General features: G+C 41.5%; 2 protein-coding genes and 1 non-coding gene across 3 annotated transcripts in view; 2 read left to right on the forward strand and 1 right to left on the reverse strand.

Moving 5' to 3' along the window:
• The window catches only part of LOC124594743 (general transcription factor 3C polypeptide 1), a 370,793-nt gene extending 364,637 nt beyond the window's left edge, over positions 1–6,156 (forward strand). The window contains exons 31-32 of the mRNA XM_047133120.1: positions 5,591–5,681; positions 5,847–6,156. Of these exons, the coding sequence (XP_046989076.1) occupies positions 5,591–5,681; positions 5,847–5,968 (213 nt within the window). The 3' untranslated portion in view covers positions 5,969–6,156. The remainder of the gene's footprint in view (positions 1–5,590; positions 5,682–5,846) is intronic.
• An 11,136-nt stretch (positions 6,157–17,292) lies between these two features.
• On the reverse strand, positions 17,293–80,611 carry LOC124594387 (circadian clock-controlled protein daywake-like). Its single transcript, XM_047132756.1, has 6 exons — positions 80,495–80,611; positions 46,013–46,105; positions 43,044–43,191; positions 37,718–37,851; positions 31,403–31,552; positions 17,293–17,444 (listed from the first exon to the last, which is right to left on the reverse strand). Exons 1-6 carry the CDS (start codon positions 80,583–80,585, stop codon positions 17,293–17,295), a joined length of 768 nt encoding a protein of 255 aa, XP_046988712.1. The 5' UTR covers positions 80,586–80,611.
• On the forward strand, positions 40,916–40,990 carry Trnat-ugu. Its single transcript has one exon. It is a non-coding gene; the product is annotated as a tRNA-Thr (tRNA).
• Positions 80,612–144,179: the final 63,568 nt, after the last annotated feature.

Genomic DNA, 144,179 nt, shown 5'->3' on the forward strand with positions numbered 1-144,179 from the left:
GCAGGGATGGCTGGGCCAACTGCAGGATTGCCACAGAAGTGATGGCTGGGAACAGCATTGGAGAGCTGGCCATGACAGGATCGGCAGTGATCACAGAAGCTGTCATATGGACGGCTACAGTGGCACCAGTGGGAATGGTTGCACTGACCACCTGCATGGCCTCAGAGGAGGCAGTAGCAGTCAGGAAAGGTGTCACAAGGCTGACTGCAGTAGGCTCAGTGACAACAAGGCTGCAGGCCATGGCAGGGCAGGCAAGACATTGGGCACTGGCAACGACTCGGCTGTTGATAACCCAGGGTGTATACGACCCAGGAAATCCGGGAAAAACCCGGGAATTTTTTCATCCGGGAGAAAACCGGGAAAAACCCGGGAATTTTTCATTGTTTTAGCTTTCAGGTAAATTTTTGTAATTTTGACTGCAGAATTGATTCTCTAGCAAAGAATGTTATTGTATCCTGCTACTGGAGAATGATACTGCAGCAATAAAATATAAACAAGAGGGAAAAAATAAAACTTTAGTGGCAAAGGAAATGTGCAATTTACAACAAAAAAAAACCATGCACGCACAAGCGTCTGCAAATAGCTAAAATATGTCAAAGGCCGTAGGGCGCAGACTGTAATTCTTCGTAACAATAAACTGCTTGCTATGAGCATGACATCACAACTTTTCACATTAGGTTCGTTTGACCAATTGCCAGCTGTCTGTTGCACATGCGCATTTGACTCGCGTATAAACAGTCCCGCTACTTGAAGTTTGGCTGTTAGCTATTTCGGTAGTAGCAGCAAGAAGCCAGATGCAAATGAGAAAAATTTTTCTCACGCGCCCTAGCTGCCAGATTCACGCTTGCACGGGTAGGGGGTTAACCTCCACGTGATCCCTGTTTACGTTAAGTGATTTCGCTGCTTCTCTTCGTGTACAGCTCCCAGGTAAAATGAAAACAAGACGGATTTCTGTGGCCGGGAGCTATCAAATGAATTAAAATACGTTCACATAATTACGGAGGACAAAAATAAAATCATAAAACTGAAATTAATAATATATTTCCAAGTTAGTAGCAGTGAAGCATTAATCACCTTGCAGAACAGTGAAGTTATTTTTGCAAGTTTTCTAAAGAAATTTTGCTTTATTAATCTTTCCGCCGAGGCAATCATTTTATTTGAAACGAAGTGTTTCATTCTACAGTATTGGCTAGTTCCAACTGTTCGCTGAATTTCAAGTGCACGTTTTCATCTTCTGCCATATATGGCATTATGCCATAATAAAGAACCAAAAATGAGATCGTAGAGTACTGGTAATCCAAGAAAATTTACATTCCAAAAACCACACTGAAAAGCTTAATGTCAGATGGGACCTACTTCATTGTGAATCTGGAAAAAGCCAATTTGCACTTCTAGCCGAATTATGCATTTTAGTATGGTTTACGAAATTCCGATGCTCTTTGGAGTATTCTCTGATGCCCTGTTTCTTATATGCTGTAATGTAAGCTCTCTTAGTGCTTCATACGCACAAACATATGGGCTTGCTACACCACTGCGGTTGCACACGCACAATAATGACTGTTTTCTGGCGCTCTCTGGCAACTGGTAAATAGTACCTTTTTCTAACAGTATCCAGATAGTATTGCGAATGGTGGTTAGAAAAGCGTTACTTTCAAAGTAAATTTCTTTTTACTTAAGATGAATTATGTTACGTGTGAGAAAATGGGATGGATATCTAAATGACAGAGGGTTCGAAACTGAACAGTTTGAGGACCAGCCACTTACAAGAATTTCGAGCCGAGACATTTATGTCATAATTTTAAATTTACTGGCACATTTGTGTGATGTGTCTTAAAGTATAACACACGCAAAAAATGGTCAATATTACATGTGAAAGCTTAGCTTCTGTTGTAGCTTGTTAATCTCAGAGACTAATATTATATGTGAAAGCTTAGCTTTTCTTGTAGATATACGGTACTGTGTACATTAATGTAAACCGTTAACTTTTCCTCTTGCGTGTTCGCGCTATGTAACCAGTGATCTTGCTATTGGGTGACTATAACACAAGTCCTATGCTCTGTATAGCTGCTGTCATCGGCTGACGAGATCTCGTGGGTTGAGATATGACTCGCTTACAAAACGGACATCGCAACCTCGGTTTCAACGCTCCGGAAACTAACGCGCTGTGTTTGGTGCAATTCGAATTTATACTTCCGTAATACGAAAATATGCAGCGTATATGTTGCTGCAAATCAAAGGTCTTTCTATAACTTCTCTCCTTTCTTTAATTAAAAGTCTCTCCAAAAGTTCTTTGCCCCATCTTTTCTTTTTTTTCCGGGAAGTTCTACGCGATTGTATAAAGCGTTAACCATTCAAAGGATTTATAAGTTTTACAGTTCCGAGGGAAAATCCACGGAAAACCTACTGTCACTTAGCACAGAAAAAGTGTGTTTTCGCCCGGGAAAAAGCATATTTTTTAAACGGGATATCCGGGAGAAATCCGGGAAATTATTTTCCTTGTCCCCATATACACCCTGTAACCGAGGGCCAGCTGTAATGACTGGACCCCAATGGTCGCCATGACCAGACCAGGGTGACTGGACCGAAGCTAAAGGGCCAATTGCAAGAAGCTGGTGTCTGATTGTGTGTTGTGCAAATGCTAACCTGATACCAGAGGACTTCTATCAGAGAACTCTGTGAACTTGCAATGTAGTGCTGCATGGCTTGACAACAATGTAAACAAACTTGACAGAATGTGAGCCAGCTTGCCACACACAAGATCCTAGATGTCCTGTCCAGATACTGGTTCTGATTACGCCCACTGGAACACTGAGAGAGAGACTGTAGAACTTGAGTGAGCAGGGAGATGGTCCAGAATTGCCTGATCCTTGAATGGAAAGACTTTGGACAATTATTCCTCTGGTGGCTGAACAGACATAGAGACCACCCGAATTATGCTGAAGAGGGAACATTGCCAAGAACTTGCATCTACCAAGAAACATGAACACCAGGTGCAGAACAAAAGCCTTCTGAAAGGGAGACGACCATACAAATGAACCCAGATATGGAACCCAAGAAAGAAACATTACATTTCCAGTACACAGGTGGATACACTCGCACAATAGTCGGATTTGAATACAGGCTGTCACAACAAAATAACATGAATATGTTGTCCCATCCAGCCTAACTAGCTCTCAAGTGAAAATGCCATTTGCATGAAAAACATGCAAACAGTTGACAAAAAAAACCTGCTCCAGCGAAAATGAATGAAGGCACATGAGGAAACACTGAGACACACATGAAGAAGCTGCCTTGTACGTGTCCTGTCTGATCACCACCACCCTGAGAAAGAGGGCTGGCCATAGCTGCATCATCTGGGCAGATAGCGACGTGGTATGGCAGCATTGAGCTTGGCATGGAGAAATGTGCTAGTCGGGCGCCAGATGAGACCAGAAGCTGGCATTGCAGCCAGTGAACCTTGAGCTGGCTTTGAAGTACGCAAATAATGAGCAGGCACTGTAGCAGTACACCATTATTGTCTTCGCCACTGTTGTGTATTGCAGACAAGGGAACAGCACTGTAACACAGTATATTGCAGACAAGGAAACAGCACTGTAACATGAAAACATTATCCTTGTCACAACTGTAGTATATGGGGACAATGGAAGGGCAGTGAGACATGAAACCTTTATCCTCAGCGCCATTGTAGTACATGAGGAAGAGGGAAGAGCACTGTAACACAAAACCATTAACTTCATTGTCACTGTTGTATTCTTAGCCTAGTGGTGTGACTGGTAGTGATAGAATTCACACATTGCAATGACAACCCTTGTTTATTAACTGTGAACTAAGCTAAGTACGCCTTAGAGAACTAAAGGCCACAGCTGAGTATACCTTAAAAGTCCATCTCAGTTATGTGTAGTGGGTGTGTATTGTGGCAGAGTCCACCATCATCGATATTGGTGATGAGCCAGGAGATGCCAAGAATAATCAGCAGCACAGTACTATATGGCTGTGTGCTTGTGGGCCGTCAAACTGCAGGTCTGGTCTTTGGGAGTGACTGACAGATGTTCAGTGCTGATGGTTGAGATGAAGGCATGAGAAAGCACTGTTTGATGGGCAACAGCAGTAGCAGGCATTGTGGTTCAAAGCATAGACTCAAGGCTGTTGATACTCAGTCTGGAGCCCAGAGTTGAACTGACTGTAGAGGGGTTGAGCAGCAAGTGCTGTTTACCATGACTTGCGCACCATGTATTGGCACAACTTGTGCCCCCAGATGTTATGGGGACCGCAGGAGGCTTAGCAGTAAACAGCCCCATGAACATTCTGTTGATAAACAACCTCATAAGGTAAAACAGGCTGTGCCTCTCCCACAAAGCACATCTGTGAAGCCGGTGGCTAAATATGCAGGGGTCCAGCACTACATATACTACAATTTCATTACTGGCAAGACAGCAAAACAAATGTGGCAAATGGAGGTCACTTTATGGACAGTTTCGAAATTCTATTTTCTCATTGTAGTGCTGATGGTAAAAAGATTCTTGTTTGTATTAATGTCTGCTTTTGATATTGTGAGCCTGGCTTCAAGACTGACACATTGTTGCATTCTCCTGAGAAACATACACTAACATTCTTATGGGATTTAGTTAGTATAAAGAGAAAAATGAAGTAAAATATACCATTTGTTACCATCAACTGAGAATTCTACTGGCAGGAGCTCTCCTGTCACACAGCAGCTTTTTTTTCTTTTTTTACTGATTATTATTATTATTATTATTATTATTATTAAATGATTGAAATTAAATCCTAAGTAATTCTTCTTACAGTACAACCCTTGCTACTATTGATTGTTTATGTTTTTAAGAAACATAGATGGTGTTAGGAGGATTTGCAGCAATAATGAAGGGAGAGACACTTTTTTTTCCAAAAACAAACAAAGTGTGACTATAAAGAAGTTTTCCAAGTGATAGCAAAATTTAATTGTGGAAGGCAGTAATTACGTGGGGAAATAGTACAATCTCAGTATAGCACAATTTGTTGGGTACTTATAAGTTGCCTTTCTAAACACCCATTAATTTTAAGTACAGAAAAAGGGGTGGAGGTCAGCATAGCAGCCCTAGAATGCCATGTAAAAGGTGCATGATTTTGGAAGGGGGAGCTTTCAAAAAATTATTCTTGTCAGTTTCCTGTTCTTGCAGTTTCATTTTTCAGCTTGAGCTTCTCAAATTACATTTCTCTTGTATTTCTGGCAAATTGGTGAAAGATAAGAGATGCATTTTGTTTGTATCTTCTTGTGTAGAACTCATATGGAGCGCTTAGGATTTCCATGGAGAGACTTTGTAGATGAAATGATAAAATATAGTGTATATAGGTAGTTCCCTGCAACCATATTTCCTTTTGTTTCAATTTGAAAAACAGAACTTCTGCTGTGATTTTGACAATGTCATAAAAATAATTTTTTCTTGAAAAATCTTAAGCTACGTAAATGTGTGTTGTAATGAAGAAATGGGTGGCATAGGTTACTTGTGGCTAGCAGCTTTTCATTCTCAATAGTTTATTATATACTGATTCATTTTTTCCTGTAATATGTAAAGTATTCTTTGTGTTCTAGATTCTGTGGAAGATTGGCTGTGTTAAGATGTACACCATTCATAAATCATGGCCAGCTACATTATTTTCATCACCATCAAATATAACTATATGTGAGTCCATTGATGGTAGCTGTTATTTATTCTTAATACCATTCACATAATTTTTATTTCAAGTATTGGTGTGATATCACCTTCCTGGGAACAAGTTTTCTTTGTTTAAATAACCTCAAAAACGCAGTTTGTACCTATCTGTAATTTACATACAATTGCTTACAGTGCCTGCTGATGGAAGCGAAAGTAGTGCTGATATCGTAGTTGATCCACAACCAGATGCTGTTACAAGATTGGGACAGTTCATTGGAAAGAAGACATATTCAAAGGACTTCTTAAGTTGTTAGCACTAACTCATTATGACTGTCCTCAAATTTATTTATCTTTTTTTCAATGTATATGTTATTTTTTCTACTTTTGGTGACATATGTAATGCATATTTATACTGTGTACAGTAGGATTTATAATCCAATTCATTGTAGGCTAATTTAAATGCAACTCTGAGTAAATAAATAAAGACCATTACATTATCATACTTCAGTCTTTAACAACTTTGGCTATACCACAGGGAAATTATTGAATGAAGATAACTAACTGAAAATGGTCAAATGTAGTGATATAAATATTATTTTTTGAAGTTGGCATGTTTTATGTTTGTTCTGTTGAAATATTCCATATTGTGAATTTGATCTATGGAACAATGTGCTAATTAACTATTGATGATCAACTTAAAAATTAGATGTAACCCACCTTTTTCCATGTGCATCTGATGACTAACTTATACACTTGTTTTGCAATATAGTAAGTATTACACACAATATTAGACAGAACTGGAGAAAAAAAAGAAAGCAAAATGAGCAAGGGAAGCAAAGAGGATTTCTGGAAGATTGAAGGGGTATTAGAAATAAAAAAGTGCCTCAGTAGATTTGAAAGGGGGTGTGATGTTCCTATGGCAAAGTAAATTCTGATTGGGAACTAAGACTTCCCGTTATTCAGTTTTGCTCACCTTATTATTTCAGCACACTCTCCAATCTCTACTGATCAAATTTTGCTTGTTGAAGTGCTACAATTATTGCTGGAAGTTGACAGTACAAAATCCAACATCCAGCTTTAAAAATAAATACAATGCTTCTGTTGAACAGCATTTCATATACTTTATTCCTGTTTACAATAACCATTCAAAACAAAAATACTTCATCATTAAAAACATCACAATTATATTGATAAGATTCATAGTCGGACTTAAACTAGTTGTCACTTAACAGCTCCCACCACCAATACGTCATTGGAAGCCTGGCACTGCCGACTCCCAACTGCTTTGCCACTTCCGCTATGCTGCGCTGCCTAAAGCACTGTGCCAGCCAGTCCTCAGCTGGCCATTGCAGTGAGAGATTTGGGTGACATTTAGTTTCGCATACCTTGTAATATATGATGAAAGGAGTCAAAATATGAGTGGACTGAGAGGCTGCAGAAACAGCTATAGTTCCTTTGAAAAAGTGGTAGAGTGAACTACAGCTGCTCTACAAACCAGCGAATGATCACTGATAAACTGCAAGGAGAAATTCATGAAAGAAGAATCAGATGAGTTATCCAAATTGAAGACACATGGGAAGAAGAGGTGCCTCAAGAAGAGTGTCACAGATCTCGATTCTTTTCAGGAAGATGCAATTCATCGTTATATATATGGATCTCACTCAAGGAAGGAATATCCGATACTCAAAAAGCTACATCCTACCCATGTAGCAGCAGAGGACCTGTTTCACTTTAGTAAATCATCCTCATTACTACTCGTGAAAAAGTTAGGATTCTACTATAAATCCATTTCTTGGTTCAAGTTGTTTATGGAATGCCAAGATATTCCAGCCTGGCAATGCTGCTTTCTTAGAGAGTTAGTAGGGACAAATTTTGACAGTATTGTTTGGCTTGAAACAGGTGAATGTGGAACAGAGTTTACAAAAAGACTGGACAGACAATACCAGCAGCTTTAGTACGGCAGCTTTGATCAGCAGCGGAAAAAGAATAATTGTAGCACATGCCAGAAATTCAAAAGGTTTCATTTCCAGTAGTCTGCTATTATTCATTTCAAAAAAACCTCTGCTGCCATGAAGATATGAACCACAATACTTTTGTGAAGTGATTTGTAGACATTGTGATTCAATACATAATAAAAAAAACTCTACAATTGTCGTGGATAATGCTCCATATCATTTAGCTATACAAGACAAGGCACACACAAAGGCAATGAAGAAAAACAGCATTGTTTGCTACCTAGAGAAATGGAAGATGTAGGTTAACAGTAACTTGACAATGGCAGAATTATTAGAACCTGTGTCGCAACACAATCCAAAGAACCAAAAAAGCAGACATAAAAGCTCAGATTGTCTCCCTATTGTTGTCACTACAACACAATAGAACTGATTTGGGCTCAGGTTAAACATCACATTGCTGTAGAAAATAAAAAGTTTACATTGACCAAAGTGGAATGGCTTTTGAAGGGAGCAGTTGAAAAAAGTGACACCAGAAGACAGGAAAAAATAGTGTATCGCGTTAAAGGAATGATACAGGAAGCATGGAAAAATGAAGATGTGTTGCAACAGTGCCCTGAAGACTTGATAATATCTGTCACTGTGAGCAGCAGCACTGATAGGTCCACTGACTCAGACTCTAAATTGAGTGGTCTTTTCCCATTGTTTAACATATAGTATATAGTGTACTGTAATGAACATCTTATTTCCATTGAATCTTGTGTTTGTGACTTAATTTCGAGCAATTTCTCTTCCATGTTGTGAGGCTAAAGAATACTGTTCAGCCATCTACCATCATCTCCTTGTGGTAAGTTAGACTGCATTTTAAATGTATTTTATTTTGTGTAGACACGAAGATGTTATTTTTTTGTTTGTAATAGTCTTTGAGATATGCGTTGATAAGCAGGAAACTTTTCTGGTTGTGAAAATTTCTCATGTTTCAATAATCAATGTAACACTTGAACAAGTTCTAGCTATCACGCAGGCTTTCAAAGTTTCACTTGCAGCAGGCCAGCAATTAGAAACATGGGTGGTCATTGTAGCTGTCAGCATGTTAGGTGGTAGGCACCAGGCATCAGTAGACTTTGACAATGCGGATGTAGTGACAATACAGCCCACACGTAAAAAGGCCGCTGCCTGTCATCCATTTCGATCTCGCTCAGTGCGTTTTAAGAAACATTCTTGGGAAGACTGCCCCCATCATTGGGCAACTTGTCACAAGTGCAGTAAGTCGGGACACATTGCAGTAGTAAGTCAGTCTTCTACAATTCATTGTGGGTAGCAGCGAGAGCAGCATATGGACATAAACTTAATCATTACCAGCAGTTCCAAATGCTACAAATGGTTTATTGCAGTGCACATCAATGCTCAACTGGGTCTTCAGCAACTCGATGTTTAGTAAACTACAATAGGCAAATCACTCCTATCAGTGGTCAGTTCATGATTGACACCAATTATAAAAGTGCCATTCGACAAATAACTTTTCTGATAGTAAATAGCAGCTCAGCAGAAAATCTGTGTGTCATTTGGTTTTACAATCAGAGATACTGTTAACTTAGTATCAGATGAAGTGTCCTTTTAGGACTGAAAGGCATTATGTGAGGAATTTGCTGACATCTTCTCTCCTGGACTTTGTGGTGCAAGGGGTTCACAGCCGACATCATGCTTAAACCTTCAGCTCACCCTGGCTGTCACAAAATATGCCCTTTCCCATTAGTTTTCTGTGACCAGGTTAAAGAAGAACGTAGACTAACACAGCTGGATATCACTGAACCAGTTGTATCTAGTCAGTGGGTGATGCCATGGCTAGTCACCAAGAAGCCATCCAAAAAAGTGCAGCTATGTGATGACTTCAAAATCTCAGTAAATAAACAGACTCACATTGATTCATATCCAGTACCACATCCAAATCAATTGATGGCCACACTCACTGCTGGAAGATATTACTTGAAAAGTGTCTTGGCCAAAACCTACCTATGACTCCTGTGTGATGATGAGTCACAGTATCTCCTGCCAGTCAACACTCCTTTTGTATTCTGGATTGCAAATGCTCCTGCCCTGTTTCAATAACTTCTTGAACAATTAATGCAAAATATACCACGCTGTATCAATTATCTCGATGACACCTGGAACTTCCACTGAGGCACATCTCCAGGACCTGTGTACACTGTTCTACACACTCCATGATGAAGGTTTAAAGTGTAACCTTGACAAATTTCAGTTCCTTCAGCCAGCAGTAGAATATTTTGCTGCCTTTCAGCCTGGTGAACAGTTGGTAGTTGCAGCTGTCACCTCAGACTATTGGATTGTGGCTGTCCTGGCACATTGGCATTCTGATGAAACTGAGCAACCAGTAGCTCACACCTCCAAAACACTGATGGCAGTTCAAAGGAAGTATTCTCAGACTGAAAAAGAGTCCTTAGCCATTATACATGCACTCAAGAAATTCCATGACTTTTTGTACTGGGTGAAGTTTCATTTTATAAGCTGCTCATTTCACTATTCAGACCCTCATAACAGCTCACTGTTAAAATGGCTCACTGGTTGCAGTGCTAGGCACTCATCTTAAGCAATTCCGATTATGAAATTCATTTTCATACCATGGATAGACATGAAAATGCAGATGCTCTCCCTCGGCTACTAGTGGGTCCTGATCCATCATCCAATGAAGAAGAAATTCTGTGTTTCTACCTCGATGGGAAGCACAGGTCACAGTCGATATATTTCCCATTATAGGTAGTGCACCACGGCAGCCCCAAGTATGGACACTGTCTTACAACAAGTGCTTCACAACATTCTGTGGGCATGGCCAGAGCAGCTACCACAAAGGAAGGTGGATCCACTTTATCAATGTTTACAACCTTGACAACAGTTGCTTTTGGTTGGTGGTGTTGTGCTCCCGGGTACAGAACATAAGTCAGCACAAATGGCTATACTCCTCTCATTAGTGAATGACATTTTGCAGCTTCTCCATGCTGGCCACGGGGTTTGTCCAGGACAAAAATGCTGGTGCAGCGCCATGTATGCTGGCCAGGAATCTACAAACACATAAAGCAGATGGTCCACTTGTGCAACAACTGTGCCGAACAGCAGCTGGCTCCCAAGAAGACTTTCTTTCCATGGCCTATGCCCATACACCAATGGGAATGGGTCTGTTTGGACTTCACTGTCCTCTTTCCGGAATCAAATTGGCTCATTGAGATTCATGCAAATTCCCACTTCCCATCTATAGTCAGCCTCAGGTCCATGTTGGGACCGTACTGTCACGGGTCACAGCATTATCAAAAATCTTTTCAATTTTAGCTATTTCCTGGACTTTGGTAACTGACAGTGGTCCCCAGTTTCCATCACACATCTTTAGGAACTTCCGTGTAACGGTTGGTATCCAACATGTTCAGGCCCCACCTTTTCATCCACAATTGAATGGTGAACCTGATTACCTGGTGTGCATCTTTAAAGTTCACATGCTCAAATACATCAGTGACTGAACATCGGAAGAGGCTTTAACTCAATTTTTAAGTTCTTACAGAGCTACACCAAAGGGTGATAAGAGCCCAGCAGAGTGTGTGCATGACAGCCAACCACCCACACTGCTTCACCTGCAGATGCCAGCTCTGCGTTCGAGGCCAGCACTACTGAGACTGAAGTTCTGTCCAGGAAACACAGTCTGGACCTGTGTGTGTGGTCATCAGGACAATTGGGTACCAGCAGTCATCCACCAATGACAGGACAAAAGGTGTTTGTGCTGCAGGTGGGGGACAGGCAAGTTGCACTCCACTTCAACCAGCTCCACCTGCACATTGCTGGGCAGGGGCTGCTGTCATTGCCTCCAGCAGTTACAATACCTCCACCAATGAATGATTCATAACCTCTGCCTTCTTCCTCATCTTCAGTCTTACCCATCTGAGTACCCCTGCTCCTTCTGAGTGGGGGTGTCAGGCTTTCGCAGGTGATGACATCAGCTCAGCTGTTGACAGGGAGCCCAACTATCATCACCCAACAATGCTCTGCGTCTCCACACTACAGTCTCCAGTTGCCACACAGGTCACCACAGCACCTTTTGGTCTCCACCTCAAGAACTGTTCCCAGCAGCACCAGCACTAGCACTCCTACCACATCATGGTGCAGTGTGGACCCAGGATATGGAGATGGTGTTGTCACCATCAACAGCCCAGCAGGCACCCTGTTTCGAGCTTCCACGCCTCCATCCATGCTGAGCTCGTCCCCATCCATGTCACTTCTGACCCTGTAACCTGAAACCAGCAAGCATTTGGAGTGACAGTGCCATGGACATCGCATTCGTGAGGGCCCATCAGCATGTCAAGTCTCTTAGTTTTTACAGCTGCCAATAAGTCACCACATACCGAGGAAGGAGGACACGGTAACACACACATTACCATGTTACTAGGTGTTTCCATCTCTGGTGGCGACTCATCCAGCAGTGGCTACCGGCACTTGTTGGGTGACCACTGAAAGTACACATGGTTGACATGTGACCATGTAAAGAGCATCACACCATTTTGCCTTCTGCTTCACCATGTTACATCATCAAGGCTCATCTGCTATCCATAATGTCCATTCCAGAATTGGACAATAGGAGCAGCATCTGCATCTCTGTAGTGAGACTGCGACACAAATGCACGCTCCAACATTCACAGCTCACCAATTGGCACCCATTTAAACTACAGTGACTTACTTAGGCTGTGGACTGAGCTCCACACTTCATTTAACTAGCTGCTGCATAAAGATTATGTTCTTGTACTCTGCGCTATTACTATCTTGGGTCCACTCCTGGACTTTTTTTGGATTACTCTCCTTGGATCAGTGTGTACCAGTGCTTGTACTTTTGATGTTAATAAATGTTACCATAACGGGTTGTTTTGCTGTGTAGTAGTCACTACACTGCTCACAAAGCACCATTTAAGGAACAACCAGAAAATCTGTGGAGACCTTTTTTGCATATTACACACCACCCCAGCAGAACTGGCAGCTACACTGTTTCCATCTAGTCACACATTAAATCACTTGTTTAAACACAGTAGCAGTCACAACATTAAATTCACCATGTCTCCATTTCTTCGTGGATGTGCCCTACGATGAGACCACTCATACCAAATATTACTAATCTATTTTGCAGATTTCTACAAATAATTGCCCATGCAATCTTTGCAACACTTATTCAAAAGTACTTTACAACTAGAGAGTCATAGAAAAACCTTTTTTTTTTTTCAATTACTGCCAGCACCAAACTGAAAATTAGTGAACAGTAGTGTTAAGCAGTAAAACATATACACAGTCTTACAACTGGCTTGAGGCAGCTTACCATGATTTTCTCTCCTGTGCCACTCTCTTCATCTGAGAATGACAGTTATAACCAACACCCTCGGTTACTTGCATCCCAGTCACTATCTTCCTTTATTCTAGGACCCCTTGAGTACCATAGAAGTTATCCCCTGGTGTCTTAACACATGACCTACCATATGCTGTCCCTCCTTGTAATTAGTATTTTGCACATATTCCTTTCCTCGATGATTCTGCAAAAGATCACCTCTTTGCTTATCAATCAACTTAATTTTGAGCTTATTTCTGTAACAAATACAAAATGCTTGGATTCTATCCTTCATTGGTTTTACTTAAATCCATGATAAACTTTTCTAGAGTGCTGTGCTCTAGACATAGATTCTCAGATATTTTGTTTCTCAAATTTACACCCTATTTCTTAATACAAGATATCTTTTTGTAAGGAATGCTGTCTTTTATGTGTTCTAGTCTGTTTCTAATGTCACCATTGATTCAACTGTCATGCATTATTATACTTACATAATACCAGAAGTGCATGGTAGTATTTCATTTGACAGGGCCTATGATATGATTCGTCCTCATATCCACTGAGGATAACAAAATCATCAGTAAGTCATATCACTGATAGCCTTTCACCTTGAATTTTAATCCCACTTCTGAAACTTTACTTCATGGCTTCTTCGAAACAATGCAGTTTGACCAATAGGTAGAAGAGAATGGCTGCCTCCATGCCATATGTCCATTACAATTTGAGCACTTCTCTCTTGATCTCCTGTTCTTATTGCTTCCTCTTAATTATTGTAGATATTGCCTATTACACATATCTCCTTATAGTGTTTACCTGTTTTTTTTGTGAGGATCTGAGCAATTTGCACCACTTTGCTCTGCCAGACACTTTTTCCAGGTCTTCAGATCATACGAAAACGTCTTGATTTTTCTTGAGTCTTGCTTCCATTACCAAAGATAATGTCAGATCTGTCATTGACACCATTACCTCTCCTAAAGACTTATTGATTCTTTTGTATATTTTTCTTGTCAGCAACTGTGATGCTTGAGCTTAAGATTGTTGCATGATACTTCTCTCATTTATCTGACCTTACTATCTTTGGGAATGTGTGGATGATATTCTTCTGACAGTTTTATAGGATGTCTTTAATCTCATAGATTTTACACACTACCTTCAATGGTCCTTGGACTGCCACTTGCCCCAATTGTTTAAGAAATTGAACAGAAAGTTATCAATCCCCCCTGCCATATGTGCTTGCAAATCTTCTAAAACTCTGTCAAACTCTGATTCTATCACTGGATTCCCTATGTCCTTGACATTGACACTCATTTATTCTTCTATCAAGTAAACATGCAGTTCATTCCCCTGGTAGAGGTGCTCTTTCCACCAATCCTCTCTCTGGCTAGTGGATTTCTGATTGCACTCCTAATTTTGACATCTTTGCTTTTAAATTTTCCAAAAATTATTTTAAACAGAAAGATCATTCTGTTTAATCATAGTGAAGTCAGTTTTGTGCCAGTATCTGAATCATGACCTTTTGCACATGGATCTGTAAATATTTTATCACTCTGATGGTTGTAAAATTATCCAGTGGAAATTTAAAATGCGTATCTATCCAGTATACAGCTTTTTTTTCTTTATGTGAAGATGGTCACTACAATCTATACTGGTAGAAAATAAACGATAAATTTGTACAGCTAATGGCAAAAATCTGGTTCTTCAAATTCCTGGTAGCTGTATTGAGTCACCTCATTAAACTGGGGCCTGAAGCATACCACTATCACTTCCTACTCTTTGAGCTGCTTTGGAAGAGTGTAGCACTCCTCAGCACTGTTGACATTGGTATGAACATACAGTTAGTACAAAATGATACCTAACAAAGCACTTTATTTCCACTCTTACAATTTCCTTGTGAAACAGAGGTAGCAAATCACTTTATACAGTGATATTCTCTGCAATTTGATTTTAAAAGCAGTACTAAGTGAGTTGACATAACACATCATTCAGAGGAGTATTTTTAAATCATGTTCTTCAGTGTTTTCCAAAACACTTCATATGAATGTTTAGATATTTCATTCAAAGGAAGCCATGGCTCATTTCCTTACCTATTTCTATCTAGTGCAAATAAACTTAGTGTAAATGGGTAATGAACACTAACCTACCTTCCTACTTTTCATAACAGTTTGGTGAGACCATGCAAAAACTTCATTTATCACTTTCTTCTATTTGAAGTGAAATTATAAGCATGACTCATGCTTTTGTGGAAGCACATGAAAACTTACATCAAAACTATTTTTCACAGAGGTTGCAGAACTATTTGCATTTTTATAATATTTTTCTCTCAAGATGAATGATTGAAGCTACAAACATGTTATTCTTGGTGAACAACTGAGTTCACAGAAACACCTGGGTTTGCGAAGTGCTGGATACACCTATGAGTACCTGTGTAAGGAAGCAGTGTGTATTTTTCTCAGATTTCTGTGGCTTTTATGTTTCATTCCCGAGAGAGTACACAATACTTAGAAAGTGGAAGGAAGCCAAATGGAACTAGTTTATACTATCACTATTTGATCAGCACTGCATTGTCTAGGTACTCATTTTGCCAATTTTCTATTAGAAATGAAACCTTATATGTACTCCTGCAGTAGGCTCACAAGGGGAGGCCGCCAATTGTGAAATTCAGATTCGATTCATACTGTGCATAATAAAAGCTCATGGCCAGAGGTGTAATGTGGCAAAGCACCAAGATGCACTTCTCAGCCGTTGTTGAGAAAATCAACAGTTAAAAGAAACCGTTGCGATGAAACACACTCTACGATTAATAATTATCTACAGCATTGTGGTGCAGCGGTAAGTGCTCGGGTTCGTAATCCGAAGGTCGCCGATTCGAATCTCGCGCCATGCAAATTTTTTTTTAGTATTTGTTTTTTGTAATTCATATATATATGAATTACAAAAAACAAATACTAAAAAAAAAAGTTTGCATGTCGCAAGATTCGAACCGGCGACCTTCGGATTACGAACCCATGTTGTTGAAAGTCGTTTGTCGTGGAAAAACTGGCGACTTTGAACATCATCATGTTTTCCGCAAACAAAGTTGTATTTCACAAATGTTATTAATTGTCTTCATAATGTTAACCACGTATAGTTAACGGAAGATGTAGAAACGATATTCCGAAACGAATACGTATAGTGTAAGTCAAACGTTCGAATTAGAATAGAAACCCCACGAACACAAATTTGCTGTGGCAGGTATGATACATTACATCTCTGGCCATGAGCTTTTATTATGCGCAGTATGAATCGAATCTGAATTTCACAATAGGCCGTCTCCCCTTGTCAGTGTTAGATGATCCTAGACAATTTCTGTATTCTGGGGACAGCTGTTTCACAATGTGAACTACTCTATAGCAATACCTCTTCATAGGTCTATAGATGGCTACTGTTTTCACCTACAGCCATTTGCACTTAGCAGGTGAAAGCTGTCAAGAGCACTGCCTGACGTAGGAATGTTGTAGTAGTAAAGAATAAATGTATTAAAACTTCATGCATGATGCAGCATTTGCATGCATCTCAATGTTCATAACATCATATCTCTTGAACTGTATGTCATACAGTGATATATTTGTATATGAACATTCTGTGGCATGTGTAGATATTTTTTGCAAAATACGTTGTGACTAGAGTGCAAAGAAGTAATAAATTTAAACTTCATGCACAGTGTGGCAGTTTTCAAGCATCTCAGTGTTCATGACATCATATCTCCTGAACTATGTGTGATGTCATGACATAATTTTGTAGGTGCGTTTAGCAGCATATGTAGATACTGTCTGCAAACATTATTGCAAATAGAATTAAAAGCACCGAAGTAATAAATTTAGCAATTTTTCAAGCATCTCATTGTTTATGACGTGTCTCCTGAACTACAGTATGTTAGGTAGGTGGTTTTTATCCCAGTAAGGGGTGTGTGAACCAAGTTTGGTTGAAACAGGCCCAGTGGTTTAGGAGAAGAGATTGGAGAAAATACACACACACACACATACACACACACACACACACACACTGCAATTCATCAATATTTTTAAACTAAAAAATTGTTACGTAAGACACTCTGAGCTTTTTTATTTAATGATTTATATGGGCAGCTAACTGTAAGGTACATGAATATACATATCACATTTTCAAAGATAATAATGTACCTACTATAGGGTTTTGAAGCACCATTAATATAATGTTTTAAAAACTGTTCACATGCATGTAGCTTTGTACATGAAATCAAATGAAGTATAACAGTTACATTCATTAAGTTGATGTGATGAAATAAGTATTTTTTTCTCCTTTAATCTGGTAGAATCTCATCTATTGTCATTGTTCTCAGTATGCTGTTTGCAAATTCTGTCAGCACAGCAGCCAAAGTGTCATCAACCAAGGGTTTAATAATCTGAAACACTTGTCTCTTGTTCTCGTTGATAAAGTTGCTGGCAGTATTTGCTGAAAATAAGATTGAAACGCAGTAGTAAATAATGTAATTACTTATTCATAAAAACTGAGGTAGAACATGTAGCTCAGTTCATTTACACTTCATGTTCTGTAGATTCACGCATGAAGAAAGAGCCATAATGAATATTAACAAATAATTCAACACATTTATACAAAAAAGCAGCTATTGTAGACTGCACTTAGATTCTTATGTAATCACATGTACTCTGTTGTTACTTAAAATGGGTGAAAATTTACAACTTACTATAATTTCATGAGTTACAATGCTATGGTCTCAAGCATTAACTTGAAAATTTTCAAAGGAATCATTGGTAACACTGCACAATATACTAGAAATTGAATAGGTTTTGCTGTTTCAGCTGTGAAAGTTTACATTTTACAATAAATATCTTATTCAGCACTCAGCAGTCATTAATGAATGGTATGTCAGAGCCTACAGAAGAAGGGTGCAAGAGAATTCATCTAGTGGCACTTAGTTCATACATTCCCATGTCAGCCAACTCCACACAAGTCCATTGGCAGGGAATGAAAGCTGCCCTTGCAGAGTTGAAGCTGTTTGTTGTGCTGTCATCACCTTCAGTAATGTTCATGCTGGGTTTAAGTCAGTAGATTGGCTAGGCCTCTACTGCTTGCGTGGATGTATGTATTTATGCATATATGTCTTGTGGTAAAATAAAGTCATGTGCAACTCATTATTCTCGACCCCACACCCCACCACTGCTTGTTCTGATATAAATTCCTTATAAAATTATGCCCAGTGTGGGATCCTCAGTGGTCCTTTACCCATCACTGTTCCTTAGGGGCAGGTAACCTATTGTCTTCCATGTGGTCTAGCAGTGACTGATATCCTTTGTGAAAGATCGTGTGCGGTATCTGTATGTAGAATGTACACAGGGCTGAAGCAAACTATGTTCTTCCACCTGAGCACTTTCCTTCAGCAATGCAGTGGAATGAGACCCAGCACTAAAGGTAGAACAGCTGCTGATACTGGCTTTACTGGGCATGTTCGCAAATAGCAATAATGGAAAATGTTATAATTTGAGTAGTCGGTAATCAGTCATGACAGACGCACACAATGTGCAGATTTACAAACTGTTATAGAGCAATTAGTTCAGAAATTCAGCACTTAAATTCAGATGCAGAAGATAGGAGAGATGTGGGTTGAGTAAACAGCAGCCCTCAGTATATAATCAATGAAAGTGCAATGGATTCAAAGTTAGTTAAGAATTTTTCTTTGATCCCTATGATTCCAGTTTTTTCTTAGAAGATCACATATGAATGTTCATGAGTTTGTAGTAAACTGGGGAATGCAGCAAGTTTAGGATCATGGAGAAACTTTGACAAAATAACTCTGGCAAAATTGTGAATCCAAGATGATACACTGTTTTATTATGTACGATACCACATGCAGTTTCTCCAGTACTTACAATAAATTTAAACAGTTACTTGTGCAACAGTACAAGAGGAAAATCACAGCAAGGTTTTACAGGGAATAACTCAACAGCACATGTATTTTGAGTGAAAAATCCATTTAGCATTTTGTGAGTAACATTAGGAAGATTAATGCTAACACCTATGAGTTCAGTAAGAACAATTCACACAGTGAGGCAAAATTGTTTGAAGCTGGACAAAGGGCAAAAGATACATTTTGTATTGGGCTGCAGGCTGTAGTCAGCTGAGCAGTAAGATTGGCATCTTGCGATACATTTGAAGAAGAAATAGAAATGAGAGTACAATTTGTTGATGAGCTATGGAGACCTCAAATTGATTGCAAAATGGATCATTGCTCCACTGGAGGCAGTTCCAAATGTCAACTCATTAATTCAGTTGACCATGTGCAAAACCTCCACCTCCTTGTCAACACAGGGCCTCAAATTTCTTTGATGTGGTGCCATATAGTCAAGGAAGAAAGTTGGCAGCAGCCAAGCTGCACAGTTACAGGCTTAATTGGCAATCAGGTGCATCATTGTGGAGAAGTTGTTATTGACTTTGGGACAGACCAAGATAAATATGTGACAAATGCAAGTGTAAGGAGCAGAGGAAAATGGCATAAAGATATATTGTGGCTAGTTTTCTGGTTGCTACCCACACTCAGGTCAGTGTAACAGAAAGAGAAACCCAATTTCATAATAATTATTATGGCTGCAATGGAAACTCTGAAAGTAACATTCAAAGCAATGTTATTGTCTATCAGGTAATGTGCAAACCAAATAGCAATGCAATTACACCATTCCAAGTCAATGTACTTTTGACTAAATGTGAGTGCATTCCTCTAGGAACAGGAAAAACTCTGTCAGCATCATTGAAGAAGAGCCAAGTGCAGCATTTCTTGTTCCAGTAAGCATTGCTAATAACGGTAATGCAGAAGCAGAACTAGTGTGAGAACTATTGTTGCAGCAGTCATACATACGCTGCCTGATAAAAAATGTGAAGCATCCAGAAGACATGGTCGGATGTCAATGTAATATTGTACACTTACACAACAATGGCATACATATAAATGATCAGAGTTGCAATCCTCTGTGAGAGCTACCAATGTGCATTAGCGCTTTTCATGTTTAGTGTTGCTACCAGTCCTGATGGTGTATATAAAGGAAGGGAACAGTGTCAGTTTATGAGAGATCAATGTGAAGGCCATGCAAATTCTGCATACTCCTGTGAGGCAGCAGTATCACCATCTGACACAATTTGAAAGGATCCACATTGTGGGTCTCTGTATGGCCAGCTGGTCAAATAGTGCAATATCCAGTTTTTTGGGGCCTGTATATGTGACAGTGGCCTGATAATAGATTGCATGGCAATGTTAGGGCAGACAGACTCATTATCATGGTTCCGGTTGACCACTTCAGACTGCTGCAATGAAGGATTGCTGTACTATGCACCATGCTTATTGTAACCTCTTCACAGCCGTGATTGCTGTCCAAGAACAAGTGATGGATTCCTTGCAACATTCTGTGTCATCCCATATCACTGGTCAGAGACTGACAGCAGCCAGGCTAGGGAATTACTGACCCATTTGTAGGCTGTCATTAATGCCACAAATCTAATGGCACTGTTTGGAGTGGGACTGAGACCAAGAAGCACTGCACTACCCTCAGTGACCATCATTGGTGAGTATGGCAGTGACCTGAAGAGCAGTCCCATTTCTCCAATGTTTTAGAGAGGCCCAGCCATGTTATTCTTAGTGTCATGGTTTGGGGAGCCATTGGTTATGATTTTAGATCACAGCTGGTACTCTGACAGCACAATGGTACATCACAAACATCATGCATCCCCATGTGTTACCTCACGTGCCATATTTCAGCAGGACAATACTTGTTCATCCAGGGCACACATCTGTATCACTGTCCTTGGGACATGTTGCTGTACCTCAAGGCCAGCAAGATTCCCAGATCTGTCACCGATAGAACATATGTGGGACCAGCTCAGATATAAACTCTGTCTCAGTGCCATTATCCAGAATATCAAGAACCATTTACAATGATTGGGAGCCAGTTTGCTTCAAAATGGGATGTAATGTCTTTATGATACCCTTCCAACTGAATCAGTCCATGCATCCAGGTCAGATGTGCTGCAACACTATACTCACAAGCAGGCTCACACTGTCTAGTTCTCTGTAAATTTGACTTGATGTTGTAATTACTGAAATAACATCACATGTCCTCTCAAACCATGAAGTTTCATTTTGTTTCTTCAGAACACGCCACTTTCTTATAAGGCAGTATAGACTCGCAAGACTTGACTGAATTATCTACCAAGGAACAGGACATGCAGGTAGCAAATTATTGTCCTGCTGAACACAGTGTGGGGAGTTGAACAGACCAAGCACTCATATCAGTATAACAGCAGCTGCTTACTATATTAAATCAAGTTTCACTGGAGGACCAGAAAATAATTTCCCCAGTGCTACTTAGCTTCTCTAATATTTTCCGGAAATGGGATATTCTTCCAACAACATCCATAGTAAACACAGAATACATATAGGAGGAGTGAGCAGTAACCATGGCTCAATGACAATACAGAATTTGATATAGTCAACAAGCCTTAAGCAAAGAGATGACTAATGAACAGTTGGAACTTGGGTTCAGTGAGCCTAGAGAACCATCAAATGAAACCTGAGTATCACACATAGTAATTCCCAGAAAAAATCATGTACAGGAGAACAAAAGTATAGGTTTTGTGTTTATTATAGGTAGCTGAATTCTGTAATGTTACTGAATATTCATTTTTATTATTATTTATTATTTTGAGCTTTTCCTCATTACAGAGGCTTATCTCCAACATAATAATTTACTTGGAAATTACAATACAAACAATAAACGTTCTTAGACTATATTTCCAAAATATTCCTCCAGGTGTTTCGATCTTGTGTGTCCTCTTCCTCTGTGCCCATTCTCCTCATTGTGTGCTGTAAATTTTCGAGCCAGGTGGTCAAGGGTCGTCGTCTTTTTCTTCTCCCCTCCGGTTCCCACTCCAGTATCAATTTTGGTATTCTGGTTTTCTCCATTCATCGTACATGCCCATACCACTGTAATTTCTTCTTATTCATTACGTCATATATTCTTTCTTTTATTTCCATTCTCCTTATTATTTCGGTGTTCCTTATCTTTTCTTTCCTGGAGATTCTTGCCGATCTTCTCCAGAAGTCCATCTCTAGAGCTTGTAATTTTTTAATGTGCTTCATGTTAATTGTCCAGGTCTCTGTTCCAAACAGAACCACACTATCTAATATGGATTTGTATATTAATTTTTTTAGTTTTGCTCATTACATTCCTGCTCCATAAGACTGAGTTAAGCATCCCAATGACCCTCCGGCCGCTACTAATTCTTTTATTGATTTCTGATTTTCCCTCGATTTATAAAATGGATCCCAAATAACAGGAAGTGTTTATCTTTTTGATTTACTTTTCTTCAATGTATAGCTCATCTGAATCATTAGTCAAGTATTATGTTTTTTGGTAATTAATCTTCAAACCCCAAGTTTTGTATGCTACTGCTAGTTGATTGCACATATAGTTAGCATCCTCCCCATCTTGTGCTACGACTACTTGATCATCAGCAAACAATAAATGATGTAGATAAACTCCATCTCTTATATCTAATCCCATACTGTTACATTTATGAGACCATGTTCTAATCTCTTCTAATATCTATATAGATTTTAAATAATGATGGTGACATGGAACAGACCTGTAAAAGGCCTTTGCTTGTTCTAAATTTCAGTGAAAGTTTATTACCAACTTTCACTTGGCAAATGTTATCTTTATACATCTGTTGTATTATTTTAATCAAGGAAGGGCTTATGTTTGCCATATGTAGTGCTCTCCAAAGTAATTTTCTTGGAACAGTATCATACGCTTTTTCTAGATCTATGAAAATTGATCCTATATTTTTTGATTTTTCCCTATCTTTCCCAAAAATCTGTCGTAATGTAAAAATATGGTCTACACATGATCTCCCAGCCGTAAATCCACATTTTTCTTCTTGGGTTCTAAATTTTTTTTCCAGTTTGTTTTAATTACTTTCACAAAAATTCTCACTAATGTGTTTGTAACACAAATTCCTCCATAGTTTGAACAAATTTTGCGATCCACTTTCTTAAATATTGTATTAATGTAGCCTAGCTTCATCTCGTTGGGTATTGAATCTCCATGTATCATTTTGTTGAGCTGTGTGTTGAATATTCATCCATTGCCAAATCTGGTACACTCCTTGCCTTATCTTTGCTTGCCCAAAACATTCTGTTTTCTGATTTAACTATTGGCTGCAATAAGCTGACTTTACATCCAAAACACAGAGCTAAAACATCATTTATTACACCTACAGGTTGTAAGCTTCTTTCTTTTGGTCTTCAGAATGCACCAGCAACATTTCAGGGACTGAAGGATACGCACACAATGTCTGGCTGATGATGTTATTATTCTCAGCCAAGATGAGGAAATGTATGCTGAAAGATTATAGGCAGTATTTGACAGACTGTGCAGTGCAAACCTTACCCTGTCCCTTGTTGAAATAATATTAGGACAGAGGATAACCAGAGAGAAAGTCCCACCAGATTCAAAACTGATAGAGGCCATGAAGAAATATCCAGAACTAACGAATGAATACGAACTACATGCATTCCGAGACCTTGCACACTGTTACTTCGAGATCCAAGTGCTCACCACATTGGAAACACTGAACACAGCTCTGACAATGGCTCCCACATTAGCTTATCCAGGTTCCATGAATCCCTTCACCCTGGCTATTGACCCCAGTAATTTTGCAGTTGGGGCAGTCTTACTACAGGATGTCAACAGCGAGAAGCATCCAATTTCATTTGTTTCTCACTTATAAACAGAGCCAAATGCAATTACTTACAGCAGAAAAGGAACTACATGCATTTGTTTATCACATAAACTAGAAATGATGTTTCTTAGTCAGCTGAGAATACACTGTAGTTACAGATCTTGCAGGACTGAAGCGGTAGCTAAACCTAAATGACACCAGTAGCAGATTAGCTAGATGGGCTTTGCATTTAAATGAGTATCTGTTCTAAGTTGTTCATTGACTCAGAAAGCTACACAACAGTGTTTATGAACTAAGAAGGTAAATCAAGGTAGCTGTTGTTGTGGCCTTATGTCTGGAAGCTGTCTTGATGTAACTCCCTCCCCAGGCTAGTCTATTCTGCACAAGCATCTTCACCTCTGCATAAATACCACAACCTAACATACTGTAGTCACACCTTAGTCTCTCACTACAAATCTTGTGCCCCATACTTACTTCCATTACCAAATTGACAGGATGTATCCTAAGAATCAGTCCCTTCTTTTAGTCAAATTGTGCTGTAAATTTCCTTTCTTCCCAATTCAATTCAGTATCACCTCATTTGTTATCTGATCTACCCATTTAATCTACACTGCCACATATCAAGAGCTTCTGTTCCCTTCTTGTCAGAACTGCTTATCATCCATGTTTCATTTTCATACAAGGCTACAATGTGGACAAATACTTTCAGAAAAGATTTCCTAAGACTTAAATTTATATTAGATGGTAAAAAATTCCTCTTTTTCAGAAATACTTTTCTTGTAATCCCCAATTTTATACCCTCTCTACTTTGGCCATCATCAGTTACTTTGCTGCCCAAATATACTGCCTGACAAAAGAGGTGAAGCTTCCACAAGGGAATGAGGAAACATAATGAAATATCATGGCTGAGAGGGTATGTGACATTATTTCAGTGATTACTAAATTAACTCAAATTTACAGAGTACTAGGCAGTATAATCCCACTTACCAGTATGAATTTGCATCCCATATGGCCTGGGAGCATGTTCTGATTCAGGAGGAAAAAGTGTCATAAATTCATCATGCCCTCACCTGTGATAAGCTGGCCCACAGGTGTTGTAACTGGTCATTGCTATCCTGGCTACTGGTGCTGGGATGGAACTGACATCCGAACTGGTCCCACACCAGTGTTTTCGGGAACAGATCTGGGTATCTTGTTGGCTATGGGAGTACCTCATCAATATGCAGAAAGTTCATAGAGACACATGCCATAAGTGGAAGAGCATTGCACTGTTGAAATATGGCACCACAATAATGTCATATTAGTGGTAACATATGAGTACCCAGGATGTCCATGACATGCCATCAGAGTTCACTCAATCTCTACCAGCTCTGATGTGAAGTTATACATCATGGATCCCCATACCTTGACACAAAGAGTAACATGGTTGCGCTCTCCAAAACATTGGAAGAATGGAACTAACCTCGTGATCACCTCATGTCACACTGTACTCACCAATAATAGTCATCCAGTATAGTGCAGAACTGCATGTCATCACTGAACACCATGTGGTACCATTCATCCACATTCCATGTTTCCCACTCACAGTACCATTCCAGATGCACATGTTTGTGTTGTGATGTTAAAGGTGGGGGATGGTATTCCTTAGTCGAGACACTGTTAGTCTTCACCAGTGGTTTGGGATGACACAGAATGTTGCAGAACCTTGAGTACAAGTATGCATGTGCTCAGGTTCCCATGCAGCCCAACATCAGGCCACTGTCACACTCAAATGCCCCACAGATCTGGATACAGCACTATTCAACCAGCCAGCCAAATGAAGACCCACAATAAGGCCCTTTCAAACTGTGTCAAGTGCTGATACTGCTGTGTCACAGGAATACAAGGCATCTCCATGTTCCTCACATTCGTCACTCATCATCTGATGCTGTTCACACCCATCAGATAATCTACTAGGCCTGAATCTAAACAAGAATAACACTAATGCACTCTGATGGCCATGCTACGTGTCACAGAGAATTGCAACTCTAGTCATTTACATACCCACCAAAGGTGTGTACTTGTATGAAATTGCATTGATACCTGGTCATGTTTTTCTGGGTGCTTCACTTTCTTTATCAGACAATGTAGTTTAGCTCATCTACTACTTTTAGTGTCTCATTTCTTAAAATAATTCCCTCAGTATCACCTGATTTAATTTGGCTACATTCCATTACCTGTTTTGCTTTTATTAATTTACATCTGATAATCTCTTTTCAGGATGCTACACATTCCATTCAACTACTATTCCAAGTCTTATGCCAACTCAGAGAGAATTAAAAAGTCATCAGCAAATCTTAAAGTATTATTTCTTCCCCCAGAACTTTTTATCCAATACCAAATTTCTCCATGGTTTCCTTCACAGCTTTTTCAATGTACATACTGAATAACATCAGGGATAGACACACAGTCCTGTCTCTTCTCAACTATGGCTTCCATTTCCTGTCATTTGACTTGTATAATTGCAGCTTTGTTTCTATGCAAGTTGTAAATAAGCTTTTGTTCAATGTGTTTTATGCTTGCTACCTTCAAAATGTATTCCAGTCAGCATCTACAAATGGTACAAATGTAGGTTTGCCTTTCTTCATCCTTTCTAGGATAAGTCAAGCGTTCCATATTGCCTCGCATATTCCTACATTTTTCTGGAAGCCAAACAAATCTCCCCTGAGGTTGGCTTCTACCAGTTTTTTTCATTCTTCTGTAAATACTTTGTGTCAATATTTTGCAACCATGATTTAGTTATTAAACTGGTGGTTTGGTAGTATTCACATCTGTCAGAATCTGCCTTCTTTGGAAGTAGAATTATTACATTATTCCTGAATCCCAAGGGCATTTCATCTGTCTCATATATCTCGCATACCAGGCACCAAAGATATCTACAAGTCTGAAGGAACCATTTACTCCATTAACATTGTTTCCACTCAGGTCATTCAGTGCTCTGTCAGATTCTTCTCATTCTATCATATCTCTCTTCTCATACTTCCTCTTCTCTTTTTATAATATTGTCTTCAAGTTTGTTTTCCTTATATAGATCCTCTGTATACTGCTTCCAACTGTCAGCTCCCCTTCTTTGCTTAGTACTGGCTTACCAACTGAGCTGTTGATATTCATCCAGCTGCTCCTATTTTCCCAAAAATCCTCTTTTAAGTTTTCTTTTGGCAGGATCTATCTAAGTTATGCATACTTTGACAGCCTAGCATTTCTCCTATAGGCACTCTTGCTTATCAATTTTGCAGCCTGTCAAGCTCATTTTCTAGGCATTTGTATTCCCCTTTGCCAGCTTCATTCATGAACCTTTATATTTTCTTCTTCCTCTACTCACATTCAGTATCTTCTGTGTTATCCAGGGATTCCTACCAGGCCTTGTCTTTTTACCTATTGACCATCTGCTCCTTTCACTATAACTGATTAATGGAAAATCTCATATAAAGATACGAAACAAATAATAACAGAGAGATAGAGGGGCTGGCCAGTACTTACCTCAGCTCAGTACAGCCGATAGATACACATAAAACAGAACTGAAAATTTCTGTTTTATGTGTATCTATCGGCTGTACTGAGCTGAGGTAGGTACTGGCCAGCCCCTCTATCTCTCTGTTAGTATTTGCTTTCACTATAACATCTCTCAAGGCTAACCATTAGCCTTCTATTGTATTCCTTTCCCCCTTTCAGTCAATCACTGCACAACTAATAAACTACACTCAGAATCCAAATTGGCAACTGGAAATGTCCTCAAAATCTATGTCTTACCATTCCCTAATCAATCTGAAACCTTTCAGTGTCTCCAGTTCTTTTCCATGTATACATTCTTCTTTCGTGAATCTTAAACCAAACGTTAGTAATGATTCAGTAATGCTATCTACATAATTTTGCCAGGCAACTTCCTCTTTCATGCCTTTCCCCCAGTCCATATTCTCCTATTACTTTTCCTTTGCCTCCTTTTCCTTCTCCTCCTTTTCCTATTACTAAATTACAGTCAGCACCACAATTTAATTTTTATAACCATTAACTATCTGAATAATTTATTTTATGTCATCAAACATTCTTTCAGACACTTCATCATCTGCAGAGCTAGTGGGCATATAAACCTGCACTACTGCTGTGGGTGTTTGCTTCATGTTTTATCTTTGTTATGATATTGCATTCATTGTGTTGTTCATAGTAGCTTAATGGCATTCGTATTTTTTAGTCATTATTAGGCCCATTCCTGCATTACTCCTACTTGATTTTGTGTTGATAAGCATGAACCAACCTGACCAGAAGTCTTGTTCATCCTGCCACCACATTTAACTAAATCCCACCGAACCTAGCTTCAACCTAACCATTTCCCTTTGTAAATTCTCTAACCTTCCTACCTGATTCAGAGAACTAAAATTCCATGCTCTGATCCACAAAATGCCAATTTTGTTTTTCCTAATGATGACATCCTCTCAAGTAGTCTCCACCTGGAGGTCTGAATGGGGTACCATTTTACTTCCAGAATATTTTACCCAAGAGGATGCCATTATCATTAAACAGTACAGTAGAGCTAATTGCCCTCGATAGCCCCTGCAACTACTGGAAAGACAGCTGCCCCTTTTCAAGAATCGTGTTGATCTGGCCTCTCCACAGATACTATACCATTGTGGTTGCATCTGTGGTATGGCTATCTATACTGTTGAGGTTCGCAAACCATCCCATTTGGTGAGGTCTATTTTTCATGGCTCATGGGGGCCAGAAAGTCATAATATGTTACACAGCCGGCAGGGAGCGGAATTAATGAATGTGCAAGAGAACAACATGTAGTGGCAATTCTGGGAACAAGACTGTAAATTCAAATTTACTGATGAAATACTTAACAAGAACACTATTAAAGGAAACCTAATCATTGTGCCTGAGAGCCTATGAGAACAAGTGTTAAGAGAATGTCATGACAGTCTGTTGGCCGGACACAGTGGCAAAAGAGCAAGTAACCTAGGAGTAGCATAAATCCATTGGTGACTGAGTTGAACAGTAGATGCTTACAGTTATGTTTCACAGTGTGATTTATTAAATAAGTGGAATATGTTGGCTAAACGAAAGTACCTCATCCACAAACTCCCAGAAATGAGCAGATCTTTTCTATGAGTAGGTTTCCTTATTTTGTTTTGTATGGCCACTTTTAGCTTCTTTGTGCTAAGTAAGTCAAAGCACTTTATGCCACTCAAACGTAATTAGTATGGTACCATTATGAAGGGTGGTCAAAAAGTTTCTAGTCCACGATAGTTTCTGTAATTCCTAGCACAAACACCACCACCTACTTTTATGGCGACTCTTATTGGATATGCAAGTCAAATTTAGCGGCTCCAGCTTTGTTATTTTTGCCACTAGGATGCATCGTATACCATAGTGTAAAAAAATGACAAACACTGAGAGAATCAAGAACTGTGCTGCGATTGAATATCTTCAGTTGAAGGGAATGATACCCAAGGAAATTGTTGAGGACATGTGGAATACACTTGAGGACAGTGCTCCATCTTATGGAACAGCAAAAAACAGTGTCTGACTTCAAACATGGTACAATGAGTATGGAAGATGCGCCAAGGAGCAGAAGGCCCGTCGCCATTGCCGCTGATGAAACAACAACTGCAATTCACAATACAATTTTGTAGGATCGTCAAACGACATTGCAGCACATTGAAACCACATTTGGAATCTCCCATGGGCGTGCTCATGACATTGTTGTAGATATTTTGGGAATGCGGAAAGTTTCATCTTGGTGGATCTCGAAAGACTTGAATGCAGATCAGATCAGATTAGTGTGCAGTGTAGTGAAGAAATCATTCGCCAATTTGAAGTGGGTGAAGACGACTCTCTTGCAAGGTATGTGGCAATGGACGAAACATGGGTTCACCACTTTGAGCCTGAGACTAAAAAACAGTCGCAACAATGGAAACATCCTTCATCCCCTACCCCAAAAAGATTCCGGGTTCAAAAATCAGCCAGTAAGGTGATACCATTGGTGTTGTGGGATGCAGAAGTGGTAATTATGGTGAATTACTGGCAAAAGGGCATAACTATCAATGCATCATACTATTGTACCCTCCTGCACCATCTGAGAGATGATATAAAGGAAAAGTGGCGTGTGAAATTGGCGCATGGGGTTCTTGTGCATCACGACAATGCACCGGCGCACAAAGCCCTCGCAGCACTGGAAACTCTGCATAACCGCGGATTCAGATTATTACATCATCGATCATATTCTTCAGATTTGGCTCAATCAGACTTTTTTCTTTTCCCACATCTATAGAAATCCTCAAAGGTCGGCGATTTGACAATGATTATGCAGTGATTGATGCTGTGAATGCTGGGTTGGACTTGAAATCGAAGACCTTTTATTTGAATGGTTTGCAGAAGTTATCTGAGCATGCCCACTAGTGTATTAGTGTACACAGGTATTATATGGAAAAATAAATTGGTATTACGACATTTCTGTCATTCTTAATTTGTTTGTTAGGCTAGAAACTTTTTCACCCCCCCCCCCCCCCCCCCCCCCCCCCACTCCTCTCATATTTTGTTTAAATGAGCCACTTTCCTAACTCATTTTTATTTTTATTGGGGAAAATGGTGTCAAGAGCCCACAGAAGTATGATGCAAAAGCACTCATCTTGCAGCATTCAGTATGCATGTTCCTGCATCAGTTGACTCCATGTGAAGCTGCTGGCATCAAGTAAAAGCTGTCCATGCAGATTCGAGGTCAAAAGGGCACAATAAACATGATAAAGAGGGTGTAATTTTGAAAAATCATTGGCTCATTCACAAATACATATCCTGTGCCCCCTTTGTCAGTTGTAGCCTTACTGACCAATCAAAAGTTAAAATACTAATGTTGGCTACTGCTTGTCACTCAGTACAGTCATGGTCTGGAATGCTTGCTCATTTTCTGCAGTTGAATTGAGATTCATTCTCTTAACACTCTCCCTACACCAGCCAATATTGCTTTCATTGCCCTTCCAATTTTTCCAACTGTATCTCCAGTTTTTTGGTGTCTCTGTCTCTGCGAAATTTTTATTTTAAAGAAACCCAGTGAAAATGATGGAAAACCTTGGGGTTGCATACACATTTAGTATACTAGGCCAGATACATACTCAATCCTCACACGGGACACTTTCAGCAATTAGCTGTCAATAAAAATTTTACATGGTGCATTTAGAGCTAAACTTTGCATGCATGATACTGCTGGCAATACAATGCTACCCACTCCCCAAAGTGATTAACCAAGCTCTGGATTTACACATTCTCCACTTTTGCAATATTCTCAATTATTTAACTGACTGTGCAACTGAAACTGTTGTCTCCACTTCCAATGATTTCTAATACATGCTATCAATATTACTGATTCCTATATTTGGCTGGAATCATTACCTTACTAAAAAAGGCTCATACCAGTTCACAATTCCCTGCCAAGAGACTCTTGCTATATTAAACCTTCTATTTCTAATCTTGCTTTGTACTTTTTAATATGTATAGTGAAACAAGGTCTGATCCTATTGGCATGTCTACATCTCTTCTCTTGATACCAATGAGATTGAGTTTTCATTACTACACTCATCAGGCAGTAAACTAATTTTACATTATTCATCAATTAGCAAGTCATTACTTACTGATAGCTTCTGTGCTCTTATCCTTGTTGATTATCTGAGGAACAGCATCCTTCACATCTGCACTGGCAGTTAATTTCTGCACTTGCAGATATTGCTTTCCTGATATGTTCACCAACATTCCTTTTCCATGGATGTCACCCTTTACATCCGCTGTAAATATATGAATTTTTTAGTGATATTTCTGTAGTTAAATTATCATATACAAGACATCTTTTTAGAAAATTTTGTTGGATTGTATAAAGCAGGCTACATTTATTGATTATTCTATTACTGAATGAAAATTCCAAATCATATCATCCTGTGAGTAATGACATTAAACTATTTAGTTCCTGTAGTTTGTGTGTCGAATGGTTTAACTGAGAGCATATCAGAGGTACATATTTTTAGTGTGTTGTAACTCTCAAAACTATGTACAGTCCACTATAGCTTTAACATATATTTAAAAATCAATCTTAGACAGTATTTATGCTGTTTTAGAATCTACATTTTCTCCTGGAAGCACAAGTTAAGCAGCTATTGGGAAAAGCTTTTACAGAGTTCCAAACTGTGAATGACAAAGTGTAACACGACTGATGCTTCTGTTGGAAAATGAAGCCTCCTTGAATGGCTCAACTGAAATACCACTTACTGCTCTGCTTTCAGTTCCAAACTGTCATGAATATTTGGAGATATATAAGACCTCTTATTAATAGCTATCAACAGTGAATACAAAGCTTAGTGGAGCCTGATATTTGCTGAACAAGCAGGGACGTAACACTGACACAGTGGTCACATTGCTCCAGTATTTCCAGAAAGTCAGGAAGTTGTGCATTTCCTTGTGATTTTTATTGTTATTCCGGTTTCTTTGTGTCCAAAACCTTACCATCTTTTACTTGCTGGTGTTGTTTAATTTTCTTGTAATTTGCAGGGCTATCTGGTTTGTTACTTTATGTATACAGTTAATGTGTTAAATATCTGTGCATCAGAGCACAGAAGTGTATCTGAACCCTAAACAAGGAGACAATGTCTACTACTATTTCACTTTTGGGTCTTTAATTGTCATTGTTTAAATCACCATTACTTAGAAAATGATTTTTATTGTTATCTGTTGTGTGATTACGTAGTGAGATAGCCAAGATTTTTTGAGAGATGCATATACAGTGTATTAGATGATAAAGCACCAATGGTTAAGACACTGAATTCCTATTTGGCGAATGAAGAGTTCAAATTCATACCCAGCCATCTTGAATTTGGGTTTTCACGATTTTTCTAAGTCTTCTGAGGTGAATGATAGAATTTTTACTTAAAAAAGGCACTAACTTATTCCTGCCCTGATCTTGGTCACCACAGGCTGTGTCCCATCTCTAACAACCACAACATTAATGTTATATTAAACCATGAAAAATAGGTATCACCGCTGCTAGGAAAGGAGAGGCCTATCTTGAATCTCTGAGCTTATTTGACAGGGGTGTAGAAAGAGGTAGTACTTTTATGTGCTGAAGTTAGCTTTGTTAATGTCAGATCTATACTAGAAGACTGGTGACAGTCAAGCATTCCAAATTAGTGAAAATATCCAGGAGAGAAATGTCAGTAGGGGGGGGGGGGGGGGGCGGGTCAGGTACCAGTTTGGACAGAAAGCTTAATTATTCAACTGAGGATGACATGTTTATTGCTAAGAATATTCCTCACATTAATGTGAACATTGTATCACTCTTAGAGCGGTGTAAGTCCTGGCTAAGCATTATGTGGAATTTGTTAATACAGAGACTGGAAAACTGCTCAGGGGAGAAGGGCATTCACACACAGGTGTGACTGACGTACTGCCCCTCTCTCGATCACATCATACATGGCATGGTTAGAATCAGAATGCTTTTGGTAAGATACGAGGGTGAGTCAAATGAAAACCTTAAATTTGTAATAACAAATCAAAATTTCATGCCGTTATCCTCTAAGTTGGTAAGTGTGCTACAAACAGCATGCAGAATGGCCTGTAGGTGGCAGATAGTGCAGATGCACACTTACCATCGCAGTATCAGTATAAAGATGGCTGCCCCACTTGCGACTTGCACCAGGGAAGAAGAGTGTTCTGTTATTCGGTTTTTGCGTAGTGAAGGTGTGAAACCTATTGAAATTCATCGACGAATGAAGGTTCGGTACAGTGATGCATGTTTGTGACAGAAACAAGTCTACGAATGGAGTAGGAAGTTCGCAAATGGTATGACTTCAGTGGAAGATGCTCCTCGTCCAGGTCAGCCATAACGAATTATGACACTGAAAGACGTTGCAGCATGTTTACAGATTATTCATGGGTCAGCACACCACATTGAGCATGATGTGCTCCAATTTCACAAATTGTCTGGAAGATGGGTGCCATGGCAGCTGACTCCTGAAATGAGAGAACGGCGTGTTGATGCTTGTGAAGAACTTCTTTGGTGCTTTGAACAAGAAGGTGATGGCTCCCTTGCAACAATCATTACTGGGCATGAAACTTGGGTTCACTTACACCAACTGGAAATGAAGAGAGAGGAAGGAATGGCGTCATTCCTCATCACCAAAACCAAAGAAGTTTCGAGCAGAACCATAACCAGGGAAGGTTTTGCTGACTCTCTTTTGGGATGAAAAAGTCGTCATGCCGAGAGGGACCACTGTCACCAGTGCATCATATGCAGATCTCCTAAAAAACCGTCTGCGGCCTGCAATCAAATCAAAGCGACTTGGATTGCTGTCAGCAGGTGTCCTTTTGCAACATGACAATGCAAGGCCCCACACTGCCTGTACAAGAGTTGCAACAATCACAGACCTGTATTTTGAGTGTCTTCCTCATCCATCATACTCACCAGACTTTGCCCCAAGTGATTTCCATATGTTTGGACCACTCAAAGACGCAATGGGAGGAAAGAAGTTTCATTCTGATGAAGAGGTATGCCACGCAGTGCATGAGTGATTGTGCGGACTACCAAAAGAATTTTTTTCTAAAGGAATTTATGCACTTTGTAAGCACTGGAGGACTTGCATTGAGCTTGGGGGAGATTACGTTGAAAAGTGATACAGCTTTGTACCATTTCTGCACAGTAAATAATATTTAAAAAATATTTAAGGTTTTCATTTGACTCACCCTTGTATTACTTGCACAGCTAACTGTTAGAAGCATGCAGTCTGAACAAAATAGTATCCATCGTATCCCAGTGATATCCAGTGTTTTTGATAACCATTTTTAGGGTAAATCCATCTCAGAGTTAGAGCTACAGAATAAATATAGTTAAGTTGAAACAGCATCAAAATACTGCAGCTTGGACAATGCCAAGGACACTAAAGAAATTACATTTAGTGTATTCAATCATAACATAAGAAGGCTCTAAAAATGATAAATTTCTTATATCCATCAAGGAAAGTGAAAGCATATATGGAATTTTAGCTGACTTCTTGTTCAAATCGAAACATCAAATGGGAATCGCTGGAAATTGACAGATTCATCTTGATGGATGGAAGCTGATGTCAAAGAGGAAGAGTGAAATAAAAACCTTGACACACAATAAATATTTAATTTCCCATGCCTTCTATAAGGGACAGTCAAATGAAAACCAAATACCTGCCAAAAAGAGACCACAGAATGGTTCCATTCAAAAGTAATCACCTCAAGCATTAAGACTTTCAACCCACTGGGAGATGAAACAAATAGTTCCTGTTTTATAGAACATGGTTAGCTGCTGATGGATCCACAACCGTACCCACCCATGCACATCCTTCTCTGACTGAAACGGATGTCCACATTTGTCTTTGTTCAGGTCACCAAAGACATGAAAATCATATGGCAAATGATTTAGGATGTACAGAGGATGCTGCAGTGTTTCCCAGCCAAATTGGTGAAGCATAGCCTTCATTCGATTGGCAGTGTGTTGGCGGCCATTATTGTGACTCCATCCAACAACATTCCTGGGCATTTTGACTTTATGGCGTGTCACAGCTTCTGCAAAGTGTTTTCAAAGTGCTGCACATTGATTGTGGTTCCGCACTTGAAGAACTTAATGAGCAGAGAGCCCCTGCAGTCAAGTAAGGAAGTCATCATGACTTTATGTAATGCCACCATCTCACACCAGAGGACAAACAGCAAAGCCAACAGTGGAAACATCCCACATCTACCCCAGCAAAGATATCCAAAGCTGTTCACAAAAGTTCAATGATGACCTTTTTCTTTGACTGCAAGCTCGCTGCTCACTGACTTTCTGTGAACACTTTGCAAAAATTGAACTGCACCACAAATCCAAATGCTGTAAAATGAGAATATCATTTTTGTTCTCACTACAAACAAAATTTCATTTAAGAATAATTTTATGTGCCCACTTGGAATAACAACAACACACTTGTGACCATTCACATTCACACATTACCCTTCTTTCTATGCAATCGATGTCCTCTGTTTATTTAACTAGGTACAGATCCGCCTAAAGCAGTCTTCAGTATAGGTTGTACAAGTGTTTTGTAAGCAGTCTCTGTATAGATGGATAGTACTTCATGGCACCCTACCAATAAACCAAAGCTTCATCTAGAACAAAGCCTATGATCATTCTACCTCATACTCATGTGCCTTGTTTACTTCAAGATAATTGTATGACATGACTGTCTCATAAATCGTGTTGTCATAGTTTGTTCACTGTTGTGTTTATGCGGTGCACAATTTTATATTTCTCTAGAGTACAACTAATAGGGACTAACTTATACTTTCAACGGTTTGATACTTTTTCAGGATATTATTGGACATTGCTACGATTTTTAGTGGATTATGTACTCTTCCTCTCAGGTTACCACATCATCTGTGAAAAGCCTAAGACTGCAACTAATTTTATCTGATATGCTAAATTTAAGATGAATAACAATTAGGCCTTAGCCATATCACACTTTTCATCCTTGCTGAGGGACACCTGGTATAACATCTGGGTCTTAATAATTTAAAAACGAAATCATGCAATGCACCTCTAGCAATACATGCTCAGCCCATCTTCCATTTGAGTTTATATGAAATGAACCATTAACTCTGCATTTTGCTTCCAGGATAAATGCTTTGGGTCTCTTCTTTAACTTCAGTGGCAGTTTTGGATAGAAGTTTATATTGAGATTAACTAACACTCACGAACACATTGGAAAAATGAATTTTTTATGTTCTTTTAGCTCCCATTAACAACATAAAAAGTTATGGATGTAATACCCATAAAATCAAATTGAATCCTCTCCTATATTCTGAAGGGTCCCTTAAAGGGTGGAACAGACACACCGATGTGTCAGCCTACATGAAAATCACATTTAATACACTCCATTTGGCTCAAGAAATTGTCACATAGATGAATTTCAATTGATATGAAGTATTTAAAGCTGTTATACATTATGGACACACAATGTAATACTGGTAGGGGTAGTTCAAGAGACCTTTTCACTTTTATATTTCATCTTAATTAAGCAAGTATATTATTTTATAATGACAGTTACACTCTGTGCATCACTACACTTTTTATATCATAAAGATACCCCAGTGTAATAATGAGGGCCAGGGTGAGGCCCAAGGTACACAAGCCGTAACTTGAAGTAACAAGTAAAGATTTCCGTAGAGGCTGTATCATAATAAGTAGCAACTGCTTAGGACGGCAAGCTGAGAAGAACGCCCGAAGGTACAAGTGCACAATTTGTATACAGTGCATATCACAATGAGTAGCAAAAGCTGACATGTATGAAAGTGTACAAAGGAGGGGTAAAGAGGCAAATGTTTATTCGCTTGTGTCAAAAACTGTTCTCAAACCACCTGAGTAACAATTCATAGGGATATGAAATGGAATGTCCACATAGTTTCAATCATAGATAAGGCAGGTGTCAGACTTTAGTTCATTGGTAGAATACTAGGGAAATGCAATCGGTCAATAAAACACTTTTGGGGCAAACCTACGGTATTGCACAAATGTGTGAGAGCCTTAGCAAATAGAATGGAGAGGGGTTCTGAACATATACAAAGAAGAGCAGCACAAATGGACACAGTTTTGTTTGACCCATGGGAGAGCGTAATGGAGATGCTGGAAAAACTGAACCATCAAACACATGAAGCTAGATGCAATTCCCACAGAAGCATACCTACAAAGTTTCAAGAATTAGCTGTAAGTGTTGAATCTAGTCGAATATACCATCTGAGTGCTACTTGTGTAGGAATCACCAAGGAGATATGAGACTAATTACAGCATGCAATTATTCTTACCGTGCTCCATATGTGAATGGAACAGGAAGAAGCCTTAATATATGGTACTGCAGTGGTTTGCATGAATGTAGATGTACAAATGTGTTTGCATGGCAACTCACTGAAATTCCCTCGGAACTCTCCGCGACCCTTAAGCGGAACAACCAGAATGCGGCCATCGATGTCGTAGTCAGATACCATGTAGATGTGTGGGAAGGATACTGACAGATCCAGACTTAGACCCTGCAGATCTGTCCTGCAAAAGAGGGAATATGTTTTAGTATCTCAGTAGCAACAAGAGTATCTTAGTTTATTCAGAACAGGCCATTAAAACTGCAACACCAGGAAGGAAAGCAAATAACAAAATTCTACCTGGTGAGTGTACACAATATAGTAGCAAAAACACACAATCAAATTTGTAGGTGTTTCAAGGGTGTATAGCAGTGGTCATCAAACTGCGGTCCTAATCAAGTATTTGTGTGGCTCACTGTTCTCAGCATATTTTATAATAATATAAGCCGTATTCTATAATAATATGCATCTAGCAAACAACAGCTGAATCCAAAAACATCAGCTGACATTAAGAGCTTTTCCTTCTCAGTAACAAACAAAAATACTTACAGAGATAATAATGTTTTAAGACTTGCCTTATTTTAATTGACGTTGGTCAGATCGGCCGTGAGCTAAGTAAAGTTAGCTGCTATCGTCAGGGGCAGAGGGGTAAGTGGTGTGGCTACTGCAGGGTTAGAGACTGTATGAGATGAAATGTTTTATTATACAATGGAGTGCCAAAGAAACTGGTACACCTCCCTAACATTATGTAGAGCCCCTGCAAGCACGCATAAGTGCTGCAACACAACATGGCATGGACTTGATTAATGTCTGAAGTACTGCTGGAGGGAATTGACACCATGAATCCTGCTGGGTTGTCTATACACCTGAAAGAATAAGAGGGGGCGGACACCTCTTCTGAACAACATGTTGTAAGGCATCCCAGATATGTTCAATAATGTTCATGTCTGGGGAGTTTGGTGGCCACTGGAAGTGTTTAAATTTAGAAGAATGTTCCTAGAGTCACTCTGTAGCAATTCTGGATGTGTGGGCTGCCACAATGTCCTGCTGGAATTGCCCAAGTCCATCAGAATGCACGGTGAACATGAATAGCTGCAGGTGATCAGACAGGATCCTTACATATGTGTCACCTGTCAGAGTTGTATCTAGACGTATCAGAGGTCCCATATCCCTTCAGCTGCACACACCCCACACCATTACAGAGCCTCCACCAGCTTGAACAGTCCCCTGCTGACATGCAGGGTCCATGGATTCATGAGGTTCTCTCTATACCTATATACGTCCATCCACTCGATACAATTTGAAACGAGACTCATTCTACCAGGCAACTTGTTTCCAGTCATCAACAGTTCAATATCGGTGTTGACGGACCCAGTTTAGGCGTAAAGCTTTGTGTCGTGCAGTCATCAAGAGTACACGAGTGGGCCTTTGGCTCCGAAAGCCCATATCAATTATGTTTCATTGAATGGTTCGCACACTGACACTTGATCAAAGATGTTTACTAAATGTTTTGAAAGCCATGTTTCTGCTACTCATTGCACAGTATTACAACACCCTTATTATTAAATGTCATTTTCCTTGCTATAGATATGTATTGCATTGGATGATGATTGACTCATTAATGTGCATTCATTAATCCATATTATTTCCATGGCGCACACATCCACAATTCATCAGCACTGGAAGACAAACAATAAAACATTCCAGAAATGTATTCACAATTGTGAATATGATCAGACACCAGCTGGTCCAAGTATTGCTGACAGTGAAAATCTGTGCTGGACCAGGACTCAAACCCACATTTCCCGATTTATGCGAGCAGTCACCTTTACCACTTCAGCCATCCGAGCATGCCTCCAGGACCAGCCCAAACGTCTGTATGTCACCGTGTGTCTACGTCCTGTACTTGCACAATTGCTGTGATTTCTGCACATGGAGAGACTCTGGATTATTGTCATGGCCTTGTTGTGGCATGAAATACTATACTGCAGTGCCTGCGTGTTTACAATGTAGCCTACCCTACAATGTTCTTCACACATGCATGCATGGATGTCTTATGGACATTGCAGAGTCCATAATAAAAATGCAGGCACTGCAGTATAGTACAATATACTGAAGTGCTAAAAAACTGGTATAGGCATGCGTATTCAAATACAGAGATATGTTAACAGGCAGAATACGATGCTGCGGTCGGCAATGCCTATATAAGAAAACAAGTGTCTGGTGCAGTAGTTAGATTGGTTACTGCTGCTACAATGGCAACTTATCAAGATTTAAGTGTGTTTGAATGAGGTGTTATAGTTGGCCCACGAGTGGTTGCACATAGCATCTCCGAGGCAGTGATGAAGTGAGATTTTCCCATATGACCATTTCACGAGTGTACCGTGAATATCAAGAATCCAGTAAACATCAAATCTCTGACATCACTGTGGCCAGAAAAGGATCTTGCAAGAACGAGACCAATGATGACTGAAGAGAATCGTTCAGTGTGATGAAAGTGCAACAATTCTGCAAATTGATGCAGATTTCAATGCTGGGCCATCAACAAGTGTCAGCGTGTGGAGGCTCTCTAATGTTGTGAGACATGTGCAGTTAGAGTGATATGGGACCTCTGATATGTTTAGATACGACTCTGATGGGTGACACACACCTAAGCATTCTGTCTGATCATCTGCAGCCATTCATTTCCATCGCACATTCCGATGGACTTGGGCAATTCCAGCAGGACAATGTGACAACCCACACATCCAGAATTACTACGCAGTGGTTCCAGGAACATTCTTCTGAGTTTAAATACTTCTGGTGGCCACCAGACTCCCCAGACATGAACATATATATTTATATGGATAGGTGTCTGTTCTTTCGGACATGCCCAAAAGAACAGACACCACTGATGACCTGCAACCATCTAGAACGAAATTAGAATTATATTAATACATTCAGCTGCTGACGGGCGTTGATATATATCAACGGAGACTGTCTGTTGTTTCGGACATGTCCGAAACAACAGACACCATATCCACAGAAATATATAGTTCTGGCAATACCAGCCATGACCTTCTTCTTCTTCTGTGCAGATGCACACATATTCCCCGAACTCTTACGGGAGTTGGTAAGAATGTCTTCCACGAGTAATGAGTGTATTGGGGTGGGACGCTACGGATGTAGTGTGTGGACATACAAGGTGAGAATGTGGGTCTCGCGGGAGGCATGCACGAGATAGTCCCTGCAGTCGCACTATCCTCTGTGCCCTCGGTGGCTCACATGGACAGAGCGTCTGCCATGTAAGCAGGAGATCCCGGGTTCGAGTCCCGGTCGGGGCACGCATTTTCACCTGTCCCTGTTGGTATATATCAACACCCATCAGTAGCTGAAGATATTAATATAATTCTAATTTAGACATGAACATTATTGAGCACATCTGGCATGCCTTGCAGCGTGCTGTTCAGAAGAGATCTACACCCCTTCATACTGTTGTGGACTTATGGACAGCCCCTGCAGGATTCATGTTGTCAGTTCCCTCCAGCACTACTTCAGACATCAGTCGAGTCAATGCCATGTCTTGTTGTGGCGCTTCTGCGTGCTCGCGGGGGTCTTACACATATTAGGCGGGTGTACCAGTTTCTTTAGCTCTTCAGTATACATATTTATTCTTCAAGTTTACATATTTGCAGCCCTCCGCCGCTAGACTCTTCCGAATTGTACAGTGTTACTCGGGGGTGTGTAACTTCACTATCTCAGTGTGTGAGAAACTACGTGCTGTTACCGAGTTTGGAATTCGAAGAGTTTGTCCACACATGGAGCACCATCTCCTTCAGCATGACAGTGCCAGAGTGCTGCGACATCTGAAGCAATCCAACACTTTGGGTTCACTGTCATTGGTCATCCTCCATAAAGCCCCGACTTGGCCCCATCCAATTTTCATCGGTTTCCAAACTTAATGAACACCTTTGAGGATTTCACTTTGATAGTGATGAAGCGGTGCAACCCACCAGGTTAGCCGAGAGCGCTAATGCGCTGCTTCCTGGACTCAGGTAGGTGCGCCAGCCCCGGATCGAATCCGCCCGGCGGATTAACGAAGAGGGCAGGTGTGCCGGCCAGCTTGGATGTGGTTTTTAGTCGATTTTGTACATCCCCCTAGGTGAATACCGGGCTGGTCCCCACGTTCCTCCTCAGTTACAAGGCTCGCAGACATCTGAACACTTTCGCACTATTCCATGGATTACACTCGTCGCAGACAGTTGGGGTACGCTAATTTCTTCCCGGGGGGTACAGGGTGGCGGCAGGAAGGGCATCCGGCCACTCCTTAACTAACATTGCCACATCCGATTAACCATGCCGACACTGCGTCTGTGCGGGAAAACCGGCACATGCAAGAGAAAGAAAGAAAAAGTGATGAAGTGGTGCAAGCAGAGGTAACGTTGTAGCTCCACCAACAAAGTCAAACACTGCACAGTGACGGTATCAACCAACAGGTCTCTCTTTGGGAGAAATGTGTTCGTCGCCAGGGTGATTATATTGAGAAGTAAATAATTAGACATGAAGAATAAAGGTATATAATGTCAATAACGTCTGATTTATTAAAAAAGCTTTAAGCGTTTCACATAAGAAAATCGGGGACATGCTTTTCAGCACAGCCTCGTATGAAGTGCAGGCGCAAGCCATTGGCCAGTAACATTACTAGAAACTTTCAATTCAGGCTACTTGTTTGGGAAAGTGCTGTACCTGAATTAAATACAATTAAAAATGGCTTGGTTACTACGTTTCTTTTGATATTTTGCATTTTCCTTAGAAATATGTTCCCTTATAGCTAGAAAATGTTATTTTTAAAACTGAAGTAGTGAGTTTTGAATATGATATCAATTTTTTGTTTAAAAAAACACATAGTTGCCCATAGCGATTTTAATCAATCTGGCTGAATACCTTAATCATTTAAATTCTGCCGGCCGGAGTGGCCGTGTGGTTCTGGGCGCTAGTCTGGAGTCGAGCGACCGCTACGGTCGCAGGTTCGAATCCTGCCTCGAGTATGGATGTGTGTGATGTCCTTAGGTTAGTTAGGTTTAATTAGTTCTAAGTTCTAGGCGACTGATGACCTCAGAAATTAAGTCGCATAGTGCTCAGAGCCAGAGCCATTTAAATTCTCGTGCATTTTTTAATCTCATCAGTTCTGCAAATCATAAATTGAAGTAAAATTTTATACAATTACGTTATAAGCATTGATTGCTGCGGTAAAGCCTTTTAATTCGAGAATAGCTCTAATATGCTACTTTTGCAGATTAGGTATCAGAAAAGTTTCCTTGTTAGTGTCCACAGCAAAGGTTTAGCCTATCATAAATACGGACATGATCTTTACTATTGAAGAATCATAGGTCTTACTTGAGCTTGTTAATAACGAAGGTGGTTCCGCCATATATACGTATATTCTTCAAGTCAGCTCTGACCTTGAGGGCTTCCAAGTTTCTGTCGATAGCCAGGGCAGGAATAACCAGCGGCTCACACGGTGGTACCCGCATCTTAGGAATTCCTGGGATGCAGAGGTTTCATTGCATTAATCACAGACACTGTTCTTATTAACTGCACAAATGCGAGAAAAATGTAATTGTTTATTGCTCTACTTTAGTTGATAAAAATCGCGTTACTTAAATAAAGAGCGGAATGTCAAACATTATAAGGCCATTTTTTCTCAAAACCCGTTTCAGTACTATTATGTTCCTGGTACTCTGTTGTTAGTACCAAGTCGTGGAGAAAATGTTTCAAATATACATTACTAGACGGCGCACAGTCCTAGTGCCAACCGGTTCGCTTTCCTGCGGAGATCCATGTGCCATGCGTCAAGTTCTCCTCTCCTCCACTCTGGTGACGCACAGTTCGTGTGGTAAGCAGGGTGCATACAAGCTTTTGTTTGTATCAATAAAACAGCTTTGTAATGGAAGGTAATAGTTTAAACGTGAAACTTGTCACCAAATCATACAAAACTGTGCAGCTCAAAATAAAAATAGCACGGCTGTGTTTTTAAAGATGATTCTGGTAAGCGTGGGATGTTTAAAAGTTTTTGATGGTTGGGAACAGCTTTTCTAGCTATGTCACAGATTTTGCAATCATAGAAAAACAGAGAAAGGGAAACATAGCTCAAGTTCCGCAAGATTTACACAAGATTGTCGAGTCAGATAAAGCTACGAGCCCACTCCAAGTAACTCGTTCCAATGATATTTAAAGATGCTACAAGAACTTCGTTATCAATGCAGGCGTGATAAACCCAGTACGATGAAAGAGCCTCATACTCATACACCTCAAATAATTACTATTCTTACTCTGAAACTGGAGAATTGAAAAATATCAATGTGTTCAAAAGAGGAAAGGCCATGGCTGACATATTCCATGACTACTTTATCCGAAAGACCAACCATGTTTATCAGTTGCAAATAGGATGACCTGTTGACAAAACTGCCACTTCTTCCTCAACAGCACAGGGAGTTCTGGAGTAAACTTTGCAACATATGATCCCAAGAATGGAGTTGTGTAAGAAAGAGAAGTCCGTAGTGAAAGATGTTTCCTTTAACATGATTTTGTCACTCTTTTGTAAAAAATTTATAAGATAAAAGAAATGGATTTTGTTGGCTACGGTTCTATTAGTTATAATATGACGGCTGTTTTTCTGTACCTGTATTATCACAAACAAAATATTGCACATTAATGGCACTTGAAACCAGTCAGTCCACTGGTATGGCACCTAGAGCGACATTAAGAAAATTTTTGTTTTCTGATTTGTCTCATTCTGTAGCGATGAGGTGATCAGGACAATTCTGTGATAACAGAATTCTTTTTCAATATTGTGAGTACAAAAGGTTTCAGTACAAATAGAGTACAGTTTTTTTGCTTCTCCTGACAAATGTGAGATTTTGCACTTACAATGTTTGACATTTCCACTCTTCAAATATGTATAGCATTCAAGTTACAACAAAGTGCACGATTCGTTCCGTGTAGCTATGAGGTAACTATTACAAAATCACCAGTAACAGTAACTTACTTACGAGTGCAGTGACCGCTCTGTCGCGCACGCCCAATCCATCAACGAAAACGAAATTTGGTTGTCTTATCGCGAGTAAGCCGTAACAGTGTCCGGCAAGGTAGCTCAATTTATTACACAGAAAACGCTCTACGTTCTGACTATAATAGATACGGATGGTGTTACTGATACTTGTTCTACTACATGTTGAGGGCCTCAGGCAGCTGCTATTCCCCGTTGAACACATAAAGGTGCCTGAAACAATCTTCATGGCAAAACTCGGCCGCAAACTGCAGCTGAAATGAAGACGCTCCTGCAGAATTTTCGTTGGAAAGTGTTTGATCACCCTCCATAAAACCCGGACTTCCCCTCTGATTTCATCTCTTTGCTCACATGAACAGCTGCCTAGGCGGTTGCCTTCTACGACGAGGGTATTGGGAAATTGGTACAACGCTACAATATACTGTAATCCTAAGTCGGAGAGGCGACTATGTAGAGAATTACCTGAAAGGTTAGCTAAATTTTGCAAATAAAAGATTTTTTTATTTTCACTGTGGTTTCCATTTCGCGACCGATCGACCATGGAAAAAAAGAGCGTCATATGTTCGGCAGCAACCCGAAACAAACGAAATTCGGTCCTCAATATGTAGCAGCTATGACTCTTGCTCCAAACACCCTCACAGTGATGTTGACATTGCAGTTAATTTGACCGTCTCTGCACATCCCTGAATAGATCACAAACTGTCGGACATCCAGCTAACAGACTACTTGATCTAAGAAACTATCTGGGAAATCGTAAATCTCAAGGTAGTTGTAAGTTTTGTAGATTGTTGTCTCACAAAAATCGGTGGATTTCATAGTATTGTCAGTGCCAGAATCGCTCTTGCTATCGATGTGGCTTCTTTCGATCGATTCTGTACAGGGTTACGAGGAATACTTCCTGTGTATCAGAACCGTTACCAAAATCTTAAAATGTCGCTTTGAGATTCAGTAAACACTGGTGAGAAAACAGTTCTCTGTGTGCCCGTGGTGTCCGACAATTCTAGCTAGCAAAAAAGTCAAAATGGCATCTTTATGGCTTTACGCTGTAAACTTCAGAAAATTTGCTCACAATGATGTGCAGACACGACTACTTTTCATTCCTGTCGGAATCAGAGTTTGTTGCGGAATCTTGATGGTCATTTACAGTAAATTCTTTTTGCGATAACAGAAAGTTCTGGACTCCAGTGTAGAAAAAGTGCAAATAGTAATAAAAATTGCAAAACAATTATTTCAAAACTATTAAATGTTGCACATAAGCTAACTGTTACAAATAAGAAGAAAGGTCATGGCTACACACCTTTGACTAGGTGAGGCGTAATGGCTTCCACAGACTTGACGACGCAGGCATCGTACTGCGGGTCACTGCGTTTGCAAATGGGTACGTTGTTTGCTGTTCGGAAGAAAAATGTAGTTACAAAATGACAATATTACATGACTTCTCTTTCAGGTAGTTACATTTATTTACATCATTTCATGATGAGTACTGGAGACTTAGATGCCAATTTATTTACTAATGACAATGTTAGACTTTTGAAGCGTTGAAGAGCAAGATTACAAATCTTATCAATATTATTTACATTAGTTACATAGAGTACAAAGCACCAGCCCCAGGGTGGATCGACCATGCATTGGTTTACCACATGAAGTCGTAGGATACTTCTATTTCGAATGCTTACACGTAAATTCCACGATGTTTTTCTTTATACTGATAATCGCTTGTGGTAACTAAAAGTCACTAATGTGGCTGTCTTTTTTTCCCACAGCGAACTCTTGAGCGTGGTGACATTGATGAAAATAAATAGTCTTCCCATTTATTGGCATACACCGCTATATCCCATCACTTACTAGCTGATAAAACAAACCTCTTGTGACGAAACGGGTCCGTCATTTGAACCATGTGGAACGGGTCAGTTTACAGGACATGTATACATGATTAGTGTTCACATTAATGGATGCATTATTTTTTCAGTCCTTACTCATGCAACTGCACTTAACTGTTTTTTTTTTCTTTTTCTACTGGCTACGAGATTTCAAGTAAAACTTCATCAGTGAAATAGGAGGAGTAGACCAGAAGAAATGATTTTAAATTTGATTTAAAACTTGCTTTGCTATCTGTCAGACATTCTTATGTTATTGGGCAATTGCAAAAAATTTTGCTGTGTATTGGCCTGAGCCACTGACGTCTTTAATAATGTGTAATAAAGGTTATTTTTCGCTCCAATGTTGTAGGCGTGGACATCACCGTGCTTCTCAAATTGTGATGGATTATTTATCACGAATTTCATTGGTGAAAATGTATATCGTGGCGGCGCAGTTAAAACGCCTAGCTCCTTGACGAGGTACCTACATGACATCCGTGGGTTAGCGCTTAGCACCACATGTTATTCTTACTGCTCGCTTCTGTGCAAGCAGTACTTTCCTTCTAAGTGATGAGCTACTCTCGAAAATTATTCCACGCGACATTATTGAGTGGATATATGTAGAATATGTCTGGAGGGTGAGATGTTTGTTTCCAAGATTAGCAGTTGTACGAAGAGCAGAAGTAGCTTAACTGTGTGAGAAGCTCAGTGACATGCTACTTGCAGTTCAAGTTTCCATCAATATGCATACCCAAAAATTTGTAGCATTCTACGCTATTTACTGACTCCTGCTCATGTGCTGACTCAGTTGTTGGCAGGACTCTTGTTTGTTGTACAGAACTGAGTGTAATGTGCATTTTTTTTTTTTTTTTTTGCAAAATTCAAATAGAGTACATTTTCAGAGCAGTGGAAGTGGTGATACGGTGGCAGCTGACAATTCCGGTACAGCTCTGTGCACAATACAGTGCATCCCTGGTGGACATACCAGTGCGCTCTCTTTCAAATGCCAACTAATTTAAATCTGAGTATGATTAGCTACATTTTCTATAGAGAAGGGGAAACGTTGTTCATCTTGGTGCTTATCTTCATGTGTTCTGCGCTTGTCTATAGTGCTTGTAGAAATTGCCGCGTGCTGTCGTCCTCCCGCCCGAAGCGCAGCCCCGGCAGTCAAGCGAAGTAACGGCCCCACTTGCCGCTATACACACTGGCTGACCACTTTCGATTATTACGTCACAGTCGTGCTGCTCCCAGTGACCGAGCGAAATGAGCACGGCACCAGTAACGGTAAACGCAACCGTTCAGCTTGATGAACACGTGCTGCTCTCCCTTTAGCCGGTTAGACTGCGTGGGGTGTCTACACACGTGACTTCGTGGTCGCGACCAGGCCAGCATGTCTCGAGTGGCTGCTTGTCACGTGCCAATGGTGGCGTAAATAAGCCCAGCGGGCACTCCTGCCGCTTCACGAGACTTTGCACATCTGGCGTAACAGAAGCACCGAGAGATATTAACAAATCGTTGTTCATACACCTACATCGATACTTTGCAAACCACACCTAAGTACGTGGCAGTCGATTCATCGAACCACCTTCACAATAATTCTCTGTTGTTCCACTCTCGAACACCTTGTGGAAAAAACGAACATCTACATTTTCGCGTACAAACTCTGAATTCCCTTATTTTATTATGATGATCATTTCTCGGTATGTAGGTCGGCGCCAGCAAAATAATTTCGCATTCGGAGGAGAAGGCTGGTGATTGAAATTTCGTAAGAAGATCCCACCGCAACGAGACACGTTTTTGTTGTAATGATGTCCACACCAAATCCTGTAAAATGTCCGTGACACACTTTCCAGTATTTCTCGATAATACAAAACGTGCTGCCCTTCTTTGAACTTTCTCGATGTACTCCTTTAATCCTATCCGGCAAGGGTCCCACACCGCGCAGCAGTACGGTCATGCTTGGTACAGGCAGCGTTCACAGTAGATCTGTTGCATCTCCTAAGTGTCCTGCCAATAAAACGCAGTCTTTGGTTCACCTTTCTCCATTATTTCCTGTGTGTTCTTTCCAATTTAAGTTGTTCGTAATTGTAATTCGTAGGTATTTAGTTTAATTTACGGCCCTTAGACCTGATTGATTTATCGCGTAACCGAAGTTTAAAGCGTTCCTTTTATTACTCATGAGGATGACCTCACACTTTTCATTATGTAGGATCGATTGCCAATTTTCGCACCACACTGAAATCTAAATCGTTTTGCAATTGGTTTTCATCTTCTCATGACTTTACTAAAAGATAAACGACAACAACCTAAGACGGCTGCTCAGATTGTCTCCTACATCGTTTATATAAGTAAGAAACAACAGGGGGCCTATAGCATTACCTTGGGAACGCCAGAAACCACTTCTGTTTTACTCGATGACTTTACGTCAGTTACTACCAACTGTGATCTCTGTGACAGGAAACCACGAATCCCCTCGCATAATTGAGACGATATTCCATAAGCACAAAATTTGATTACGAGCCGCTTGTGAGGTAAGGTATCAAAAGCCTTCTGGTAATACAGAATAAATCGAAGTCCCTTTGTTAATAGCACTCAACAATTCGTGTGCATAAAGAGCTATTTGTGTTACACAAGAACAATATTTTCCAAATCCCTGTTACTATGTGTCAATAGATCATTCCTTTCGAGGTGATTCATAATGTTCGAACATATATATTATGTTCCAAAATCCTGTTGTGTATCGACGTTAATGATATGGCCCTATATTTTAGTCGATTGCCCCTATTGCCTTTCTTGAATACTGGTGTGACCTGTGCAGCTTTCCAGTCTTTGGGTACGGATCCTTCGTCGAGCAAGCAGTTGTATATGATTGTCAAGTATGGAGCTATTGCATCAGCATATTTTGTTGGGAAACTGACTGGTATACGTTGGATCGGAAGACTTGCTTTTATTGAATAATTTAAGTTGCTTCTGTACCCCGCGGATATCTACTTCTAAGTTACTCATGTTGGCAGCCATTCTTGATTCGAATTCTGGGAAATTTACTTCGTCTTCTTTGGTGAGGGAATTTCGGTAGGCTGTGTTTAGTTACTCTGCTTTAGCGGCGCTGTCATCGATAGTACCTCCATTGCTATCGCGCAGTGAACACGTTGATTGTGTCTTGCCGCTAGAATACATTACATACGACCAGAATCTCTCTGGATTTTTTGCCATGCTTCGAGATAATGTTTCGTTGTGGACTCTGTTATAACCGCCTTGCACTGAAGACCTCGCTAAATTTCGAGCGTTCTTATAAATTTGGCATGCTTTTTTTCATTTTTTCTGCAACAGTGTTCTGATCTGTTTTGTGTACCGTGGTGGATCAGCTCCTCGTTTGTTAATTTATCTGGTGTAAATCTCTCAATTGCTGTCGATAATATTTCTTTCAATTCAAGTCGCATCTGGTCTACACTCACCTTGTTAATTTGGAAGGAGTGCGGATTGTTTATCAGGAAGGCGTCAAGCGAATTTTTATCTGCTTTTTTTGAATAGATACATTTTTCGTTTAGTTTTGGTGGATTGATAGAAGAGATAGAGAAGATCCAACGGAGAGCAGCGCGAAAGAGTTACGGAGATGACAGATAAACTCCAGTGGAAGACTCTGCAAGAGAGACGCTCAGCAGCTCGGTTCGGGCTTTTGTTGAAGTTTCGAGAACATACCTTCACCGAGGAGTCAAGCAGTATATTGCTTCCTCCTACGTATATCTTGCAAAGAGACCATGAGGATAAAATCAGAGAGATTAGAGCCCACACAGAGGCATACCGACAATCTTTCTTTCCACGAACAATAAGAGACTGGAATAGAAGGGAGAACCGATAGAGGTACTCAAGGTACCCTCCGCCACACACCGTCAGGTGGCTTGCGGAGTATAGATGTAGATGTAGATGTAGATGTTAGGGAGTGTTTGATGGTCGTTATTAGCTCAGAATTATTTGTTGCTGAGAGGTCAATTATATTTTCACAATCGTTTACTATTCGATTGGTCTCATGAACTCATTGCTCGAAATAATTATCAGAGAAAGCGTTTAGTACAATTTCGGATGTTGTTTTATGCGTACCTCGGGACTTACACATGTATTTTCGGCAACATATCGAGGTAAATTGAAGTCACCACCAATTATAATTGTATGAGTCGGGTACATGTTTGAAATTACTCAAGTTTTCTTTGAACCTTTCAGCAATTGTATCGTCTGAATTGGGAGGTCAGTAAAAGCATCCCATTATTGTTTTATTCCGTTTGCCAAGAATGACCTCTGCCAATACTAACATGAACTATCTACTTCAATTTCGCAACAAGATAAACTACTTCTAAGATCAATAGATACTCCACCGCCAACTTTATTCAGCCCATCATTTCTGAACACCGTTAGGTCCTTCGCAAAAATTTCGGCTGAACTTATCTCCGGCTTTAGCCAACTTCCTATGCCCATAGAGATTTGAGCTTCAGTGCTTTCAATTAGCGCTTGGAGCTCTGGTACTTTCCCAACACAGCTACGACAATTAACAACTGTTTACAGATGGTTCCTAAATCTACGTTCTTCCTGTGTTCGAGCTGCACCCTCTGAGACAAGCCCTTGGGTGTGTTTCCCCGAGGCCCTGTAACCTTAAAAGCTGCACAATCCACGCTACACAGCCCCCGCTACCCGAGTAGTCGCGGCTGTTTTCATCAACTCTGATCATTAATATGTGTCTATCATTTGAAGTAGGAGACTTGTAAGTGTTTGTACGTGACGTGAACGTCAGATGCAGTATGAAACACATTCAGACGGCCTCTGAAACAGGACTAATGCGGCGTTCTTGATGGCCGTGGCGCTGCGACTTTCCAGTTCTGACAACGTTGCTGGAACGGGTGGAATGTAAGCTTTGCTGCTGACTAATCCCCGCGGGAAGAAAGCCGGCGAGATGGTTGGCTATTTGGAAAAGGTACTGTCAGCAGCCGATGCGCGACGAATCCTTCTATCTATACAGCCTTCGATTTAGATATTCGTGGACCTTAGTAAGCCAGTGGAGTCCCGACTTGTTGCAAAACGCACCCAGCTCCTTGTTCTTCGCACTGAATTATTGCTTCAAGCAATGTGCCAGCAAGCAATAGACCAAACACACTGGTCAGCAGCGACACAAAAGCATTTACTTTGGACTTTCGCCATCAATAGCAGTGACACCATGGGTTTTCTCGGACTATATATCTTGACATGACTGATTTCGACTCACAGTGAGTCCCTCCAAATAATCCCTCATTCTATTCAGTTTGTAGCCTTAAAATTTAACAAAACACCTACCCATCTGTTTATTTATTTAACCAGATCTGATTAGGATCATCAGGCCTTCTCTTGCACTGGACCAGGGTTTCATATGTACTGTATTTGTTACATTGCAATTTTAATATGACAACTACTGTTAAAATGATTTGAGTGTCTGCAGCGGCAGTGTGAATAAATTATACTGACCATGAAGTAACAAGGTTAATACCGGCATTACTTGTACTACTGCAGCTGCAGCGACTAATACTGATGATGCTGATAATAATAATAATAATGATTAATAACAATAATTATAGTGGCAGATAAGAGAAAAATATATAGGTCTACAAAATATGTGTTTTCTGATATAGCGAGTTTTTGGGAAAAGGAAATTTAAGAAGACTACATCACCTAAGAATACCGGGAAACGAGGAAGATCAGGTTGGGAAAAGGGATGTACAAACATAACGAGTGCCTTCAGGGTCAATTGTAATCTTACTGTTTCTCCAGTAGACATGGTCATTACCCGCCTTCTGAACCTGGAGATGCTCTTAGTTCTCTAACATAATGCGGGAGGTTGCTCCAGAGTCGTATTCCTGCCGCCGAGGTCTTCGAGACGGTGGCTGGACGATTGGGTGGGACAGAAAGGATTTTGCTCTGCCGTGTTGTTCAAACAAGAGCGTTAAGGGCGAGGAGAGATGTGAGGGACATTGTGCATTGATAAGGCAGTACAAAAGACAGAGGGTATGGAAATCTCTGAGCTTGTCTGCACTCAGGCAGGATACCTGTGCATATGATGGTGAAACGTGATCGAAGAGTAGAGCATCACAGATGTAACGAACACAGGCAATCGTAACCAGTTCCAGGGCCTTGAGCTTTCCTGAGAAAGGACTTGAAGGGTAGCATCGCTGTCATCAATAACTGAAAGTCTAAGTATTTGTACTAGTTTCATTTCCAGGTCGAGAAGAAAGAGCTTTTTGCATTTTTGCAGGGCATGGAGTGATGTTGATGCCATTTTGCAAGTTACAATTACGTGCTCAGTCCAATTTACATTTTCATCTATTACTCCTACACTCATTGCTGAAGGAGAGAAGTTGATTCTGTTCCATTTTGTGTTAAAGAAGGCAGGGATTCTAGATATTTCGGGCTAATGATCCTAAAATGACCAACCAGTACCGCTTGGCATTTGGATGGGTTGACCTTTAACCTACACCCTGCAGCATTTTGACAGTGCACACAAGTCGATATTGAGATTATCGATAGTTATCTTCACGTTTATAGGTTTTGCACTTAGATACAACTGGACGTCATCAACGTGCACGTGGTATTTGCAATAGGACGAAATTGATGACATATCATTTACATACAATGGAAGGAATACAGGACGTAATACCAAACCTTGATGGATGGTGGATACTACTTGCCTCCATGGTGACTTTACGGTGTCCGACATAAAGCACTGCTGACGAGACGTCAGATATGAGCGAAATCATCGCAGTGCACTTGGCGGGAAATTTAGGCTGCTATGTTTAGCACGTAAAATATCATAATCGGCGGACTCAAAAGCTTTGCTGAAGTTTAAGAAGCACATGATAATTGCCTCTTGCCCATCTGTGGTAAGCTTCAAGTCATCTGTTACCTTTATTATGGCAGTGTTGTGCTGCGACGTTTACGGAGGCCTAATTGGAATTCGCCTAATAGGTTGTTCATAGTTAGGTACTTTATTACCAGGTCGTGGACCGTCAAATGTAAGGTCTTGAACAGTGCAGGAAGAGTGCAAGCAGATCTGTAATCAGAGAGTGACATGGTAGCGTCCTTTTTAGATAATGGCTTAACTAGTCGCCGTTTCGCGGCCTGAGAGAAAACACTTGTGGTTAAGAAGTGGTTGAAGATATCTGCTATAGTGGGCAGTAATGGGTCAATATGAGCTTCATCATTTGCATTGTTGTGTGACTAACCCGTAGTTGCCATACGAGTTAAATCTTCCACGATGCCCATTCCCATCACTTTCCAGAACTAAACCTGCTGTCACTTTTAGTTGCAGCAATTGGTACCTGGCGCTCCATAACGATTTCTGTCGGTTCTGTAGGAAATTGTCGCTCCTTTTTTCAACTGTATCTTCATTTGTGCTCTCATTGAGTCAGTTTCACAGATAATGGAGGAATTCCGTATCATGAATTGTAAATATAATTTTCATTGTGATTTCAAGAGAAGCACGACGTGTAAAAGAAAGTTTAACAGTAGCAACACCGACTATCCGCGTGTATTCAGCCATATCTCATCCACGATTGACCATTAACACTGTTATGCTGTCCAGTAATCTGCTTTCCTCCGACTAGATGGCACATGGAACCAAATGATGACATCAGAACTTTATTCCCAGAGTTGGTGTTTAGATCATATACGTATGTTATTTTGATGAAAATGTAGACTTATGAAATCGCCCAATAATTTAATACAACTCCGTATATTGAAGGCAGTCGTGCAGTTTACTCCCTCGCACACCTTCCCTTAAAGCTCGATGGAGTGACTGGTAAGGAAAACTTGTCGTGTGAAATTAACGTGCACGCAGACATGTTGGACGCTTCTATTGTGCACATCAGAAAAAGATAAGACGTCGGATTATGACATCTTGTCGACAGCGAGGTCATTAGAGACGAGACACAAAATCGGACGAAAGAAGGATGGGGAAAGAAATCGCAGGTGATCTTATTTAAGAAACCACCCTCGGCGATCACTTGTGAAAGCCGAAGTCAGAGAAGCTGAATGGGAAACTGAAGCCTGCTTTTCCAAATGCTGGTTCAGTACGTCAACCACTCGATCCCAGTGGTACAAATACGTATTGTCGTGCACCCTTGGCAATGAACTGTCCTCCAGGTTGAAATTTCCTGTACATTGTCACTATGAGTATAAATTGCGAACTTTAAGTTGTGGATTTATGTGAGAAAGATGAATAAAGGAAAAAAATTATGTTATTTACAGCATAATTCGAATGCATTTCTGTACTAAGATGATTGGTTAAGTTATTCGTAGCAAATTCACACTATATACAGGGCTATTACAAATGACTGAAGCGATTTCATAAATTCACTGTAGCTTCATTCATTGACATATGGTCACGACACACTACAGATACGTAGAAAAACTCATAAAATTTTGTTCGGCTGAAGCCGCACTTCAGGTTTCTGCCGCCAGAGTGCTCGAGAGCGCAGTGAGACAAAATGGCGACAGGAGCCGAGAAAGCGTATGTCGTGCTTGAAATGCACTCACATCAGCCAGTCATAACAGTGCAACGACACTTCAGGACGAAGTTCAACAAAGATCCACCAATTGCTAACTCCAAACTCCATTCGGCGATGGTACACGCAGTTTAAAGCTTCTGGATGCCTCTGTAAGGGGAAATCAACGGGTCGGCCTGCAGTGTGCGAAGAAACGGTTGAACGCGTGCGGGCAAGTTTCACGCGTAGCCCGCGGAAGTCGACGAATAAAGCAAGCAGGGAGCTAAACGTACCACAGCCGACGGTTTGGAAAATCTTACGGAAAAGGCTAAAGCAGAAGCCTTACCGTTTACAATTGCTACAAGCCCTGACACCCGATGACAAAGTCAAACGCTTTGAATATTCGGCGCGGTTGCAACAGCTCATGGAAGAGGATGCATTCAGTGCGAAACTTGTTTTCAGTGATGAAGGAACATTTTTTCTTAATGGTGAAGTGAACAGACACAATGTGCGAATCTGGGCGGTAGAGAATCCTCACGAATTCATGCAGCAAATTTGCAATTCACCAAAAGTTAACGTGTTTTGTGCAATCTCACGCTTTAAAGTTTACGGCCCCTTTTTCTTCTGCGAAAAAAACGTTACAGGACACGTGTATCTGGACATGCTGGAAAATTGGCTCATGCCACAACTGGAGACCGACAGCGCCGACTTCATCTTTCAACAGGATGGTGCTCCACCGCACTTCCATCAAGATGTTCGGCATTTCTTAAACAGGAGATTGGAAAAACCGATGGATCGGTCGTGGTGGAGATCATGATCAGCAAATCATGTCATGGCCTCCACGCTCTCCCGACTTATCCCCATGCGATTTCTTGCTGTGGGGTTATGTGAAAGATTCAGTGTTTAAACCTCCTCTACCAAGAAACGTGCCAGAACTGCGAGCTCGCATCAACGATGCTTTCGAACTCATTGATGGGGACATGCTGCGCCGAGTTTGGGAGGAACTCGATTATCGGCTTGATGTCTGCCGAATCACTAAAGGGGCACATATCGAACATTTGTGAATGCCTAAAAAAACTTTTTGAGTTTTTGTGTGTGTGTGCAAAGCATTGTGAAAATATCTCAAATAATAAAGTTATTGTAGAGCTGTGAAATCGCTTCAATCATTTGTAATAACCCTGTATTGTTGTTTCTTTTCTTTCCACGTTGTTTCTTGAATACAGAATTACTACTAAATTATAGTCGGCTCTCTAGATTGTAAACACTGTGTATGATGATCACAACGAATTATTGTAATTCAGTAGTGTGAACAGCCGAGCTTCATGGAGAAACGAAAGCATTTATTCGAACTTGGAAAACGACTGACCCGCAGATCCTCCCGAGGACTAATATTATTTAGATCTCACAGAAAGGTGACATCTGTTGAAGAGTAACAGCAGTTTCTAAGTGTGTCGAGTTTAGTATATAATTGGGAAACGATTAACAGGTGCTGCAGCTATCAAAACCACTGGGAAGTTTAAGGGTTGAGGGGTTAATTGGGAAACGATTAACAAGTGCTGCAGCTATAAAAAACAACGGGAAGTTTAAGGGTTGAGGGGTTTCTGTGTGTGGTGGGGGGAGGGGGGGGGCGGGCGGGGGACTCAAGTCAATGGTGGCCGTCATCATAACTCACCGTAATGTCGCCAATCCCAAGTTTTATTGTTTTCAGGATCATGCTGACTATACAGTAGTAACTAACGTGATTAATAGCCAGAATCAGCGTCCTTTGGGAGGCTAGATGGTATGCCAGCATACAGTCCGCTGACACGAAAGCATTACAGTAGGCATTTGTGATACATACAGCTTTGTGCTCCTTTGGTAAGACTTTACAAACTCTGTGGGATGACGTCATTGTTAGTGGTTCTTGCGCTTCGTGTCTTGTAACCTGGAGCAGCAGCCTAGGAGTGTTACTGTGACGGCGAACGTTTTATCCTTGTCGATTTTCTTCAAGACTGTGTCCTTTAAGACAACCACCGCCTTCTTCAAGTAGTAGGTTTCGTGGAGAACAACAATGGACTTCTCATTGAGTCATGAAGCGCGAGTGCTCCTCGATCTGGCGTGGTTTCCGACACTGACCAACGATGTATGTATACGAGAAATGAAGGTGGGGCCACCGGCAAGACATGGCAAGGGAAATTATTCTCCCTGAAACACCAGTGACTGCTAGGGATCTACCGCAGTTTGAAACTCACGTTAGCTAACAGGATAAATATACGCTTAAATGTAACATAATAACACAACACATTAACTTAAAACATAACACACAATCTGCCATACTGAGCTTTCTTTTATTTAGACTTTGCCACAGATACAACACGCAGACATTTCTGGGAAAGCACAGTAAGCGTTGTCACACGTGTCATGAGAGTGGATAAAAAAGAGTGCGGGAGACTCACGATCAAATTTCATTTAACAATTGCACTGTAGACCAGATGCGAACTGATTTAAGTTTATGTAATTCTGGACCAACATTCAAGACCTTTTAATACCGGATGAACGAAGTGAAAAGTAACCGTACGAACACTGCAGACCTGATAAATTTTACATACTCCTGACTGAAGTTAATCCTTGCTTATTTATGCATTTACATTCTAAGAAAAAGAGGGAAAAAAGAGAAAAAAACAGCGAGGTACTAAGAAGGAATTATCCGCATGGGGCGGAAATCGGTAGATATGATGTACATGCGCAGAGAAAGAGCTTTTCAAACTGGGCAAGTCAATAACGCTCTGGTCCACCTTTGAATCTTATACAAGCAATTATTAGGCTTATCATTGATTGACAGAGTACCTGGATATGTTCCTGAGGGGTGTCGTGCCAAATTCTATTCATTTGGTTAAAACAACAGTCGAGATCGCAACAACATTTGTTTATTACGACCGGTTTAGGCTTATGCCATCCTCAGATTTTTTGATCGCCCTGTGGCTGGTGCTGGCTGCTCCTCGGTTGTTCACGTGATACCACGACCGAACCCGATCCACGGACAATGTTGTCTAAATTTATGAAATTGTGTTCAACTGGCGCGTTAGATCCTCAAAATTCCAAGCTGGTTGGAGATCCCTGGCCATAATGCCCAAAACGTTCCTAACTGGGGAGAGATCCGGCGATCTTGCAGGCCAAAATAACGTTAGGCAAGCACGAAGAGAAATGTAAGCCCAGGTTTGCTTGCCATGAAGGGCAAAGTGGTGCAGAATATTGTCGTCGTACTTCTGTGGTCTAACTGTGCCACTGATGACAACCAAAGAGTTCCTGCTAGGTAAAGAAATGACACCCAAGACCATCACTCCTGGTAGTCGGGTTGGTGTCCCCCAGTGTCCGAGTCGTCTCCAAACGCGTCTTCGCTGGTCATCGGGGTTCAGTTCCAAGCGGGACTCATCAATGAAGACAATTCTAATCCGGTCAATTAGATTTCAGACCGAAGACGTTTGGTTTACATCCTTACAGCACACCGGTAGTCGACAATATTCTACGCCCCGTTTTGGTGCCCTTCATGGCAAGCCGTTCTGGGCTTACATTTCAGCAAGATAGTGCCCTCTCATATACAACGAGAGTATCTACTGCTTGTCTTCGTGCTTGCCAAGCCCTCCTTTGGGCAAAAAGGTCGACGGATCTCCCCCGATAGGAAATGTTTGGAGCATTATTGGCAGGGCCCTCGAACCAGCCCGGGCTTTTGACAGTCTAACACGTCAGCTGGACAGAATTTGGTACGAGATCCGTCAGGAGGAAATCCAAGAAGTCTACCAAAGCAAGCCAAGCCGAATGACTGCTCGCAGAAGGGCCAGGGGTGGACTAACGCGTCATTGAGTTGCTCAGTTTGTGAAGCTCCTTATCTCGAATAAATCATCCAATTTTTCTGATATTGTAATCATTTGTTTATGTGTAATTTTATATCACGTCTACCGATTTCCGTCCCATTCGGATAATTTCTTCATGGTGTGTCGTTATTTTTTGTCTTAGAGTGTATTTTACGTGACAATGTTCTGTACAACCCATGATTTCGCGAAAGGTGAATGCAGTAGAAATCGAGCTCGTTCACGCGGTGGACATCTCCAGAGGTGACGGAGCCATGAGTATGATGGGTTTTTTGGGGCTCATATGGTATCAGAGTGTTCTTCTATATGGCGCTGAAACATGGACTATGAGGAAAAAAGACAGAGAAAGGCTGGAGGCTTTTGAGATCTGGACATGGCGGAAGATGGAAAGAATAAGTTGGATGGACAGAGTAAAAAATGAAGAGGTACTGAGAAGAGTGGGAGAGAAAAGACAGTTACTAGATGTAATAAAGAGAAGAAAAAGAAATTGGATTGGCCATATATTAAGAAAGAATGACGGACTGATAAAAACAGTTTTAGAAGGTTATGTAGAAGGGAAAAGGAAGCGAGGAAGGAAGAGATTCCAGATACTGGATGACATGATCGACGATACAACATACAGCAGCCTTAAGAAGGAAGCAATGGATCGCAGAAAATGGAGAGGCAAAGGACCTGCTAATATAGCAGATAACTGATGATGATGATAATGAGGGTATCAGTATGACTATTTTTTGAAAGAGGGAAAAAGTTTCCCAGTTGCCATTACAACAAGATATTTGTTTGTTGAAGAAGAACTGACCGAAGTTATTGCGAATAAAGAACGTGTATGACCTTTGTTTCAGAATGTCACCCATCCTAGATTACGTTCCATCTGACTTTCCCTGTTTCCAAACCTCGAAAAATGATATGGACGCAGTGAACTCTGGCGGAATTCAGGAGTTATTCCGTGCGGTAAAGGAGTAAGTGAGCGTCACGTGGGGAGGCTCCACTAACCGCCTACTGACAGTGAGATTTAGCCACCAGGGCGCCTTGCCGTGCATGACACTCGACGGCGAAAATTGCTCTCGAAAACGTGCCATGGTCATCCTTCAGCCGCAGTATCGTTTCACTCATTGTTTTCCGCATGAACAATATGTAAAGGTTTTCAAAGTAGATGGTGTCTCTCACGTCGGATCGGTTGAACTTATCGATATCAGCCATCGGCTTTGACCTTTGACGCAGTGGTGTGGCGTGTGACGTCATATGGAATCAAACTAAGATAGAACAGAGAAGAGGTAATTTTTATTTTGCTTATACATCTTTTATGGAATGTTGGTTGTGGTGAACAACTGGTGTGTAACATAACCCCAGGACAGGTCTAAATTAGGTTCTAACATGATGGCTCGGTTGCGAGAGGGCGAAGTCAACGAATGAGATGTCATCAGAATAACTAAATTTCTTGTTATGGCGTATGTTTTACATATTGGATTCTGAGGAGTAGTTTATGAGGTGTGTGAGAAAATTAGTGAGACTGGCTATTTATCTGTCAAAGTTTTTATTTTTTCATAACAATATTGCCCCTTTAAAGGAGCTGCCTGTAGCAGTTGTACACAGTGGAGCTATTGTTTCCAGTCTTGATAGCAGCGCTGAAAGGCTTCAGCAGGCAGAGTCTTTAACATGTCGGTTATATTCTTTACGAATGTTCTCCATACTCCCAAAATGATGTCGTTTAAAGGCATTTTTCAATTTCGGGAAAAGGAAGAAGTCACAAGGACTCGTATCAGGTAAATAGTGGGGTTGTGGAACAATAGGAATGCCTTTTGAAGTCAAAAATTCCGTAATGGAAGTGGCCGTGTGACATGGGGCGTTGTGATGATGCAGCATCCACTTGTCTGCAGTGTCCGGTCTCACTCATTTCACTCTTTTTCTCAGTTTTTCAATGACATTTTTGTAAAACATTGGTCGACAGTTTGTCTTGGTGAAACAAATTGTTTATGCACAATATGCCTATTGTCAAAAAAACAAATCAGCATTCTTTTGATTTTTGCTTTGTTCATTCGAGCTTTTTTCGGTCGGGGAGAAGTCAGTGTGCCACTCCTCACTTTATCGCTTTGTGTTAGGATTGTACCCAAAAATCCAGGATTCATCAATCTGTGATAAAACGACTGAATAAATAATGGTCATTTGCAGTCCTCTCAAGAAGACCAACGCACACATTTCTTCGACTGTCCTGTTCAATTGTGAGATTTTTCGGCGCCATTTTGCCACAAAACTTTCACATGTGAAAATCTTCGACCAAAATTTGATGTGCGGTGAAACCGTTTAACAGGTCACCATCATCCTTGTTGTTAACGTCGGTCTGATCTTACAAGAGCACTCACTCGTTCGACTTTTTCGTCGGCTTTTGAAGTTGAAGGTCTCCCTGAGCAAGATTCGTCTTCAGCGTTTTCTCGGCCTTCCAAGAATTATTTGTGCCAGTGAAAAATTTATGTTCTTCATAAGGAGCGTTCCCCACACGTCTGTTTTCGGCTTTTCAAAGGCCACACTCAAGTTTTACACAAAACTTGATTGCATAACGTGCATTTTCGTAACACACGACAAAAACACAACTTCATCATGGAGCTCTCAAATATCACGTGATGGTTGTACGGAGCTTAATCTGGGACTGAGCATCTGGAAGGGACGAAAACCACGGTGTACACAAGTAGTTCAACGAAGTGTACCCAAATCGCTCACAGTGTTTTCAGTCTCATTACTTTTCTCACACATCTCGTATGCCCACCATTTTGATGAAATCGTGGGTCAAAGTAGAGAGGCGATACCTGTAGGATCAGCATTACTCTTCAGCAATCTGTAACTACGCTTCCCTCTGCCTCTTTCTGCGCAAACTGCGGTCCGACACGATGCGCATTGCAGCAGTTCTGAAAACACTTACTTTTTTAACTGTGTGAATAAACAAATGGAACCACCCTGGACCCAATATATCGATCTAAATGGTGATGACAAGAAATAAATTTTCTATGGTTTCTAACAAGCTAATCAGTCTTCTGTCGTATAATACACAGCTGCATATTGTATTAGTAAATAATGACAAATTCCTGGCCATGCTGTTCTAGGCGCTACGGTCGCAGGTTCGAATCCTGCCTCGGACATGGATGTGTGTGATGTCCTTAGGTTAGTTAGGTTTAAGTAGTTCTAAGTTCTAGGGGACTGATGACCTCAGAAGTTAAGTCCCACAGTGCTCAGAGCCATTTGAACCAATGACAAATTCCAACAGAAACAAGAGAGCAACAAATAGGGAAACAGAAAGTGACTCCCATTTCTGTTGAAAAATAATATTGAAAAACGTTGTATGAATGCTGCTTGCCTTAAAGATATGCAATACTGTGAGGAATTCTTATGCCGTTGCAAAATCTGCTTGATACGTGCAGTTAGCCACATGCAGAACTGACGGGGATTTGATCGCAATATTTGTTTTTGCGACCCGCTGCGAAAGCGACCGTTGACCACGTCTCAGGCGGGTGAGAAAGTGCTGACGCAATCGCTTCGCTGCTTGTTTAAAGCCTACTCACGGTGTTAACCGGCATCCTCTGCAGCACGCTGACACGGGGTGTGTGCAAGGAAATCTACAGTCCCATCTACGACTCCGTGTCACAGCTAATACCGGCAGCGGGTATTTGTCTTTGGAACGGAAAACATGCCGTGCATATATTGATAATACGATGTGCATTGACTATCTGAAATTATTTCCACACTTCGCGAAAGTGGATACAAAGTTTGGATCAAAGAAGCAAAATACAGATGAAATTGCATTTAAACTATAAGAAAAACTGTACACCTGGTGACGAGGAGCGTCCATAGGAATGCACTGTGAACATTGCAAAACGTGAGTAAGTAAAGTCCGAGACAGAAGACCGCATAAATTAAAGCATTTTGTTAATCGCCTCTTCAGAATGGCAATGTTCGAATTTTTTTTCCATGTTTGTTTTTCCTTGAATCTAAGCGTCACTTTTAACCATACCGAAAATGTAGCTTCATTTATCTTTGTAACTTTCATGTTTATTTTCAATACCACGGGGAAGCTCGATGCCTGCATTTTTAGTGCACGGATCTTCGAAGATCAATTCTTGGTAGCTCATAAACTGATGATGAATGCGCATGTCTGCCTTTCACTCAAACTACAAATCTCAAATTTATATAGACTTTATTATGGAGAAAACTATTCATTTTTTTTACCACACTGACGGAAAAAATCGCTGCACCAAGAAGGAGTTGTGCGACATAAACGAAGTTGGTAAGCATGTTTCTATATCTGAGAGGTGATATCTGTTCAAATTTCGCCCCATTTACATATGAGTGGCGCTAGTTGCTCCCCCATGAGGATGCAAATCAGATTTGCTTTAAATACACACTGTAACTGTCGTGCGCGTTAGCTACCTTTGAGTTTGGACGTCGCGGGTTGATGTCAGTCAAGAATGCCTTTAAGGCAATAAAGACGCCATTACCAACACCTTACTAACTGCTCGAGGTCGTGTAATAGGGCTATGAGAAGCTGGATATTCCTTCTGTAATACTGCAGAAAGACTTCGCTTTCGCAAAAGTTATGTATACACAGAACTTCACATATATTTCAGAAAAATTATGTGCAAACCTGGGAGTAAGATACAATATGAAGGAACAAAGATTGCTGCAGTTTAGGCTTTAGAACCATGTATATTTTCAGCGAGTTTCTCATTTACAAAATGACAGCCTGGTGCGGAAACACTTCATAGAGAACAAAAAAATATGGTCCAAAGAAGGCTGTAATCTGTTTATTTCTGTGCAATTAGCCAATTTCAACCAAGGCTCATTTTCAAGCACATATTTTAAGCTTGAAAACGACACACAGTTGAAATCGGCTAATTGAATGGATAATAAACATGTTCCAGCCCAGTTGGATCATGTTTTCATCCTCTAAACGCTTTGAGGTTGTAGATGCCCACAAAAATAAAATTTTAAACACTCCAGAAGTACGGTAACCTTGTGATTGGTTTGCGGATGCACTAAAAATAATGTAGCAATTGTACGTGCTCCTTGGTATAAAAAAACTGTTACTGCTGATACCTCAACATTATCTCGGTAGCACATAATGCTGTATACACTGCTAATAAATAAAGCGGTCCGATGTCAAAGTAACTTCGGACAAGTACACAATGTCGGCAGATAAATAAGTGATAAGAGTTGCAGTTATCTGTGACGGGTTAGAACGGCCACCAAAGTGCGTTGGTAACGTTACTCGAGTTTAGTTTTGTTACCAGCCTTGGTACGGTGTATACGAGGAGTGAACACCATCAGATATTGAGAGGTCACTTCGAAGGACACAGAGATGCCGCGTAGTCGGCTGAGACAGTGTTATCAGCACTTGCCACACTTTGAAAGAACCGCATTGAGCATCTCTATTTGCGTAGCTGGTCAAAATGTGCAAATATACAGCTTTGTGGGACATCCGGATGTGAAAGTGGCCCGGTATTGGACTGCATGGGAGTGAGGGCTTAGCGCTGTTACTCCTGAAATCATGATATGGGGAGCCACTGGGTATGTCTTCAGGTCACGGTGGTAGGGGCTGTGGGAACTGACGACACAGCAGTACTTCGCGGATATCCCGTCAAATGTTACCTCTCACGCGACAGTATCGTGGTGCCATTTTTCAACACGAAAATGCTCGTCCTCACATTGGACACGTCTCTGCAGTCTGCCTCCTTGATGTTAAGGTACTCCGGTGGCTAGCAGGATCTCCAGATATATCCGTGATAGCACATGTGTGGGGCCAGCTAGGACGTCAACTCCGTCACAGTGCCAGCATCCAGGATATCAAGGAGCAGTTATAAAAAGTGTGGGCCAGCACTCCTTAGGAGAGGATACATCGACATTATGACACCCTCCACCACCAAAACCTAATCCGTGTTTACATCCACGCCACAAGGGGTGCAACGTCGTTCTGATGAGCGGGCTCATACTGCCAAGTTCATAGCAAATTTTACTCGATTTTGTAACCACTGAAATAACATCACATAGTCCACCCCCGGTAGCTGAATGTTCAGCGCGACAGAATGTCAATCCTAAAGGCCCGGTTTCGATTCCCGGCTGGATCGGAGATTTTCTCCGCTCAGGGACTGGGTGTTGTGTTGTCCTAATCATCATTTCATCCCCATCGACGCGCAAGTCGCCGAAGTGGCGTCAAATCTAAAGACTTGCACCCAGCGAACGGTCTACCCGACGGGAGGCCATAGTCACACGACATTTATTTTACATCACATACACTCTCAACTGGTGAAGTTTCATTTCGTTTCCTCCTTCCCTTCTGGGTGCTTCACCTTTTATGTCAGATAGTGTAGATTCTGCTGCTCCACGGCAGTATGTTTAAATGTGTGTGAAATCTTACGGATCTTAACTGCTAAGATCATCAGTCCCTAAGCTTACACACTACTTAACCTAAGTTATCCTAAGGACAAACACACACACCCATGCTCGAGGGAGGACTCGAACCTCCGCTGTGACCAGCCGCACAGTCCGTGACTGCAGCGCCTTAGACCGCTCAACTAATCCCGCGCGGTGGCAGTATGTTTAAAACCAATATTTTTTTTTACAGGAGTAAAAGGAAACAATTAAAACCTTAGTATGACGGTAAAACTTAACCAACCCATATTTTGCCAAAACAAATAATAGAGTTGTGCATCGAAGCGGGTCTACATACCGTCCACTGAGAAGTGCTGCTCATCTGCCATCGTCTGAGGTATACAGATGTATGCTCTGGCATGCGGGAAGCCACCTACCTTTATTGCTGTACATTTCCTTGACACTAAGCGACATACCTGGGTTACAAGCCTATCTCAGAGTTCAATGGTTTGTATAAATTGCAAAAAAATCGCAAAACAGCGCACCATGTAGCAGTACAAATGATGATTTTGAACATGGTTGCGCTTCAGCAATTGTGCAAGTAAGAACTTCAATGGATTAGAAATAATAGCCAACCAGTTGCAAAATAGAAGTTTATTAAACCTTGACCATGGTTTCCACCGTTTTAAATCTGTCTTCTTGGGAAGGTACTGTACATAGAATCACGCATTATCTATGTCCAATTACGAGTCGTTCACCCTGTCTAGTACCTGTGCTAGTCATTAATTTTATCGGCATTTAAAATACATGATTTAAAAATAGTAGCTCTCTACTCTAGAGCTTTGTCTTAAAACTTTTTAAAATACCACACATTTGACAGTGGATCCAACAACGTATAGTGTGCCACTTCAAAGATTGGTACATATGTTACGTTTATATATAAAACGTGGCATCGAATCTTACAGAGCCTAAGTTTACCACGTACGGAGCTAGTTGTGGTTACAGTACTCCTCACATGTTTTCAACGTGTGGGTTCATGTTTCCGGAAGCTGATACCTGCTAAGGTCGACTTCCGCTGAATTACCGAGGCTCCCTTAGTGAGTCAGCTGACAACCACAAGCATATTATAAGGTTAGGTCGATCTGTAGACGGGCGTTAACGAATAATCTCGTCGCCTTGCGCATGTAAATCACTGGTCTTCTTGTTTTCCGCGTTTCACAAGACCGCTCAGCGGCTGCTTGAGGTGACCGTTTGAAACCTACTCAAGCTGGTATGCAAAACAGCTTAAAAAGCGATACCGAGAACATTGCGGCGCCAATTTCGCACCATGGCCGTTAATGTAATTTTCACTACATTAAGAAAGCAAGATTATATTTTAACGCCCCGCCGCCGACAAGGTCATTGGGACTGAATGATTGGGGAAAGAAATCGACTGCGTTCTCTTCATAGAAATCATCCAGACCTCGTCTTAAGCGACAAAGGAAAAACACGAAAATTCTAGACCGATGAGCCAAAGCATTATAACCTATGTCTACATCTATGGACACTGCTCACCACTACATTGAATTCCACCTCATGCCGTTGAGGGAACGTGACGCCGTAAGGAAAATATAGAAACGGACCAGAGACGAATGGAAAATCGTTCTAGTGGTGATATGGAGTGCAAATGGGTAAATTCGCTGACATAAACGACTTTGAGGAAGGGCAGTTTGTAATGGCCCTACGGAAACGGCGAAGCTGGTCGGCTTTTCACATGCCACTGCCGTGAGAATCCATGGAAAGTGTTTGCAAGACGATAGAACCATGAGTAGGCGACGGTGTGTTGGACGTTCAAAGTAACATATCACCTTAGACAGCGAACTGAATGATTCGATACCACAGCTCTTAGTTCAGTTTGGACATGTAGTCACCCAGTAACATTGGTACCTTGCGAATGTTGTGTGATGTATCTTACGTTGAAACAACAGTGCACCAAATCTAAAGCACTCGGTTAACTGGTAAGAATATCTGAAAGTGGCACATTCAGTTGTAATTACCAGATCATGAAAATCATATTTTACAAGTTGCCCGTTTTCAATTGCCAACCAAAATACCTCAGACGAATTTTATCTTATGTTGTGTACAGCTAATATTCATTTGTATGATCTACATATCTAACGATATTCACTAGTTATCGGAATAATTATGAAACTTCATGAGTTTCTGTCAGTCAGAAACTACAAGCAAACGACTAAAACTTACTTTTCCTTAATGTCAGAACTTCTGCTAATACTGATAAAAAGGTCTGTTCAATCAAACTCCTGAGATGTGGTAGGGATCCTGTACCTGATTTATTTGTTGTATAGTTAACAAAACAGTAAAAATCATTGTTCGTGTTGCATATTTTATGTAAATTCTTGTGATAACTTCTTTTTCAGACTGAACTGACTGTACTGATCGATTTCCTACAGTATTTTAAGTGAACGAGATGCAATGATTTTGAATCGTAACTCGTAAAACCAACGCTATCAACAATGTTCCAACTGGCACGAGGTGCAGAGGAGTCCAGTAAAATGTAAACACTCTTTGATATTCAGTAGCTTTGGAACAAAATGACATAATTTGCGCATTAGCGTAGACCATTCTTTTCTCAACAGATATTGGCGCACGTTTTGCAGCAGATGACAGTGCGGCAATGAATGAAGTGCGATTGTCGTTTGAGTAACGCAAGGCCGTATTAAAGTGGTACTGGAAGTACGAAAACTTGTCTTTGACTGGCACATTCTTCTTTAAAGGTACCGCACTTGGTGAGGCATATCTTCATAAGCTCCAAACATCGATTTTTAGCTGTCATCCGAGGGGTGTTTGGAAATTAAAGGTTTTACCTACAATAAGATGGCGCTTCGCCTCACTACCACATAGTTGTCTGAACCTATTTGGTTGAAAATCTACCTGGACGTTCGATAGGTCGAAGAGGAGCTGTTGAGTACCCACCATGGTCTCCAGACCTTACACCTTATGGCTTCTACCTATGAGGGCCTTGAAGGTGAAGTTTATCAGCTACAATGAAAGACCTACGAGAAACCATCGAGGTGTCCTGTGCGGCTATCACACGGGCAACACGGACAGCCCTAGTTTGGTCAACTGTTCACCGATACTGACGCTGTTTAGCTGCTAACGGGGGTCATTTTGGACACATACAATAACATTCCCCCGTGCAAGAGCTGTAACGGTATGTCATTTTGCTCCATTAATACTGACTATCAAAGAGTGTCTGCATTTTTCTGGACCTCTCTGTATATACACTATTGGCCATTAAAATTGCTACACCACGAAGATGACGTGCAACAGACGCGAAATTTAACCCACAGGAAGAAGATGCTGTGATATGGAAAGGATTAGCTTTTCAGAGTATTCACACAAGGTTGGCGCCGGTGGCGACACCTACAACGTGCTGACATTAGGAAAGTTACCAAGCGATTTCTCATACATAAACAGCAGTTGACCGGCGTTGCCAGGTGAAACGTTGTTGTGACGCCTCGTGTAAGGAGGACAAATGCGTACCATCACGTTTCCGACTTTGATAAAGGCCGGACTGTAGCCTATCGCGATTGCGGTTTATCATATCACGACATTGATGCTCGCGTTGGTCAAGATCCAATGACTGTTAGCAGAATGTGGACTCGGTGGGTTCAGGAGGGTAATACGGAACGCCGTGCTGGATCCCAACGGCCTCGTATCACTAGCAGTCGAGATCACAGGCATCTTATATGCATGGCTGTAACGGATCGTGCAGCCACATCTCGGTCCTTGCGTCAACAGATGGGGACGTTTGCAAGACAACAATCATCTGCACGAACAGTTCGACGACGTTTGCAGCAGCATGGACTATCAGCTCGGAGACCATGGCTGCGGTTACCCTTGATGCTGCATCACAGACAGGGGCGCCTGCGATGGTGTACTCAACGACGAACCTGGGAGCGCGAATGGCAAAACATTTTTTCGGATGAATCCAGGTTCTGTTTACAACATCATGATGGTCGCATCCGTGTTTGGCGACATCGCGGTGAATGCACATTGGAAGCGTGTATTCGTCATCGCCATACTGGCGTATCACCCGGCGTGATTGTATGGGGTGCCATTGGTTACACGTCTCGGTCACCTCTTGTTCGCATTGACGGCGCTTTGAACAGTGGACGTTACATTTAAGATGTGTTCGACTCGTGGCTCTACCCTTCATTCGATCCCTGCGAAACTCTACATTTCAGCAGGATAATGCACGACCGCATGTTGCAGGTCTTGTACGGGCCCTTCTGGATACAGAAAATGTTCAACTGCTGCCCTGGCCAGCACATTCTCCAGATCTCTCACCAATTGTAAACGTCTGGTCAATGGTGGCCGAGCAACTGGCTCGTCACAATACGCCAGTCACTACTCTTGATGAACTGTGGTATCGTGTTGCAGCTGCATGGGCAGCTGTACCTGTACACGCCATCCACGCTCTGTTTGACTCAATGCCCGGGCGTATCAAGGCCGTTATTACGCCCAGAGGTGGTTGTTTTGGGTACTGATTTCTCAGGATCTATTCATCCAAATTGCGTGAAAATGCAATCACATGCCAGTTCTAGTATAATCTATTTGTCCAATGAATACCCGTTTATCATCTACATTTCTTCTTCGTGTAGCAATTTTAATAGCCAGTAGTGTAATATATTATAAGCTATCGCGTTATGAGAAATGGGGAATCACTGTTGTCCCGACTTCCGCGGCGTAAGATGTGTGTGGTATTTTGAAATAAAATGTTATAAAAAGTTTCTCGGCTTGCCCTGAGCGTATTTCACATTCTACACACTGTATAACCTAAAATGTGAATCCAACTGTCGGAAAGATCTGCAGTCCAACGAGCAGATCTCAAGCTAAATTTTATTCATTACTAAGTTGCACCAACTACAGGCTGTATTATTTCATGGAGTACGTCGCGTTGCAAAATAAATTAAGTATTTAAGTGCCATCCAAAGCAAACAGAAACGTAACGCTGTCCACGACTCATCGCAGAACGTGGAGGTCGTAGGTTTTTCAGCTCTGTAAAACAGTGCAGGCGGCGACCTATGGCCGATCAAACAACAGAGGACAAGACTGGTTCAGGCACAAGTTTTCAAAGCGCAACGTCCAGTGCAAATTGCTGGACATGGGGCTTCACAGCAGATGACCCCTAAGTGTTCCCATTTTGATCCAACGACATTGCTCACTGTGATTGCAGTGGGCATGGGATCACCGAGATTGGACCATGGCTCAATGGAAACGTGGTGCCTGGTCGGATGAAGCACGTTTCTTGTCTCACCAGATCGATGGTCATGACTAGACACGCCGTTATACAGGGTAACGAACCATGCATCGCGCCACGGACTCAGGCCGGTAGGGGCAGTATTATGCTATGGGGGGCGTTCACCTGGACTTCTATGCGATCTGTGGTAGCAACAGAAGGTACTGTGACAGCTGTGGACTACTTGAGCATTATTGCGGGCCACCTACGTCCGTCCATGGTCGATGTCTTCCCCGACGGTGATAGCATCTTCCAGCAGGATAATTGTGCTTTTCAAAACCAATTGCAAAATGACTTAGACACAATATCTGAATGGTGTGAAAAATGCAATTGTCTCTCAATAAGGAAAAGTGTGATGTCATCCACATGAGTACAAACAGAAATCCACTAAATTTCGAATAATACGTAGGAATTGCAGTTACAAACAACATATGTAATGTTTTGGGGAAAGTAAGCCAAAGACCACGTCTTACTGGGGATCACTTAGAAGATGCAACAGGTCTACTAAAGAGACAGCCTACACTATGCTTGTCAGTCCTTTGCTAGAGTCCTGCTGTGCTGTATGGGATCCTTACCAGAGAGATTTGAGGGAGGACATCAAAAAAGTTCAAAGAAGGGCAGCTCGTTTTGTATTACCGCAACATCGGGGAGAGAGTGCCAAGCATATGAAAAGCGAACTGGTGTGGCGATCATTAAAGCCCGGAGATTTTCATTGCGGCAGGATCTTCTCATGAAATTTCAATCACCCATATTGACCTCAGAGTGTGAAAATATTTTGTTGGCGCCCACCTACACAGGGAGAAACTATCATCATAATAAAATAAGGAAAACAGTCAGAGCTAGCGAGGAAAGATATAGGTGTTCGTTTTTCCCGCGCGCTGTTTGGGAGTGAAACGGTAGAGAAATACACTACTGGCCATTAAAATTGCTACACCAAGAAGAAATGCAGATGATAAACGGGTATTCATTGAACAAATATATTATACTACAACTGACATGTGATTACATTTTCACGCAGTTTGGGTGCATAGATCCTGAGAAATCAGTACCCAGAACAACCACCTCTGGCCGTAATAACGGCCTTGATACGCCTGGGCGTTGAGTCAAACAGAGCTTGGATGGCGTGTACAGGTACAGCTGCCCATGCAGCTTCAACACGATACCACTGTTCATCAAAAGCAGGACTGGCGTATTGTGACGAGCCAGCTGCTCGGCCACCATTGACCAGACGTTTACAATTGGTGAGAGATCTGTAGAATGTGCTGGCCAGGACAGCAGTTGAACATTTTCTGTATGCGGAAAGGCCCGTACAGGACGTGCAACGTGCGGTCGTGCATTATCCTCCTGAAATGTAGGGTTTCGTAGGGATCGAATGAAGGGTAGAGCCACGGGTCGTAACACATCTGAAATGTAACGTCCACTGTTCAAAGCGCCGTCAATGCGATCAAGAGGTGACCGAGACGCGTAACCAGTGGCACCCCATACCATCACGCCGGGTGATACGCCAGTATGGCGATAGCAAATACACGCTTCCAATGTGCGTTTACCGCGATGTCGCCAAACACGGATGCGACCATCATGATGTTATAAACAGAACCTGGATTCATCCGAAAAAATGTTTTGCCATTCGCGCTCCCAGGTTCGTCGTTGAGTACACCATCGCAGGCGCCCCTGTCTGTGATGCAGCATCAAGGGTAACCGCAGCCATGGTCTCCGAGCTGATAGTCCATGCTGCTGCAAACGTCGTCGAACTGTTCGTGCAGATGATTGTTGTCTTGCAAACGTCCCCATCTGTTGACTCAAGGATCGAGACGTGGCTGCACGATCCGTTACAGCCATGCGGATAAAATGCCTGTCATTTCGACTGTTAGTGACACGAGGAGGCCGTTGGGATCCAGCACGGCGTTCCGTATTACCCTCCTGAACCCACCGACTCCATATTCTGCTAACGGTCATTGGATCTCGACCAACGCTAGCAGCAATGTGGCGATACGATAAACCGCAATCGTGATAGACTACAATCCGACCTTTATCAAAGTCGGAAACGTGATGGTACGCATTTCTTCTCCTTACACGAGGCATCACAACAACGTTTCACCAGGCAATGCCGATCAACTGCTGTTTATGTATGAGAAATCGGTTGGAAACTTCCCTCATGTCAGCGCGTTGTAGGTGTCGCCAACGATGCCAACCTTTTGTGAATGCTCTGAAAAGCTAATCATTTGCATATTACACAATAATCTTCCAGTCGGTTAAATTTCGCGTCTGTAGAACGTCATCTTCGTGGTGTAGCAATTTTAATGGCCAGTAGTGTACATTGAGATGAGAAAAGTCATGAGAAACTCATATGCACACATAGAGATTGCTGTAGTGCAGGTTCCAAAAGAGTAGAACATTGGCGGAACTTTTACTTGTACTCAGATGATTCGTGTGAAAAGGTTTCCGGCGTGATTACGGCTGCCCTGCAGCTATTAACCGCATCTGAACGGGGATTTATAGTTGGAACCGGAAGCATGGAACACTCTGTTTCCGATATCCTTGGGGAATTTAATATTCCGGGATCCACAGCGTCAAGAGTGTGCCGAGAATATCAGATTTCGGGCATTACCTCTCTTCACAGACAGGGCAGTGGCCGATGGCCTTCACTCAACGACCCTGACCAGCGGCGTCTGCATAGAGTTGTCAGTGCTAACAGAGAAGCAACACTGCGTGAAATAATCGCAGAAATCAATGTGAGACGTACGACGAACGAATCCTTTAGGACAGTGCGGTGAAATTTGATGTTAGTGGGCTATGGCAGCAGACGGCCGACGCGAATGCCTTTGCTATCATACCGAGCGAGGTGGCGCAGTGGACTCGCATTTGGGAGGACGACGGTTCAATCCCATCTCCGGCCATCCTGATTTAGGCTTTCCGTGATTTCCCTAAATCGCTTCAGGCAAATACCGGGATGCTTCCTTTGAAAGGGCACGGCCGATTTCCTTCCCCATTCTTTCCTAACTCGAGCTTATGCTCCGTCTCTAGTGACCTCGTTGTCGATGGGACGTTAAACACTAATCTCCTCCTCCTCCGCCTTTGCTAACAGCACTACATCGCCTGCAGCGCCTCTTCTGGGCTCGTCAGCATATCGGTTGCGCCATAGACCACTGAAAACAGTGGCCTGATCAAGTGAGTCCCGACTTCAATTAGATGCTGATGATGGGGTTCAAGTTCAAATGGTTCAAATGGCTCTGAGCACTATGGGACTTAACATCTGAGGTCATCAGTCCCCTAGACTTAGAACTACTTAAACCTAACTAACCTAAGGACATCAAACACATCCATGCCCGAGGCAGGATTCGAACCTGCGAACGTAGCAGCAGCGCGGTTCCAGACTGAAGCGCCTAGAACCGCTCAGTCACAACGGTCGGCTAGGGCTCAAGTGTGGCACAGACTTCGCGAAGCTGTGGATCCCAGTTGTCAACTGTGCAGGCTGGTGGTGCCTCCATAACGATGTGGGCTATGTTTACATGGAACGTACTGGGACCTCTGGTCCAACAGAACCGATTATTTTCCCAGACAACGATGGAATTTTTATGGATGACAATACGGAATGTCACAGGGCCACAATTGTTTGCGATTCCTTTGAAGAACATTCTGGACAGTTCGAGAGAATGGTTTGGCCATCCAGATCGCCCGACATGAAACCCATCGAATATTTGTGGGACATAATCGAGAGGGCATTTCGTACACAAAATCCTGGACCGGCAATAATTTCGCAGTTATGGACAGTTATAGAGGTAGCATGGCTCCATATTTCTGCAGGGGACTTTCAGCGACTTGTTGAATCAATGCCACGTAAAGTGGCTGCACTACGCTAGGCAAAAGGCGGTCCGATGTGATATTAAAAAGGTATCCCATGACTTTTGCCACTTCAGTGTATTCTGAAGGTGGTTTGAAGAACCTTCTGCGAGGCACTTACGTGTAAATTGTAGAGTAGTCATGTAGATGTCATGAGGCCAAAATCATGCTGCAGTAGTTCAAGGAGCATAATAGTGACGGTCACCAGCTCCGCGCCCACAAGTTACTGGTCCGGAATTTACGTGAAATGGATGATCTGTGCGTAAATTTCCTGGTGCCACATACCTGCCTAAATTTAGTATGGACTTGCCGAATCCATTCCACACAGGATTGCTGCTGTCTTGCGTCCCAAAGCTGGACCATCACGCCACTAGGCATGTGGTCGTAACATTGTGGCTCATCGGTGTACATCTGGTTGGCCGGACGGGTATATAACCTGCCACGCGGGGTAGCCGCGCTGTCTCAGGTGTCTTGTCACGGTCTGCGCGGCTCCCCCCGTCGTAGGTTCGAGTCCTCCCTCGGGCATGGGTGTGTGTGTGTCGTCCTTAGCACAAATTTCCAAACTTTTACGGGTATTACAACTGCCCTCTTCAAGAAAGCGAATCTGGGGTCTTACTACTCTGCCACCTCACTTGGTCATTACGTTAAGGCTCCTGACACAGTTCATTACTTTTATTCTAATCACAATGTAAGCTCTAGCGCGTATGCGACCGGATTCAGGAATTCTTGGTAGCTGGAATCCATTATCACAATAATGGTAACGTCAGGCGGACATGAGAAACTGATGCGGTTAATGGTTTAGTATGCAACCAGCAGCTTTAAGATTTTGCTTGGATGGTGATGGTCTTTGTGGAAATATACATTGGTGTAATATCCAAGGAAACAAGATTGTAGTTTTATCATCTTCTCGGTGTCTAGCTCATTAGACAAGCACAACTAGATCACTTAAATACTCGTAATAGTAGAGGAATGAAGTGCCTGGGGATACTTTATAAATAATCACCAGATTCGCTCCTCCCGCCTCTCGCCGACCCCAAAAAAGAACAAAAAGAACATAATTGGGAAACTAACTTTACGTGCCAAAGCTATCGTGACAGCCGTAGCTGATCGTGACACATTCGCGTAATACATAACTGACAAAGAGTAGAGCGTCATTTTGTTTCTTTTATAATGTTATACGTTGGGGGAAGCTTTCCAAGTTCTGACGCTCTGAAGAAGAAATTTGTTTTCTTTTTGCTTGAAACATCGCGAATAATTGCTGGATTTGCAGGCGAACTGATTTGGCACGCTAACAAGGCTTGGGTTCATACCAAAATGATAGAGTTATGTAGTGGCTATGACTATTCCGTAGCATAGTGTTGCTAAACTGTTTTCTAAAATATCGTAATTAATTTTGCCATCAGCCACGAAAAACATGGTTTTTACAAGTTTCTAGCTTTTCAGCCGAAATGTCATTTTTTCCTTACTGACAATTCGACAACTTCGCTAACTGACTTCTTCGTTAGGCATCGAGCGTCGATTTCGTCTCTCGCTGTTTGAACTACAACCATATTGTTAGTAGTAGTAGTATTGTATTGTATTGTATGGAATCGGGGGCCTAGAAACGACGGAGAGGCTTCGTCCCCGACGTAGCCCGTAGTGGTACACAACCCCACCACAGGTTACAGCAGTCCACTCACCCCACCGCCGCCCCACACCGAACCCAGGGTTATTGTCCAGTTCGCCTCCAGTGGACCCCCCCCCCCCCCTCCCCGGTTCTCAAACTTCCGAACATTACTCCAGAAATCTATCGAAAATGTGCTTTGTAAACCACCTGTGTCGAGAGTTAATTATATTTCCTTACGACTTTTTCAATGAATCTGACCTGGTATGTGATTATCCCATAACAACTTCATGTGACGCTTGCTTCTACATGCTTTATGGTTCTTATTCTTTCCAATGGTTGATCACCACTAGCGTAATCGAACAATAAAAGTTCTTTATGCTTATTTATACGCAATACGATACATTTATTTACGCTGAGTGCTACCTGCCAGTCCCTGCACCAAGCTTCGATTCTCTGCGGTCTTCCTTCATTTTCTTACAGTTTTCTCATATGCGAGAGAATCGTTCACGATGGGCGTCGCATCGCTTCCGACTTTTTCCACCAGATTATTTGTGAACGGTAACGGCCTTGCAACACCTTGCGGTATACAAACAAAACTACTTTTACATCTTCCGATTTCACTCCATTGTGAGTTCTCACTACCAGGAAAACGGGGGTGGGGGAGAAAGGACAGAGCTATGGCGTCAGTAAAAGCTTCCGGCCATCATATGCCAGTAACGTTCCCAAAACCAACACCAAAGGAGAAGATATCGAGAATATTGTAAGGATAGGTGGCTCTGTAGGATACCCGGGCTTCAGAAGTTTAGGATTCGAGCCACTGTTAGCTTTGTGATATTTATCTGTTCCATATCACTTCGTACTCCTCTGGCAAAGTCTTTTAATGGGAGAAATGCTAAGCTGCTACGTAGATCCAACACCACGTTAAACTGTAGGTTGTAATATTGTGGACCAGATTGGATATTATGAATCGTACAATACCACATTCTAGTAGCTAGATCGATACCAGATTTCCATAACTTTCAAATGTATATTGCAGGAGTTCTTTCTGTAAACTAGATCGCTCTATATAATATCATAAAGAATTTTAAAAATTGGTAGTATATTTAGCTGGCACAGTCAAGTTCGAAATTATGGAAACAACATTGTGCTATCAAAAACTGACTATAAAGCGTTGTTATACTTGAAAGCAGTAGGCTGCGCGAATGTTAGTAAATAAATGTAAGAAGTAATCAGTCTGTCATTTAAAATAATTTTCACGTCATTGCTTGCAAAGTATGTTTTATGAATTTTCAATATAAAAATGTACTTACACTTAAATTCTACTTGTACGAAACTTGTTACTGTGCTTTGTAGCAGCAAAATATCTACACAGTTTACCAAAAAAATCACAAATATTGATTGTAATTTCAATTTTTACCATGGACAAACAATGTAACGAAAAATGGCGATTGTCATCATGTTGTTGTATGTCTTTTGAAATCGTTGTGGATCTATATTACGTTCTGTACAATGAAGTGTCTGTAATAAGGACCAGAAAAAAGTTTATTGCAAGCCTGGTGTCGTCTACATTATTTATAGAACCTATTCATACACAGAATTATCCCAGGCAGCGAGCAGCAGGTAAGACACCCCGATTTTCCTGGAAGACAACTCCGAAAATCAGATGATTGTGAATGGTTTCAACAAATATGTGTACAATATTTTTGCTAAAATTTATTACTTCAAGACGTGCACCTATTGATAAGGTTTGTCATTTGAGTTTAGTACTTTAAATACAGAATCGACTTTTACTCACATAACAAGGGGAATATCAAAAGGTCCATTATAATTGATTGGTTACGTCAGTTAAAAGGCCGGAGGAAGATAAGCAAGGGCACCCTGCCAACAATAGGAGATATAACTCCAACTAGCCAGGTAGGTGAGTTATAAAAGGTCGGAACATTAAAAAAAAATGGCTCTGAGCACTATGTGAGTTAACTTCAGAGGTCATCATGCCCCTAGAACTTAGAAATACTGAAACCTAACTAGCCTAAGGACATCACACACATCCATGCCCGAGGCAGGATTCGAACCTGCGACCGTAGCGGTCGCGCAGTTCCAGACTGTAGCGCCTAGAACCGTTCGGCCACCTCGACCGGCTCGGAGCGATACGAGGGCAATACCATCTCCAATATGAGCATGAAAAGCGAATTCGATATTGCAGTGCGTGTGTTGTTCATGAAGTACGTTGCAATGTTCCATTACACAGCTGATGGATGTCCATATTCACAACAGCGGATACATTTCATGTATTTTATGACAACTGCAGTCGCCACAGTGCCTGTTTCGCCAGACGTGCATCATTTCTCGAAGGAACACTGCTTTGTACTTCTGAACAACACAAGCAGTGCAATATCCTATTTATTCGCCGAAAACTGGCAAGCGACTTTCAATTAAAATGTCTCCCCTGTACGGAAATATACATAATACGCGTACGAGCGTAGGTAGAGACACATGGTTCACGACATGTGGAAGTTTGGATCTGACTGTGAAGCATGTTTAGCGACAGCTCGTGAGAAGTGGGAAATTCGAGTTTGAGTGCCGGCCCCGCACAAATTTCCATTCTCGTCATTGTAATGGTTGTCCATATTCGCAACTGTGAATATATCTCGTGTATTTCATAATGGCTGCAGTCGCCGCAGTGCCTGCCGCTTCGGACACGCATGCACATCCGAATGAGTATTGCATCGTACCTTCTGAGCAACACAGGTACGGCAATATCGCATTAACTACCGACACCGGGCAAGCGACTTTCAACTAAACTGTCTCCCCTGTACGGGGACATACCGGGTGATGAAAAAGTTAGTCTAAATTTGAAAACTTATTAAACCACGGAATAATGTACACAGAGAGTAAAAAATTGACAGACATGCTTGGAATGACATGGGGTTTTATTAGAACAAAAAAAAGCATTGCTAGACGCGTGAATGATCTCTTGCGCGCGTCATTTGGTCATGTGCTCAGCCGCCACTTTCATCATGCTTGGCCTCCCAGGTTCCCAGACCTCAGTCCGTGGGATTATTTGCTTTGGGGTTACCTGAAGTCGCAAGTGTATCGTGATCGACCGACATCTCTAGGGATGCTGAAAGACAACATCCGACGCTATTGCTGCTATTGCTATTGCTGAGGAATGATGGTGGACATATTGAGCATTTCCTGTAAAGAACATCATCTTTGCTTTGTCATATTTAGTTATGCTAATTATTGCTATTCTGATCAGACGAAGCGCCATCTGTCGGACATTTTTTGAACGTTTGTATTTTTTGGTTCTAATAAAACCTCATGCCATTCCAAGCATGTGTGTCAATTTGTACCTCTCTATCTACATTATTCCATGATTTATTCAGTTTTCAAATTTATACTGACTTTTTCATCACCCGGTACATAATGTGTGTATGAGCGTAGGTGCAGGCTCGGTAGCTTAGCGTGTTCGGTCAGAGGGTTAACTGCCCTCTGAAATAAAAAAAACTGAGTGAACGGATCAACGATGATCTTGAACAGATGTCATAGGACGCCCGCCCCGAACAAATGCAAAGAATAATAACGAACAAAATGAGATTTAAAAAAATGGTAAGGCGACCGCTCGCAATAAGCGGAAAATCCGGGTTCGAGTCCAGGTCCAGCACAAATTTTCATTGTCGTCAATCCATTATGCAGCTGATGGTTGTCCATATTCGCAACTGTGACTATCATGTAGGTAACAAGAAGGTGCCCGCCCATTGCAATGGTAGCTTGCGGCGAATAAACTTTTTTTTAAGGGGGGAAGGACGTCAAACGGGCCGACTTGGAGCAGGAGAGGCATCACAGGACATTTTAATTTCCAGTGTCTATAATTTTACAAATAAATTCGTAAAACTATGTCAGCATCACTAGGAAGGATTCAGGATTCACACTCATTGCAGTGGAAGTTCGAAAACTTAACGAATTATTTTTTTTTTACATGTCAAATTTCATCATTTTTTTCACTTACTAATGGCAGCATTTGTTGCTGTAGGTACACTTTCCTTCAGAAGTAAGAGAGATTCTTCGATGAATTTTGCACAGCATACAAACCATACTTAAAGGTGTATGAAACTCAAGAATTTTACAAATCTATTAAAAACTGTGGTAAAAATTGAGGTAATTAACTATAAAATTTGTTTTTTTTTGTAAATAAATGATGAAAAAAATCATTTCGTTATGTTTTCGAACTTCCACTGCAATGAGTGTGAATCCTGAATCCTTGCTGGTCATGCTGACAAAGTTTTATGAATTTTTAAAAGTATAGAGAGTGGAAATTAAAATGTCCTGTGGTGCCTCTCCTGCTCCAAGTCGGCCCCTTTGACGTCCTACCCCCCTTAAGGACCATGGCTGTCACGGTGTGTCAGCTAGCTATTAGCTCTCTGATGTGATCTTAGGGTGCTATTTTCTGATGAGGAGGGGCGGTAACTCACGCACGACCCGCCCCCAGGTGGCCGCCGCAAGCAGCAGCAGCTGGAGCAGCGCGAGTGCTCGGCTGAGGGTCGTGTTGGCCACGGCTGACATGCTGGCTCGGCGTGTGCGCTGCGCTGCGGTCCCCGTGCTGTCGCGTCGCGCCTCTCCTACCCGTCTACACGCCCACTGCGCGCCTGTCGCCGCCGCGGCGCTTTTATACAGGCGGCGCAGAGCGCAGGGGTCGCAGCTTTCTACGGCCCGCCTCCGGTCACTTGCAACGCTCCACTCGTTCGCAACCGATGCCTGTCTGCTGTCTGTACGAGAGCCTACGTTATAGACGTCGCACAAGCACGAGGTGCCAGGGAGATTTTACCTAGTTTTCAACTACACTACTGGCCATTAAAATTGCTACACCAAGAAGAAAAGCAGATGATAAACAGTTATTCATTGGACAAATACAGAACTGACATTTGATTACATTTTGACGCAATTTGGGTGCATAGATCCCGAGAAATCAATACCCAGAACAACCACATCTGGCCGTAATAACGGCCTTGATACGCCTGGGCATTGAATCAAACAGAGCTTGGATGGCGTGTACAGGTACAGCTGCCCATGCAGCTTCAACACGATACCACAGTTCATCAAGAGTAGTAGCTAGTTGCTTGGCCACCATTGAGCAGATGTTTTCAATTGGTGAGAGATCTGGAGAATGTGCTGGCCAGGACAGCAGTCGAACATTTTCTGTATCCAGAAAGGCCCGTACAGGACCTGCAACATGCGGTCGTGCATTATCCTCCTGAAATGTAGGGTTTCGCAGGGATCGAATGAAGGGTAGAGCCACGGGTCGTAACACATCTGAAATGTAACGTCCACTGTTCAAAGTGCCGTCAATGCGAACCAGAGGTGACCGAGACGTGTAACCAATGGCACCCCGTACCATCACGCCGGGTGATACGCCAGTATGGCGATGACGAATACACGCTTCCAATGTGCGTTCACCGCGATATCGCCAAACACGGATGCGACCATCATGATGCTGTACACAGAACCTGGAGTCATCCGGAAAAATGACGTTTTGCCATTCGTGCGCCCAGGTTCGTCGTTGAGTACACCATCGCAGGCGCTCCTGTCTGTGATGCAGCGTCAAGGGTAACCGCAGCTGATAGTCCATGCTGCTGAAACGTCGTCGAACTGTTCGTGCAGATAGTTGTTGTCTTGCAAACGTCCCCATGTGTTGACTCGGGGATCGAGACGTGGCTGCGCGGTCCGTTACAGCCATGCGGATAAGATGCCTGTCATCTCGAGTGATAGTGATACGAGGCCGTTGGGATCCAGCACGGCGTTCCGTATTACCCTCCTGAACCCACCGATTCCATATTCTGCTAACAGTCATTGGATCTCGACCAACGCGAGCAGCAATGTCGCGGTACGACAAACCGCTATCGCGGTAGGCTACAATCTGACCTTTATCAAAGTTGGAAACGTGATGGTACGCATTTCTGCTCCTTACATGGGGCATCACAAGAACGTTTCACCAGGCAACGCCGGTCAAATACTGTTTGTGTATGAGAAATCGGTTGGAAACCTCCCTCATGTCAGCACGTTGTAGGTGTCGCCACCGGCGCCAACCTTGTGTAAATGCTCTGAAAAGCTCATCATTTGCATATCACAGCATCTTCTTCCCGTCGGTTACATTTCGCGTCTGTATCACGTCATCTTCGTGGTGTGGCATTTTTAATGGCCAGTAGTGTAGTTCTTCACAGGCATTTATAATTCGCCTCGTCGTAAGCTTTCTTACGTTATCCTCTAGAGTTCTGTTCAAATACTACACACACAACAATCTCATTAACAGTCCCTAACTTGAAGATACTCGCTTGATGGAAATTAGTTACCCAGGAAGAAACATTCATTACAACAACTTCCACTTGTTCTACGATGTCTTTCTTTACAACTTCTACACTGTCCTACTACATTAATGTGGCCACCGCCGATGTTCGCCATCAACGTGCAATAACATCTCACAGACGGCAGGTGGCAGCACTAAGAGTGGTGGGTACATACAGCGTGTCGGGGGAACACAGAAAACAGTGCAGTCGATATCGTATTGCGGAACGGAGCGATTTAATTTACGTCCAAAAGGGCACGGTGATTGATTTTTGGGCCAAGGGTGGAAGTGAAACTTCCTGGCGGATTAAAACTGTGTGCCGGACCGAGACTCGAACTCGGGACCTTTGCTTTTCGCGGACAAGTGCTCTACCAACTGAACTACCCAAGCACGACTCACAGCTTCTGCCAGTACCTCACACAGTTTTAATCCGCCAGGAAATTTCATATCAGCGCACACTCCGCTGCAGAGTGAAAATCTTATCCTGGAAACATCCCCCAGTCTGTGGCTAATCCATGTCTCTGCAATATCCTTTCTTCCAGGAAAGCTAGTTCTGCAAGGTTCGCAGAAATGCTCCTGTGAAGTTTGGAAGGTAGGAGACGAGGTACTAGCAGAATTGAAGCTGTGAGGACGGGTCGTGAGTCGTGCTTGGGTAGCTCTGTTGTTAAGGTACTTGCCCGGGAAAGGCAAAGGTCCCGAGTTCGAGTCTCGGTCCGGCACACAGTTTTAATCTGCCAGGAAGGTTTCATATCAGCGCACACTCTGCTGCATAGTGAAAATCTCATTCTGGAAGGGTGGAAGTATTTCCGGAACAGCTAAGTCGTGCCGTGCCGTCGTGGTTAAAGTATATCGTGCATGGCAAAATGGCGATATACAAAACTGGAGCCGAGGCAACTGTGATGCACCAAGGGCCATGGATGACAGAGGTGAACAATGACTCCAGTAATGTGTACGGGCGAATAGACGTGCAACTGTTGAGCAACTGACGCCCAGATGAACCAAGGGGCTACCGACAGCTCCTCCTCATCGAGCGTTCAGCGAACGTTTCTGCATATGGGCTTGCACAGCAATTGCCTGGTCCATACACCCATGCTAGATGCTTTTCATCGGCGGTTAAAATTGGAATTAGCGTGCCAATAACCCCAGCTGGACGGCCACTGACAAGGGGAGGCCACAACATTTGGAATGCGGATTTACTGCAAACTTCGTATCCTCGTAGTATTCCACGAGGACAACAAAATTTCTAAGCAGTAGCGCGTACTTCTCAAGCGTTATTAAGAAAATCGCAAGATAATTTCGGTCTTCAAATACATACCTGTGCGTGGCCGTTTTTACCATGAAGCGCCGGCAGCCGAGTAGAGCCGGCACGGTAGCTCAGCGTGTTCGGCCAGAGGGGTACCTGCCCTCTGTAATAAAAGAACTGAGTTAATGGATCAATGCCGAACTGAAACGGGTGTCTTGCGACATCCGCCCCGAGCAGATGGAAAAAAAAAGTGGTTGGCGTTCAAGCCCTGTAATGGCTGGGTTGCTGGATCGAGTCTCGCTCCTCAGTTATTTTATTTCTAACATAGACATTTTCTTTACTATTTATATTACAGTCGATGTAATGGGAAAAATACGTGTAATCGGATGAACTTTTATTAAATTTACAATTTTATTAGGCTGTCTACAAATTTTTACTATCATAAATAATATAATATTCTTAACTGCCGACTATTAAACGGCCAAACGCACAAAGTGATACTGAAAATGTATGCTTGTCCGTGATTTGAGAAATCCCTTATACCTGGAAGGTGCCCGAAACGACATGTTACCTCCAAGCTTTGACCGGCACAGATGGATTTCGAAAGATGTACAATTAATCGTCCCTTTCGACTTTACGAGTAGAAGTTTCGGGATGTATTTTTCGTAAAAACATGAAAAACAAAGTTAAACGGCACCATCTGCATTGAATAAATGCAATGTTTCCGCACACGCAAGGTCTTTTGAGGTTTTCCGTGGAAAAACAAACCTCGTTAACATTTTCAAATCCTCTCTTTCAGCCGATAATTTGGAAGCAAACCATGCATAACACAGCATTTCCTTAATATCGGCGCTGATCATTGGTCATGCAGTATCGAATGTTTTAATAGCGTCTTCACCAGAAGCAATTTCTCGTTCTCTTTCGATTAAATACGAACAGTTTTGAAGACACGGACAGGCATACATTTTCAGTATCACTTTATGCGTTTGGTCGTTTACTAGTCGGTAGTTATGAATACTATATAATATGTGTTACTAAAAATTTGTAGACTGCCAAATAACATTGTAAATTTAATAAAAGTTCATCCGATTACACGTATTTTTCCCATTACATCAACTGTAATATAAATAGTAAAGAAAATGACTGTGTTAGAAATTTAAAAAAAGGACAAAAACTGACGAGCAGGACTCGATCCAGCGACCCAGCGCGTACGGGGCTTGAACGCTAACCACTCGGCTGCCGGCTCTTCATGGGAAAAATGGCCAAGCACAGGTATATATTTGAAGACCGAAATTATCTTGCGATTTTCTCAAGAGCACTTGAAAAGTATGCGCTACTGTTTGCACATTTTGTTGTCCTAATGGAGTACCACGAGTGTACGAAGTTTGCAGTAAATCCGCGTTCCAAACGTCGTGGCCTCCCCTTCTGAGTTGCGACAGGTGGCCTTTTCAGATGAATCATGTTTAATGCTTCATCGGACAGATGGTCGTTGGCTTGCACGGCGTGAAACTCTGAAAGCAAACACGCTGCAAGAATTGTCGGAAGGTTCCACGCCGGAGGGCATTCCCTGAATAATCTCCTCGATCTGGAAGGTGCAATGGATCAACACAAGTATGCATATATCATCGGGGACCATGTCCATCTCTACTTGCAGTTTGTTTCATCTCGGCACAGTGGCACCTACCAGGAGGACAATGCAACTGTCACACAGCTCTTAGTGTACGAACATGGTTCAGAGAGTACCAACATGAGTCTACCGTACGCCTCTGTCTATTAGAATCGCTGGATTTAAACCCGGTCCAGAATCTGTGAGACCAACTCTTTCCGGCTGTTCGCACCACGGATCCTCAACCGAGAAATGTAGCGCAGCTGCCCACGCCACTGGAGTTCTTAGCTCCACATTAGTGTCGGCAGCTTCCAGAACCTCACTGATCCTCTTCCTAACGTCTGACAGCGGTCCGCACTGCAAAAGGTGGCACCAAGTAGTCATATTAATATGACTGGACAGTGTACATGTTAACGATTTCATTGCTATGTATGAGTTACTGTTGTACACTATTTGATCAAAAGTATCTGGACACCTATTAGTGCAGAGTAACATGGGGTGTATTCACCCTTCGTCTTTATGGTGGCTTTCATTCTGCTGGGGACACTTTCAGTGAGGTGTCTGAACGTCTGTGGAGGTGTGGCGGCTCAAGACCAGAAACTATAGGATATGGCGATATTGGACGCTGGCGTCTGGAGGGAAGCAGACGTTCTAATTCATCAGAAAGGTGTTCCATTTCGTTCAGGTGGGACTCTGGGTGACCAGTTCGTTTCAGGAATATTATTATCCATCATCGCCTCACAGATGCTGCTTTATGACAGAGCAGATTGTCATGTTGATACAATCAACCTTTCCCAGCAGCTCCTCTCCTGCTCCACACAATGCTAAACGTGTCCATATCATTCTGCATTTAGCCTTTTCTTAAGCGCAATAAAGGGACCACATCATAACTACTAAAAACACCTCGATACTATGAAACTAGCCCCTTCATACTTCACTGATGGCACTGATGGCACTGATGGCACTTGAAAAACCCAAATCCTTCGACAGGGTTGCCACAATGTGTAAGGTCATTCACCACTCCATTCCATTCGTTCCAGGTCATCTACGTCCAGTGTGTCCCTCTTTACACCACCACAACACTCGTTCAGCATTCACTTCAGAAATGTGTAGCACATGGGCAGCTCCTTGACTTTTGTATCCCATTCTTTTTAACTCCCTATGCATAGTCATTGAGCTAACTGAACTTGTGGTAGCACTTTCGAATCACTCAGGATTCCTTCCACTGATTTTATGTCTTTTTTTTCACCAACGGTCTACCTGGGGACCTTTGGAAACATTAAAATTTGCCTGCTGTCAGTCACATGGCCTGACAAGGGAAACTCCCCATCGAACCCCCCTCAGATTTAGTGGATAGCCCGTCAAAAACTGAACACAGATCAAGCACGAAAACAGAGAGAAGGTGTATTGAACTGTGAAAGAAAGCAATATAGAAACAGTGAACGCTCCAAGCTTAACAAGGACTTGCAACATTGAGCGAAGACCACCAGTGACAGCCTCGTGGTTCAGTGATCACGGTGTCAGACTGCAAAGCGGGCGAGTCGTGTCCAAAGCTCCTTCGTGCCACTTTTTTTAATTCGCTGTATTCAGATTTGTGTCTGTGTCATGGTGTAACGTCCGTTTGCAACAGCGAGGTGTAAGGAAAGGATCTACAATGAAAGTTGATTCTGCACAACTACTTCATCAGCAGCCAAAAGGAAGTGGCTTTCGAATGGGAACCGCAAACGTTTGATGACAAGGCGACAAGTCAACCGAATCCTCCACCTTAAAACACGACTGGTGTGTCATACACGGCACTAGTGACAGTACGTGTGTCATATGATAGGAATCTCTTACCGACGCACCTGATTTGTACAACTGGCAACAAAATGAGATATGACTCCTTGCCGGATTTAGGTGCTCGTATGAATGTGAATGTGATCAATCCCAAGGAAATGATGAAAACATAACAATTACTCACACAAGTTGCAATAAATGAACGCGGTAGTTTCACAATCATACCCTTTCTCTTTCTGTCAAAACATATGCTTTTATCAGTTTTGAATCTGCGTTCCGCTTTGGAAGTTTTGACTTTTGAATTCCTTTATTGTAACATTGTTCACAACCGTTTATTTGTTGTTTTAATTTCTGCGGGACATCTATGTGGCATCTCGGTTGCTCTCACTATTCACCACATTTACTTGCGACGGTAATTTATTCTTACCTCATGACTCATATCATATAACCAATGTATTGTATGACAAAAGCCAAGACTACAGAAAGAGAACAAACATTTCAATGACCGGAAGAGCAGTTCATAAAGTTGTGAAAATAATAAATGACACGACGGGGTTTAGTACTAAAGGCTCGCCCGCCGCCTTGCATTTATACACCGTGTCCATATTTTTTTCTTTTTTTATCACATTTTGTTCAGTATTGTTCGTTTCATTTGTTCGGGGCGGATGCCCCATGACGCCAATTCAAAAAATGTTCAAATGTGTGTGAAATCTTATGGGACTTAACTGCTAAGGTCATTAGTACCTAAGCTTACACACTACTTAACCTAAATTATCGTAATGACAAATACACACACACACCCATGCCCGAGGGAGGACTCGAACCTCCGCCGGGACCAGCCGCACAGTCCATGACTGCAGCGCCTCAGACCGCTCGGCTAATCCCGCACGGCGACACCCATTCAAGTTCATCGCTGATCCATTCACTCAGTTCATGCACAGGGCAGCCAAACTTATGTGTGAACACGCTTTTTTTAATCTAATTTTGATCATTATTGCTCGTTGCAATTGCTCGGGACGGGTGTCCCATGACACCGATTGAAGTTCATTGTTGATCCATTCATTCAGTTTTTTTATTTTTTATTTTTATTTATTTTTTATTATTACATAGGGCACGCTGAGCTACCGTTCCAGTTAACACGCTGAGCTACACTGCAGCTAGACCACAGAGCAGCCATGCCTTGGTTGTTACGTTCTACTCAATTTTTTCGTGATGTGGGGCCACAGTCATAATATATTTCTTTAAAGTTAGTGCCGCCATTAGACTGTTGTTTATTTACAGTGTTCCATTTACACTTACACAATCATGATTTTGGCTACTGCTTTGTTTCATCACTGAGTATACCATCTTGAGTCGGCTACCGCTCTGTTTCATCAGTGAGTTTACCATCTTGAGTCAAGATGGCGTAGTCAGTGATGAAACAAAGCAGTAGCCGAAATCATGATTGTTTTGTTTCATCACTGAGTACACCATCTTGAGTCAAGATGGTATACTCAGTGCTGAAACAAAGCAGTAGCCGAAATCATGATTGTGTAAGTGTGTAAACAGCAGTCTAATGGCGGTACTAACTTTAAACAAATATATTATGACTGTGGCCCCACATCATGAAAAAATTGAGTAGAACGTAACAGCCAAGGCATCGCTGCTCTGTGGTCTAGCTGCAGTGTAGCTCAGCGTGTTAACCAGCACTTAATGTTGCAGTTGTTAAATTTAGACCGTTCGCTGTTTCTACTTTGATTTTTTGTTGTTGTCACGGTTCAGTACCTTCTCCCCATTCCCATGCTTGATCTGTGTTCATTTTTCGACGGGCTATCCACTGGGCCCTCTTACCACTAAATCTGAGGAGGGTGCGATGGGGAGGTTCATCGTGAGTAGTGCATGTTCGAAAGTCGCTGACCTCTCCTGACCGACCCATTCTGCTGTTGCTGCTTCTCCATTATCAACACAATGGTACTGGAGTCCTTTATACTAGCGGATCTGACTTCCGTGACGTACAGATTGTCCCAGGAGGAGTGGTTAACATTCAGCGGTATGTCAGGGACGATCATTCGAAACAAAAGGATCTAGTGAAATGGGCTCTAAAATGCGTATCTTAAGATCTGTGAGCACTTCATCTTCGATACCGTGAAGCAAATCTATTCTTCTGAAGCCTTTGTTTTCCAAACTTTGAGTGGTGGTAGTATGGACCGAAACAAGAAAAAATATCCAGTAAACATGGGCTCTAAACTGTGTACCTGAAGAGCTATCAGCACTTGTTCATCTTTCACACTGTGAAACACACCTCTTCTACTGAAAGCTTTTAAGATATGCATATTAGAGAATACGTTTACTAGACTCTTTGCTTTGAACGATCGTGTCTGTCATATGCCTGAATATTGACCATTCCTCCTGGGACACCACATACACGTGCAGTGCTCAATTCCGCATTGCGTAGGGGGTGTCTGGACGGTTTCGACCAGATGGTACCTTTCCTGAAAATTATCAACAGAAGCAAGGCAAACATAATGTAATCAGAAAAAGTTTATTTAATAGATCGCAGTCTAATGAAACAAAACTGTTGTGTTCAAGTGATGTCTATTTTATGATTGTAGAAAATGGTTTTATTTTGTCTCTTTACATATGCAAAACATTACAAAACTGCTCCATTTTATGGCAGTTGGGAACGATAAGAACCTAATCTCAAAATTCAATTCAGTTCTGACGAGTAGGTTTTGAGAAAAAGCCTCTTACTTAGCTAAAAATGACTTATGAAAAAAATTCTCTTCGCTGATGACAGCAATATTATAGTCACTGAGAAAATAAGAGAACTCCTTGCTGAGAAAGCAAATGAAACTCTCAAGGAAGTTTATGATTGGTCAATTAGCAATAAAGTGACATTGAACATAAAGAAAACTAATGCCATGAATTTCAGTTTGAAGAGTAAAAATGACAACGTTAAATTAAATGTACATGGTACCTCTAATGACTGTGTAACAAATGCAAAATTTCTAGGAATTAATATTGATTCTCAGTTGAAGTGGTGTGAACACACAAAGGTACTTGCAAACAGAATGTCATCAGCATGTTATGCCCTTAGAATCCTATCATCAGTGTGTAACATGGAGTGTCTTTTAGTTACATATTATTCATATGTACACTCAATTCTTAGCTATGGCATTCTTTTTTGGGGAACAAATGCACAAAATACGAACACTGTTTTGAAACTCCAGAAAAGAGCCATAAGAATCATAACCAAAAATACTAGTTTAGCTCATTGTAAAGATCTGTTCAAAACACTGGAGATTTTAAGAGCTCCATGTGAATAGATTTACCAGTCAGTTGTACACATCAAAAATAACATTGGTAATTACTGCATAAACAGCTCTGTCCATAACCATGCAACAAGGGATAGACTCAACTTACATTTACCAAGAAAAAATGAACATGAAACTCAAAACAGAATTTTCTACCAAGGAGTAAAACTGTACAGTAAATTACCAAAAGATATAAAAGAAATTCCAAAAATACACTTATTTAAAAAGGCAGCTAAAAATACCTGTTATGCGATACATTTTATACATTGAAGGATTGCTTACATAAAACAGAGTAGGGGTTTGATAAAAAATGTTATTCAAATAAATAATAATAATAATGATTATAAAACATTCAACATTCCACATAACACCTTCACTTTATGTTTTTCTTCTTCTTTTTTCCTTTCTAGAAATACTTACCCCCCCCCCCCCCCCTCAGCTATGCATAGCACAATACTAACACCTCTTCCTCTCTCTGAGCTCAACTTCTCACTCATTATGGAGGGATGCTGATTCAGTTTTTCAGGACATCAAATGGGAAGTTGGGGTACAGAAAATGTCCCAGAGATCACCAGTGTGTGCGTACGCGCGCGCGCGCGCGCGCGCGTGTGTGTGTGTGTGTAGTGAGTGAAGTGTTATGAAACAATGTGTGTTTAGTGAGTGCAGTGACTGATAGTGAGATATGAGTGAACAGTGTGGCATTACATTATTTAATAAGTTATTTGTAAAAAGAGTATTGTATACCAGGAGTAAATCTAATGATTGTCTCTAACTAGAAATCTGTAAATACATGTGTACACGAATTAGCTTATTTTAAATTGGTCTAAACTTGTAAATACTTTGATATGTCCTATATCCTTGTAAGAAAAGATCTACGGATGAATAAAGCTGCTGCTACTACTACTACTACTACTACTACTACTACTACAGATGGCACAGCGATCGAGGAACGTGCTCAGCCGCACGCGCGCTTCCTCTATGTGAGAATAAGGCAGCAGCGATCAGTGAGGCATTTATGTGTCAAGCGGACACTGCCCATAAATGTGGGTAAATTTGAGGACTGACAGAGTGACAAAAAGGGGTTACAGTGTTTGGCCATGCCCATGGCCACACGGTATGTGAAGTTGCTGGATTTATTGGTGTTTCGCAGCGGACTGTTCACCGTGGCTACAAGCTGTGGTGTAACACACGTGGCCACGAAACACGACGTCAGGATTGTGGTCTGAAAAAGATCGTGATTGGGAGGGATCGGAGACGCGTTTGAAGGCTTGTCAATCAAAATCGCTTCCACAGCAGACAGGAATTGCTGTATGCAGTGAATGAAAGGCCATACTCACCTGTTAAGAGCATTGCGACGGGAACTGCATACAGTGAACATTTGGTGTCGGTCATCTCGCAAGAGACTGTTGCTCATAAAGGCACACAAAGCCGCGCGTCTTAATGGGCTAGAAATCATCGGACGCAGACAACAGCTGATTGGTGGAACGTAATATAAGTCTGACGAATCACGTTTTAGCCTATACTGAAATGACGCAGGTCGTCGAGTGCACAGAAGGGCAAATTAAGCATTTCATCATGGATGCGTGCGAGTCAGGTTCAAGTCGGAGGTAGGTCTGTGATGCTTTGGGGGTATTTTGCTTATCACGAATCGGGCCCGCTCACAGAGGTGACCATTAATACGAACCAGCACGTTTATTTAAACATTCTAAATGATAAGGTGTTGTCTTTCAGTCAACATCTGCATATCCCTATTTGTCGAGACGACAACAGCAGATTTCATCGGGTTGGAAGAATATGTACCTTGTTTTCTGAACACTCCCCCACCGTATTACATCTCGACTGACGTGCAAAACCACCTTATCTGAAACCCACAGAAAATATATAGGAGGTGTTGGAACGGGAGGTAAAACACCGACATCAGCATCCTCGAAATTTGGTGGAACTGTGCGATCAAATCCTCAGGGCGTGGCTTAACCTGGATGTGACGTACCTGCACAGCCTTTTGGACTTACTTCCTAACCGAATCCAGCCTATTATGAAGTTTATGGGCGGAATAACACAGTATTAAATGATGCTTGTAAAAAACTATCTAAGAATGACAGATTTTTTTATCTGGCGAGCTTATGTTAGTTGAAGCAACGGTTCATTAATTGGTCATTTGTTGTGTTTCAAAGATCGATCATAACACATCACAGTAAGGTTACGGAGTGTCTGCATTCACAATTACATGTTTCGGCTTTCCACCGCACTGATTTCCAAACACACTCGAATACTCTTTGCATACAACGTTTTCTTTCACATGCTTCCATAACATGCAGTGGTATGCACCATCTTCATAAACATCATCGCTATCCATTATCACTGTCGGGTATCTACGTTCTGTGACTATACAATCTGTTCAATCCATGGACGATGTGTTCGCAAATCTGTAGTTGCTTGACACTAGTACTGGAGCGATTTATGTAGTAGCCTATTCCTAGGATTACAATTACTAGCTGATGCCATTTACATTAGCACTTTTGCACATAATGTACTATTTCTTCTATATGCCGTTATGTTCTTATGTAGTCACTTCTCACTCTGTCCCTCCAAGTTAAGTCACTTACAGAACGAAGGAATCTCATCTGTGTACTGTTCATTCAGGATATATCAGATAGGCGAAGAGTGCTGTATTCACACCCACATAGAAGAGCCGGTTTTGGTATCCCCCATTTGTTTACTAAAGTTTCTCCTTGCGTTTACATTTAAATTACTATATTTTGTTGAAGTCTGCTATTTGTCAATTTGTCTGTAAGTTGTGAAATATGGCTACCCCAAAGATATAAAGTTCGTTATGTGTACTATTATTTTGTTATTAATTGAAATTTTTACTCTTTAAAATTTTTTATCAGTTATTATTGTCCTTTCTAATTTCTGAAATTGTACTTTGTAAGAATTATTTGAAACTGTATGCAGATCTTCGTGAATTACCTTCATTTTCAGCCACTAGTATATGGTTGTCCGCAAATTATAAAGTTTCCAGTAATGTGATTTGTTAATTTTTACATCAGTATCGTAACTCGAATTCTTAGGCATTACCGGAGCCAAGTTGATAGATGCACGTTCTTCATCTTCTTTGTACAAGAAGGATCCGAACTCTAAATATTGCACTGGACTCGCAATCGGAACGACGACGGTCCAAATCCGCTTCCGACCATCCTGATTTACCTTTCCGCTCCAGGCAAATGCCGGGATGGTACCTTTGAACGGGTGCGTCCGAGTTTCTCCTCCATTCTTGTTTCATTCAGAGTGTCTGCTCAGTCTCTAATGATCTCGATGTCGAAGGGAAGTTAAACACTAATCTTCCTTCCTCCCAAAGGTTTAACGACATATGTACTGACATTGGAACCAGCCCGTGTATAGCTTCTGGCCAGGTTTCAGCACTCTTTTAGGTGAGTATCTCTCCTCATACTCATTAGCCACACATAATCCACTCTCTACTCAAACTTCTCCACGCTTCCCTCCACATCTTCCTATCTGCAGCTTTCAGTTTTGTCTTGTTTGTTTTCTGACATCTGGAAGTATTTCCTGGTTGCAGACCTCTATTTTACGCATATTGGGACTGATTTTTGAGTATTTTATTCTGTTTTACAAATAATGTCATCCAGTGTACTTAAGGCCAGGTTCTCATTCAAAATGGTCGCAAATTCGATTTTTTATTGCATTTCTGAAAGGTATATGTGTTAGAATGTTGGGACGAGAAGGTTTTTTAATTCTTGGGTTACAAAAGTTTCTATAGCCCATTGTTCGAAGCAGTGTCGCGGCCCCCACAAAATACTCTCAGCCGGAGACGCTCACGTAGAAAACTTTTCGTACCATGAAGCACGTTCACAAAATGATTTGTATTGCAGTGTGCATGCGAACATATTTGCCGAAAAAGCTGACGAACAATGCGTACAGGCTGCAGAACGCAGCATATCCAGCTCAGCCAGATCGGCTTTTCTCGCGAAGAGGAGCGAGGGAACTGCTCTCCAGGAACAGTTCGAATTAGAGGAAGGTTAGATACATGGTTCTGGGAGTGCAGACTAAACGTAAGTGACGAAAACACTTTGTTTTGCTCAAATTTTGGTCAAAATTGGTCAAAACATAATTTTTGGTCTGCCATCTTGGATTAGCCATTATGAATTTTGAAAATCTAAGTTCAGATTTGTGTTTAGCGACATCAAAAATATATAACAACATGTTGTTTTATGCAGATTGAACTAATAATACATATAAAAGTTTTCCATAAGATTTATCATGTTTTTCTTGATAAACGATTTTTCAAAACTCCCTGCACTGTAAAATAAAAACTGTTCAACCTGTTAACTTCTACCTTTGAACCCCGAAAAGTAAACACTTTTCTTCGGAGCTTTTACCTATAATATACGAAATTTGTAAGTACTAACTTTTTTTTGTAGAGCTGTAAAGAGTGAAAAAAAAAACAAAAATCGAAATGAGAGTTCGAGTTAGCACCATGTTGTTAAATTTAAGGTTATTTCACTGCGGTTAGGTATAGGTGCCCATCAATGTAATGTAGTGTCGACTGGTGCTATCCATTTTTGATTTCAGATAACTCCTGAGGGGCTACACTGGACGCAGTCTGCGTACTTCAGGCTCGCTGGCCCTTGATCAAACCATAATTAAGGGCGCCATTTTGTTCTTTTTAGTATTGAAAATCTAAAATAAGTTCAAAATATGTTCAATCATAATCCCTAAACACATCCTTTGTATGTCTTTTCACTGTCTCAGAAAATTCCAAACCACCCCTTTTTTTGCTCATTAGAATGAGAACATGGCCCTAATGTAACTCATTTTGTTGTCACTGTAAATAATTTTCAGACAGGATCACTCTCTGTCACTTACTATGTTCTTCATTCCTTTTTTTAGGTTCGCCTGCAAAAAATATAAAAGAATAAATAAAAAAGTCTCATATACAAACTATTTGATGCAGAAAAGATTCATTACTTCATATTTCTTCCTCATGCCAGTTTAGTAGTTTTTACAATTTTCCTGAGAATGACGAATTATTATGTTGTCTGGTGAACACTTTGAAACAGTTCGGATTTGTCTCACTGTAGACTAAAATAATTGATGGTGCAGTTCTGTTGTAAATGTTCTATTACAAGGTGATGCGTATAAATTCGATTTTTTAAAATTTTCATTTTATTTTTCTAGTTTTGAGGTTCGAGTTGGTAGAAATTTGTATATCCAGGTCAAAATTGCAATGAACAATTGTCAGATAACCACTTATCCCCCTAATCGCCTGCACAGAATAAAATCTCAATATTTTCTTCTAGACTGTTATTAAGTTTTTTGGTAAGAGCCTTGTGCGCCATTTATAAAAAAAGGGTTTGCGGTTTTTAAAACCATCTTTGTTCCATTTCTTGTCAATTTAAACAATTACGGATGTGTTCTAAACATCGCAGACGTTCCGTGAATAATCAGTTTTTCCGTTTCGTGTAAGCTCTCCCTGATTTCTTAATCTGCATTATTATTCAAAAAAAAATGGTTCAAATGGCTCTGAGCACTATGGGACTCAACTGCTGAGGTCATTAGTCCCCTAGAACTTAGAACTAGTTAAACCTAACTAACCTAAGAACATCACACACATCCATGCCCGAGGCAGGATTCGAACCTGCGACCGTAGCGGTCTTGCGGTTCCAGACTGCAGCGCCTTTAACCGCACGGCCACTTCAGCCGGCCCATTATTATTCCACCATACTCATGTGTTCTCCCTTCTTTATGTATCTGATGGTTCAAATGGCTCTGAGCACTATGGGACTCAACATCTTAGGTCATAAGTCCCCTAGAACTTAATGGCTCTGAGCACTATGGGACTCAACTGCCGTGGTCATTAGTCCCCTAGAACTTAGAACTAGTTAAACCTAACTAACCTAAGAACATCACACACATCCATGCCCGAGGCAGGATTCGAACCTGCGACCGTAGCAGTCCCGCGGTTCCGGACTGCAGCACCAGAACCGCTAGACCACCGCGGCCGGCTATGTATCTGATATTTAAGTTATTTTTCTGATAGTGTTTCAAGTCTTGCTTCTCGTAACATGTCATCTAAGTTTTTTTCCATTGCGTCAGTTACACAAACGTCAAAAGAAACTCTTAAAAACGTTTTCCATTACTGTAGGTCATAAAGGCGTCAACAGACACCATCAGTGTTACGTGGTACGTTTGTTTCAGACTTCAACTGTACTCGATTCTCTTCCTTACAATCTGTCCGTCGGACCTCCTGACTTCCTCTGAAATAAGAAATTCGTTTCGCAAATTCCATGTAATTCTGTAAAACTTTTCGTATCATAGCTGTTAATTCTCATCTGACATTCATCAAAAAATTCAACAGAAAATTAGTAACACTTTTATTTCTCACATTAAGCTTTCTTCGTCTTCTAGTCGTAAAATCTATTTCTTAATTTTATTTGATAATTTACCTACTGCGGTATTTAAACCACACCTGTCTCTCTAAGCAATATAAGTGATGTGTTATTTAACCTGCACCAACTATAGTGGATTTATGTTGTGTAGTCTCGACACCAAGTTCATCGTTATAAGCCATCATTAGAGGTGATAAGAGGTGGAGGGATTATTATCCAGTCGCAGATGTGCTGTTGGAGCACTTCGTGTCGACCTCAAATGGAAGGAAACAGGTTCTTCAAGTCGTCGACTGAGCAATGACGCAACTTATGTCGGACTACTTCTACGGTACGGTTCGTGAGACAATCCTCTTCAGTGCTCAGTGTTATCGATCACAGATGACTGCTTTTGTTCCACCAAACTTTTTGCTGACGGTAACTTTATGCGTCGTAAATGCTGCGACCATTTCGGACGCAGCTCGCTTCTATGCACCTATTGCACTGGCAGTCGCCGGCCCCGGTGGCCGTGCGGTTCTAGGCGCTTCAGTCCGGAGCCACGCTGCTGCTACGGTCGCAGGTTTCGAATCCTGCTTCAGGCATGGATGTGTGTGATGTCCTTAGGTTAGTTAGGTTTAAGTAGTTCTAAGTTCTAGGGGACTGATGACCACAACAGTTGAGTCCCATAGTGCTCAGAGCCATTTTTTTTTTTTTTTTTGCACTGGCAGTCTTCAATGTTAACTGTTTATTGGTAAGAACTCTGCAACAGTCTGCCCTTCTTTGACAGTGAAGAGAGACCCCCACTGCACGGACGAATATGGAAGGCACCGCCTACACATGACTGATTCGTGTTTACATCTCGTCGCAGGATGTTAAATGTTTTCATTATTTACACAGACTAGCTGCACAGTCTTAGGAGAAAACAGTAACCACCTTGTAAACGAAATACTTAAAAATACTTTTCAGTCTCTGGTCACAAAAATGGTATCGTAACCAATACAGTAACTCGTCAAAGTATAGGGTGTTTATAATTAAACGTTTGTTATTTGAGCCAGTGCAGATGGAAAACTATTTATCGCATGGACACCCAACTGCATAAGAATGATGTTCAGACTGTGTGCTGCAGGACTTCCGTTGTTAGTAGTACTAGTGTTGTGACCTTCCGTCAAGTGCCGGTACTTCTCCGACCACGCTGGGTTGAAACACGGGGATTAATGCGCATTACAGATGCAGACAGTTAACATGGGCCTGGGGAAGGTAAGCAGGGCTTCACTCGTCAAGCTGTTTTCCCAAAACAACAGCAACAGTGCTGCTGTTCTTTGGGAGTATCGACGGCCAATTGCGCCACAAATTGTTGAAGAAGGTACTGTTGGCACTGCTGGGAATGCTGGACGCAGCGTGCTATCTTCAAGCAGTGCACGAACTGTGTCACGATAGCTGAACGTTCCATGGCCCACCGTTCGGAAAGTGCTGCGAATAGTAGACTATTTTCTTACGTTAAAGGTATGGTTCGAATCGTTGCTATTCTGATTGATTATAACATTTAAATAGCAATTACGGTCAATGTTCTCACAAAATATCTGTTAATTTTGTGTAATTAAAGCTAAAAATCATTAAACATCAAGCTCTGGTCACGTAATCAAAAACGCTCTGTTATTGGCTGATACTCTGGTGATAACACAGACTAGGAGTAAGTCCAAACTGTATGTGTGTAATAGGAGCGTTAGCCGAAGTTACGAGGTTTTTACGTACTTTTCCTGCAAACAGTTTAGCTATTTAGCGATGGAGACCGCAATTACAACTTTTAAGTAAAAATAGGAAGGAACTTTGTGAACGGTGGTAGTGGGAGCCTTGCGAAAGTTGATGCATTTATGCTCCATCCATTTAGAGCGGCGATATGTGCAACGACGGACATTCTTTTCCCTGCTCCCTGCATCATCATTAAGCTCGCTCAAAACTAAGGAGTTGTAGAACTTTTGCAAACAGGAATGTTTGTTACTGTCGACTATACACAAATGGTTCAAATGGCTCTGAGCACTATGGGACTTAACATCTGTGGTCATCAGTCCCCTAGACTTAGAACTACTTAAACCTAACTAACCCAAGGACATCACACACATCCATGCCCGAGGCAGGATTCGAACCTGCGACCGTAGCAGTCGCGCAGTTCCGGACTGAGCGCCTTAACCGCGAGACCACCGCGGCCGGCGACTATACACAATAAGCAATATATTATTGTTAGCAAAACTTAAAGCTGTTTTCCTCTCTGTAACGCAGGCACTACATCGGTAGCGCAACGGATAGTAAGTGGTCAAATGTTCGAATCCTGGAAAGGACAATATATTTTTAAAAGTTTTACCGGAATACGAAAATAGCCTTAGCAAGAATTGATTGCAGTTGTTTTGATTGTGGGACGTATTATGTATAGCTTCACGTTGGTCTTAATCTGAGAAACTGACAACAGCGGATAAATGCATCTACTTTGCGAGCAAACAATTCAATTTTTTTGGAAAGCATTGCTAGTGATGAAGATATCATCCTAAGCCCGAAGTGTAGGACAATGAGGTTATACGGAGAGATGTAAAGCGTGTACAACATGCAGGTGACACAAATTTAAGGGCTATGATGTTTATGAGTGTAATCTAATGTTAGCGTCTGAAGCAGACTTACTTCATTTTTATGTAAGATGATGAAACTGCAGAAGTTCAAACAGTAATGATCTTAGATGGATAGTATGAAGACAAAAACATTTTTTTCTAATTAAATAAAAAGTGTATGGCCACATTAACTAGAAAATATCTTTTTCAACGTGACGTTTGTGTGTAGTCATTGCAAATGTAAGCGCTTGTAAACAGTAAGGAAATTCATAATATTCTGTTTCTGATCGCTGTGGTGAAGTTTTGTAATTGTGATTTGGTTTTCATGTGAGAGGATTGTCGAGTCATTTTACAAGTAAGTTAAAATGTTCTTTCTGATTAGATCCGAACCAGCGATCTACGAACATCGTATTATGAAATTCGACAGTCTATTGCTGTAACAGCTGAGCTACCGAATATCTAAAGTGTAGTTAGGTAAAATGACAATTTTCACTAGGGGTTTAATTTCATTGAACGACAATATCCTTCGTTGTAACAGTGGGAGAGCATGTCTCGGAGGTAAGTTAATGTTAACCTCACTGTGCAATACATTTTTAATAAGTTTGTGAACTTGTCCGTCGACGTGGTGACAATTTGCTAGTACAGTGCAATAACATCTTACGCCTCTCATCATTCTCTGGAACACTCAAAAACAGCTTTTCAGCAGTTTTTATTGATTTATTTGTTCAGTATGGTAGTGCACTCCGTTTGTAACACATTTTCTGAGACGTAAATCCCAAAACAAGACAAAACTGTGAATTAGCATTATGACAGTAGGAGCAGCGAGCTAGCCAGTGACGTCACAGGCATCACATGACTCGAATGGAGCGTTTTAGTGGGCTTTCAAATTATATGAATTTCATATCCGTTTTTATAAAAGAATACTGAACTTCAAGAGTAACAAAAAGCTTGTTAAGAGCATAAAATGACATAATTAATCATTTAAGGTAATTTTCAGAAAGCAGTGAAATACCCTATTGTGAAATGGTATCTCTAGTGCCGTTACAGGCTGTCGTGGATGCAGATGGTCGTTACAATGGGCAATGTTTGTAGCCTGGAACGTAAACATGTTACTCAATTAACATGTGTTATCCTCTCGTGTGGAAATTAAAATGTGTTCTAGACTGTTCATTTACACTTTGACGAGTTGTTATATCGTCTGGTGATGACTTGGTAATAAGTCGAAACTGGTCGTGATACCATTTGTATGACTTGAGGTTCAACATAATAAAAAGTCGCTTTGCATTATTTGTTTGCAACAAAATGTGGATTTTATGCTCGGTGGACAGCAGGATAAGCAATCGCATCAGACAACAGTGTTTACGGAGTTGCTGCAGCGCAGTGCCTGTCACATTCACCGTCTCTAACGTTGCGGGTAATGGCGGTGTGCGCCCGAGTGCTTTCGGTACGTGGCAGATTTCCCAGTGATTCCTCGCACACTGTCCGGATTTACTGACTGTAACAAACACGCTGGTCTACCCAGAAATTCACTACAGAATCTCAACAGAGGGTGTAAGCTATAGGATCCAACCGCCACTGTCGTCGAGCCTGCTAACGCCTGTGGAATGGCGTCGGTTCGTAAGTAGCCGGTTTGAGAACTGATGGTGAAAGAAAGTTTCACAGCCAGTATTCGGGGTGCAAGTGGAGGGAGGGGCTAGCGTAAGGCTCTGACCATCATATTTTGTGCCAGTGCCCTGAAGTAATTTCCAAAAATAAACTCCAGTGTATGATGAAGTGAGAGCACTTTGGATGTCTGATCTGTTCACGCAAACGTGTTATAAAGCTAACGATCCACCTTTTGGCGTGTGGAAATATTTCAAGTTTTGTATTGTCTGTGCAAAACTGTAATTTTAAAAAAAAAATCTGTGATACATTTCCAATAGTTTAAAGACTTGAAAGATATTTAAATACTGTCTGACAAAAAAGTGTAGCACCCAGAAGGCGAGGAGGAAACGAAATGAAACTTCACGGAGTGAGAGGGTACGAGACGTTATTGTAATGATTACAAAATCGTGTCAAATTTACGAATAACTTGTCAGTATGAGCCCATTTATTAGTATGGCGTTAAACTCGTTCTGGCCCGGATGCAATGCCCGATTCGTGTGGGAAGTTTGTCATAAAGCCGTTGTATTCTTTCCTGAGCCAAGTTGGCCCCCATCTGTTGTATCTGGTTGTCGGTAGCCTGGATACTGCGCCTGGGACGGATGTGACGTCCAAGATGGTCATCCCGGATCACTTGTCCAAAAGCAGTCGTTTCTATTGTGATGATAACGACAGCCTATGCATTGAACGGTAATAGTCCAGCTGTTGCTAGTCTCCAACCAACATTGCGAGATAACACATGATGTTGCTTGTTGTCGGATGGAAGGCACAAATGCGAAGGGCTTACGATATGCGAGAGACGTGACCGAACCGAACCTTCTGCCCTCATGTTCCCATGCAGTTCAACATCAGGACTCTGTCAGAATCAAATGCACCACAGATCTGGATATTGCACTATTCGATCCTCCGGCCAAATGGAGACCCACAATGGGGGTCCTTTCAACTACTGTCAGGTGCTGATAATGCTGTTTCAAACGAGTATGTGGCACCTCCGTGTCCTTCACAGTGATCACTCAACATCTGACACTTATTATGCCCCTTGTATACTCCACAAAGCTCGGTAACAACACTAAACACGAACGCCACTAACGCTTTCTGGTGGCCGTTTTACATGCCACAGAGAAAGGAAACTCTGATCATTTACATACGTGCCAGTGGTCTACTAAGTTAGATTGATCTCTGTCCATGTTTTCTAGATGCTTCCCCTTCTTTGTCAGGCAGTGTAGTAGAATGTATAGCATGAAAGACAATGTAGATTTGTAAACATCTTGCTAACATTCAAGAGAGTATGACAATGATATTTCTCTTGAACAAGGAGACATACAGTCAATCAGTAGACAACTATGTTTCTGTGACCTGCAGTGCTTTTAATGGCGGTGTTCAGCGGAAGAAATGCGAATCGCTACAAATAAAGTGGCAATATGTTGACAGGATGGAGGAAGACGATTATTGCCATTACACTGGAGGCACTACGAAAGACAGGAAAATGCCCATCCGCCACTAAAATAGTGACTGCTTCGAGCGTTCGTATGATCAGCATTTCAGATAAGCGCGTCAAACGTTGTAAGGCGTACCACTCAAAATTTCATCAACGATTTTAATTTTCAAAATAAACTGTTGTGAGTGACAAAAGAATTATCAGAGTTTTAATGATTATTTTACCTATTATGATAAATTAGGTCTGCAGTGAAATGCCGGAACTGTAACTGAAAGAATTAAACGTTGCACTGAAATGAAGTGATTATTTTGAGTATCATCATTAAGCTCTAATGTTATGTGGCACTAAAATTCATTTCTGAAAGGACTACGTTTTCGCTTCATGAAATAGTTTGCTAGCATTACATATTTAAAAGTCTTCACATTCATTTCACAGCATTGAGGTAACTTCACAATATTTTCAAATCATGTTGGAATCAAAGATTCCAATGTTAAACTTCCTGGCAGATTAAAACTGTGTGCCCGACCGAGACTCGAACTCGGGACCTTTGCCTTTCGCGGGCAAGTGCTCTACCATCTTTTTTTTTTTTTTTTTTTTTCGCTATTGTTCGTTGCATCTGCTCGGGGCGGACGTCGTAAGACTTCCATTTATGTTCGTTGTTGATCGATTGACGCAGTTTTTTTATTACAGAGAGCACGTAACTCTCTGACCGAACACGCTGAGCTGCCGTGCCGGCATCATCCGAGCTACCGAAGCACGACTCACGAAGCTTCATATCAGCGCACACTCCGCTGCAGAGTGAAAGTCTCATTCTGGAAACATTCCAATGTTACTTTCGTGTGTGCTTTATAATGTTCATGTGCACGTGAGTGTTTGTGTGAATGCTCTACTGTGGCTATTTTAAAGCTATTTGTTATGTAAATGCAATGCTGATTGTTCTCATTATACATGATTGACAGCACCTCCGTCGTCCTTGCTTATATCATATGACTTTATTTAAAAAATGCAAGCGTAAAGGGACAGCACTTGTACTACTTTGAGTCGAAATTTTTGTCATAAAACGATTTGCGCATCCGCTTAGCTTGTGGCCAACATTCCATACTTAAAACGTGATTCTATACTAAATCCGACGTCTGCGTCACTAATTCTAGTCTGTGTGTCAGCACCGACTTTTGCACTCTCCATTCTCTCTCATCATCTACAACAAACACAATAGTCTCTGTAATCGCTCATCGCAATCACCGATATGTATACAGGGTATTTATAAATGAATATCGGGGTTTAAACGCTTTATAATATTTATTATATTAAACTTAAAGTTATAAATGATATGTCAAATGAAAGAGCAACTCACACAGTTTTACCAAGAATCCTATAAATGTTCAGTCTGAGCACCATCTGTCTCACGGCACACATCAAGTCTATAGCCGAGTTCTTCCCAAACGTTGCTAAGTGTGTCTTCAGTGATTGTAGCAACAGCTGCTTCAATCCGGTTTCTTAATTCAGGGAGGTCTGCTGGTAGCGGAGTCACGTACACAAGATCCTTGATGAAGCTCCAAAGGAAAAAATCGCATGGCGTTGGTCGGGTGAACCTGGAGGCCATGCAAAGCAAGCCCTGTCATTGAGCCCCTAGCGGTCTATCCAGCGCTTGGGTACAGTGAAGTGCAACCAATGTCTAGCGGATTGCGGCGGAAACATTACGCGCTGCGCATGCGTACTGGTGCCAGACGCAACTGCTTGAGTTGCTCTTTCATTTGACATATCATTTATAACTGTAAGTTTAATGTAATAAATATTATAAAGCATTAAAGCCCCGATATTCATTAATAAACATCCTGTATTTATGCACTTGACATGTTAACCACCGAGTTTATGTCCAATATAATCGATCGTTTGTACAAAGCAATGCATCACACCGACACTAAGTAAAGAAGTTGAAGAGGCTGTGTGATATGTGGATGTTTTGATTATGCAGAGACGTATCCTTTAGTTGACGTGACGTATGCTTGTATTGCAAAAGCCCTATCGTTGTTGAAAACTCTGGTTTTCCGGTCTCCTCGTTATCTTAACTAAGACAGCAAGATTGATCTCATTTCTTCCAAGACGTTCATTTTCAAAGCCAGTGTCATACAGAAACTAAGCCGAGCTGCCTTGAACAATGCGCCAAACAAGCATGTCCATGTGCTCTTGAGGACCAGCTGTGCTTTAGACAGGAATGTTTGGACCCTGATGTCCCCAAATTTAAAACTTTCTGCGCTCGATGTCACAGTTATTCTCAACGGTTACCAAAGCTCGGGTAATAAGAAAGTGAATGACTAATTTTGTGTGCAGCGAGGCTATAAACATGCGATGCTGCAAGGCCCTACACAGTTGCAGGTCTGTAGTCGGTACTGTAATAAACTCTAACGCAAAGAAGCTCTCGTAGTGCGCGGGCGGATATTGTTGAAATGTAAGGTCAGGTTGACTTATGCAGGGCGTAGAGTATCACTATCACTGACATACCGCTGAGCTGTAAGGGAGCCGCAAAAGACAACCAAATGAAAAGAAACGCCTTCCCAGACCATCATTCCTGGTTGTCGGGCCACATGGTGGGTGACAATCAGGTTGATATCCCGCCACTGTCCGGGGCGTCTCTAGATACGTCCTCGCTGGTCATCGAGGCTTAGTTCGAAGCGGGACTCGTCACTGAAGACAATTCTACTCCAAAAGGTTCCAGGTTGAAGACGTGTCTGGAGACGCCCTTCGCAGAGCTGGGATACCAACTTGACTGTCGCTCGCCAAGCGTATGCGTCCCGACAACCAGCTCCATTTCATTTCATAACAGGACCTCTCCCCCCACCCCCGCTTTGCTTGTCAGCTTGTCATTCGCGGCACTCTGGCACAGCGGTACGTCGACGATATTCTACGCCCTGTTTTGTTGTGCTTTATGGCAAGCCATATGTGGCTTACATTTCAGCAAAATAATGCCCGCCCTCACACGGCGAGAGTGTCTACTGCTTGTCTTCGAGCTTACCAAACCCTACCTTGGCCAGCAAGTGTGCCGTTTCTCTCCCCAACTGAGAACGTTCGGAGCATTTTGGGCAGGACCCTCCAAGCATCTGGGGATTTTGACGATCTAACGCGCCAGTTAGACAGTATTTGAAGCTATATCCGTCAGAAGGATCTCCAGCAGCTCTATGAACCAATGCCAAATCAAATAGCAGCTTGCGTAAGGGCCAGAGGTGGACCAACACGTTATTGACTTGTTCAATGTGTGAAACTCTTTCTGTAGAATAAATCATCCAATTCTTCTGAAACTGTAATCATTTGTTTGTTTGCACATGGACATCACGTCGACCCATTTATGCCCCATTCGGATAATACCTTCGAGGTGAGTACTTTTTTGTCTTAGAGTGTATCTCAAGACCCTCGTCAGCGACAGGAATCGACTGGTTCTTATTCCTTTTGTTTTCGTCATTTTAGCAGAACTTATTTGGTTATCGTTGAGACTTTGGTCCGATCAGTTTGTCATCTGCGTATATTTTTACATAGAGGAATTGTTGCCGTCTTTCTCTGGTGAAACAAACGATAAAACTCAGAATGTAGCACATCTTTCCCTGTCGTTGAGCGAAGTAGACATGGCGTATATGTTGTTACGAAGTATTTGATGCTGGTGTAAGAGATAAAAACTGGTGTGTTAAAAAAAATCTTCCCTGCTAAATTATTCTTTTATGTTTACAAGTTAGCAGCTGCCCCTGTCTAGGAGGAAGTCTTGTTCCAATAAAAATGTAGTTTTGTAACTCTCGTTTATTCTCATCTTCTGCAATCCAGGGCTCTGATTTATTGGGTATTACAGTGACTAAGCGTGTCTCGTATCTGTTTAGGAACGTTCTGTGTGTGCAGAATGTTGTAATCATGTCATTTGTGACAGGTATGTGTATTTAAGTACGCACTGCGTTCAAAAATTCTGCAACAAATGTCACGGTGTCGGTCATAAATATCTGCGTCTCGCAGATTGGTTTTTACTACGTTTCTTACTTGTGGCTAGCTTACATTCCGCCTCAGGTTCTAGTAGCAGAAGAGAAAGTCTGCGTAGTTCATTCCGCCGACTGATTTCGTAATACAAGGCACGTGCTTTAAATAAATTGTTCGGAAACATAGCGTTTTTTAAATTATTTATCCAATTGACAATCACAATACTGAAGTCACACAGTAACAGGGTTCGACTATAAGCCTCAGTCATCTTTAACGAAATGCTGCTGCGTGAAAATAAAGTTCAGTAATTCATTTTTCGTTAGTTTGCAGCTGCGGTAAACACTGAAATCCCCGTGCCTTAACAAGAAACAGGCCGTTAGAGGAGACACATCGAAATGCAGCGGTGTGCCATCTTGTCGCTGGCCCGGGTGACCGAACGGTTCTAGGCGCTATAGTCTGGAACCGCGCGACCGCTAGGGGACTGATGACCTCAGAAGTTAAGTCCCATAGTGCTCCGAGCCATTTGAACCATTTTTTGTCATATTGTCCTAAACGTCAAATCCAGGTTGTGTCTAGTCAATAATGCAGACCGTAGTTGAAGGAATAGATGTGGATCTGGGGTTCGGTTCTGGGGCCGTATCACAGTTTGTTACGTCTGCCGCCTCCCTCTCTCCCCAGTATCACTTGTTGTAACCACCAGTTTTAACATGCCACAGAAGCCTAGGATTTTAATAGTAATAATACTTCAAATGTCTTAATATAATATTAATAATTTGGATTTATCCGTCCTTGGCGCAATACAAGTGCTCACTCACTCACTCCATGGCAATACGGTCCTCCTAGGACCGTGGCCTCCTCAGTCACACACTTCCAGTCGTCTCGGTTTTCAACATTCTTGCGCCACGTTTTCACTCTCACTACTCTCAAGTCGGCTTCCACATCTTCCAGCCATCTCACACGTGGTCGTCTTCTTCTACCACCAGGATGTCCCCTTCATCAGATTCTTTGGGAGCCTTTCTTCTGTCATCTGCTGGCCATGTCCTAACCAGCTTAGCCCTCCCATTTCGACTGAGGTTACCAAATCAGATTCTTTGTACAACGACCTTATTTCCTCATTAGTCCTAATTCTCCATACCTCTCCTTCTTTTACAGGACCAAAAATCTTCGTCAACACTTCCCTTTCTCAGATATTTAGCTTCTGCTCCAAAGCCTCCGTCAGTACCCATGCCTCGCTGCCATAAATAAGAACTGTTTTGATCATTGTTTTGTAAAGTGTCATTTTTGATTTACTACTTAGGTTCTTACTTTTGAGCATGGAGCACACTGCTCTATATGATCTGTTGGAAGCCTTGATTCGCTTTGCTATATCTGTCTCCACTTTGTTTTCTGGTGTTATTACTGAGCCAATATAAAACTGTCACTCTTTCGAAGCTGTTCCTTTCTAACTGGAGATCATCTACACTACTGGTCATTAAAATTGCTACACCACGAAGATGACGTGCTACAGACGCGAAATTTAAGCGACAGGAAGAAGATGGTGTGATATACAAATGATTAGCTTTTCAGAGCATTCACACAAGGTTGGCGCCGGTGGCGACACCTACAACGTGCTGATATGAGGAAAGTTTCCAACCAATTTCTCATACACAAACGGCAGTTGACCGGCGTTGCCTGGTGAAACGTTGTTGTGATGCCTCGTGTAAGGAGGAGAAATTCGTACCATCACGTTTACGACTTTGATAAAGGTCGGATTGTAATCTATCGCGATTGCGGTTTATCGTATCGCGACATTGCTGTTCGCGTTTGTCGAGATCCAATGACCGTTAGCAGAATATGGAATCGGTGGGTTCAGGAGGGTAATACGGAACGCCGTGCTGGATCCCAACGGCCTCGTATCACTAGCAGTCGACATGACAGGCATCTTATTCGCATGGCTGTAACGGATCGTGCAGCCACGTCTCGGTCCCTGGGGCAACAGATGGGGACGTTTGCAAGACAACAACCATCTGCACGAACAGTTCGACGACGTTTGCAGCAGCATGGACTATCAGCTCGGACACCATGGCTGCGGTTACCCTTGACGCTGCATCACAGGCGGGAGCGCCTGCGATGGTGTACGAATGGCAAAACGTCGTTTTTTCGGATGAATCCAGGTTCTATTTACAGCATCATGATGGTCGCATCCGTATTTGGCGACATCGCGGTGAACACACACTGGAAGCGTGTAATCGTCATCGCCATACTGGCGTATCACCCGGCGTGATGGTATGGGGTGCCATTGGTTACACGTCTCGGTCACCTCTTGTTCGGATTGACGGAACTTTGAACAGTGGACGTTACATTTCAGATGTGTTACGACCCGTGGCTCTACCCTTCATTCAATCCCTGCGAATCCCTACATTTCAGCAGGATAATTCACGACCGCATGTTACAGGTCCTGTACTGGCCTTTCTGGATACAGAAAATGTTCGACTGCTGCCCTGGCCAGCACATTCTCCAGATCTCTCACCAGTTGAAAACGTCTGGTCAATGGTGGCCGAGCAACTGTCTCGTCACAATACGCCAGTCACTACTCTTGGTGAACTGTGGTACCGTGTTGCAGCTGCATGGGCAGCTGTACCTGTACACGCCGTCCAAGCTCTGTTTGACTCAATGCCCAGGCGTATCGAGGCCGTTATTACGGCCAGAGGTGGTTGTTCTGGGTACTGATTTCTCAGGATCTATGCACCCAAATTGCGTGAAAATCTAATTACATTTCAGTTCTAGTATAATATATTTGTCCAATGAATACCCTTTTATCATCTGCATTTCTTCTTGGTGTAGCAATTTTAGTGGCCAGTAGTGTATGTTAGTACATGTGCTATGCAGTTGATTTAAGAGCTATACACCATCTGATCAAAAGTATCCGGACATGCCTGTATAATGCGGAAGTGGCCACCAGATGTCACGAGAGGCGATGCAGACAGTATAAAAAGAGGCGGGGAGAATTGTGTTGTCAGTAAAACAGCAGAAACAGCGGAATGAGTCGGTCAGAAAAGTCAGTGAGTTCGTGGACTGGTCATTGGGTGTCATCTAAGTAACAGATTCACCAGGGACATTTAAACCCTTCTAAAGCTGCCCAAATCGACTGGTGGTGATGTGATCGTGAAGTTGAAACGCGAAGGAAGAACCGTAGCTAAACCTAGATCAGGTAGAACTCATGTACTGATGGACTGGTACCATCGAGCACTGCAGAGGGTGGTTGTAAAAAATAGGGTGAAATCAGCGGAAGTGCTATTAGCAGTCCGGCTAGCACAATGATTGTGTTTAGCGAGTTAAAAAGAATAGGGGACAACGGTCTAACAGCTCCTCATATGCCACACTTTTCGGTAATCAGTGGTACCCGACACTTGAGGTGGAGTATTAACGATGTCACTGGACAGTGGATCGCTGGAAACGAGTGATTTATGACGATGAATCACGCTGTATCTTGTGGCAGTCCGATGGAATGGTTTGGGTTTGGGGAAAGCTTGGAGAATGTTAACTGCCACATTGTGTACTGTGGAAGGTGAGGTGTGAAGGAAGTTGCGTTACGGTATGGGGGTCCCCTTCTCTGGCTTCGGCTCTTGAGGAAGAATGGGCTGTCATTCGTCCACAGACATTCAGACACCTCGTTGGAAGCCGTCATGAAGGAGAAGAACGGACACACTCCATATTAAGATCCGGTAATAAGTGTCTGGACATACTGTAATAGCAAAAAGCTGGAATAATTTAGACATAATTTACACGATATAGAATCAACGTGTGCACTCACCATTATAAGTGTGACTTAGTAACACGGTTGTGAAGACAAGTACGCCAACTGTCACTATGCGAGTGTGTAACTGAGGAAATGATGTTTCTTGCTATTGTTTCCATCTACAATCCACTTCGCATTACCATTACTTTAGTGAACTTCCTTTGGGTTACTAGTTCTGTCAATGGATGCAGGAGCCGTGGAGGATTTATTGTTGTGTACAGGTGCGATCAGCTTTTGGATCGGCTACGTACCTGTCTGCAAAGTTTTCTGCTGCCTGTCAGGATGCAAAATCATGCACATAGGGAAGACCTGACGCAAGCACAGTTTGTGTTAAAAGTAGCTTTAAATTTTCTAGAATTCCTTCTTATTTTCAAGTCTCTCAACCTTCATGCTGAGAAATTTTAGAAACTGATATAAATTACCAAGAGCGGACGTTCTAAGTGCCATTTTTTTTCACATGACGTGTTTTCGGTGCTATGAGTATCCTGTAGTCTGTTGCATGTCTGTCCCTAGACATGATTCAGCTGCCAAGTCATGGTGAAAGTGTTTCAAACGTGCTTCAGTAGATGGCGCATGGTGTTTGCGTCAAGCAGTGCTCCCCTGTGGAGTTCCAGTGAGGATTTGTGACGTAAGTCGTGTTGTCTCTCTACGCTTCAAGTCACACGTACCGTCAGAGAGCCCAAAGTTACCATCTTTCTCAGGTTTGCTCCATACTAGCAAGCTCACGTAATACACGTGTCCAAAAGGAAGTGTGTTATTTGAGTTTACATGGTACTCAAAACATACTTGGAGTTATTTGTCGGAACACGTACTAGTTACCAAGAGGATTCTCAGTGGCAGGCCCTACTTTCACATCAGTATATACTGAGAGTGAGGTCGGGGAACATAATGCTAACGTTTTAACTTTACTTGTTTCTGTAGTGAATCGCTTAATTGAATCATTTTATTATTATTGTTTGTGAATAAGACCTTTGGGACTTCGCGGAGTACTTAGAGTTGTGCATTTGCCTTCACTTGCCGTATTTCTCTCATTCTCTGCGTGTGGACTTCCTTTCTCTTTTCAGACCATGCTGATCCAGTCTTTTTCCTTGGTTTTTCCTCTTGGTCAGCTTGCCATTTGTGGGTTTTCGGCCTGATGATTTCGCCGTTTTGGACACCTTCTGATGTAATTCCTGCTAATTTCAGATCGGTTTCGATATCACCATTCCATTTCATCATGTCCGGTTTGGCTTTACTTCTCTTGTCAAAGAATTCGACTATTTGTTTTGTAAGTCCGTCTGTTTTTTTTTAATGGGTCCACAAATCTTAACCTGCGTTTTCTAATGTCACTATGGATATTTGTGTATTGTTTGATTTCCTGATTGCCTCTCAGTCGCTATTGTACGATACACGTTCTGGACCTAGAATTTTTATTACGATTTTACATTCCTTTTTCTCATCTACATCTGTCTATATACTCTGCCAACGATTGAAGTGCATGGCAGAGCATACGTCCTCTTACACCAGTTATTACTTTTTTTTGTTTTTTTTTTTACATTCCATTCATGTATGGAGCGCGGGAAGAATGACTCTTTAAATGCCTCCATGCTTGCTGTAATTAACCTAATCTTTTCCTGTCGATCACTGCGGGAGTGATATGTAGGGGATCGTAGTATATCCCCATAATAATGCTTTAAAGCCAATTCTTGAAACTTGTAAGTAGGCTTTCTATGGATAGGTCGCGTCTATCTTCAAGTTTTTGCCAGTTCCATTTTTTCAGCATCTCTGTGACACTCCCCTGGGGTCCCACAAACCTGTGACCATTCGTGCTGTCCATCTTTGTACACGTTTAATATCCCGTGTTAATCCTGTCTCGTAAGGGTCTCACAGATTTGAACAATATTCTAGGATGGGCCGCACGACTGAATTTGTAGACTGATTGCATTTCCCCAGTATTCTACCAATAAACCGAAGTCTGCCGCCGGCCGCGGTGGCCGTGCGGTTCTGGCGCTGCAGTCCGGAACCGCGGGACTGCTACGGTCGCAGGTTCGAATCCTGCCTCTGGCATGGGTGTGTGTGATGTCCTTAGGTTAGTTAGGTTTAAGTAGTTCTAAGTTCTAGGGGACTTATGACCTAAGATGTTGAGACCCATAATGATCAGAGCCATTTGAACCTTTTTTTTTTTTTTTTTTTGAAGTCTGCCACCTGCTTTACCCACTACTAAGTCCTTGTGATCATTGCACTCCCTACAAATTTTTACACCCAGGTATTTGTATGAAGTGACTGATTCCAGTTGTGTCTTACTGACTTCCCAGTGTTTCAAGTGTCTGTCTCCCTGTTAAAAATTAGTCTTTCTGATCCATAGAGGTATTCCAATTTAATTACTGTATTGTAATGTCCAAGCTGCCTGTCCCCTGGTACGACAACAGACATCAGGGATCTTTGGGGGAGTGCGACAGAGCTTCACGTGCCGTTCACATGCATGCATGGAGACTGGCGGTCGTTACTTTGAGTTACTATGAGCTACGTTGTTTTTATGCGAAGAGCGCTTTGAACTTCCCTAACACAATAACTATATATTTCCGATCGTTGGTTCCCATTTCAGTATAATCGGTGTGGACCCATCACCTCTTTCAGTTTGATCCAGAAAGGTTAGAGACATCCTGTACACAATTAGTTTTGTTTTGTTTTATACCTACACTGTTAAGTAGAAGCACTCCAGGTAGGCACGTATCATTTTCGTGTCAATGTCTCAATCTTTTCTACAGACATATTCATAATACTCGGCTGTGCGATAGTGAACAATGACACTGCCTGCCAACTGTGGCTGCGAGTAATTTGCGGCCACCATACGCCGTATGTCGAGCGTGAGAAACATCAGTTTATTGGTTCAAATGGCTCTGAGCACTATGGGACTTAACTGCTGTGGTCATCAGTCCCCTAGAACTTAGAACTACTTAAACCTAACATCACACACATCCATGCCCGATGCAGGATTCGAACCTGCGACCGCAGCGGTCGCGCGGTTCCAGACTGTAGCGCCTAGAACGGCTCGTCCACTCAGGCCGGCATCAGTTTATTGCAGATCAGCCAAGAGAAGCGTGTATTTGGAACGTACAGTAAGTTGGGCTGAATAGTTGAATTATGCCCTCTCAGACAAAATGAATGACACAGAAAAGTAAATATTTTACATTACGCAGATCACACAGCACTGATAACATACGACAAATTAAAATTTTGAGTCAGACCAGATTTTCATGGTACGTACGATACCAGTCCCGACACATCCCCGTTTCTTCTAAAATCTAAAGGGGCTCTTCCAACATGCTTTCTCGAGCCCTCTTGCATCTACAACGAAACTGGTCCTCTGCTAATCTACTTTCAGTTTTTTGTTCAATTCTCCTATGAAATACCTCCGTCAGTATTATTGATGCCTGTGGTATTTGATTTTGCGATCATTTTCACATCCATCCGCTCTTGCTCTCTTAACAAGCATAATAGCATAATGACTATATCCTATGCTATTTCTGCCCGTGGTGCTTATATCACACCGTCATGAGAGAACCACGGGCAGTTGGTTTGAATGGGGAAGACTCTGCGAGAATTTGAGGCTTTGAATCGGTCCGAGAGGGGTAATCGGATGGCTTATCTTGTGGCACGCTTTCCGTGAAACGCAGGGTTTCGTGCTCGAATCCCAATCCGGCACACGGTTCTAACTTGATACATGAATGGAGCAGTTCTGTAGCAGAGTATGTATAACTTACTGTAAGTATTTATCTTCATTACAGAAGAATGGAAATACTAGCAGAGGCCGATTTCAGGGAAGATCAGTTTGGATTCCGGAGACATGTACGAACACGCGAGGCGATACTGACTCTATGACTTATCTTAGAAGATAAGTTAAGGAAAGGCAAACCTACGATTATAGCATCTGTAGACTTAAAGAAACTTTTTGACAATGTTGACTGGAATATTCTCTTTGAAATTCTGAAAGTAGTAAGGGCAATACACAGGGAGTAAAAGGCTATTTACAACTTGTACAAAAAACCAGACGACAATTATGAGTCGAGGAGCATGAAAGGGAAGTAGTAGTCTAGAAGCGAATCAGACAGGGTTGCAGCCTATCCCCGAGATTACTCAATCTGCACATTGAGCAGGCAGTAAACGAAACCGAAGACAAATTTGGAGAAGATGTTAAAGTTCAGGGAGAAGAAGGAAACTTTCAGCTTTGGAGATGTCACTGTAATTCTGTCAGAGACAGCAAAGGACTTGGAAAGCAGCTGAATGGAACGGACAGTGTCTTGAAAGGAGAATACAGGATCAACATCAACAAAAACAAACGAGACACTTAAAGTGGTAGGAGAGTTTTGCTATGTGGAGAGTAAAATAACTGATGGTGGCCGAAATAAAGAGGATATGAAATGTGGACTGACAATGATAACAAAGTGTTTCCGAAGAAGAGAAACTTTTTAACATCGAATATAGATATAAGTGTTTCGGAAGTCTTTTCTGAAAGTATTTGTTTGGAGTGTAGCCTTGTATGGGTGTTTCTTCAGAATTTAATATGTAAGATAACGAGTTTTCAATTTAAAAATGTCTTTAGAGTGTCCATAAAGAATGTACCGTGTTATAACCGCGATCAGAACGGTCGCGGGGAAAAGTGGGGGTAGGAGGGAGAGAGGGAGTGTGTAGATGCCAGTGGCAGAGGAGAGGGGAGAGGGAGGAAAGAGGATAGGTGGGTAGAGGAAGCCTGGGGGGGAGAGGAGGGAGAGGAGGGAGGGAGGAAGAGTGGAGGGAGAGAAGGGAGAGAGGGTACCCTTGGGAAAAACACAGGGAGAGGAAGGGGAGGATCAAAGTTGGTAGGAGGGGTAGATGAAGGGGATGAGAGCATCATCAGAGAGGAGGAGTTGGCGGAAGCCACCCTGGGCAAGGGTATGGAGGGTGGAGGAATGGAGAGTGGGTGGGATGTCTGGATACAGGCGTGGCAGTGGACGGTGTGGGGAAAGGATGGGAGAGAGAAGCAGGTGAGGGGGATCAAGTTTGTGGTAGGTTTGGAGGATCCATATCCGTTCGAGGAAAAGGAGGAGGTGTGAAAACAGAATTAGGTCATACTGGATCCGCGTGGGGGAGAGGAGATGGATGTGATAGGCGAGGCGGAGCGCACGGCGTTCCAGGATTTGAAGGGATTTGTAAAAGGTAAGAGGAGCGGAGATCCAGGCAGGATGGGCATAGCAGAGGATAGAGCGGATGAGGGATTTATAGATGTGGAGGATGGTGGAGGGGTCCAGACCCCATGTTCGGCCAGAAAGGAGCTTGAGGAGGCGGAGTCGGGAGCGTGCCTTGGCTTGGATTGTCTGTAGATGGGGGCTCCAGGAGAGGCGACGGTCAGAGGTGACGCCAAGGTACTTGAGGGTGGGGGGTGAGGTTGATAGGACAGCCGTAGATGGTGATATAAAAGTCGGGGAGACGGAAGGAAGGGGTGGTTTTGCCTACAATATTCGCCTGGGTCTTTGAAGGATTGACCTTGAGCAACCACTGGTTACACCAAGCGGTGACCCGATCAAGATGGGATTGGAGAAGGTGTTGGAAGCGTTGCAGGGTGGGGACCTGGTTGAGCGAGAGGCAGGAATTTAAATACATGATCGGGGGCGCCGCTATTGGCCGCTGGGACCACGTGTTCCACTGTGGCGCCCTCACATTAAACGTGGGCCAGGAGGCGCGCGCCGCCGCGGCTTACGGCGCGATGGTGCAGAGACCTCTAGGGGTCTTCGAAGTCCGTGCCGTCTGGCGCGGATTCAAATTCCGAGGCGCGCGGTACCAGATACCGTATTGTTTGGGTGTGTGTGCTACTGGCGGAATAACGCTTCTACTTCCATGAACTGTTAACGACTGACAGTGGCCTGCTCAGGCAGTGCACTCGATATGTAGCAGTAATACTCGGAACTAGATTCATTAGGTTTTAGTGTGAATGTGTTTCCGATTAATATTTCCAAGACATTTACGGAATTTCCAACTGTTCCAAAAACATTTATTTAAAGTCATCTTCCGCTGGCTCGGGCCTGTGCTTTTTTAACAATGTTGTCTATAAAGCTTTACTGCCCTTGGAAGAACATCCGACTACTAAAGTAAATAGCAACAGATGTAATATAAAAGTGAACAATCGTCTGAAGATGAATCTGTTGGTTCTAAACTGATACCGGTGCTATTTGTGTACTCTTAAATAAATAGCATTAATAACGGTGGCTGCTTGCTTACTTCTCTTTGGAAGAATCAGCTTGTAAAAACTATCCTATTTGCACTTAGAACCATTCAGTTTCCTTGTATGTCACTTAGAACGTTCTTAATATTTTTCTTTTCTAATTCGACTCGTGTTTGTGGTGACGTGGTGAACAGTGTAATTCTGTTGTATCAGATACTTTTTCAATTTTTTGGCTACGAATCAGTTATACACTGTAGAAACAGAGATACATTGGTGTTTCATTCTCCTGACAAATGTGAAATTTGGTACTTACATCGTTTTCCATTTCCTCTCTTCAGTTTTTACGGTTTGTGAAAATCTGGTAAGACTGACTTACATTTCGCGAATCTCTTACTTGCCGCAGCATGTATGTATATGACGTACGATATTTTACGAAGTGCGAGCGTTTTTCCACCCTGTTATGTATCTCAGCAAGCTAATATACTATTCAAATTAATAAAGTAAGTAATTACATAATAAATACTCCAGTGACCATCCTGAAGTAGTAAATGTAATGACTATCCCTGTAAAGGCCTATAACCTGTTTTGTGTGGATGTTCAATACGGTAATTTTTTAAAATTCGCCCATACTTCCCTTTGGAGACTTATTCCACAGAGATTTTTTTTCCATAAACCTTAATAAATTCAACCATCATTTATGTCTTCAATTTAGAAAGTAGAGCAGCAAAATGTGAACATTTAGCAAAGGTAACAAAGACGAACTGAAGACACACAATGCTCACTAACGCCGTGTGTCTGCTTTTTGAAGCTCTGTCAACATCTGAAAGGCAAATATTATCAAACCGTCGATACTCGACCTGACACTCGCGTTACGTATTGACAATACCGAGCATATTTTGGTGGTCATCAGTACTGCTCGTCAATATTTCTATTACAGATAATACGTTAATACACGTCCTCAGACTGTCAATATTGCGTTGACGCTTCGACAATATTACTGAGTGGGCCCCCTAAGTCACATGCGTTGCCTTTCTGACACGTTGCCCTAGCCCGCCATATCACCCATCTGTTCACCAATAGGGCACGTGTGGGAATTATAGCTACCCTCTGCTGTACAACATCTGCAGCAATTATGGATGACCTGTTCAGGACGACAGAATTATTGTAACAAAGTGGTTCAAATGGCTCTGAGCACTATGGGACTTAAATTCTGAGGTCATCAGTCCCCTAGAACTTAGAACTACTTAAACCTAACTAACCTAAGGACATCGCCCGCATCTCGTGGTCGTGCGGTAGCGTTCTCTCTTCCCACGCCCGGGTTCCCGGGTTCGATTCCCGGCGGGGTCAGGGATTTTCTCTGCCTCGTGATGGCTGGGTGTTGTGTGCTGTCCTTAGGTTAGTTAGGTTTAAGTAGTTCTAAGTTCTAGGGGACTTATGACCACAGCAGTTGAGTCCCATAGTGCTCAGAGCCCACTGCCCCCCTAAGGACATCACACACATCCATGCCCGAGACAGGATTCGAACCAATGACCGTAGCGGTTGCGCGGTTCCAGACTGTGGCGCCTAGAACGGCTCGGCCACCCCGGCCGGTTATAACAGATTTGCGCGCTCTTCAGAAATGTATTCCTGGTCTGAAATACTGTCGTATGTATGTCAGCTTCAATTTGGTACTTGTATTAGTGTTGGTTCGCATGAATGGTTGTTCTTCATATCTGCACTGCAATCCGAAAATTCTCAAAATATTGATACTAGATGAAACTCTGTGTGAAACAAATTGTGTCGTAATTTAGATTTACTTAAAAGTACCAAATGCAGATACAATTTAAGATGCTTTATTTACAATTCAAAGTCTTATTTCTTCTATACTGTTTCATAAAATCCATCCTTTATACGATATTCCAGAAAAACAATTGAAGTTTGTTATTTATGATTATTTTGTGATTTTTTTTTCTTTTTTTTTCTCGATTGAACCCAGTTTTTCTGTTGTGCAGGTGGAGCATTTCATGATCTTTCTCTGCGCTTCTGTGCACTTCCATGTTTTAAGCAGCGTGAGTAATGCTGATGAAATGATTGTGTATGCCGCAGTTATAGAGTTCAATAAATCCGGTCTTGAATACTTCTACCGGTCTGTCCTGTGTAGTAACATGACGGATGTTGCATATTTAGTCCCCCCGAATTTAAGAAATAGTCTGATGTATTACAAGAGATAGTTTATTTTTGCTATTGCTTTTACGTTGTGGAAAAAGGACGTTGTTTGTCAACTCAACGGAGTGCTACCACTTGCGAAGTGGTAGCTGCATAATGAATGCCGAGGTTTCGCTCTTCTTACTGTGAACACAGTGAATTTGGATGCTAGCTCAGCCCATACAGGCCTGCAGAATTAATGCCAATTGCCATGAACTGAATGTGAATCCTCAGACAATTTACCTCCAAGCACCTTTGCGTACATATTATTGTTGCACGATCTGTTCTTAATTACTCACAGCTCACAGGTCTCGTACAGCGATTAGTTTAAATGTGGTGGTGTTGTACGACGGCACCTCAATGTGCGAACATTGCCACGGTTGTTGCATGGCTTTTATGACGAATGTGGTCAGTTTTTGCTTGAAGATGTTGAATTTGCCAACACTGGACGGGTATTGACAACATTCTCCACTATGTCGCTTCATCCAAACCCTTTAGAACATTACAGAGTGCCATGATTCGACGAACAGCTGCTTAGTTGACTCGCTTTCTCCATGGAATCTTGTGGGATGACAACGGATTGTAGTGTGAAAAAAATGCGAACATCAGTCCAAAACAACAGTCATAACAACAGTACAGTTTACGTCAAACGACGCGAAAAGTGCGTTTAATGACACTTTGAAAAGTGCATCACTAAGGAGCGTTGAAGGATATAACTGCCCAGCTTTTCGTAGACTGAGGATGTGATGATGACGATTTTGGATTTGTGGGGCGCTCAACTGCGCGGTCGTCAGCGCCCGTACAAACTCAGAATTTTTACACAGACCAATTTTTTGCACAATCGAATCTAGCCACTGTCACGTATGATGATGATAAAGTGATGAGGCCAACACAAACAGCCAATCCCCGGGCAGAGAAAATTTTCAACGCAGCCGAGAATCGAACCCGGGATCCCGTGATCCAGAGGCAGCAACGCTAGCCACTAGACCACGAGCTGCGGACGTTGACTGAGGAAAAATCATTACGGACACGTAAGTGATTGTACCCTATATGTACTTCAGAAAATCTACGAATACTTTTTAAGTTGGATGATCAGTAAATGTCTTTTTTTTTAACTGTGTAATTTTTTTGATTTATTCACGTCCTCCTGTTATAGAGTTCAGGTAACCATTCATTATACGATGTCTGTGTGTTCCGCTGAGAATCGGAGTTATTATTATAGAAGCCTCCTCAGTTGTTTCTAGAAGAACCATCTGTCCATGACAGTGTGTATCCAAAGATCCCTTAGTGCCTACTTGTACACAGCAGATTGCCAGTCATTTAATAAGTGAAAAGGACTATACGCCTCATCTGGAAAATGAACTTTTTCATCACCACTGCGACATCTATGTCAATATATACAGACGTGTGTAACCACACCGCACCGCACCGTGGCCACTGCGCGGCAGGATAAACGCCGGCACATAGCACAGTGGTGGTGCCTGCTTGTCCAGGCGGCGAAGCGTTCCTTTCCGACTCCAGTTAGCTTTCTATTCGATTATAAATTTTAAAACATTCAATGAGAAGAATCACTTCAACACAGAATTGCTTTTACGCGCCAGATTCGTTTAATCATTTAAACGAAATTTTCTTTCTTACTCCTCTGGTAAGTTATTTCCTTTTGTTAGAGTTTTGATTTCCATAGAAAAAGTACAGGCCATAGTTCGATTTTGGCCAGTGGTTTGTTTGATGACATGTAACCGTGTAAGTTACTTTATATTCTCACACACATGCAGGGTGAACATTAATAAAACCGACGAACGGCAGGAATGGATTCCTGGCAGGAAAAGAAGGAAAAAAGGTCCTGTGAACATGCGTCCGGGAATGCATCGTTGCACGGTAGAACCGCAGACGAATGGAAATTTCTTAGACCACGTGCCGTGTGTTCCTTGTGTATTACAGTTTGTGTAATTGACGCAGAGTACTGTAAGATTAGATTAGATTAGTACTTGTTCCATAGATCATGAATACGACACTTCGTAATGATGTGGAACCTGTCAGGTTACTAAAAGGTGTCTATACAAGACATTACATTACACAAAATATTACATGACACTTATTTTTTTTTGGGTGGGGGTGGGGAAATTACTTACTTACTGTATCCAAAAATTCATCTGATGAGTAGAAGGAGTTGCCATTCAGAAATTCTTTTAAATGCTATATGGCTGTCTGTCAGATTTTTGATGCTATTAGGTACGTGACCAAAGACTTTTGTGGCAGCATAATTTACCCCCTTTTGAGTCAAAGTTAGATTTAACCTTGAGTAGTGAAGATCATCCTTTCTCCTAGTGTTGTAGCAGCAGAATAGTCCGGTATTCGTGTTGGGAACAAGCTGAGATGGTGTTTGTGTACGGCCAAGCAGATGGAAAAGGTCCAGAGGCCGCCAACCATACCAAAAGAAGTACCCTCGCAGACACCAACCACATCACACAACATTTCAACTCCCTACACGTTCGTTTGTCTCAAAGGATCCACGATCACACAAACGCCGAAACACTTCTTGAAATGTTATGTGATTGGTGTCTGTGAGGGTACTTGTTTTGGTATAGCTGTACTGCCTCTCGAACGTTTCCATCTAATTGACCGTACACAAACACCGTTTTAGCTTGTTCGCGACATGAATACGGACCTTTCTGCTGCTTGCAGTACTCTGTGTCAATCACACAGCCTGCAACACACAAAGAACGCACGGCACTTGGTCAGAGAAACTTTCTTTCGTCAGCGCCGTCCACTGTGGCAACGATGCATTTCCGGACACATGTTCGTAGGACCTTTTTTCCTCCATTTCTACTCAGGAATGCGTCCTTGCAGTTTCTCGGTTTTATTAATGTTCACCCTGTATAGAAATTCTCTGCAAACGATTATCAGACGTCATTTCAAAATGCAGTTTTACTTTAATTAATTGAAAAGTTTACGATAAATCGTTGCATCGCCAAATGTACCGTCTCTACCTCAGTTAAAACGGCCAAAATGCACTTCCATACTTCGGTATAAAAAGGAGTGATAGGTTGCTCATTAATTTAAATAAAAGTGATTTAAAATTATAAAGTAAATTATTATTCACAATAGCAACGCAGTACAATGCACTTATGTCTGTTGTCGTAGACACTCAAAAAGGAAAGATCAGTTAGAAAACAAAGTAAGTAGATGGTTCAAATGTCTCTGAGCACTATGGGACTTAACTTCTGAGGTCATCAGTCCCCTAGAACTTAGAACTACTTAAACCTAACTAACCTAAGGACATCACACACATCCGTGCCCGAAGCAGGATACGAACCTGCGACCGTAGCGGTCGCGCGGCTCCAGACTGAAGTGCCTAGAACCGCTCGGCCATTCCGGCTCTTTATCACGATACTTTTCACACAAAAAGATGATTTCTATAGCAGTGTTGTATTTTTTACTTGCTTTTCTGCAATGAAAATAACATCAGGGCGTGCATATTATATCTCGCAATAACTACATAGTGATTCCACAATAATAGTTTACACTTAAGTATTGTTCCGAAATTATGTTAGTGTTTAACGTGAGTGGGATTTCACACTAACAAGGAGACGGCATGACCGTGGGGTCCGGGATTTGTCCGAAATTTTGTGTGATGAAAGAGGACCCCTAACACCTCATGTGGTTAAAATATTAGAACGCATTACTCGGAAAATCCTGGGAAAAATTGATCCAAAGTTTCTTAGGTGCCCTATGAGTATAAAATGTTAGTCTACTGCCGAGCCGCCGTCTGGCCTACATGGTTAGCGCTCGGACCCTTATGCCCGAGGTCTCGGGTTCGGTTTCACCTCTGGCACTTTTTTTCCCCCTTCTATTGCTTGCAAAATTGCAGCGCATTGTTACAGGAGAATCGTGAAATTAATTCCCGGGAAGACTGTATAAAAATTCATTCTATAATTCACAATCAATTATCGTCACCAATATTCCGAGACATGATTCAATATGCTTGGTTTGCCTTAAAATTATCAGAAACTCAAAACATTTCCGTAAATGTTAATGGGGCATGTTTTTGTACAGATTTATTGCAAACGCCTTGTAATTGTAAAAAAATCCGCTTTTATATGTTGCGCAAGATGTCGCAAAAATTATTGCTTTGTTTGTTTTTACGATAATTACCACTGTGGTTCTTGTTTATAATTATTATATGTATAAAAATTGAATGTTTCCCAATCGACTTTGTTATTCTGATTAAAAACCCAATGTTTCTCTTCATATAATTTACAATGAAAAATGGAAAACCGACCACCATGAATTGTGTTGTTGAGCAAAAAGAAAATAATTTTTATTCAATAATGCAACTAATTTGTTAAAGATAATGTAGGTTTGGGAAACTTCCTGAATAATCGGTGGAATAACAAAAGAAAATGAGACAGAAGAAAAAAAACGGTGTCGGAGGAGGAATCGAACGCGAGACCTCTGACGTAAGGGTCCGAGCCCTAAACATCTAGGGCAGACGGCGGTTCGGCTATGGACTAACATTTTATACTCATAAGGCACCTAAGAAAGTTTTGATCGATTTTTCCCGGGTATTTCCGGGTAGTGCGTCCTAATATTATCACCACGTGAGGTGTTAGGGGTTCTCTTTCACCACACAAAATTTCGGACAAATCCCCGACCCCACGGTCGTGCCGTCTCCTTGTAAGTAACGCTACAGCGGCCAGCGATGAATCATAACCGCCCAGAGGCAGCATGAACAGTATTCTGCGGATAACAACCGCTACGTGGGCGGCCCTCTCTCTCTCTCTCTCTCTCTCTCTCTCTCTCGCATCAGATGGTGGGAGAGATGAATTCCAAAACAGAGTATATGAAAGCTGAGTTAGTTGAGGAGTTGGCATCAAAACTTAGTGATAAATTTGAGAATAGTATGAATACAAAATTTTAGGAATTAAAACAGAGCTAGGATATAAAATAAAAACACAAACTGTTAAAGCTGGTCACTTAGAAGTCAGATTTACAGATAATGATAGTAAACTAGATAGTAATGTTAAACTCGTAGAGGGAGTTAGTCAGAAGATTAAAGAGACAAAAGAAGGATTAATTGACAAAATTGGAGCTGTGCAAGTGATCTAATGGACAAGTTCAGGCACAAGAACAAAGATCTTGGTTATATGAAAGGCAAACGGATGCAGAGTTCAAGTCAGTTAAGACAGAGATATATGAGTGCAACAATGGCATTAGAAGTAGTAGTAGGAAATTAGAAGGGGAAGTAAATAATTTAAAGAAAACCATAAATAGTTTAGCTGTTGGACAAGGAAGTGTATTTTTAGTGTTACCCATGTGTCAAGAATTTCATTCCAAAACTTTTAGTGGAGGGGACAAATATCATGCAGTGGATTTCCTGGCTGCTTTCAAAGATAGTTTTGTACATAGAACGAGTACGAGTGCGAAAGCAAAACTTATAAAAATGCAGTAAGAAGGAGCAGCTTAAACATGGGTTAATCAACATGCTGAGCGGTTTGTAGATTTAAAGACTTTTGAGACAATATTTCTAAGTAAGTAATGGGGACAAGCTAAGTAGTTGAGGCTACAAAATGATTTTTTTAAATGGGCCAGAATACAAAAGTGGGAAAGAAATTATGAGGGAATTCTGTATAAGCTAAAGGAGCTAAACAAGTTGATTCATGTGGATCGCCCACTAGGCTTATTGACTGAGATTTCAACTTTGAAGAGAAGACGCCTCATTCTTTACAATAGGCACTAATTCATACTAAAACTGATTCTATGGAAGAATTTCTTACCTTTATTGAAAATATTGATAAGGCTCTTTGTTATGGGGCAGAGCATGTTGAACACAATGATACAAAGCAGAGTAAGGGAAATTATAATAACTTTGAGGGAGGCAATGGTAATAGATGTAGGCACGAGAGAAATAGACCTACTAATTAAGATAGGAATTGAAAGCACAGGCAGTCTGAATAAAAATTTTAGAGGAAGAAGGCATATTAGGCTTTAGTTCTTCAGTATGTACACGCCATGAGCAGCGCATCCTATGGCGTTCGCAAAATCACCGCTCTGACGGATTTTCCGTCAGATCTGACGCATTAGGATAATTGAAAACGGGAATTCTTATTTTCTAACGTCTGATGAATTTTTTAATGGGAATTATTGAAATAATATGAAATTTTAAGATTTTTCATTATTGTGCAGTGTTCATTTTTCTAGTAAAGACAAGAACGCAGTTAATTTATTTAATGTTGTAGCAATACTGGTAAAGGGAATCCGCCAAAGGTCGGTCTCCGATAAGTGGAAAATTAGTATTATGAAAACAAAACGTCAGCTATTTTGGCTTAGGTGCCAACAATCGATAGGAAATGATTGTCAATGTTTTGTGTCCTCTCGTGTAGTCTGACCAGTTAACACCGACACCGGTATTTTAGTTCTAAATACGCGATATTTTTCGTTATTTGTTTGGTCTCGGCTATGAAACGTGTTTATATGAAAGGTGTTTTATTTCATACTAATAACTGTGTAAAAAACCTAAAAATCAGTTAGCCATAGCGGCAGTGCTAAAATTTTTCGTTTTTAAACAAACTGTTTTTTTAAATATGGAGTAATTTTTTTGGCAAAATTTCCAATTTTTGAAATATTGCTTTATTAAAATAACATTGTTTTTCCATTTTCTGTAATAATAATGCAGACAGAAACGAGCACAAGTCACATTGCGTAAGGATTGGTGCAGCACTGCTGAGGCAATATATACCTGTTACCATGTGGCGTGGCCTGTTAGATGGTATGCAGCATGCGAGTTTAGCCCCATATGGCCTTTACAGTCGTAAGTAACTGTCGTCGTCGACATCAGTTGTATTACAAAATGGCACCATCCCTAGTCTAGACGTATTTTACGAAGTGTGATATGAATGAGGTACAATGATCAATTAGTTGTAAGAGATTAAAAACGAAAGAAACCACAGCCAGCATGTGACACACTATGACGAAAAAAAGTACAATTTAAAATTTCATTCACAGTTTAGAATAAAAATAGAAAGCAGCTGATCTTCTGCCTGTGTCTATATAACATGCTTGTAGGCCCTGAAAACACACAACACAGTTTTCACCTTGTAGCGCTGACTATTCGTAATGTCCAAATAGTGGTACGATCTAGGATTACAACATGATTTGAGTAGAGTTTCGAAAAATTAGAATCAATAAGAGAATACTGGTGATATTTTTAGCAGTCGAACACTTATCACCTTTCGAGAAAAGCTGTGAACGGTGGATTTGCATACATAATTTAATATTATGATTCTGTGTATCTTGAAACTAAGATAGAAAACATTTTTCAATCTTTGTTCGATTTCTACGTTTATTGTAAGAAATAATAAGAATAGAATATCGAAAATCGGTTATTTCATAAATCCGTTATTTTGAGCTTCTTTAACAGTACGGTTTGAAACGACATTGAAAGAATCCGCTATAACCGGTTGTTCGAGCAATAACCGGCATCCCTAGAGGTACCGAAGTGAGTCGGTAGTGCTGTGCCTCGGAACACAGCTTCCAATTTTTGCGCCTCTTTCACGTCCATTCTGATGTTGTTCTCTTTTATTAAGACAGAAATATATGACTTCAGTAGTTTTGTGACATGATCTCAAAAGAACTATTCACAGAATAATTAAGCATTTGTAGTATTGGCCGGTGTGGCTGAGCGCATCTAGGCGCTTCAGTCTGGAACCGCGCGACCGCTACGGTCGCAGTTCGAATCCTGCCTCGGACATGGATGTCTGTGATGTCCTTAGGTTAGTTAGGTTTAAGTAGTTCTAAGTTCTAGGGGACTGATGACCTCAGATGCTAAATCCCATAGTGCTCAGAGCCATTTGGAGAATTATTAGAAACAGCTTTTGTCATCAAAATCGACACGGATTAACACCAGCCAGAAAGCTGTTACCAACAGTACTTGTTTGTTTCTAATACGTCACAAACAAATTTTGTCCTCGAGTCCAACAAGACTTTAACCAGTTAATGGAATGCCAACAGAATGTGTACACAACAGCAAAAAAATTGCGAAGTCTCACAAAAGAAACCAACCATCAGTTTGTTGTACAAAGTTTGCGACCTTACGTAAAAATGAAGCCCTTTCACTACATCATTAACTCGTGGGATGGGCAACGCGATCACTTACGATGGACTGTTTGTCGATGAAATCGGAATACAGACTTTTTAATTAAAAATAATTCCGCCAAAGTGTATGTCTAATACTAGCCGTGATACGTGTATTTTTACTGACAGGTGCAGAATGCCATTCATCAATTACAGAAGTGCCCTGTTTACCTCGTACAGCAATGGGAAATCGTTAGTAGAAGAGATATAGTTAAAATACACGTGTTGAACCATAATCAGCTGCAGACTTCAACAATTGAGAAAATTCTTTGATATGCTTGGCTTGTCAAATTATCGCCAGATCACGACTTATTTAGCAAACGTTTTCCTAATTACCCCTAAAAAATGTTCCTGTGCCACAACTTAGTCTGTTCCTAGTGGTGCTTCAAATTTTTAAGCTTTGAATGTTTTTTTGTGACATCAGACTGACGAACACATTGGTTCTCTTGAAACACAGAAATAAAAATCAAAGCAAAAAAATAAAAAAAATGCTAGAACATATATGATTTTAATTTTCAATTACCGTTATTTATATAAGATTATATAAGATTTGGAAGGTTAAAATCGATTCTTAATAAGATTTCAAACGCTTTTCTGTGAATAATTCCAGTGTATTTCACAATGTCACAAAAAAATCGTAGTCACACACTTGTGCGACGACAAATCCGAGATTAAATGCAAGGCTCGGTTTGCACACAGGCGTTAAAATACGAAGCTCTGGTCAAAGCCACGTTTTTGGCCTACAACATCCCAAAATTTAAGCGCAGCATGGGTTTGAACTTTTTTAACAATCGGAAAACGTTGATCAATTTAGTATACAAATACAAATTGCACATATTATTATGAAATGTTACGTGTCATTACGTTTCAGTTTTTCCTATTGACATTTTCCTTTTTAGTACATTTTCATTGAATACCGGTACGTTCTCGGTGTTGATACTTCGTTTTGTTTTAGGAATTAGAATATTGTTCGTTGCGTCTGTTTTTAGAACGATTTCAGTCTTTTTGTGAATTTTTCGAATTCGGTTTGTTGAATGTTGACTTCTTTCCTCAGAGCGTTTGAGTTTTATTTAACGATGAATGTCAATAAATGAATAATTTTATGTTTTAGCATACAATTTTTTATAGGACACAAATGTATGGGAGTAGAATGCCGTTCTGCACTGTTGCTAGTTTGCAGTTGAATTTAGTATATTTTGATCTTTCAAGGACTTCACTTCTTCAAGGCTCGGAGACCCTTATTTTATGTGGAGAAAGTGACACCGACATTTATCATCGGGGCAATGCAAATAAAAACACTCTATGGTTATAATATGGGTTACAATTTTAGCATGGAGGCAATGACGCATAGTAAGACCTAAATAAAGGGAATATGGGGAAACAGATACTGAGGCGTAGTTTAAATAAGTCACTTCATGTTTAGAGTGGGTAGGCATGAGATTGCAGAGTAGAATTTAGTTTTTTTTGTATGGGTGCGTTTTAGTACAGTAACATTTTAAAGACAGGGTTAATTTAAGCACGTGGAAATTAATAAAACACTATACATTTAGGTGAAAATATGACACTTCTTTGGCAGTGAGGGAATATTAATTTTTCCTTTTGGTTTCTCCTTGCTTTGCTATTCGCTATTCATTGGCGCCTGCGACGACATTTGATGGCACTATCACAAAAACAAATCGCACACTACGCTGAATCATTGCATTGTAGGCGTATCGCAGGAGAGGCTGCTGTGCAGGCAGGCGCGGCTGAGGCTGGCGTGGCGGTGGCGGCGGCCATGGGCTGCGACCTTCCTCAGCCAGGCTCCCGCCATGTCTCTTAATTTTTGTCAAAACATTTAGTTGTTAAACCGTCCAAAAACTCTTTGGAACAATAGGAACACAACAGAACTACAATTTAGTTTTACGTGACGAAGGAATTTTATGAGAAACTCTCCACTCTCGAAGTATGTATGGCCGAGTTGTACTAAGCATATAAGCAACCGCGCAACGGCTGTGAGTCAGGGAGGTACGAAGCTTGACATGCATGTCTGTTAAAAGGAATCTGCCAGGAACGGCTAAATAGTCGATGAAAATCGATTGGTAAACTCATCACCATGCGGCGGCGACGATTACCTCCCTTTTGCCTTTACTATGCGTTAAACTCGCGTGGTATAAGTGTCCACATGCTAATTATTATTATTATCAGGCCAGTTCATTTTGTTTGTTTTATCATAATGAATACCTCCTCACTCGCCTGTAGTACATTACCCTCTACTTTAGTGCTAAATAGAAACAAGAGCACAATGGTTAGATAGCTTGACAGCAAATGTTCAATTTTTTTCTTTTTCAGAAGAACGTCATGACTCTCGGCTAAGATGTCCAGATAAAAAATTCTTTACTATACAACTGATCTCAGCCCACAGACCATTAACAGATATCATAAAATATTAACAGCAGCTTACTATGTGACATGAACAGGTGAGAAATTGTGGATATTAGACTACATAATTTGGCGTCATTGACTTATGTATCGCCTTGTAAGCTGTTGCAAGTATTTTATCATTTTTGATGATGGTTTATGGGCGGAAACTGAGTGCAGAGTGAAGAATTTTTTATCAGCAGCTCTTGGTGGTGAATCATAATGTATTTCAAATATTTACGAGCTTGTTATTGGAATGAATGTTTCCACAAAGATTAAAAAATGCAAAAAGAAAACCACTATATATGAATGGCAATGTGTATCAAGTGACAATGTCATCATCAAACATCAAAGTTGTAATTTCTGCACCCAAACTTTAACTCCCTTTCCAAATTTCCCATTTTTTTTCACAGCATGCTCAGTCAAGAGACTAAACAACGTCATGTATGGGCCACAACCCTCTATCAGTCCCCTCTCAGAAACCGTTTCTCTTTAATGTCGTTCAACTCTCATAAGATAACTCTTGCTCATTGTATTTTATCATCAATAGCTCCAGAATTTTAAAAAGTATATCCAGTAAATAATGTTTAGAGCTACAAATGCTGTAAACATATGTCTTGCCTTTCTTCAGTCTACCTTCTAAGATAAGTTGTATGCTCACTATAGCCTCAATCAAGTGCCTCTATATTTCTCCAGAACTCAAACTGATATTCTCCAATGTCAGCTTATATATGCAGCAATAGAAAAGATTCTTCTCAAAGGCCATACAGCCCGGAATTGGTACGCTAATCAGGCAAAATCACCACAACCACTGATGGAATCATCCCATCGACACATCAGCTTGAAGATCAATGTTAGGTAAAACATGGTGTTATGCTGTGTGAAGAACTCCGTAACTGGCTGTTGCACAGCTTCGTCACACAGAAATTGTCAACTGAAGGTGTGATGATTGCATGGGTTGAGATCATAGGCTGGGTGCTCCAGTGTTTCCCACTCGAGTTGGGATATTCCCAGGTCGACTGGCGTCTTGTGTCGAACTGTGACTCACATAGAAGTTGGCGCACCTATCGGCAACAGTGGTTTTTGACAGACATGTGGCCACACAAACATTCTTCATTCTCTGATGGATGTCTACCAGTCTTTTCTTTCAGCAGTCAAGAAAAGCATAGCAGCATGTTGATCCTACTTGGATGTATTTTGTAATAACATTCCCATAGTTCACATTTCTACATTTATTGCACACACATTAGAAAAACACGAGTGCTGCGCTCTTCCCTTGCTTATGTGTCACACATAAGCTGCAGCAGTGCCCTCAAATGGGTACTTTTTGATTACCCCTCATACATGTTTCTTCTGTAAATAGTCTGTCAGTAGTTTGCAACCATGATTTATTAAGCCAATTAATCAGTCATATTCACTCATGTCAGCACCTGACTACTTTGGAATTAGAATTATTACTTTCTTCCCGAGGATACTTTTCCTATCTCGTACATCTTGCATACTAATTTTGTCATGGATAACCCTCATAAGAATCTCTATATTTCTAAGTGAATATCATCTACGCTCTGCGTCTTATTTTAACATATTTCTTGCAGTGCTCTGTTAAATGTGTTGCACAATATCATATCTCCCATCTCATTTTCAACTACTTTCTATCTATATAATATTGGTTTCAAGTCCAGCACCCTTGTAGAATCATCCTGTATATACCTACCATCTTTCAACATTACCTACTTTGCTTAGTAATGGATTGCCTCTGAGCAAGAGTGCTCATACCATAACTTATAGAAATGTAGTATATTTCATATTTTGGAAGATGAATGGTGATTTGTAAGTAGCTATAAAATACTTTGATTTATGATTCAGGAAAACACCTATGTAATACCAGCTATTAAATCATAATTCTTGAAAGAAAAGTAACTGACTTCATGGCATTTTTCCTTTCCCCGAGAGCTGCGAGAGTGGTGGGGGTTGGGGGGAAGTGGCGCTGAGTGTGGCCTCCACTTACCTCTGTGCAGGGGCACCCAGCATCTGAGCTGTTTAATATTCTTACTGGTGATGTTTCTCCTTTCTTCAACTGTTTGTTTGAGGTTCCTATAGGTACCATCTTCTTTCCATAGTCATGCACACTTTTACAGCATTGTATTCTCCTACTGACATTTCTGTTTTACTTTTTGCACTTTCTGTCAATTATTTAGAGAACTGTATTCGCTTTTTCTTTCTGTAATCATGCATGCTTTTACAGCTCTGCATTCTCCTATAGACATTGCTGCTTAAGGTTTTGTGCACATTCTGTAATTGTCATTTTTATAGACAAAATGTTTTTCTTTTGCTTTCGCCCGCTTCATATGCTGTATTTTTGTTTTTGCTGCTTTAGTTCTCCAGTATTCATTTGTATGTCAATGGCTGTCTAATGTTAATAGCGGAGTTTGGTGCACAGTGTATGGTTTCAGAATCATAGGGACATTACAACCCTGTTAATGCTGTTTGATATGTCTGAAATCTGTTTATCAGAACTGCGGAGCAACTGACAGATGATGAGCGACTGTGTCGAGACTTTCAGTAGTATCAGTCAACAGAATTGCATTGATGTCACCGATGGCCATTCCAGCATCTCTGTGGCACTGGCTATCCAGCCAGTGTCAGTGAATGAGAAAGACTTGGTAATAAATGTATAGAACATTCCTCTTGATTTGTTAGCTAGGTTATCTCACGTTGTATTAGGGTAATAAACATTTTACGCTGAAGTGTTATTTCGGCCATCCTGTACAATATTTTCTGAAATAATTCTGTAAAGTTGTGTTTGAATAGACCATGAAGAAACGTTTTTATTGAACACTGGTAGACAACATGCATTAAAATTACAAGTGAATGGCAGTTAACTCTGGGAGAAAAGAATATCTGAGCTAATGATGACTGTTATATTGCAGAAATGAACTGATCATATGGCATTTATTGGCTGGGATATCCCCTTCAGTGTTTGGCCGCCGTATTGCAGAACTAGGATAGCAATAAAACTGTAATGTTGTTTAAATAATTGTTTATTTAATTAACATGCTCCATTATAGTGTAAGATTACATGATTATATGACATCATCCAACAATAATTTGGTATGTTTCAGGATGGAATGTAACAATAGCAGAGAAAAAAATTGCTACTCGCCATATAGCAGAGATGCTGAGCCGCAACAGGCACAATAAAAAGATTCACACAATCATAGCTTTCAGCCATAAAGGCCTTTGTCAGCAGTAGCCACACTCGCGCACGCACACACTCACGCAAGTGCAACTTGCACACACATCTGCAGTCTCAGAGAACTGAAACTACACTGCGATTAGCAGCACCAGCGCATGACGGGAGTGGCGACTGCGTGGGGGTAAGGAGGAGGCTGGAGCAGGAAGGGGTAGGGATAGTATGGTAGGAGTTGCGGACTAGGAAGTGTTGCAGTTTAGACGGAGGGTTGGGGAGAAGGTGCGGTGGGGGAGGGGGTATGTAGCAGAAAGGAGAGAAATAAAATAAAAATAAAAGAAATTAAAAGACTGGGTGTGGCGGTGAAATGACGGCTGTGTAGTGCTGGAATGGGATCAGGGAGGGGGCTTGATGGGTGAGGACAGTGACTAACGAAGATTGAAGCCAGGACGGTCACGGGAAAGTAGGATGTATTGCAGGGAAACTTCCTACCTGCGCTATTCAGAAAAGCTGGTGTTGGTGGGAAGAATCCATATGGCACAGCCTGTGGAGCAGTCATTGAGATGAGGGGTATCATGTTTGGCAGCGTGTTCAGCTACAGGGTGGTCTACTTGTTTCTTGGCCACAGTTTGTCGGTGGCCATTCATGCGGACACACAGCTTGTTGGTTGTCGTGCCTACATAGAATGCAGCACAGTGGTTGCAGCTTAGCTTGTAGATCACATTACTGGTTTCACAGGTAGCCCTGCCTTTGATGTGATAGGTAATGTTAGTGACCGGACTGGTGTAGGTGGTGGTAGGAGGATGTATGGGACAGGTTTTGCATCTAGATCTATTACAGGTATATGAGCCATGAGGTAAGGGATTGGGAGCAGGGGATGTGTAAGGATGAACGAGTATATTATTTAGATTCGGTGGACAGTGGAATACCACGGTAGGAGGGGTGGGAAGGATAGTGGGTAGGACATTTCTCATTTCAGGGCACAACGAGAGGTAACTGAAACCCTGGCGGAGAATGTAATTCAGTTGCTCCAGTCCCAGATGAGACTGAGTTACGAGGGGAATGCTCCTCTGTGGCTGGACTGTGGGAAAGATAAGGCACGGGGGATTTGAATGTGTACAAGGATGGGACAATAATTTTGGTCAGTGAATGCTTCAGTGAGATCCTTGGTATATTTAGAGAGGGACTGCTCGTCACTGCAGATGAGACAACCACAGGTGGCTAGGCTGTACAGAAGGGCCTTCTTGGTATGAAACAGGTGGCAGATGTCGAAGTGGAGGTATTGCTGGTGGTTAGTAGGTTTTATAAGGACAGAGGTACTGATGTAGCCATCTCTGAGGTGGAGGTCAACATCTAGGAAGGTGGCTCGTTGGGTTGAGCAGGACCAGGTGAAGCAAATGGGGGAGAAGTTGAGATTCTGGAGGACTGTGAGTGAAGTGTCCTCACCTTCAATTCAGATAGCAAAGACGTTATCAATGTATCTAAACCAGGAGAGGGGCTTAGGATTCTGGGTTTTTAGGAAGGACCCCTGTCAGTGATATGATCTAATAATGAATCGGTGGTTGTATGAGCTATCGATGAGTTGTTAGCCTTATTGCTTATGTCCTTGTTTCCTAAGGCATGCATTAAGTTATAGCTAAAACTGCAGTTGGTGTCATATTCACATATTCAGCTACAAAAATTGTAAAAAGCTACTCTGAATTTATAAAATAAGTTAGATTCATTAATTTTCCAAATTTCTCCTTTCTGAGTTATTTGTTTCACCATAGTGGAAGACGTAGAGAGTGTAATAACTGAACTGGATAATGGGGAAGCAGTAGGTACAGAGATGATACCTGGAAAAACACTAAAATTTTTAAACCAAAGCGGACCAAAAAATACTGATGTTATGTGACAAAATATGTGACATTGGACAAGGGCCAGAGAACTTTCTAACAGTAATGCTTCCAGTTTCAAAGAAATAAGGAACTAAGAAATGGAGTGATCACAAGACAGTTAACTTTATTTCACTTATAGCCAAAGTTAAGAATCTTTTAAAAAGGACCAAAAAAAGTAATTGAGGAGAATCTGGTTGAAGAGCTCATTGTATTTAGATGAAATACAGGCACAAGATATGCAAAAGTTATTTCATTTTTACTGTTCTACAAATCCCGAAGTGCATTCTTATTAGAGCGCTGCTTCTATTCTGTGGCAGAGTTTTTGGAACATGTGAAGCACAACAGACTTGAACCACGAATATTTATGGTGCGAGTTATTTAGTTACGTTAATAAGGATGTTTTCCTCGTTCTATTTCCATTAAAATATGAGTGTGTGGTATACACAACTGAACACATTGCTCCCAATTTTTATGCTTTGAATGCCTTTTTGTAGTAGAAATCATCCTGGGGAACATACTGGTTCTGTTTAAGCTTAAAAGTAAAAATGAAAGGAAAAAAGAAGTGCTAGAACATATATGATTTTAATTTTCAATTACTGTTATTTATATAAGATTATATAAGATTTGGAAGGTTAAAATCGATTCTTAATAAGATTTCAAACGCTTTAATGTGAATAATTCCGGTGTATTTCACAATGTCCCAAAAAATTGTAGTCACGCACTTCTGCAATGACAAAGCCAAAATAAAATGTGAGGCTCGGTTTGTACACAGGCGTTATAATACGAAGCTCTCCTCAAAACCACTTTTTTGGCCTGCAACATCCCAAAATTTAAGCGCAGCCTGGGTTTGAATTTTTTTAACAATCGGAAAACGTTAATCAGTTTAGTGTAGACATACAAATTGCACATATTATTATACACTCCTGGAAATTGAAATAAGAACACCGTGAATTCATTGTCCCAGGAAGGGGAAACTTTATTGACACATTCCTGGGGTCAGATACATCACATGATCACACTGACAGAACCACAGGCACATAGACACAGGCAACAGAGCATGCACAATGTCGGCACTAGTACAGTGTATATCCACCTTTCGCAGCAATGCAGGCTGCTATTCTCCCATGGAGACGATCGTAGAGATGCTGGATGTAGTCCTGTGGAACGGCTTGCCATGCCATTTCCACCTGGCGCCTCAGTTGGACCAGCGTTCGTGCTGGACGTGCAGACCGCGTGAGACGACGCTTCATCCAGTCCCAAACATGCTCAATGGGGGACAGATCCGGAGATCTTGCTGGCCAGGGTAGTTGACTTACACCTTCTAGAGCACGTTGGGTGGCACGGGATACATGCGGACGTGCATTGTCCTGTTGGAACAGCAAGTTCCCTTTCCGGTCTAGGAATGGTAGAACGATGGGTTCGATGACGGTTTGGATGTACCGTGCGCTATTCAGTGTCCCCTCGACGATCACCAGTGGTGTACGGCCAGTGTAGGAGATCGCTCCCCACACCATGATGCCGGGTGTTGGCCCTGTGTGCCTCGGTCGTATGCAATCCTGATTGTGGCGCTCACCTGCACGGCGCCAAACACGCATACGACCATCATTGGCACCAAGGCAGAAGCGACTCTCATCGCTGAAGACGACACGTCTCCATTCGTCCCTCCATTCTCGCCTGTCGCGACACCACTGGAGGCGGGCTGCACGATGTTGGGGCGTGAGCGGAAGACGGCCTAACGGTGTGCGGGACCGTAGCCCAGCTTCATGGAGACGGTTGCGAATGGTCCTCGCCGATACCCCAGGAGCAACAGTGTCCCTAATTTGCTGGGAAGTGGCGGTGCGGTCCCCTACGGCACTGCGTAGGATCCTACGGTCTTGGCGTGCATCCGTGCGTCGCTGCGGTCCGGTCCCAGGTCGACGGGCACGTGCACCTTCCGCCAACCACTGGCGACAACATCGATGTACTGTGGAGACCTCACGCCCCACGTGTTGAGCAGTTCGGCGGTACGTCCACCCGTCCTCCCGCATGCCCACTATACGCCCTCGCTCAAAGTCCGTCAACTGCACATACGGTTCACGTCCACGCTGTCGCGGCATGCTACCAGTGTTAAAGACTGCGATGGAGCTCCGTATGCCACGGCAAACTGGCTGACACTGACGGCGGCGGTGCACAAATGCTGCGCAGCTAGCGCCATTCGACAGCCAATACCGCGGTTCCTGGTGTGTCCGCTGTGCCGTGCGTGTGATCATTGCTTGTACAGCCCTCTCGCAGAGTCCGGAGCAAGTATGGTGGGTCTGACACACCGGTGTCAATGTGTTCTTTTTTCCATTTCCAGGAGTGTAAAATGTTACATTGCATTTCGTTTCAGTTTTTCGTATTGACATTTTCCTTTTTAGTACATTTTCATTGAATAGGCCTACCGGTACCTTCTCGGCGTTGATAGTTCGTTTTGTTTTAGGAATTAGAATATTGTTCGTTGCGTCTGTTTTTAGAACGATTTCAGTCTTTTTGTGAATTTTTGGAATTCGGTTTGTTGAATGTTGACTTCTTTCCTCAGAGCGTTTGAGTTTTTATTTAACGATGAATGTCAATAAATGAATAATTTTATGTTTTAGCATACAATTTTTTATAGGACACAAATGTATGGGAGTAGAATGCCGTTCTGCACTGTTGCTAGTTTGCAGTTGAATTTAGTATATTTTGATCTTTCAAGGACTTCACTTCTTCAAGGCTCGGAGACCCTTATTTTATGTGGAGAAAGTGACACCGAAATTTATCATCGGGGCAATGCAAATAAAAACACTCTATGGTTATAATACGGGATACAATTTTAGCATGGAGGCAATGACGCATAGTAAGACCTAAATAAAGGGAATATGGGGAAACAGATACTGAGGCGTAGTTTAAATAAGTCACTTCATGTTTAGAGTGGGTAGGCATGAGATTGCAGAGTAGAATTTAGTTTTTTTTGTATGGGTGCGTTTTAGTACAGTAACATTTTAAAGACAGGGTTAATTTAAGCACGTGGAAATTAATAAAACACTATACATTTAGGTGAAAATATGACACTTCTTTGGCAGTGAGGGAATATTAATTTTTCCTTTTGGTTTCTCCTTGCTTTGCTATTCGCTATTCATTGGCGCCTGCGACGACGTTTGATGGCACTATCACAAAAACAAATCGCACACTACGCTGAATCATTGCATTGTAGGCGTATCGCAGGAGAGGCTGCTGTGCAGGCAGGCGCGGCTGAGGCTGGCGTGGCGGTGGCGGCGGCCATGGGCTGCGACCTTCCTCAGCCAGGCTCCCGCCATGTCTCTTAATTTTTGTCAAAACATTTAGTTGTTAAACCGTCCAAAAACTCTTTGGAACAATAGGAACACAATAGAACTACAATTTAGTTTTACGTGACGAAGGAATTTTATGAGAAACTCTCCACTCTCGAAGTATGTATGGCCGAGTTGTACTAAGCATATAAGCAACCGCGCAACGGCTGTGAGTCAGGGAGGTACGAAGCTTGACATGCATGTCTGTTAAAAGGAATCTGCCAGGAACGGCTAAATAGTCGATGAAAATCGATTGGTAAACTCATCACCATGCGGCGGCGACGATTACCTCCCTTTTGCCTTTACTATGCGTTAAACTCGCGTGGTATAAGGGAACCCATAGTAATTATCATTATCAGGCTGTAGTAAAGCCAGTTCATTTTGATTGTTTTATTATAATGAATACCTCCTCACTCGCCTGTAGTACATTACCCTCTACTTTAGTGCTAATCAGAAACAAGAGCACAATGGTTAGATAGCTTGACAGCATATGTTCAATTTTTACCTTTTCCGAAGAACGTCAGTCCTCTCGGCCAAGAGCTCCAGATAAAATTTCTTTATTATACAACCAATCTCAGCCCACAGACCATTAACAGATACGATAAAACATTAACTGCAGCTTACTATATGACATGAACAGGCGAGAAATTGTGGATTTTAGTGTATAAAATTTGGCACCATTGACTTATGTATCGCCCTGTAAGCTGTTGCAAGTATTTTATCATGTCTGTTGATGGTCCATGGGTGGAACTGAGTGCAGAGTAAAGAAATGTTTATCAGTAGCTCTTGGTGGTATTTTATAATGTATTTCAAATATTTACGAGCTTGCTATTGAAATGAATGTTTCCACAAAGATTAAAAATTTCAAAAAGAAAACCATTGTATACGAAGGGCAATATGTATCAAGTTGCGATGTTATCATCAAACATCCAAGTTTTCATTTCTGCACCCAAACATTTACTCCCTTTCCAAATTTCCCGTATGTTTTTTTTCACAGCTTGCTCAGTCAAGAGACTAAACAACATCAGGTATGGGCCACAACCCTCTATCAGTCCCTTCTCAGATACCGCTTCTCTTTAATGTCCTTCAACTCTTAGAAGATAACTCTTGCTCATTGTATTTTATCCTCAATAGCTCCAGAATTTTAGAAAGTATATCCAGTCAATAATGTTTAGAGGTACAAATCCTATAAACATAGGTCTTGCCTTTCTTCAGTTTATTTTCTAAGATGAGTTGTATGCTCACTATAGTCTCAGTGAAGTGCCTCTATATTTCTCCAGAACTCAAACTGATATTCTCCAATGTCAGCTTATATATGCAGCAATAGAAAAGATTCTTCTCAAAGGCCATACAGCCTGGAAGTGGTATGCTGATCAGGCAAAATCACCACACCCACTGATGCAATCAACCCATCGACATATCAGGGTGAAAGTAAATTTTAGGTAAAGCACTGTGTTATGCTGTGTGGAGAAGTCCGTAACTGGCTGGTGCACAGCTTCGTCACACAGAAATTGTCAACTGAATGTGTGATAATTGCATGGGTTGAGATCATAGGGTGGGTGCTCCAGTGCCCCCACTCGAGTTGGGATATAGGATGAGGTCGACTGGCGTCTTGTGTCATACTATGACTGACACAATAGTTGGCGCATCTATCTGCAACAGTGTTTTTTGCCCGACATGTGGCCACATAAACATTCTTCACTCTCTGATGGATGTATACCAGTCTTTTCCTTCAGCAGTCAAGAAAAGCATAGCAGAATGTTGATCCTACTTGGATGCATTTTGTAATAACATTCCCATAGTTCACATTTCTACATTTATCGGACACACATTAGAAAAACATGAGTGCTGTACTTTTCCCTTGCTTATGTGTCACACATAAGTTGCAGCAGTGCCCTCAAATGGGTACTTTTTGATTACCCCTTACACGTGTTTTTTTTCTGTAAATAGTTTGTCAGTAGTTTGCAACCATGATTTAATAAGCCAATTAATCAGTCATATTCACTCATGTGAGTACCTGACTACTTTGGAATTAGAATTATTACTTTCTTCCCGAGGATACTTTTCCTGTCTCATACATTTTGAATACTAATTTTGTCATGGATAACCTTCATAAGAAGCTCTATAATTCTAAGTGAATATGATCTACGCTATGTGTGTTATTTTAACATATGTCTTACATTGCTCTGTTAAATATGTTGCTCAATATCATGTCTCCCATCTCATGTTCAACTACTTCCTCCTCTCAATCTATAATGTTGGTTTCAAGTCCAGTTCCCCAGTACAATCCTCCTGTAAATATCTTCCATCTTTCAACATTACCTACTTTGCTTTGCAATGGCTTGGCTCCGAGCAAGAGTGCCCATACTATAACTTGTAGAAATGTAGTATTTTTCATATTTTGGAAGATGAGTGGTGATTTGTAAGTAGCTATAAAATACTTTGATTTATGATCCACGAAAACACCTATGTAATACCAACTATTAAATCATATTCTTGAAAGGAAAATACCTGACTTCATGGCATTTTTCCCTTGCACGAGAACTGCAAGAAAGGGGTGGGGGTGGAGGGAAGTGGCGCTGAGTGCAGCCTCCATTTGCCTCTGTGCAGGGGCACCCAGCATCTGAGCTGTTTAATATTCTTACTGGTGATGTTTCTCCTTTCCGCAACTGTTTGTTTGATGTTCCTATAGGTATCATCTTCTTTCCATAGTCATGCACACTTTTACAGCATTGCAGTCTCCTACTGACATTTCTGCTTTACTTTTTGCACTTTCTGTCAATTTTTTAGAGAACTGTCCTCGCTTTTTCTTTCGCTTCCATTACTTACTGTATTTTTATATTTGCTGCCTTATTTCTTCAGTGTTCATTTGTATATCAATGGCTGCATAATGTTAATACCGGAGTTTGGTGCACAATGTATGGTTTCAGAATCATAAGCACATTACAACACTGTTAATGCTGCTTGATTTGTAAGAAATTTGTTTAACAGAATTGCGGATCAACTGACAGATGATGAGCGGCTGTGTCGAGACTTTCAGTAGTATCAGTCAACAGAATTGCATTGATGTCACTGATGGCCATTCCAGCAACTATGTGGCTCTGGCTATCCAGCCAGTGTCAATGAATGACAAAGAATTGATAATAAATGTATAGAACATTCCTCTTGATTTGTTAGCTAGGTTATCTCACGTTGTATTAGGATAATAAACATTTTACGAGGAAGTTTTATTTTGGCCATCCTGTACAATCTTTTCTGAAATAATTCTGTAAAGTTGTGATGGAATAGTCCATGAAGAAACATTTTTATTGAATACTGGTAGACAACATGTAATTCAGATTGGAAGTCAATGGCAGTTAACTCTGGGAGAAATAAATATCTGAGGGAATAATGACTGTAATACTGCAGAAATGAAATGATCCCCTTCGGGGTTTGGCCACCGTATTGCTGAACTAGGATAGCAATAAAACTGCAATGTTGTTTAAGTAATTGTTTATTTAATTAACATGCTCCATTATAGTGTAAGATTACATGATTATATGTCTTCATCCAATAATAATTTAGTATGTTTCAAGCGTTTTGGTCAGGGATATGATCTAATAATGCATCAATGGTTATACGAGCTACGGTTGAGAAGTTGTTAGCCTTATTGCTTATGTCCTTGTTTCCCAAGGCATGCATGAAGTTATAGCTAAAACTGCAGTTGGTGTCATATTCACATATTCAGTTACAAAAATTGTAAAAAGCTAGTCTGAATTTGTGAAATAAGTTAGATTCATTTATTGGTCCTTTTTGAGTTATTTTGTTTTACCATAATGGAAGACATAGAGAGTGTAATAACTGAATTGGAAAATGGGGAAGCAGTAGGTACAGAGATGATAGCAGGAAAAACACCGTAATGATTAAACCAGAGAGGACTAAAAAGTGCTGATGTTATGTGACAAAATATGTGACAGTTTTCAAAGGCCATAGAACTTTCTAACAACAGTAATGCCTCCAGTTTCAAAGAAATAAGGAACTAAGAAATGGAGTGATCACAAGACAGTTAACTTTATTTCACTTATAGCCAAAGTTAAGAATCTTTAATAAAGGACCGATAAAAGTAATGGAGGAGAATCTGGTTGAAGAGCACATTGTATTTAGATGAAATACAGGCACAAGATATGCAACAGGACTCTTGCAGACTTTGGGAGAGAGATTCACTGAAAATGTAAGAGACCTATATATGTGTTTCAGAGTCCTATAAGAGGCAATTGATAATGTGCCTTTGCATAAACTTGCAATTATAATGAGAGAAAAGTGTATGGACTGTAAAGCCACTATATTTAAATAAATGAGAGGAGAAAAACCCAACTGGACAGAACTAGGAAAAGGAGTATGGTAAGGCTTCTGCCTATCTCCTACCCTTTTCAGTCTAGACTTACAAAATATGACTGCCCACTGCCTACTAGATTACGTGGAGGTAAAAACTGAAGGAAGGAGAGTATGGTATTTGAGGTTTGTCAGACAACATGGTCCTTCTAGCAACACATGTAAAGGAATTACAGGATACAGCAAATACCATGAAATTGCAAGGTGAGTTTTAAGGAATGAAAATAGACACAAAGAACACAAAATAAATGCTGCTAGGAAGAGATAAAAGGATAGAGATGATGCCAAATGGAGAGGTATTAGAACACATGCAAAGCTTTAAATATCTTGGAAGCAGTATAGAACCCAAATGCAAGAGCAGCGCAGCAAATAAACCAGAATATCAATGGCAAAAGAGGAACTGTATAAGAAAAGGGGAATTTTCAACAGCTTTGTGGATAAAGATTCAAGAAAAAGACTAATCACATGTTTTGTATGAAGTCTCCTCCTGTATGGTGCTGAAATGTGGACACATTGTGGCAGAAAGATAGAGCAAGGCTGGAAGCTTTTGAAGTGTGGACATGGCAAAGGATGGAAATAATTAGTTTGATGATTACAGTGAAAAATGAAGAGGTACTGAGAAGAGCGTGAGAGGAAAGACAATTAGTTACTGCTTGATATAAAAAGAAGCAAGCGAAACTGCTCTGGGCATATATTAAGAAAGACGGAGGGGCTGATAAAAGATGTCTTAGAGGGGCATGTGGAAAGAAAGAAAAGGCGATGGAGGAAGAGATTTCAGGTGTGCATGATGTGATGGAAGGCAGTATATACTACAGCATTAAGAAAGAAGCAATGGTTCAGAGGAAATTTACACACAAAGGATGATGATAATTTTAGAGAGTGTTGTCTGGTTTGCCTTTAAAATCACCACTGCAAACAGTGCTATGCAAACGTACAATGGTATACAACACAGAATAACAGTTGTTACTTCACTTTTACTGTTCTACAAATCCCTAAGTGCATTCTTATTAGATCACTGCTTCTATTCTGTGGCAGAATTTTTGGAACACGTGAAGCACTACAGACTTGAACCACGAATATTTATGTCGCGAGTTATTTAGTTACGTTAATACAGATGTTTTCCTCGTTATATTCCCATTAAAATATGAGAGTGTGGTATACACAACTGAACACATTGGTCCCAATTTTTATGCTGTGAATGCCTTTTTGGCGGTAGAAATCATCCTGGGGAACATACTGGTTCTGTTTAAGCATAAAAGTAAAAATGAAAGGAAAAAAGAAGTGCTAGAACATACATAATTTTAATTTTCAGTTACCGTTATTTATATAAGATTTGCAAGGTTAAAATCGGTTCTTAATAAGATTTCAAACGCTTTTATGTGAATAATTCCAGCGTTTTTCACAGTGTCACAAAAAATTGTAGTCACATACTTGTGTGACGACAAATCCGAGAAAAAAATTTAATGCTCGGTTTGCACACAGGCGTAAAAATATGAAGCTTTGCTCAAAGCCACTTTTTTGGCCTCCAGCATCCCAAAATTTAAGCGCAGCATGGGTTTGAACTTTTTTAACAGCCGTAAAACGTTAATCAATTTAGTATGCACATACAAATAGTACATATTATTATGAAATGTTAAGTTGCATTTCGTTTTAGTTTTTCCTATTGAAATTTTCCTTTTTAGTGCATTTTATTGAATACCTTCTCGGTGTTGAGAGTTCGTTTTGTTTTACGTTTTAGGGTATTGTTCGTTGCGTCTGTTTTTAAAACTCTTTCAGTCTTTTTGTTAATTTTTCGAATTCGGTTCGTTGACTTCTATCCTCACAGCGTACGAGTTTTTATTTAACGATTAGTGTCAACAAATGAATAATTTTATGTTGTAGCATACAAATTTTTGTTGGATACAGATGTATGAGAGTAGGATGCTGTACCTACTGTTGCTAGTTTGCAGTGGAATATAGTATATTTTGATCTTTCAAGGACTTCACTCTGTGGTTATAATATGGGTTACAATTTTAACGTGGAGACAATGATGCATAGTAAGACTTAAATAAAGGGAATATGGGTTAACAGATACTGAGGGGTAGTTTAAATCAGTCACTTCATGTTTAGAGTGTGTACTGGGTAGGCATGAGATTGAAGAGGAGAATTTAGTTTTTTTTTTTTGTATTGGTGCGTTTTAGTATAGTAACATTTTAAACACAGGTTTAATTTAAGCACGTGGAAATTAATAAAACACTATACATTTAGGTGAAAATATGACACTTCTTTGGCAGTGAAGGAATATTAATTTTTCCTTTTGGTTTCTCCTTGCTTTGCTATTCGCTATTCATTGGCGCCTGCGAGGACGTTCGATGGCACTATCACAAAAACAAATCGCACACTACGCTGAGGCATTGCATTCTAGGCGTTTCGTAGGAGAGGGTGCTGTGCAGGTGGGCGTGGCTGTGGGCT

Source organism: Schistocerca americana, chromosome 2 (assembly GCF_021461395.2).
Source record: "Schistocerca americana isolate TAMUIC-IGC-003095 chromosome 2, iqSchAmer2.1, whole genome shotgun sequence".
NCBI classification, from domain to species: Eukaryota; Metazoa; Arthropoda; class Insecta; order Orthoptera; family Acrididae; genus Schistocerca; species Schistocerca americana.

What these genes read in the sequence shown, in the direction of transcription:
- LOC124594387 (XM_047132756.1), bottom strand. Translation starts at nt 80,585, where the DNA reads ATGTCAGCCGTGGCCAACACGACCCTCAGCCGAGCACTCGCGCTGCTC. An exon ending in TACGCCTCACCTAGTCAAAG is followed by an intron (nt 43,192 to 46,012) that starts GTGTGTAGCCAT and finishes TCTGCATCCCAG; the next exon opens with GAATTCCTAAGATGCGGGTA. An exon ending in AGAGTTCCGAGGGAATTTCA is followed by an intron (nt 31,553 to 37,717) that starts GTGAGTTGCCAT and finishes ATATATTTACAG; the next exon opens with CGGATGTAAAGGGTGACATC.